General features: G+C 34.5%; 4 protein-coding genes, 2 long non-coding RNA genes and 1 pseudogene across 9 annotated transcripts; 5 read left to right on the forward strand and 2 right to left on the reverse strand.

Annotated features, from left to right (window-relative positions):
* Window positions 1–10,698: 10,698 nt before the first annotated feature.
* Window positions 10,699–13,525, forward strand: LOC125493622 (uncharacterized; annotated as a pseudogene).
* Window positions 13,526–13,692: 167 nt separating this feature from the next.
* LOC125493623 (uncharacterized) lies at window positions 13,693–14,343 on the forward strand. Its single transcript, XM_048637095.1, has one exon. It carries the CDS (start codon window positions 13,693–13,695, stop codon window positions 14,341–14,343), a length of 651 nt encoding a protein of 216 aa, XP_048493052.1.
* A 3,847-nt stretch (window positions 14,344–18,190) lies between these two features.
* Window positions 18,191–31,241, forward strand: LOC104903614 (DNA repair protein RAD5A). Its single transcript, XM_010691681.4, has 20 exons — window positions 18,191–18,981; window positions 19,071–19,204; window positions 19,364–19,499; window positions 19,617–19,670; window positions 19,749–19,889; window positions 19,974–20,125; window positions 20,226–20,310; window positions 20,402–20,674; window positions 20,765–20,911; window positions 20,994–21,149; window positions 21,780–21,847; window positions 24,187–24,309; window positions 24,394–24,493; window positions 24,579–24,691; window positions 25,224–25,502; window positions 25,768–25,968; window positions 26,649–26,742; window positions 26,865–26,936; window positions 28,088–28,186; window positions 30,660–31,241. Exons 1-20 carry the CDS (start codon window positions 18,436–18,438, stop codon window positions 30,780–30,782), a joined length of 3,096 nt encoding a protein of 1,031 aa, XP_010689983.2. The 5' UTR covers window positions 18,191–18,435; the 3' UTR covers window positions 30,783–31,241.
* Window positions 31,242–51,963: 20,722 nt separating this feature from the next.
* Window positions 51,964–55,320, reverse strand: LOC125493332 (uncharacterized). Its single transcript, XR_007269873.2, has 2 exons — window positions 54,297–55,320; window positions 51,964–52,266 (listed from the first exon to the last, which is right to left on the reverse strand). It is a non-coding gene; the product is annotated as an uncharacterized LOC125493332 (long non-coding RNA).
* Window positions 55,321–58,004: 2,684 nt separating this feature from the next.
* On the forward strand, window positions 58,005–61,644 carry LOC125493330 (uncharacterized). Of its 4 annotated transcripts, XR_007269871.2 has the most exons (4): window positions 58,005–58,139; window positions 58,546–58,774; window positions 59,238–59,325; window positions 61,347–61,644. It is a non-coding gene; the product is annotated as an uncharacterized LOC125493330 (long non-coding RNA). The 4 variants fall into 4 exon arrangements; XR_008967691.1 differs by lacking the exon at window positions 58,546–58,774 and having other exon boundaries at window positions 58,121–58,139; XR_007269872.2 differs by lacking the exon at window positions 58,005–58,139 and having other exon boundaries at window positions 58,295–58,768.
* Window positions 61,645–64,623: 2,979 nt separating this feature from the next.
* Window positions 64,624–71,379, forward strand: LOC104903615 (hypothetical protein). The gene is made up of 3 exons (XM_010691682.4): window positions 64,624–64,807; window positions 66,568–66,686; window positions 70,811–71,379. Exons 1-3 carry the CDS (start codon window positions 64,717–64,719, stop codon window positions 70,922–70,924), a joined length of 324 nt encoding a protein of 107 aa, XP_010689984.2. The 5' UTR covers window positions 64,624–64,716; the 3' UTR covers window positions 70,925–71,379.
* A 980-nt stretch (window positions 71,380–72,359) lies between these two features.
* Window positions 72,360–76,999, reverse strand: LOC104903616 (GABA transporter 1). The gene is made up of 7 exons (XM_010691683.4): window positions 76,743–76,999; window positions 75,116–75,346; window positions 74,491–74,588; window positions 73,990–74,176; window positions 73,763–73,890; window positions 73,409–73,645; window positions 72,360–73,041 (listed from the first exon to the last, which is right to left on the reverse strand). Exons 1-7 carry the CDS (start codon window positions 76,852–76,854, stop codon window positions 72,568–72,570), a joined length of 1,467 nt encoding a protein of 488 aa, XP_010689985.2. The 5' UTR covers window positions 76,855–76,999; the 3' UTR covers window positions 72,360–72,567.
* Between the last annotated feature and the right edge of the window lie 46,128 nt (window positions 77,000–123,127).

The following is a 123,127-nucleotide window of genomic DNA, read 5'->3' on the forward strand; positions in this document are numbered from 1 at the left end:
AAATTGTATAAATTATGAAGAAGAAATTTCACAATTTGATTATGAATCTTTCTCCTCCCACTATGGTCGCCAAAAAACTTGTTGGTGCAAAATCAGTTTGTTGACTTTGCAAATAAGTCAATGCACATACAATAGTTTGATACTGAATGCCACATGAGACTTAGTCCTTGGGGGTTACCGGTTTTAATTAGATAAAACCTTGCTAACATACTCTGTTGCAATTTAATTAGTGAAACTACAACGCCTATTGAATTCAGGCGAAACGCAATAAATAGAACAAGATGCAATAATTAATCTACTAAGTATATCTAAACATTTCCATTCACATCACAAACTTTAAGAATAACATTTACAATATATATGAGGATAAGCCAAGCTGGACAACTAAAGAGAAAACATGAAGATCATTACCTCCATGAGTTCTTGCTTCAACTGGAGAATCAAAGAACTTGGCGCCAGTACATGTTCTAAATGTAGTGAACTAAACTATAACCCCATAAGGGGGTTGGCTAGGCTAGGACTAGGCTACACTAGAAAAGAGTAATTTGTAAGTTGTTGTGTGTTGTGTTGATTGTCCTTCTGCTTGATGATCCTTCTCATATTTATAGACCAACATGCTACGTAACTTCCATGCATCTTTGGTGGGAAGACATTTGAATCATCTTTGATTCAAATCTCAACCATCTTCTGGCACTGAATAACTGCAGCGCATGTTCTTCCTTATGTGGACTCATCTCGTGATTATTCTCTAAATGCTTGTGCCTTTGTCCTTCCTTGACTTTCATCTCCTAAAGACCTTGATTGACTTTCTTTCGTGGGCTTTATACTATGACTAGGTCTTCATATTAGAGTGAGATTAAACCTTTTGAGGTCTAATACAATGTACCATAATAAATGCTATCATGCATCTAAAAGAATATATTTAATCTTAGTGACGAATTGCTGAAAAATCCTAAAGCCTCAAAGATCTAATCAAATTATTAACACCATGATTTCTTGTTTGGGCTCATCATATGTTTACTGTGGGCTTAGACGTTGATACCCGTGCTTACTTCACCGCAGCTACCATGATGATAGTGGTCCCCAATAGAATTAAAATCTTTAGTTGGGTCGCTACCATGTAGTGGGGGGGGGGGTTCGATACAATACAAAACACCCATGTTATTTGTTGTAGGGTTCATCTTTTTCTTTTCACCGTAGGAGGACTCGTTGGAATAGTCCTGGCTAATTTGTGCTTGACATTGCTCTACATGACACTTATTATGTGGTTGCACATTTCCATTATGTACTTTCTATGAGAAACATCCCTCCAAAAAAAAGGGGAGAGAAAACTCTCATAAAGGGAGAGAACAACACGAAAGAAAGATGTATACAAGATAATAACCTAAAAAAGAAAAGAAAACGGTTATAGTCTAATTTTCTTAAAAAAATTAGAAACCCTATGGAAAAGGGAGAGGATAAGAGGCGGCAAGTGATCTAGAATTGCAAGAACAAGCCAACTCTATCCTAGTTACTAGTTAGTCATAATATAATACATCACTCTTGATTTAGTAAGTTCAAATTTTGAGCATTTTCATATTATCCTTAAGGAAACCTTATACAATCTCCAAATGAACTAAACTAATATAGTAGAAATGTGAAAATTGTAAAGTAACTTTGGTTTTGGTATTATAGTTAAATTTCTTATGAATGATCTGAAATTGGCATGTGCTATCATTTGAGATGAAGAGATTAAGTTTGAATTTAGGTTGTTTTGTCTATAATCTCATTTTTGAGGTTTCCTTCTCATATTGTTCTCAGTTATATCAACAAACCCATTGCCAGCTATGAAGCATGTAACTTCAAACTGACAATATTGAGTGCATTGCCCTAGTTTTTTTTTTTTTCCTTTTTCTTCCTATTAGCTTTACTCTTAGTTTAATTTGCTTCTTTTATCTTACTTGAATATTAAGAATGCATTTTTCTGTAATATGTTGAAGATTTCGTAAATTACTTTTTTTAAAATATATTTGAAAGAAGCTCATAATTTTTATATCTTATATGATAATTATTTCACCATGCGTGTTCGTATTTCTTACTTGGCATGTGCGATACTTTGTTTTTCACCTGAATTTATAGAACATAAACTGTCATTGATGTGCTATCATCGTCCTACATCTTACTTTTCACCAATGGCAACAACTAGACCACTACAACCTCTTAAACTACAACAAATATACAGCTTCCTTTAGCCGTTCACCCATTCTTTACCACTATTACAAAAGCTAAACTATGGGATGTGCTTCGGGGTCTTATTATTGTGTAGAATGGAGGAAATCGAAGAATATTGTTTACGATGGACTCAGAAGTTGTTGTTTGTCTTTTGGTGGATTCTACTCCATCAAACTCGCCGTATATATACATATCATCCGTAAATGCAAGACTCACATTTGTGACCAGAATGAAAAGTTACCGTTAGTGTTTGCTATAGACAGGCTAACAGAGCAGTTGATTGTTGGCTAACTATGGTGTAAAGTTGGCCCAACGGTTGGTGATTCTTGAGGCGATCTCGAAGGATCTTCATGTTGTTTTATTGGAGGATTTATTTAGAGTGACTCGTTCTCGCATGGTGCCGGAAGGAGAAGACTAGTACAAGATAAAGTTTAGTCTTTTTAGTTTTAGTTGCTTTAGTTTGTTAATCTTCTTAGTAGTTGTTTCTGCCCCTCTTTCTCACAAAAAAAAATTACAAAAGCCTCCATAAACAACCAGAGTCATTCGAATTCTTTTACTAACCCATCCCTATGCTATCACCATAACACCCCAACAAAAACCACTAGGGTCACAGATGGCCAACCCTTTCATGATACACCATTGCTCCTACATATTGCCACTTTAGTCCTCCATTCATTTCTTCTTGGGGCTACGCCTTTCTTTCTAACAAAATAAAAATTTACGAAAACCTCCATAAATAACTAGAGTCATTCGAATTCTTTTATTAACCATCCATATGTTATCACCATAACACCCCCAGTCAAAAACACTAGGGTCACAGATGGACAATCCTTTCATGATCCACCACTGCTCCTACAGGCGGAGCCATGGTTGCATATGTGGGGTTTCAAATTTTGATTTTTCCGTTACTTTTAACAAAATCAGAATATTTTGTAGTTGTTTTATATAAAAAAAACAACTCTTTGCATCCACTAAAATTACCAAAGTATATTTTTGAACCCACTTATATAATATTTTGGATGTGCCACCGCCTCCATTTTTGTCACATATTACCTATCCACACCTATCACTCTCCTCCCGTACTTTCCTCTAATAATACGACTTTACAATTTGATTAATTGTTTTTAACTAGAGAAAAGCAAGTATAAACATAAACTTTTTGCCCTTATCAATACATATGTTATGATTCATAGAATATATGAGTAAAATGTATAGATAAAACTAGAGAGAAGAAAGGAGAAGAATCTCATTTTGTGGTAAATTTTGAATGAACTACAAAATGTAGATAGGAAGGTATTTATAGACCTCCTAAATACAAAAGAGAATTAGAAGGGGGTGTAAACGAGCCCTTAATCTAACATAACTAACTCCGATCCTTGGAAATTTGGAAAGTTGTTAGAAATTAATTATGCGACATCAGCAACTTAGCCGGCAAGTAAATGAGATTCAGTGAGCTTTTAGTTAAAGTTGTAGTTGTAGTTGTGATGACTTCAAAAAGTAATACCGTAAGTGTACGGTGTCTGTTGTTATATCAGAGACTTAGCAAATACAAGTCAATCCACGAGGAGAGGAATTCTATGGGTTGATGTTTGATTAAGCAACTATTTTAAGAAAAAGTTTGTTGAATGAATCATAACTAATCATAAAATAAACTAAATAAAAGATGGATGTAAATCAAATAATTGAAACCTAGGAAATTCGTTTGGTCTACCATGCTCATACAAATTCAATCAATGTAATACAATTCAACAATACTTGGATTAAAGGATAAGTAACTAGAGTCTTTTGTAAATCCTACGGTCGGGTCTTAACACTCTTAGATCAACCTATATAGTATGATCACTAACATAATCAGATCTATTAATATTGTAATCAGCCTAATCCAATATTGAAGAACTCTACATAGTTAAATATGTATAAACATGATTTTCCTCAATTAGTCCTAATAGGACTAACTCACTTATAATGGTAAATAACATATTCACAACTAAAGTAAAGGAATTCATGAATTTAAACTAAATAAAAAATAGTACTGAATAATGGGAGAACAATGGAAAGCAGCTTAATAGAAATAGTCATATCTTCTATAATCTTCAAAGTCAAAAGTGCACAAAAAGCTAGAGAGAAAAGTTAAGTGCTTAACCTAATAAATGAGGAATAAAAGATAGTCTAATCGAAATTACTAAAACACTATATATAGTGTTTGGAAAAACTACAAAGAAACACTTAAAATTAATATTATGAAATCCCCCGATCAACTAGCTAAGGCCTCCCGGTGGGGTGGGGTGGGGTGGGGTGGGGTGGGGTGGGGGCGGTGGTTTTCTTCTGCGAGGATAGCTGGGAATCCATCTCGGTCAACCGGTCAAGGCAACCCGGTTGGGCGCGCAAGCATTTTACCTCATTCTTTATAGAGTATCTACCCTTGTAACACTCCGTATTTTTATACATGTTTTGTAATTATTTATATTATTTTAGTTTGTAAAAAAGTAATTTAAAATATTATGTTATTAAATATATTTTGTTTCTCACCTATTGACTTTACCTTAGGAGTTAAAAAAAAACTAATTCCTAAATCTCCTAGGTTAAGTACCTAACTACCATTATGTTACTGGTATAAGGAGAGAGAAAGTGTATTAAAAATAAAAAGGAGGAAAATAAATCAAAGCAAAAGGAATTAAGAAAGAAAGGTGTTGCATACTTACTCCTCCAAAACCCACGACCCCCCTCTGCTTCTTAAAAAAAATCTTCCTTCAACACCATTAAATCTAAAAAAGAACTGATCAACCATCATCAAACATCAAGTGTTGTCCAATCATCTCCATCGTCATCTTCAGTTTGTGGAATTATTTTCCAAGAGAGGGAATTCTATTCTTGAGCTTGCAGTTCGGGTCGATAATCAGATCCGCGAACCTATTTTCGGATCCTTTATAGAGGAACATTTACTTCTCATAATCAATTAAGATTCTTTGTCATGTTTTAATTTCAGTTTTCGCTTAATTTCGGATTGGTGTTTTGTTAGTTTAGGATTCTTGAGATAAATTCAATTGGGGAAAATTTTAATGTTTGAAATTAGTGTAAATTGATTAATGTTAGATGTTTAGTTTGTTTCATGTGCATATTATCGAGTTTGGGTTGCAAAAATATTACCTTTGGAATTTATTTTGAATTCTTATTATATTTGATTTATGGTTAATTTCTTAGTTTGAGTTACTAGTTGAATTACATTTGGGATTATTGTAGTTATAATGACCATCCGCTCCACCCAGTTTATTAAGTGGGTGAAAAACCCGGTTCAAGCGGATGATAGCCGGGTGACAGATAATCGGGTGATGAATGTGGGTCGGGTTCGAGTGATATTTTTTCATCCATCACCAGACCCATCATCTGTTTACCACCCGATCCGTCATCCGTTTAAAGTAAAAATATATAATTTTTTTTATTTTTGGCTTTTTCATTTTTTTTTTACAGCTTTATTAATCTATAGCCCAAAAGTTACAAGATGATAATATAAGTATATATAAATGTTAATAATGTGGATTAGGGTTAGTTTGGAGATGATTTTACATAGTAAGTAGAATTATATAAATGGATTAGTGGTTCTTGTTAGTAATTTTTCTTTCTTCTTCTAATATTATTTGATTTCACCCGTTAATCACCCAATCATCCGTTTAACCCGGTTACAAATGGATGGATGGATTCGGGTGGAGATGGATGCGGGTGATTGATGGATCGAGTGGAGTGGGTGGATGCGGGTGACGCTCCACCCGCCTCGAACCCGATCCATTTACATCTCTAGTTCAAATATTATTCTTAAATTCTTGAACATGGTGGATTGATTGTTAGTTGTTAGTTTAAATTCTAAGTTGAATTATAGTTGAAGTATTTTATATATGATGAATTCTTAGTAGTAGTTGTTGTTGTATAGTTGTTAGTAATATAATGTAAGGTGGATAAAAAGGTTTTCATGTAGTTAATAGTATTTACAGTTTGACTTTTGTTGACTTTGTTGTATTCTTTTTGGATCAAATTCAAAGTGAGTTATTTTTAAAGGTAGTCAATGCTCATTAACTAGGTTATGTCGTTTATGTGTAAACTATGTAAAGTATAGTCAACTGATTTATACTATACTATATTATATTGTAGATTGTAGGTTCGTAGAAGAACCTTTTTGACTTATGATTGAGATTGGTTGGTTGTGGTTTGCTAGTAAGGTAAGATTTCATACTAAGCTTGTACAGATTATTTCCAAAAGTATTTCATATTGATTTGTGATTTATATTGAGTTTGGAATCGTTCTCACGATGCTATTTATGGAGCTTTTAATTGTTTTGACGATATTCGTATCAAAATAATTTATGAGATTATTTAAGAGAATTATACTAAAAGGAGGAAGTTCCTCGTGAGACAAGTTTGAGATTATTAAAAGGAGGAAGTTCCTCATTGTTACTAAGTTTGTTAAGTTTGTATAAAATGTGAGGTTACTAGTGAGCGGTATTCACTGGGTATGGAAAGTAGGAAAGTAAGTTGAGTTAACGGTGTCTCAACAATCTATTTAGTAGTTGGGAGTATGTTGATCAATACTCTTGCCAATTGTCTTCCTTCTCGGTTCGTTATCGAGTTAGGGGTATTCATACTAGGGACTTTGGTGTTTACTTATCTATTGATCCTAGCTAGCTCATTAGATTTACATTACTCCCTATTCACATATTCGAAAGGCTATATATGAAAGTTTTACATAATGGTTTAGAAAGAAAGTAAAGTGGATTTGAAATATTGAAGGCTATCTATTATATTCAAGTTGAATGTTATACAAGTGAAATGATTTTGTGGAATAATATGTATGTATTCCACCTGCACATTGGATAGCTCAAAGTTGTTATTGGTATGAAATCTTGCTCAACATTTTGGCTGATATTACATGTCTTCAATGTATAGGGCTTGATGGTGACTAGCTTATATTGGGTGAGAGCGTTGACTTCACCTAGATGTAGATTTATTAAAGTTAAGTCTTTTGCTGCAATAGTTTAGAATTATGGGTTGTTATAGGAGTGCATTAATTAATTACATTTCCTTTTAAATGTGATAGTTAATAATGGATTTATGCATTAGTAGTAATGACTTTCATCTTTCGGTTATTAAATTTTTAATAATCGCGGTATAACAACTCTTGAATTGTCCATGTTTTGTACTCTGTTATGTTTTCTAAAGAAAATGGAAATTCAGGGTTGTTACAACCCCGATCGATCGAGTAAGTTTCGCCCCACCTAGCGGATTTCGTCCTGCCAGGTGATTTTATTTCCGTCCGTCCGGTGATTTTATTTTCCCCCTGCCGACGGTTTTCACCCAACCTTGTGGTTCCATTTTCTCTATTTTGACTTTAATTTTTATGTCCAAAGCATTTTTCTTACTTTCCGGAATGTTTGTGGGCATTACATAATCATTGGAGTTGCCTTCTATGGCTAGATTAAGGCCTTAGATGCCTAAACTGCACAATAATAATAGAGTGGAGGCAAGTCCAACCATATCAAATCTTACAAAATGGATTTCAAAAGATCTCAAGTTGTTGATCATTTGCCAAAGAAAGGGGGTTAAAGTCGATCATATATAAATTGAACGCATCTAGCTTGTGTTGTAAAATCATCAATAATATAAGTCTAAATGCCAAAATTAAATATTACAAGTTGAATTATACACAAAGATCAAAACATGGGATGATCAATGGTAACAAAGGATAACACTCAAATATTGGGCTTAACTCAACAATTTTTTCCTCGATTTCATGGTTCGTTAATCATGAATGTTAGTAACTTCTATTATCTGATTGTTTGTAAGGTCTACATCCATTGGTGTTTCAACTCATCCAACTTTATTCACCCATTCAACCCCTCATTAGTAAGGGTAAAATCTTTATGTGGTCTTCTTCTTGGCTATAACATGATGGGACAACATGGGTTGTAGAGTCACAGATGACGAGAGTTCAGTTATCAAGAGCGAAAGGTCAATAAGATTATTATCTATAAATTTTTGATAATAATGGACTCATAAACCTTATTCTCAAAATGCATAAAAAATCATGATTTCTTGTCACTTATCCCGATGGGGTAACTCCATTAGCTTGGTAAGTAAGTCTAAGAGTTGTGCCTAAGAATATCGGGGCCAAAAGCAGATCGGTTAATTTTGTACTTTGTACATTTATCATAATCTAATTTATTAAGAACATACCAAACAGATTCAGGACTACCATTTCGTCCATGATGCTCTTTAAGATTATATTATTGTTCCTGCATGTGTTCTTATTACCATTCAAATTGCAAATATTCTTATCAACGCCTTGGGAAAAAAATATTTGTTTTGCATAAACCATGCTTCGCTACACAAAGTAGCATAAAGTAGTGTGAATCAATACCTAGTTCTTTTATATGATTTTAGTATTAATAAAATGAATCAAACTTAATTTGCTACCAAAAACAAAATAATTGAGCAAACCCAAAAATACCCCCGAGTTTCGTAAAAACTCTAATTTTTGGTGAAAAAACCATAAAATTGATAAAAATTTATTGATATAAATAGAATTGAAATTTCAATTAGTTACTTGAATGATAAAGAAATCTTACTAATAATGTATGGAAAGACTCGTTGAATCTTCTTGTTAACTCTTTTCTGTAGTTGACAACCCTTTATGATATATTAAAAGACATCCATAACATTTGCCTTGTCATATACTTCATCCACTCATAAAACAAAAATTTTATCCTGTTTTTTTCCAAATTATGTTTGGCCAATTTCTTTTAACAATATTCTTCTCAAACTTCTTATTTTTCAATAAGTTAGTTGGCATAAATGTTGATTGCTACGACTTTTTACTATTTGTGATTGGCCAAATTTGATAAAGGAGGAAATCGACCCATGGCCCTTTGAAAGACTTGTGCAACTTTTATACTAGTATTCTTATTTACCAAAAACACGAATTGTGGTTGTTGTAGCACTCGTTTGAAAAATCGTTGAGGTTTTGGTCTGTTGTCACTTTGTTGAATAATAGGCTTTGTCGATCAATGTAAGTGGCTTGGGTTGATTGTTATGTTGGCCACCAACTGACTACTGCAAAGTAAAAATTTATGTTATTTAATTTATTAAGATAAATTTATCTAAGATAAAATTAAAAGGACATAAGCAAAGCTAATCAAAACATTTAGAAGCAAACTACATCAAATAAATAATTAATGAGACACTAAAGCAATATGATTATAACACAAAACTTAGTAAACATTTTCAAACACCCACGTTCTATTGTCCATTCATGTATGTCATTAATTTATACTTTGATTAATTATAAGTTTGAAGTTGGTGAGACTCGTGTGAATGTTTTTATGTTTTACTTTAGTAATGTTCTAGTGTAACTACTTCCTTCATAATAAAACTAGCCTTCATATGCACGCGATGCGTGCGTTAATTTCAAAATTTGTTATTCTATTAGATACTCCATTCGTACTTTATTTATGATTAAACTTAAATATGAAAAATTCAACAGTTAGATGAATTTAGATATATTAATTCGCTAATGTAAAAAAATAAAAAAGGTTGTGAGTGATTGTAAATATTAATTTTCTGTGAATGAATATTGAACAGAAAGAACAAAAATAATGAGTTGGTTTAACTGAATTAAAGAGTATCAAAGGTAGTGAATGTTCAGACTTTTCATATGCACGTTATGTATGCCATCTTTTTTTATAAGGTATAAATATTTTGTCCATTTAATTTTTGATTGAAGTATTTGATGCATATACCATTTTAAACTTGTTTTAAATGGCAAGTTGGAATGAGAATTTTTAAATGATTTGCTTTTGTAATTTTTTTCATTCCATTAATTAGATCATTAAGGGTATTTTAGTCACTTCAAAAGAGGACACCACACCTCCTCCCTTGGCTTATATGATAGAGATAGATGTTATACTTCTTTTTTAGGCAACAATTTCTCTCCTATTACATGGGTCCTTTTTTTCTTTCTTTGTATCTCTCTCCTCTTAAAAAAATTGCCTAGAAAAGTATGTTTTTCAAAGTGTAACATCTATTTTATTACAGATGAAGTATAAAAGCACCACAACCAGGCCCGTCCTTGGGGCTGGGCAGGAGGGGCGCCTGCCCAGGGCCCAAGAAAAGATAGCCCAAATTTAAATGACCAGTTTTTATTTTTAAAAAAAAATCAGTTCAAAGAAAAACCGTTTGACACGTTGTTTTCCTCATCTTCTTCAACCTTCCTTTATTACTCTCATTCAATTACTACTCCTTGTTTCCCACAAAATCGTTTCATATCCTCCAATTACCAAATATATTTTGAAAAATTTCCAAGATTAAATTAAATTCTTGAACTAATAATTCCTTCTTTTCAGTTTTTCATATTCTGAAAATCTCAACCTTTTTAATTTTTTCTTTCCCAATTTCCATCCTCAATCAATCTCCAAATTCTCTTAATTGATATTCACAATTGAAGATGATTTCCCCCATAAACGGCTATTTTGTATTAAAATTTCTAACGGGATTTATATTTCATAAATAAAAATCCTATGAACTCTATATCTCACCAATTTCCATTATTTCTTCTTATTTTTCTCATAATTATTGGGTTCAAAATTTTGATAATTTGGCAAATTTGGGAGTTTATCTGTTCAAATTTTACTGCATGACCTTCGTGAAGTGCCCAAATTCTAATTTGGTAGACAAAGAATCGAAGATTCGAAGGGGTAATTGGGTAAATAATAGAAAAATCTGGACGGTTGGCTACTTCATCAGTTCATCTTCAACGATTTGGGTAAGATTTTTTTGTTCTTGCTAATATTCCTATTTTTTTAGATGAATTTGTTGTAAAATAAATTAAACTTGTTCACTTGTTTGTAATTTTTTTTTTCTGATTTTCATATCTGCCGAAATGAATGGGTAGTGTTCTTGTTATAATTCTTTTTTTGTTCTTGCTAATATTTCTATTTTATAATGAATTTGATCTAAAATAAATTAGACTTGTTCACTTGTTTTTAATTTTTTTTCCTGATTCGGCATATCCGTCCAATGTTTGTAAAATAAATTGGCAAAAGATAACATGTTCTTATGTTTCGGCAGATAACATGTTCTTAGCTTTTTTTTTTATGAATTTGATCTAAAATAAATGAGACTTGTTTCTAATTTTTTTTTTTTTTTCTGATTTTCATATATGCGCAGTATTCTTGTTGATGTTGGATATTAAATTCGAGCCCCTTTCGTTGCTCGATAATCAACATCGTAATAAACATTCAAAACAGGTAACATTGTTCTATATTCTCTATTTCTCTACTATTTATTCATACGATGTTACCGAAAAAACATATATCTGGTTATGAAAAAAGGAAAAAACGAAAACAAACACAAGAGTTATTAGAATCACAAAAGGGAGCTCTCTTCAAATTTTTCTCTAAACCAGTTGAAGGGTCTTCTAATGATTTAGGTGTCAATGAGGATGATTTTCAGCAACCTAATGAAAATATTAATGATGATAATCTTGAGCAACTCAATGAAAATATGAATGACGATAATCTTGGGCAATCTAATGAACATTTGGATGGTGATAATTTTGAGCAACCTAATGAAGGTGTGAATGGTGGTAATCTTGAACAATCTAACGAGCACTTGAATGACAACAATTTTAATGACTATGATAATGTTCCAAATGTGTCGACAGATAATGTGAAAAATGATGAAAACTTGGTCCCTCCTTTGGATAGTTATGATCCTAGTAATTGGGGTATTCTCGATAATAAAATGAGAGATATTATAATTGAAAAGGGGCCTATAAGAGAAATGAATCTTACGTTTCCTCTCGATAATCTTTCTAGACATTTTTCATATGCTCATTATCTAAGAAAGATGATTAATGGAGAGACTAGTGATAGAAAGTGGTTGGTTTACTTTAAACATGTGGATAAAGTTTATTGTTTTTGTTGTAAATTATTCACATTGCAAAATAACAAAAGCTTTTTAGCAAATGATGGTTTGAATGATTGGAAACACCTTAGTGAAAGACTTAAAACACATGAGAATAGTGTTGAGTATATGACCAACATGAATACTTGGACTGAAGTACGCACTAGATTAAGTAATAATCAAGGGATTGATAAAGATTTACAACAAGGAATTTCAAAAGAAAAAAAAGCGTTGGAGACAAGGTTTGTTGAGGATAATTTTTGTTGTGAAATGTCTTGCAAAAAATAATTTAGCTTTTAGAGGATCTAATGCAAAACTTTATGAGGATAGTAATGGAATTTTTTTGGGATTGATTGAAATGATTGTTGAATTTGATTTAGTTATGCAAGATCATATTCGACGTATCAAAAGTCAAGAAATTCACTATCATTATCTTGGTCCGATAATACAAAATAAACTTATTTCTTTGTTAGCATATAGTGTTAGGTCTTCTATAATAAGGATCATTAAATAGGCGAAATATTTCTCTGTAATTCTTGACTGTACCCCAGATGTGAGTCATCAAGAACAAATGACTTTGATAGTGCGATGCGTAAATATGTCTAGTGTTCCAATAAAAATAGAAGAATTCTTTTTGGAGTTCTTAAAAGTGGATGATACGTCTGGATTGAGACTTTTTAATGAATTGCTAGAAGTATGTAAGTCTCTTGATCTAGATATTAATGATGTTAGGGGACAAGGTTATGACAATGGTTCCAATATGAAAGGAAAGCATCAAGGGCTTCAAAAAAGATTGGGTTTTTCTACATAGTACCCTTGTATTTTATGAAATTCTATGTTGTACCCGATGTTTTTAAAATTTCCACGTCGTACCCCTAAGATTTCTTAATGTTACCCACAATATCCTTATACACGATATCAAACAATAGATTTTGGGACTTTCTTACCTTGTGGGGATAGAGTAGGATGTTTTAGCCTTGTTAGTTGACCGAGGTTTGGGATATGATCTGATAAATTGAAAACTATGTGAGGTTTGGAGTAGGATTTTCTATTAGCAAGGGTATTTTGTGTGACGTTTAGAAAGTTTAGGGATACAATGTGGAGAGTTCAAAAAGGCTGGGTACAACGTAGAATTTCGAAAAACATAGGGGCACTACGTAGAAAAACCCAAAAAGATTGCTTGAAATAAATCTGAGGGCTTTATACATGCCTTGTGCTTGTCATAGCCTTAATCTTACTCTTGGTGATATGGCACATTCTAGTGTTAAAGCTATTTCCTTTTTTGGTGTTATTCAATGTTTATATTCATTATTCTCGGGATCCACAAAAAGATGGAAAATTTTGTTATATAATGTTCCTGACCTAACTATGAAATATTTGTCTAATACTCGTTGGGAGAGTCGAATTAAGAGTATCAAAGCTATAAGATTTCAATGTCCCCAAATAAGATTAGCTTTGTCAGAATTGTATGAATCTTGAGACAATGATGCAAAGACGAAGAGTATAAATCTTGCAAAAAGTATTGAATTTGAAATGAATGTTGAACCTGTTTTTCCAATAAAGCGTCGTGTCATTAGAAAAAGATATTTTGGAGAGAACAATGAGGATCAAGAAAGTCAATCATCGGAAGAATCATTTCGGGTCAACTATTTTCTTATTGTTGTTGATATGGCAAAAACGTCTTTGAAAAACAGATTTGAGGAGTTGAAGACATTTGAAAGTATTTTTGGATTTTTATATAATTCACAAAAGTTAAAATCACTTGATGAAAATGAGTTGAAAGAATGTTGTCAAAAGTTTTACTCTACCTTTTCTCATGGCAATTTATCGGATGTTATTCAAGATGGTTTGTTCTCCGAATTAAAAGTCTTACAATTCACTTTGCCAAATGAATCAATGTCTGCTATTGAAATTCTTAAATATGTCAAATCAGCAGATTGTTATTCGAATGTCGCAATTGCTTACAGAGTTTTATTAACAGTGCTTGTGACCGTAGCATCGGCCGAAAGAAGCTTTTCAAAACTCAAGTTAATAAAAACCTATTTGAGATCATCAATGGCGCAAGAAAGGTTGAACGGTTTGGCAACATTATCGATTGAGAAGGATATGCTAGAAAACATTGATCTTGATGTAACTATAAATGACTTTGTATCTCAAAATGCTCGAAGAAGCCGCTTTGTATGATTTTCAAGAAAGAGATAATTTTTTTTTTTATATTTTTTAAAAGTTCTTTTATGTATTAAGACTTGTTATGCTAAATAAAAACATTTTTGGTCCATTATTAAATTTTATTCAAATCAATAGAAACGGTAAGGGGGCCCATTTTTCACTCTTCGCTTAGGGTAAAATGTCAGGAACGGGGCTGACCACAACTGGTGGTGATCATGGATCGGTCCGGGCTTGACCCAAAATAAGTGGCCAGTTTCGGACCAAAGTCTTGGGCCGAAATTCCCGCGCTATAACCCACATATTTGAGCCGGACCAAGTGGAATTTTCAGGCCATTTTTTGTCAGGATCAAAATTTAGACTTTTTGCATGTTTTAAGTTACTCGTGTCCCATTTTTTTTTAATTTCTCCAAAATTCATAAAGTGTGAATCAATACCCAGTTGTTTTATATAATATTAGTATTTATAAAATGAATTGAACTTAATTTCCTACCAAAAATTAAATAATATAGCAAATCCAAAAATAAGTCTATGACACAAAGTAAAAGAGATAACTCTCCATTTCTCTAGCTCAAGTGAGATAACCACTTTCCTTTTTTGATTATCGAACGCACTCTATGATACCTAAATCGAATCTCATCAAGTTTGTTAAAGGTAAAGCACCGCGAGGTTTAATCTTGTAACTCTAATTGACTTTCCTGTTTGGATATCATACAAAACTTCAATTTCCACCAAAATCAATTTGCCAGCATAAATATCACACACAAGCAACACAAGCCCTCTTAAATTTGCCTCTAACTTTCTTTTTGAACAATGAGACATTGATGGGGTACCAAAATTGTTTGTCATCCTTGTATCTCATTCTTTTTTGATTATGTACTATAAAATTTATAAAAATTATTGATATAAATAGAATTGAAATTTCAATTGATAACTTGAATGATACAAATCTTACCAATAATTAGGGGTGTAAGTTCGGTTTATGATAAAAAAAATTCATACCATCTTCACTATCTCATGAGTCGAAGTAAGAATAACCCTCGTTTGAAAATACTAAGGTTCCTCTAAATCATCATTTAGGTGGCCGAATATATGTGTTTCGACTATATAACTGATATAATATAATTTCCACCATCTATAAAATTAACAATAAATATGTAGTACTCGTGTCATACTATTTAGTTTATTTTTCTAAAGTTAAATAACTTATAGATCATCCAAAGTTTAATTATGATATGAATGATGATCAAATTTTCAAATAGAATATTAATCAACGAAATTTCAAATCCTTAGTTACCTTACTATTCACAATACAAAATTAGTCATTACACCATTTTTATTTTCATGATATATTATAGGAAAAAAATAACATGAATAATTTCAACTTTTACCAGTCTTCTAAAAAAAGACCAACTTTGGATTATTTATAGAATAATCCCAACTTTAGGAGGTGCCTTGTCAAAGTAATTCGAATAATTAATTTTCTATATATTATAGACCCGAAATGGATTAGTGTAGACAAGACAAGTGATAGTTTGGATTATTTTGAGAAGATCTCTTCGAAAGTTGGGATTATTTTGAAATAATCCAAAGTTAAGATTATTTATTGAGAGAACAAATAAAAGTTAGGATTATTCATGTCAAAATTTCCTATATTATAAACCCTTAAAAGGTTACAATTGTGTATGAATTTCAATCTTTGTTTAGTATTTAGTTTTATGCTCCTATTTATTTCTTTATTTATTGTAAAGTTTGATATTTGTATACATTTGAACATCATAATGAATCAAAGTGATTAAAAATTTGAAAGATACAATTTTCCCCTATTGGTTTTGGTTCCTCCTAATGTCTTTTCAGAGTGTAACATTTCATACTTCCCAATTTTCTTTTTACCTCCCAAAAACTACCCCAACTGACTCCAATGACCCACCGTTAATCCTTACTCTTTGATCTCTTTCAAAAAGCAATGTGAAATAACATAAAAATATGGAGGTAGACTACTTCTAAATGCATCAAATAAACGCAAGTTTTAATATTCATTAAACTAATTTAGAACATATAAATACGTAATAGAGTATTATATATGTGTGTTTTGTAGGTTCTCAGTATGATTCATATTTCATGGTTATCCTTTTATATAAGAAAAAGTAAAAACAAAAGTAGATAGGTAAAATATCAACTTATCCAATTCAATAACTATACCCAATCCTTTCAAGATAGTTTTCTATTTGTCTTCCAACATTCCAAAAAACTGGTTCATCCTTTCGATTCATCTTTCTTTTTAGAAAACCAAAAAGTGAAGAAACAACCAAACTTAGTGTTCATTTACTAAAAGTAAAAATAATACTTGCAATCCCTCTTTTGACATATAACGCTAGACAATTATCTCATTTTGTTGATTCATCTATCTTGAATGGTATCTCTGTGTCTAATCTAATACTCATGTGATGTATGGTTGCAGATCATATTTTCACTTTGTAGAAAATTATAAGATAAATAATTAACTCCTTTCTAATAACAAATTATTCATTACATTGTGTTCGACCCCTACGACTAAATATCAGTGAAATATTATTTATGATAATGCTCCTAATAAACACCCAAATTTTATTAATAACAACACGTTTATTTACTGGTCATAAGATGATAGTATTGTAATTTAGTGAAATTTATAATTTAATGTCAATGCACATGAAACTGAAACTTCATTTGAGTGGTTGGTTGGCATACATGAGAATCTAATTCCTATGTGAAGTTTTATTTCCGAGAAAGTTATTTTCAATATGTAATTTCTAGAAAATGGCTTTAAATGTTTGGTCGACATCAATGATTTGCACTTCCCATGAACTGATGTGGGAATTCTAAATGACCAAGAGGGGGGAGGGGTTAGGTCACTTAGGTGAATAAATTTCGATGTTTTATGAGAATTTCAATTTTCCAAGGAATTTCATTGTCTCTTTTTTCCCCACTTTATGTTAACCAAACAACTATCCAACTCTAAAAATCATAGGTTTTTATATTACTTACATAATTTTCTGTACACCAAATAACCACTCAAAACACGAGTTTTTCCTTATAAATTTTTTTACCATCCAATACCACTTTTCCAAATAGTAATAAATGGTAAAGAAAATTAAGGAAAAAAAAAGATATTATGGATGAAGTAGCATTACTTGAGATTTTCTTTACAAATTCACAATACAATTCATTACCATTACCATCATTTATTAATATTTTCTGAAACTGTAATCTTTCTCTGATTAAGAAGCATTCTCAATTTGACATGCGTGATGCATTTGAGTGAAAATTACCCATTTGGTCGGAAATAGAAAAAAGTACAATTGTCAAAAAATACTTATTATGTTTCTGACACAAGAAAGTAAGATAAAAATAAGTTATTATATACTTCCTCCATTTTTAAATAAGTGCAACATTTTTTGTTTTCACGTTTGCCAAAGCATCATTTTAACCATTAATATCTTCAATTATCAATAAGTAAAAATTATAAAAAGTTGATATTAAAAAAATTCACATTCGGACGAATCTAACAAGATCCCACATGACTATGTTTTTCCTAAAATATAAATCACCGAAGCTAGTTAAAGTTTAAAGTATGAATAGTAAACACTATGCAAATGTTGCACTTATTTAGAAATGGAGGAAGTACAAAAATGAAATCAAAGGTGTTATCTGTTTTAACTTCTAACCCAAGTAAAATTCGTTAATCGAAGAGAAGAAAGAAGAAAAAGAACTATTGAATTCACCGGTTCAAAATTTTTCGAGGGAGAATTCACCGGTTCATATTTTTTTGAGGGAGAATTCACCGGTTCACAATTTCTCCAACGTCCAAGTCTCTAGAAAAGCTTTTTTTCTTGCCACTAAAGAGATGGCGGGAACTGTCTAATTCAGTGTATAGTACACTAAATTAGGCGCCATTTCGCAATTTCCCTCATCTTCAAAACCCTAAATCCCGCCAAATTCTCACAATCACACCGAAAATTCATAAACCCCGACGCACCAGCAACTTCTCTAATAACTTCATTCTTTTCCTAATTTCTCATTCAATCAAATCGCAGAATTTTTTAGGGTTTTACATCGGAAAAAATCCAGATGAATAGCAAGGTCAAAAACGAAATCATAGAAACAATTCGTTCAGTAGTTGGGCATGATTACGCTGAAATGGACATAATCAGAGCTCTTCACATGGCGAATAACGATGCAACTGGTGCAATCAACGTTATATTTGACACCCCCAATTTTATTTCTCAAAGTCGGCAAAACCCTAGAATTAATTCCACTCAGAGGGTCAAAGTTCCTAGCTCAAATTTGTTCACAATTGAGGAGAAGAACGAGAGATCCGATCGAAATGGGGAAGTAAGTTGTATGGATGTGGTGGAAATTGGTGGGGAGGAGAGAGATAAGGTGAGTTTTCCAGCGAGTTCGGTCGGAGAAGAGTGGTTGTTTGTTGGGTATGGTGAAATGGCTGGAATGTCAACTTGTAAAGGGAGAAAGATAAAGATTGGTGATGAGGTGGATTTCGGATTTCCATTGAAGAACAAGTTGAGTTCGCCGGCAACCGGAAAGGTTTTTGGTAGAGGAAGACAGGTGGGGGCTTGTTCTGAGATTGTAAGGTTTTCTACCAAAATTGGTGGTGAGGTATGTGATTCTTTATTTTTTAAATTCTTTTTATGTAATGGATGATTTCACTTGGTGAGGTTTTCATCTGGACATTTGTTGTCTTACAGATTGGCCGGATACCGAATGAGTGGGCGAGATGCTTGGTGCCTCTGGTCAAAGATAACAAGATTAAAGTTCAGGGATTTTGCAAATATGCTCCTGAGAATTTGAGTATTATGGATACAATAGCATTAAATGTAAGGTAGGGTTTGATTAAAGCTGGAAATATAGATGCTTTAGATTTTATGTGTTTATCTTGTTCTGAGAAGTGTTAATTTCGGTAGCACAATAGTGTGGAGTGTTTGTTAAAGTAATGTGTCTTTTATATTGTTTGAATTGTGGTACTTTGCCTCCTATCCAGTGTCTATATCAACAGTTCAATGTTCCAGAAGCATCATCAAAATTCTTTAAAAACAGCAGCAAATTCCAGTGAGGAATCGGTTGTTTTTCCCTTACCTACTCTATTCAGATTACTTGGGATAGCCCCCTTTAAAAAGGTATAACATTCCAGTGATTTTCTAAACCTCTGTATTGTTGTCATGTTATCTGGTGTTGTGCATAGCTGTTAAATGTTAAGCAGAGATGTGATGTTTGTTTTTGTCTTGCAATTTTAGGCAGAGTTCACACCTGATAATTTGTACACTAGGAAGCGGGCTTTGGATTCCAAGGTATAGTTCATTATTCCTATTCGACCAAATCTTTCTGGTTGATTGCCTGTATCTTTAATTTGATATTTGCATCAATAGGATGGCATCCATGTTTCAATGTTGCATGCCAAGAATTTAAAGAATTCAGCATCAGATGGAAATGAAGCTGAAGGTGAGGAAGGTGTATCTGATGCTGACGTTGATAGCATTGTTGGAGTTGGAGATAGCTCTAAGATGGAGGTATCATGTCTTACTACACACCATCCTCTTTTACATCCAAAGTTGCATCAGTAATTCAATGAACTTTTAAGTGCAATGTTACAGGAAATGGATCCTCCAGGAACCCTTCTTTGCGAACTCCGCCCCTATCAGAAACAGGCACTTCACTGGATGGTACATTTGGAGAGGGGACAAACCACAGACGAGGCTGCTACTACCCTTCACCCATGTTGGGAAGCATATCGCCTGGCTGACAAGTATGCTTTGCTCTGAGTCCTTTATAAGGGAAAGTATATAGGAGTCATTACTGCTTTGTGAACTAAATTGATGTTTGAGTTGGATTATTATGTTTTGCAGGAGGAATCTTGTTGTCTACTTGAATTCATTTTCTGGTGAAGCAACAATTGAATTTCCTAGTACTCTTCAAATGGCTAGAGGAGGAGTATGTCTCTTATGTCCTTATTGGATAACGTATGAACACTGATCTTTTGGTTACTGAAATTCTCTATCTTGATTCTGGTTTGTTCCTTAAGATTTTGGCAGATGCTATGGGCCTTGGAAAGACAGTCATGACCATATCCCTTCTCCTGTCCAATTCTGAGAGAGTCGGATCACCTTGTAGCCAATTAATGAGCCTTTCTTCTGGTGAATGTATGGAGATCAGTAAATCCACAGATGCATCTCCAGATCCTCCTAAAAAGGTTGCAAAGCTTCAGGGCTTTGACAAGTTGAAGAGGCAGGAGAACATTCTTATGGATGGTGGCAATCTCATTGTCTGTCCTATGACACTTATTAGTCAGTGGAAGGTATATGCATATGAAGCATTACCCATATACGTAAGGAATTTAATTACATTTATGAGCAACTAGGGTGATGTTCTCTTTTGTTTTTGACAGACGGAGATAGAAACTCATGCTCAGCCTGGTTCCCTTTCTGTTTATGTTCATTATGGACAAGGTAGAGCAAGGGAGGCTAAACTTTTGGCTCAAAATGATGTTGTGCTCACCACTTATGGAGTGCTAGCTTCGGAATTCTCATCTGAGGTAGCTTGAAGCATACTATGTTGAGTTAGATCTAGTCATACTTACCTTTCATCTGGCGTGCTTGACTTTTTCTCTGGTACAGAGTACTGAAGGTTGTGGGGCACTTTCTTCTATACGGTGGTTAAGAGTGGTGCTTGACGAGGCACATACAATAAAGTCCACTAAAAGCCAAGTTTCATTGGCTGCTGCTGCTTTAACAGCTGACTATAGATGGTGTCTCACTGGCACCCCGATTCAGGTGACTTCTCTCTCTTTCACATAGTCCATGTATAGTTCTTGTTTTTTGACCAGTGTCTGATTTTGTTTGCTTGTTTGGAATATTTCCTGTCTATGTAGCCCGTATAGGTGTACTACTCCGGTTGATAATTTTATTTTTCACATTTTTGGTTCCACACAAGTATTAAGTGTTAGTTGTTTGTGAATGAAACATTTGGTGGAAAGAGCAGAAAAAAGTAAGAGATAATGTTGGATGGAGATTAAAAAGAGGTTGATGTTTTGGAGAGAAAAAATGAGTGTACTTGTAAGTGAGGTGTGAAGTTCACTTTAGACAAACCGGAAAGCTTATATGAAATATACTGAAGATGCAGAGACCATACTAGTCTGAAAGGTGTTTTACAGAATTACTTAGGGTTTCCATTTGTCTCTATGACGCCATTATTAGTGCTATTGTCGGAGATCTTGCTGGAGTCTGGATGTTGGCTTATTTAGACACTTTTCATAATTTGCTGTTGCATAATGCTTTTTATTTGGTGAAATATAATGCCACCTTGCCACCTACCTAGTGTTTCTTTTGATCTGAATGTGAGAAGTATATTGCATGCAAGAAGCCAAGACTATAAGATGATAACTCTGTATTTATGATTTTCAGAACAATCTCACAGACATATACAGTCTTCTTCGGTTTTTGAAGGTGGAGCCATGGGGAAACTGGGCATGGTAATCTTCTTTTCTGTTTTTCCCCATTCCGTTAATAGTTTTTACGGAAGATAAATTTAGCTGCTTCTCTTTCTGGCACAAATTTGGACACTTGAGGATGCAAACATGTTAGGTGCACTGAGAAGGCAGAATCAGTTGTTATTCCAGCACCTGCCTTTTCTTTATATAGTTTTATTTCTTTCAACATTAACATCGTGTATGTCTAGCTGAGTAGCCAAGTGCTTAATCTACAAACTTTTTTGCAAATCAAGTACAAACTTAACTATATTTCTTGTAAAATATGGTCAATTACACACTCCATTTTCACCCCATTCCTTTGAAAATTTTCTCTCTAGATTTGCGGACGGTTGCAATTAGCACAATACTTTCAACAATGCTGCTAAAAAGCCTTCTCTTTGGATTTGTGGAAAAGCCATATTAATACGTGCCTTGTCCTCCATCGTCCTGAAACAGCCTTAAATTATGTAATATTAACATTTCATATTGATCTTAAATTATGTTAGCCTTAGTTTCTTCGTTTATGTTTTATCTCAACAACCATGAAAACTGGCTGAAAAGAAAAATTCAATCGAAGATATTGATTGGTTGACTTGGTCAATCACTGAATCCGGAGAACTTCAGCTGACATTTTGTTGAAGTTGATGTCAGGGATTACGGAGAGATAAAATCAAACAAAAAAACAATAAATAAGAACACAAGCAAGCACAAGGCATATAAAGGGTAGTTTGAATCACCTACTTTTCTTAATTGAAAGCTTGAATCACAAAAGTAATTCTCTCTTACAAATGTCAATACAAGATAAACTCCAAGGAAATTGACTATTGTTTGTTCTAGTCTGCAAATTCCCAGTTGGCAGTCAAAAATCCCCCCCTGTCTACTATGGGTTGCCCACATGGGTAAACCGTCCTCATCCTTGTCTTGGCTTCGTGGTGGTTGCAGTGGCAGAGCCAGGGTTTTGAATTCGGGGGTGCACCACTGTAAACATATATATCTATCTTCCCTCATAACATCCAATTATTAAATATACCATCGTCCCTACTTGGTCTAGACAGAAGAATTAACACTTGAAAGACTTGTCCAAAACTTTTTGAGTCAAACTATGTTTTAAATTCTATTTAGAATAAACCCCAATCAATTATTCGTATAACTTATTAAATCCATTATTAAACTATCTTTTATCAGATTATTTCATCAAAATGTGATATTATAAATCTACACATGAGACGACTCTACCAAGTCCTACAAAACTATATTTTTAATTATAAGAAAAGGAAGAAAAATAATTGATCAAAGTAAATATACAGTGAAGTATATGCTGTGAAAGTATTAACATTTCCCTAAATATGTTGGCCAATAGGTTGGAAATGAGGTTGATTAAAAGTTGCACATGATCTGTACAAGAACCTGCAGGAGGATTCATAAAGTTGGGAATAAAAAAAAAAACCAAAAGAAAAAAAAAGAAAAGGTTATCAAACATTCAAATTGCAATACAAACGCGTGAGAAGACAGAGAAACCTTACAGGAGGAAAAATGAATATTGTGCGGAGCACTAGATAATGCGTCGAGCGCGGTGAAGTCGCTCAAGATGCAAAACCTTGGCTTTGGCGCAATTTATTTACACGGATTTTCGTATTTTGATTTGCGATGCCCCTAGATGGCTCCACCACTGGGTGGTTGTGGTCTTACGCCAACAACTGAGATGACTTAGGCTTTGTTCACTTCACCTTTTGCTAAATTTTTCTGTATGGAAATTATTTTTCTAATTACATTTTATATTTACTGCTCGAAATTTACTGATCAAAACTGATTTTTACTGATTAAAAGTAAATTTTGCTGATTTTTAGTGTTTTGTCTTCTGCAACTTTATGATTTCTACTGATTTTTGCTGATCAAAATTGATTTTTCATTTTCTTAAAAGAAATCTGATATCTTCTTAATATTTAAAGCTGAAGTGAACAGGACCTTACTCGAAGTAGGGATGAATTTTCTTGTTCCAATAGGTGACATCAAGCGAAGGAAGATGGGAAATGTATGGCCACTTTATCATCAGTTCGGCTACAGAAATAGCTGCTCTGAGTACTTTAGGCTTTTTCTCAGATAAAAATTTGATTCTCTGAATTAGTAGGGATAACCCTTGAGAGTTGTTCAAGGTAACTATATTGTACTGCATAAAGTGGAGTTGGGTGGAATATGAGTACTCGAGGTCATCCAATAGTCCAAGTAGCCAACACTAAAGATATAAGTTGAACAGACTTAATTACATATATGCAATACGCCACTGCTGTTTTGTCAATTGGAGTGATTTTGAAAGTCATCTTGTGGAACATATTTTGCTGCAGGTGGAATAAACTCGTTCAAAAGCCATTTGAGGAGGGTGATGAAAGAGGATTGAAACTAGTTCAGTCCATTCTGAGGCCAATAATGCTAAGGAGAACTAAATGCAGTGTTGATCGAGAAGGAAGGTGAGCAAGTTAGACTGTGCTTCTGCATTTCATGTACTTCCATCCTCTCTTGTTGAGTTGTACTATTCCTGTTCTACTATGCAGGCCTATCTTAGTACTGCCTCCAGCCAATATCCAGGTTGTTTATTGCGAGTTAAGTGAAGCTGAGAAGGACTTCTATGAGGCTTTGTTTAAGAAATCTAAGGTAATTTGCTGGGATTAGCTCATTCTGAAATTTGGTTCATGCTGCTTCAGCTTTGTTTTTGTCTCATATTTCAAGAATAATGCAGGTGAAGTTTGATCGATTTGTTGAGCAAGGGCGAGTTTTGCATAATTACGCTTCTATACTAGAACTACTGCTACGATTGCGCCAATGCTGTGATCATCCATTTCTTGTCATGAGGTGTGGACTATGCTACTTTCTCTTGTTTGTCCTTTCGTGCTACTCTTAGTGTTTCATTGTATGGCCTAATTGATAGCTTGGTGCCGTTGGTGCTCATCCTTTTGAGCTAAACAGATGTTTGGCTTTTTACATATTGGTTACATGCATGACAATGCAATATCAATATTATCTGAAGTTCTTTTTATGTCTCCCCTTTCCCTGGTATAATTTTTTTTGCTGTTTTAGGACCTTTTACAAGAAAAAATTGCTTGGTCTGACATTAGATTTATGAGCTTACCTTCTGTAAAGTGTAGTTTAGCTTGAGATATCTATTGTTGAGTTTCTTTGTTTTCCTAGGTTCATGGAAATGATGGGTGTTGGATACTTGTATGTTTAGGTTCTTATTTATGTCACACACATCTTCCTCATAGGTTATGTTGCTTGGTCGTATGTCTGATGTTGAGCTATGCATTTCTTATCGTGGTCCATACTTTGTGTTCCATACTTCTGTTTTTGTGGGCATGGTTCCTGAAATTAACTTTGATGTGTGCAGTCGAGGTGATACACAAGACTATGCTGACCTGGACAAGCTTGCAAAACGTTTTCTTAGAGGTGGTGGTGGTACTGCTGAAGGTGAAGGAAAAGTTGTACCATCAAGAGCTTATATTCAAGAGGTTGTAGAGGAGCTTAAAAAGGGAGAGCAGGGAGAGTGTCCAATATGTCTTGAAGCCTTCGAAGATGCAGTTTTGACTCCTTGTGCTCATCGCTTATGCCGGGAGTGCCTTTTGTCAAGTTGGAGGAATGCTGCTTCAGGGTTATGTCCTGTCTGCAGGTATAAATACGTGTTCTTCAGTAGTTCGCCAAAATTTGTTTTTATCACTTTTCTTATTGGTTCTCACTCCCTTCCTCTTTCTTGTTTAATTTCAAGGGCTACATTTTGAATTGTCTAAGTCTGTTGATAGCCTTGCCTCCTCCCCCCACCTTTCCCCTTTCTTTTAATAAAAAGATTTGTCTTTATGACGACTTTTCTGTTTGTTGTTTTTGGGCATGTAAGCTTTACTTGTTCCAGAGTCTCAAATGATTTTATTCTTCTTCAGAAAAATGGTGAGCAGGCAAGATCTCATCACAGCTCCAACTGAGAGTAGATTTCAGATTGATGTTGAGAAAAACTGGGTTGAATCCACAAAAGTTGCATCATTGCTGTGTGAACTGGAAAATCTGCGGTCTTCAGGAGCCAAAAGCATAGTCTTTAGCCAATGGACTGCCTTTCTAGATTTATTGGAGATTCCTCTTACTCGGTATTTTTCTTAATCTGTTTTTTCTTGCTAGCCTGTGCAAAAATCTCGTGAATCATCTTTAACATGGTGCAAGTCATAACAGAGGTCACCACTAGTTTGTTTCACTGTGTATGTTATTGAATGCTTTTGTGGGACGACTAATTGTCTGTCTAAGAATTCTTAGAAAGAACATTCAAGAATTTCCTAAGGAGCTGTCTCTTGTTTGCAGGACAATGATGGTTTTGTGACGTACAAAATCAAGCTTACTATCAGTTACGGTGCCTGTTAATATATGTTGCACATATATGTGTGGCAGCTCTTGCATAGTCTGAATGTCAATTTTGTTTTGATTTCAATGGAGAAAACAATCTGGCATTCACCATTTTTCTTCATCAATGCAGTACAGATTGTACTCATTTGGGATTATAACTTCTCTTCCTAGTTTTAGAGTGGAATACTGTATTTAAATGTTTATTGAGTGTGAATTTGCTATTTAAATCTAATAGGAAGGTGTTTCCAGATAGTTCGTTTAAGTATTGGCAATTTGTCCTAATTGAAGATGTTTACTTATGATTGTGCGTTAAGAATCTGGCACTACTAAATTTTATTCTTAAGTGAAAGAAAGTGTGCCATGTTACATACCTTTTTCTTATAGTAATGATATTACTTGGGAGTCAACGTGGTTGCTTTTTCTTATGCAGGAATAAGATATCTTTTCTTCGCCTTGATGGAACTCTAAATCTACATCAACGTGAGAGAGTGATAAAAAAGTTTTCTGAAGAAAGTGATATCATGGTTTGTTAAATTGACTTTTGGGTTTTTACTGTGCTCTTTACAACACTTCATCATTGTCTTATTTGAAATATGTTGCCTTCTAGATGCTGTATTCTTATATCAGACTTGTCTGTGAAAATCAGGTTTTGCTTATGTCTTTAAAGGCTGGCGGAGTGGGAATAAACCTAACAGCTGCTTCCAATGCTTTTGTCCTGGTAGGTGCTAAATTTGCTAATTAATCAGGTTCTTTTGTCTGAGTTTTGGTTATTTTGATGGTGGTAGGAAGAGGGATTAAATTTATGATATAGTGGTGGCTATATGATTGATGTTCGGAAGATTCTAGGACTTTTATGAACTTTATGATGGATTCTGAGAAATGGTGCAGCTACTTTTCATCCAACATCTCAAGATGTTATATATAGTCTCACAATCATGATGAATGATACTTTTTTGCATCACTATTAAAACCGAGCTTTTGAGACCACCTAGTCATTGTGTTTATGTGGTAAAAGCATTATTGAAACATTCTTACAAGGAAAACATTCTGCAACTCTTTGTACACGAAGAAAAAAGTAAAATTGAGCATTGAAAGCTTGGCCTGAATTTCTGATAAGTTCAATTAATTATCTTTGCTAACACTTTAATCAGGTAGGCATGAGCTCTATAGAAGCTTAACTTGAACATCAAAATTACCTAGGGCTTTTTTTTGTGGGTTGGGGTGTGTGTGTGTGTGTGGCGGTGGTTCTGAATCATGTAGACTTACTTTGTGGTAATATTGTTTTTTTTCCCCATTTGATCCATCTCTAGGACCTTTATGCTATTATATATAGTCACCATATAATATGGTCTGCATGGAAATCTGATTCAAGGAGTAAGATGCTATGGTCCTCATTTAGTTGCTTTAAAGTACTTGTAGAAAACTGAAGAGAATATCTGAAATCTCAGAGTAGCATGATTAAGATTAGGATCACTGTCTCCTATTGTAATAGGAAGATAAAATAAGCTTCTCTATGTATTGATGTTATGGTCTTCCTACGCACTAGATAGACATTTTTTATGGTCCACATCATCTGGAACTTGATGCAAGAAAGTGTTGAATTTAAAGATTTTTTTATCTTTTCGAAAAGAAGATTGTGTAAACTCGATAAGCTGTCGTGAGAAAAGATTGTCAAATCGTAAACCACAAAATCTGTTGGTCTCATACATGTGCATTTAATGTTTTAGAAGAGCATGTACAATGGCTGTTTGTGCGTGTAATTTGCTTTTATTCTTGTATATCTACTGGACTGACCTTGGTATAAAGCTATTATCTCTATCCTCATGTAGTCATGTGGTCCACATCTTTAATGCTGGTTTTGCTATGCAGGATCCATGGTGGAACCCGGCTGTAGAAGAACAAGCAGTCATGCGCATTCATCGGATTGGCCAAACTAAGACTGTAACAATCAAAAGATTCATTATTAAGGTAATCTGTTGCTCTTGTGCAGGTCGGACCTTTGTATACTATAAAGAAATGGATTTTTCAACATACTTGTTGGTTATCGTTTGTTTCACATGAATTGTCCATTCACATGGAGCTCTAAGTCACGGTCTTTTGCTTTAAATTTTGATGGACTCAACCAAAATGGCTCATTTAACTATCAACTTTTACTTGGGAAAATCTGCAAGAAAACATCCTCAAAACGGGCTTTAGTTCGCAGTGACTCTCCTTGATCCTTATAATTCTCAAAAGCGCCCTTTAAGTTTTGTCTTACGATTCTCTGCAACACCCATTAGCTTTCTTTTTTGCGAGAACAAAAAATTTACTTGTGGGTGTTTTTGAAAATTGTTTTTGAGTTAAAGGGTATCACTGAGTAATGAAAGCTCTCTTAATGTTTTCTTTTACCAACCTTTATGAAGTAGCATTTGTGGCATTTCATATCAATGCTTCAATGTTATGGAAAAACCTCCTCATTATTGCAAAAGAATAATTGCACCCCCCTTTCAAAAAAAAAAAAACTATAAAATAAGGAAGGTATGTTGCAGGGACTTTGTTGAACTTGTTGTCCAAACAAAAATTTGAGCACCTTTTATAAGTTCTAATTACAACTCTCTCCGTCCCATAATATAGATTTTTTTTAATCCATGAGTCACGAAGGCAGTACAAAGAAGGGGAGGTGAGATTCGAACATGTGACATATCGTTCAGAGCACCTTAATCTTAACCACTAGGCCAAGACATCCTTGGTTCCGTCCCATAATATAGTGTTTGCATTCTTCTTTGGGTGTCTTAAAATGTTGTGCCTATTTCTTTTTTTATCAATTTTTTGGACTAAAGTATCCTTCATTTTTACATAAAACTTTCCAAAATACCCTTACCTTTCTTTTGAAATATGTGCCCCTATTTATTGTTTTACACCATTCCAAGGAACCTTTATTGCTCTTTCATTTTATTTTAGGAAAAATGGAAACTAATAATCCCACCTTTGACACTTTTTCTAAAAACAATCCCACCTCTTCGAAATCTGGAAACAATCCCACTTTTGACCTCCATCTTCTTAAAACAAGCCTTTTTACCTTCAACATGTTTAACAAGTTAGTTTTTTTATTTTTTGTCCTTTAATCTCTCTCCCCACCCTACATCCTTCTTTCATGGCAACCCCTCCATCACCTCCATCGGCACCACCTCATCACCACCCCTAATTTGACCACCACCACCACCACCCCCCCTAACCTGACTACACCCCACCCCCTCTCTTGACCACCCCACCCTTAAACCGACCTCCAACCAATGTAATCTGACCACCTCCACCTCCTCTCACTTGACCACCGTTGAAGAGGAAACCCACCCCACCACCACTAAATCAACCCCATTTTAATTCCCCCTGTTTCTCGTGTCTTCCTCTCAGAAACCGAACTCCCTCAAAACCCTTTCTCTCTCTTCGATCTCCCTTTCCTCTCGTGAAAAACCCCCCACAACTCTTTCTCCTCCATCTCTTCCTCTTGCCTTCGTTGCTACTCGAACCAGTCCATTTTATTTTGTCTTTCTGCTCGCCGGAGATTCCCTTGTGCCGCTCGCGCATCCTTGGTGTTGCTGCAGTTGTCGTCGGAATGCAGCATCATTAATCTCTCTCCTTTTGGCGGTGCTACCGCCACTATTCTTATTTTTGCCGCCGAACAGCTTCTGCCATGAACAACATGGCACCGCTGCTGTTGTTGGTGTGCTGCCGCTGCTTGTCTGCGACGCGATGTCCCTGGTGGTTGTTCCGGCAGGGGAGGGGGTTGCTCCGGCAGAGGTGGAGGTTGCTCCGGCTGGGAGAGGGCAAGGAGAGGGGGTGCTGTTGTTTGGTATGGGATCGGGGAAGGGGTGTGTTCAATTTTTAACTTTTTTTTTAAACTAAGCAATTAGAAATTGACATGTGGCAAGTAACCTTCATAAATAGGTTATCAACTTAATCATCCGGTTAAAGACCTGTTTTGGGAAGATGGGGGTCAAAGGTGGGATTGTTTCTAGATTTTGAAGAGGTGAGATTGTTTTCAGAAGAAGTGCCAAAGGTGGGATTATTAGTTTCAATTTTTCCTTTAATTTAAAGGAAAAAGAAGAAAAAAACTAGTTTCAAGACAAAAATACCCAATAAACATTTACTTAAATATATGTTTTTGTAAAATCCTAAAACTCCTTCCATATTTCTTAATTGTTGTCAAAAATGAGAAGTAAGCACTATATTATGGGACGGAGGGAGTAGTAAATACGATGTACTGAAAATTGTGTAACTTCCCAAAGTGAACCAAAGGATCACTTACAGTTGCAATTTTCTTACTGACATGGTTTATCTGTTTATCTCTTTGATGTGGTCTCAATCATCACCCTTTCATATATTGCGGTGCACCATTAATCTTGTACTTGACATCTGTTTTTAAGGTTGATTTTGAATGACAATAACCACTATACTATGGCAGGGAACAGTGGAGGAGAGGATGGAGGCAGTGCAGGCAAGAAAACAGAGAATGATTTCTGGTGCCTTAACTGATCAAGAAGTCCGTAGTGCGCGGATAGAGGAGTTGAAGATGCTATTTACATGAAGATAAAAGGAGGATTATGGAGAATCCTCGCATGAATTTTTAAAGGTCCGGTTTTTGGTGATCTTACATGTACGTGATGTAACTGTCCAGCAACACCTAACCATAATGACCTGCAACCCTTCCTGGTTGTTTTAAATCGACAAAGTTTTGGGCAGTGAGAAATTGATTGCCCAGTTCTAATCAACATTCGCAGGCAAGGGAATTTTGTGCAGTTAATAGTTGTTTGATTAGGATTCTGAATAGTGAATATGGGTTCTTCATTTTAGTTTTGTAGTTCCAGTTGGATGTAAATTATTTTTGAGTGGTATTGTTAGTCTAATAGGAGGCTCTTCGGAAGATGAGTATTTGACTTCCATATGAGACTAAATTTAGCTCATAGGTTGCACATATATGGCTATTCATGTGTAGTTTGGGTAAGAGTATGATATATATACAATTTCTTCCTGTGCGATTCTTAAAGGTCTGATGGTTATGATACTATGAGTTTTCTTACCATAAAGCTCTTTCGTCTATTGCTGAAAACTAGTGGCGGGTCCAGGATTTTGAGTGAGTAGCGTAATCTTGTGTTCTCATAGAGTAGAAAAAACTATGGAGTGTAAAACTCAAAAAAAATTTGGTAGGAAAGTTGCGTCGATATATTAACTTAAATCAAGATCTGCCAAAGTTGAAATACTTTGGGTAATCGGATTTATACAAACAAGTTCAACATTGCCCTTGGTATCACATCTTGCTACCAAATAAGTTACAGTATTTCCAGCCCTCTTAACATGAGAGAAAAAACAGAACTAAAAGAATGAGATAACTTCCTAATATCATCATAGAATAAGAACATAGGGGAAAGACCCACAGATTGGTCATCGATTGCCTTGATCACATTGAGAGCACCACTATCTAGCCACACGTTTGTGAACCCCGACCTTCTCGCCACTTGCAAGCCATATCTAACTGATGTCGCCTTTGTCATCTCCACCTTCCATCCTATACCTACCCTCTTCGTATTTGTCATCAACACCTTACCAACATCATTTCTCACCACTACACCCAACCGCACATAAAGGCCTTCAACCACATGTGCATCAACATTTATTTTCAACAGCCCAACAGGAGGAGTAGTCCATCGAGTTGGCGACCTTGAAAGAGTATTAGACCTGGCAGGAGAAAAGAAGACCCTTTGCGCATATAAACAATACTCTGAAACGTATAGATCAAACCCAGCCACCATAAGTTGCACATCCATAGATTATTGGGCATAAACATATTTGTTTCGGCAGAACCAGAGAGCCCATGCTACAATAAGTAAACCACGTACCTCATCCACACCTGGCTTGCCCACCACAACAACTTTATTGCAAACGATCCACCGGGAGCATCATCCACAAGATCAACGAATTTATTCAACACTTAAGCAGGTTTACAAGAGTTGCACTCAAGTAGAACATGGTTGATTGACTCAACCTCCACCCCACATCATATACACAACTCGTCCTCGGAAATATGTCGCCTAAATGACACTTCCATCACTGCCATACTTCCCTTACATGCTTGCCACACAAAGTAAGAGAGCTTTGGAGGGCCACCAAAATTCCAAACTAGTCTCCACAGTTCACCATTATCATCATTTGCCACAGTGTGTCTACCCAACATACCAAGCCAATAGCCTGGAGATGGAAGGAAAAGGAACGTTACCCCCAAAATCCCCTCGGGGGGATATAAAGATGGCCTGAAAGGGCCTTTTCTTACATCCTTGAGGGTCATTGACGACTCTATAAGTCAGATGGTACCAGGGGACTCTCACACTCGTCACTCTCAGCCGAAAGGAGCTGATGTCAGCTCAAGGGGCCTTTAGTCTTTTGATTAGAGTAGAGGTTTAGCAACTTAACAGTGTATACCCCATTCTTCGTGTAGCGCCAATACCTTGTATCACATGTTCGATACAAAGGTAATGGTGTTTGAAGAATCATTTTACCATCCTCTTCCGAGAAACACTCCTCTATCACCTTTTCCTCCCACTCACCATTAATCTGATTAATACAATGAGCTACCATGGAAATCATTTGCGCAACATCCATCGATCGAGGCATTGGCACTGAATCTTTCCCACTAATCCATGCTTGATTCCACACATTTATCCCCATTCCATTCCTCCACTCTCTAGCAAAGACCTTTCAATAGCCGTGCCTTCGAACCCCAAAGACTACGCCACGAATTGCCGGGATTAAAACCACGTTAAGCATAAAGCACCGAGCTATTTTTGAAATATTGTGCTTTAAGAATAGTGTATATAAGTGAAGAATTATCATGTTGAAGCTGCCACATTTGTTTGGCTAAGAGAGCTTGATTAATGACTTTGAGTTCTCTAAATCCAATACCCCTCATAGCCTTTGGTTTACATAATCCCATGATAATCAATGCTTTTTTCTATTTGTGCCATGTGACCCCACACCAAAACCAGGCTATAATAGAGTGAATCTCATGTAACAAACCATCCGGGATTCTGAAGATACTCATCATGTAAGTAGGGATAGCTAATTCGAAAACTGTTAAAGTCCTATTTCAAAGCCCAATTAATTATTCATCATGATAATTAATTGTACGTTCAGATTAATCTTTTGAAAAGCCCAATTAGTTGTTTAATAATAATTAATTATTTTATTTTAATAAATAAATAAATATTTTCAAAGATATTTTTTATAATTAAAATCGGATTTTATCCTATAAAATCAGATTTACGGAGTTAAAAGATAAAAGAAAACCTTTAAAACACGTTTTATGAAAAAAAGTTGTTAAAATGTGTCAAAAGCAAGTTGGTGCGCTGAGCGCATCAACGTGCGCCAAGCGCATAATTTTGCCGCGTAAGCGTACGGCTAGTGTACAGTCGTGCGCCAAGCGCACCGGACTGTCATGTATACTTGTGACTCACATAGAGTCCTTCGCTCAGTGCACTTCTCTGTATGAGATACATCTTCTTCTTTCTTATATTTTTCAAAGCGTGTACCACATGTGCGCTTTCTACTGGGCATGCCACAGCAAGCGCGCCAATCTGCGCCTAACACGTGGATTTGTGTGTGACACATCATCCTGCGCCTGACGCAGCTGATGCGTGAAGTGCGGTTCCGTTTTTCCTATAAAAATACCTGATTTTTGTACATATTTCAGGACGGTTTTTCACACTTTAACATATCAAACTCTACGAATATATATGGAACGTCTCTACAAAACCTCCCTAGAAAAACTCATACTTTCGTACATACAAACACATATTTCATACATACATTCAAATCTTTCAAACATTCAGATTTTCAGGCTACACAATTACTTGTCCTGAAGTTTGTCAATCTCAAAGACCCAAGCCATGGTATAATCCTGAGGGTACTTGTTAACTTCTCTATTTTTATATTGAATTCACAACCATTTATTTCATGATGTAGATTTTGATATAAATTTGTTCTATTGTATATTCTAATCGTTCCTTCTTTTTATTTATTTTCTTACATTATTATATGCTTGTCTGATTGTTCTATACATATTATATGATTGTTCTAAGCATGAATTTTATCGCCCACATGTTATTTTTGCTAATCAAGTACCTAAAGAACTGTTCTAACATTAATCAGATTAATTTGGACAACCTGCTAGGTATCTCTTAAATTGATTGCATAATAACATACCACTAAAAATAGTCTTTTTATGTGTTTCTGACAGGCTAAAGTCGTATCACCAAATCAAAAGTAATCCTAAAGTCCTTTAACAAATAGTAGTCAGGGCAGTAGGGTCGAATCCACAGGGAAAAACAATGTTCTTTTCCTAATTGTCAATTAAATCTAGATTATATGGAATGAATGTTGATGGTTATTATACTAAACTAAAACTATATCAAGAATATCAATAATAAAGAGCCTAGGGTATTGGTTCACCAACGAACAATAATCCAGGCTAAAACACAACAATCAATAATTAATAATGCAACTAAACAGGTTGATTTGTTCTCTCGAATCGAAATCAACCATAGAATGATATTAACCGGCTCTCGCAATTTATTAATACCAAAACTACCTATTGAAACTAGCCTTAATATCAATTTTATACCTCTCGGCGCATAACCTAATATTGCAATACTATAGAAATCAAATCTGGCCAAATCAGATTGAATAGAAATAATACATTCAATAGGAATCAACAAATATCATCAAGAATAAATACTCTATAAACATCCCTTCATAATTGATCATGGATCCCCAGAACTCTAGAAATAGATTACTCAATCATATTTGAAGCAAACATACTCATGGTGAAATAAGTAAACATGATGAATAAATAATTAAGAACTAAACAAGAATAATAAGAGAAGAGAAAGAATACCAATTGTAGAACCAATGTTGTAAAATCAACGCTTCTATTGAAAATTCAATAAAAAATGAGAAAAAGTAATACTAGGGTTCTTAGGTAATTCAAAAGTGCTTAGAAACTAAAAGTCGAAACTCTATTGAAATAAAACGTGATCCCTTAATTCTTAAAAGATAAGTATTTGTATATCCATTAAAAATTGGCGCAACTCGCGCTCGAAAAATGCTTTGAAAGATCACGGCCGACCAACGCGGGCGGATTCCGGCCGATTGGGCGGTCATCAGGTATTCAATTTCTTCGTCGCGCCCGACCGGGGCGGATTCCAACTTCTTCATTTCACGTGGTCTCGTCTCGACCGACTTACCCGGGTGGTTTTCGCCCGGTCGGGTCCGCAAGTAAAATTTTGTGGCATCTTTCAAGTCTCAGAATTTGGCCAAGTTAAGTCGCTCGACCAACCCGGGTGAATGTCGCTCGGTCGGGCCGTCATCAGCTTTTGACGCCCAAAATCCGATCTTCAAAGTATCACAACTTTTGCGTTATTCGTCGGAATTAAGCAAATGACCACTCCTTGGAAAGCTCTTGAACCATAGAATCCAACTCATGCAAAGTGATCGTGCTCCCAAAAATACATCATCTCTTGTAGTGGTATAAAAGAATAGGAAATGCACCAAAACATGCTAATTCCTACAATAATCAATCTGAGAGTACAAACACACTACACGGAACACGTTAGTACTAAAATTGGCTCCGAAGAGAGCAATTAAGACCAATAATTCACGAGGGACGGGGGTAAAAACTCTATATAAAAAATAGACATATCAGTTTCCTGAACCAACTTACACTAGTGGAAAAAAGTCCATCTGATGCGGTCAAAATCGGGCTTACTGATGCGGTTTTGGTTCGTATCAGATGGACCCGCAACCGCTAACAAAAAAATTTGATGCGGCCTAAAACCGCATCAGTAGGGTAAGAATGTGGTTTTAAAGAATGACCGCATCAGATATTGTGTTTTTTGAGAAAAAAATAAAATTCAGTAGCGAAATTAAACTACAACAACGAAAACATATTGAAATTACAACAATGAAAATATAAAATAAAGTAAATGAAATCATACAAACGAAAAATAAGAAACTAATTAAATGAAATTCGTACAAACAAAGTGACTGGTTTTAATTTATACAAACGAAATTAAATGAAAAAAATAAAGTAATTAATCAAATCTAAAATTACAGAGTATAAACTAATTAACAGAAAAATAAGAAACGAAAAACGAGAAATAAAAGAAATTAAACCTAGGTCTAGAATAATATGAAATTACATGATAATAATCACTACAAAAATTAACAAAATAAACTAAAAAACTGTTTCGAGGAGGTAAAGACTAGATCTAGGCGCCGTCGAAGACTAGGACGCGGTCGTTTCCCTTCGTGGTTGGTGGCGTTGGCGGTGTGTCGTTAGGGTTTTGTTGCTTGGCGTTGGCGGCATTGGCGTTGGCGTTTGAGAACGACAGAGGAGAGAGGAGGATGTGTGGTGGTGGTGTTTGAGAACGACAGAGGAGAGAGGAGTATTTGTGGTGGTGGTGTTTGAGAACGAGAGAACGAGAGAGGAGCGAGGAGAGAAGAGAGGAGGAAGGAGTGAGGGAGAGGAGGATGTTTGGTACACGCCGTGAATGAGAGAGAATGAGGATTAGGGTAAAGTGAGGAGAAGGGCGATTAGGGTTAAGTGAGGAGGGTTATGTGGGCTGGGGTTGTAAGGGAGGGAAATGGGCCGCACATTTTTTTAAGAAGATCTGATGCGGTCCTAGGAATCGCATCAGATTCTTAACAAACCGCATCAGTTTTTAATTGATTTTCTGATGTGGTTTTATAAAAATCTCATCTGTTACTAAGTGACAGATGAGGTTTTTCCACTAGTGTTAGACTAATTATTTTTAGGGTGCTTAAAACATTACTTGGTTATCTTTTGCATAAAAATTGATATGAATATTTAATAGAGGCCAGCAATGGGTAACATGGTTTCGGACTGTGTTCGTACCCTTACCCTCGAACTCAATCTTTGGTTCATTTTGACCATCTATGGAGTCTAAATGGGAAAATCTACATAGGATAAGTCCCTAATTTGTCCCTACAGTCTCCCAATATCCAATTAGGTTTATGAGTATTCCTTCAAAGACTTGTTGGCGACTTCCAAAACATTTTTAATAAAACATTTACAATGAAGTATAAAATACGCGCTCATCCCGTGTAGGCGAAACGCCTACAATTTGTCGACTCCACTTGAGAGGATTTTAAAAAATTATTTTTTAAATGAGTGGGTGAACTTGAAAAATATGATTCATACTCTTTTTATGTATTAGAACAACATTACAGTTTTGCATATACATGGCTATTGTTTAAGCCGCCATGAGGACTATCTACCTTGCCTCATCAGCGCATGTTCTATGAGTGAGGCCACCCTGGGGGTTTAGGGTTTACGCTTTGTCCTTACAAAGAGCTTCTTGAGGGATAGTGTTGGATCATAGTTATAAGCAAACCTACCTAACCATGGCATTGTTCTCTTGTTCCTGACTTGAGAACTGGAGTGCGTCTTACATGTAGCCACCTCTTTAAGCAGGGGTACAAAATGTGGGATCAATATCTTAGTCATGGACCCTTTCAAACTGAACATAAACCTGGCCATAGTTTCAAACATAGAAGTGAAATTTAGGTGCGAACTTTTGCTTCCATGTTATATGACATTTGCTTATGATTGCCATTTTTGCCTGTTATTATCTTATCAAATTGTCATAATTATGCGTTGTTCCTAAAATCACATCTAACAAACAATAAAAAAAAATCGTCAATTGACCAAAAATTCGCCTAAATCCCCGAAAAACATGTCGGGGGAGTAGTGCGTCAAGCGCGCTAAGTTGCGCCTGACTCACCACTCTCGCGCCAAACGCATGAATGTGCGCCGCGCGCAACAATGCTGCGTGGCACACAGTCTGTGCATCACTTGCTTTTCATCGATTTAGTCGTCGTCATGGTCGCTCCTATATTCGGTCCGTTTGCATTCGCGTAAAAGCATGGTCATTTTAGGGGTCTCACCTAATTTAAACAAAAAAAAATCAGTCTTTTTCATGCAAGGTCGAGTCTGTCTTTAAAAAAGAAAAAGAAAAAGTGCATCTAGAAAATCGGTCATGGTAGAGTTAGAATTGTCATGCATAAACTAATCTTCCCTATCAATCTTACCTTACCATATTCAATCAATTATAAAAACTTACATTTTTCAAAAATCAATTCTACACCCTCTTTTATTCTTCCTTTTCCAAAAGGCATTTACTAATCATCGTCATCATATACGACATTTACAAAATTATTTTCAAAATCAATCCATCATCTTCTCCTAACAAAAGACAAAAACAAGGATTCCTTTTGAAAAATGAATTTTGAAAATTCTAAGCCCAGTCCAAACACCTTCATACAATCCAAACAACTCCATTCAATCCAATTGCATTCATTCTAGGCCCATATGCATTAGAGCCCATTTTGCAATCCTAGGCCCGTCTAATTTGAGTCTATACATTCACTAACATTACAGTCAATCTTAGGCTCATATAAGTCTAGTTCATATCAAAATTTAGGCCCATTTGCATTTTTTTGTGAACTCTAGTCCAAGTCTGTTCCTAGTAAATTCCAATTTCAATCTAAGTCTAATCCAATCCAAATCTTAAGTCCATTTAGGTCCAATTCATTCCTTAGGTCTAGTTTGCATTATATGTAAACCCTAGCTAGTCTCTAGACTATAAAAATCAGTACTTGGACTACAAAATTTCCTTAGGTCTAGTTTGCATTATATGTAAATCCTAGTCAGTCTTTGGACTATAAAAGCCAGTATTCGGACTATAAAATTTCTTTAGGTCTAGTTTGCATCATATGTGAACCCTGGTCATTCTTCAAACTATAAAAGTTAGTCTTAGGTCTACTTTGCATTATATGTAAACGTCAGTCTTCGGACTATAAAAGTCAATCTTCGAACTATAAAATTTTCCTAGGTCCAGTTTGCATTATATGTAAATCCTAGTCATTTTCTACGTTATACCCTTGTATTTTTTCAATTTCTATGTTGTACCCCAAGCTTTTCAAAATTTCACACAGTACCCTTAAATTTACCTTTTTCAACGGACAATGCCCCTACCGCTGATTATACATCATTAATTTCGTCTATTTTTTATATTCCGGTGGAACGAATCTAATAAGTGAATAACCTTCTAAGGGTTAAACTATGTATAAGTCAAATTAGTTCCAATAAATTTTAAAAGATAAATGAAATTTATGACATGTAATCAGCAGTTTGAGCATCGTGCATTAAAAAAGGTAAGCTTCAGGGTACCGTGTAGAATTTTTAAAAAGTTGCGGTAAAACGTAGAAATTGAAGAAACACAAGGGTATAACGTAGAAAAACCCTAAAATTTAAGTCTCCTGACTATAAAATTTCATCCCCTAAGTCTAACCACCTTTGTTTGTCTACCCTGCTTTGAGTCTAGTCTGCTTATTGTAAGTGCAAAGTCTAGTACTCAGCAAAGTCCAATCATTTAGGTTGCTTCCATAATCCAGTCCAGTCCACATCTGCACGTGCAATTAACTAGGCCCATATCTCAATCATGGTGAAGCCCATACTATTCTAAAATCAAATACCATCACAGCGCTGCGAAACATGGTCGATGACAATAGACTTCTAATACTTGCTGCAACGAGAATTAAAATCACCAACAACACTTTTTTGAGTAGTGCATCATCAACTCAACAAGCTTAGTCTTTTATTTCTGGTCTCCTAGGAAGAGTCAGAGAGTCCTTACCCTAAACCAATTCTATCCTTTTCCATTGAGTCTATGTCACTATAGGACTTCTCTATTATAGCCTTTTCATTTTCATTGGCCTTCATGCTAGGGGGCCTGCGCACAAGTTCTACCCCTCTTAATCCTTCAATCCATCAAAACCTTAGAGCCAATACGATCCAAATCCATGATCCACCATTCGCCGAACCAATTAAACATTCATTAAAACTTCAAGCCATCAAACTTTCAACCATTAATCAATCCTAACTCTTTTTTCAAGGTGTGTCCATGTTTGGTAGGTTGAAAACTCGAAAGGATGACTTACGCAAAAGTTAGGGAAAAAAATTTAATAAAAAGAAATCAGATTCAGAACTACGAATGGTCTGATTCCACAAGGATACATAGGAATCCTCATCTCGAGGTCCAACCGCTTTAATAAAATAAAATTAGTCATGGTCTAATGATTTGACTTTCTAGAATACATAAGCATATTCTTTGTAGATCCCGAATAGACTCGAGTCTCAACCTAGCCTCGTTAAAATCTTTTCCCACCTAAATTTATTTAAGTCACAAATTTAAACTTTTTTATTTTTCAATCCAAGCTCTCCTTTTCCCTGAAGGACTCTTTGACAATTTCATGGTCTCTGGCAATATCTGACTTTGCCTAAATCAACTTCCCAAGAAGAAACCCAGTGAAAACTCTAAATGTGCTCAAGACAAGATCAAGTACATCTCCCAATCAAAAACTCCCGAAAAGTTGTAATATGTGGACCTCGTTTACGGACCCCAATTATTTACCAAAAATGATTTTCGAAAATCAATCTATTTATTTCTTATCATTCTATCATTCTACATATCCAGATCACCTAGTCTTGCATAACGCTGACCTTGCATGACGTGCCAACTCCCTTAGCTTTGTATAACCTTAATCCTTGCATAGCGTCTTATGCATCATTAGAGATTCTATGTTTGCATTATTGGATCATTATGTGCTTTGTCTGAGTTGTTTGCACCTATTTGCTAACATGTTCTTCTGCAGCTAATCAGATTGCTTATAGTTATTGTCCTTTATACTAGCTTTAATTTACAGAGACCGACATATATAGTCTATAGATTAGCTCTAAACTGCAGAGCGTTTAGAATCATCCTCCGTCATAACACAGTATACTTTGACTTTCACTTTCTAGAACCTCAGTCAAAGTCAGGGCTTCTGTAGACACATAATCGTGTCACCCCATTTAAGGACCCAATGATTAAATGTACCGCGGTCTTAATGGTCTAACCCGAGGGCAGAGCAGTCTGAAAAGCCATCCCAAAGCTATTTTAAAAAGTGTTAAAGTCCTATTTCAAAGCCCAATCAATTATTCATGATGATAATTAATTATATGTTGAGACCAATCCTTTGAAAAGTCCAATTAATTGTTTTGTTTTAATAAATAAATATTTTTAAAGATATTTTTTATAACTAAAATTGGATATTATCCTGTAAAATCAGATTTCCAGAGTTAAAAGATAAAAGAAAACCTTTAAAACATGTTTCATAAAAAAAGTTGTCAAAACGTGTCAAAAGCAAGGCGGTGCACTGGACGTACCAACGTGTGCCGAGCGCACAGGTTGCACCAGTGCACAAGTTTTCCATGTAAGCGTGCACTTAGCATACATCTGAGCACCAAGGATAAGAGGTTTTTAGTTCGTTGCACAAAAAATCGCTTTTCAAATTATATATTTGTAAAACCTAACAAGCAATTACTAAGAACGTAGTAAAGGCAAGTCAAGGGTTGATCCGTAGGGAAATTGGGATTAATCCAAGTCTATCAAGTCTAAATTACCTAATTGAGGGATTTTTGGGGGTTTAGATGATTTGGCAACAACTATAACTACCTACTAAAAAATAACTAGCAAATAACACGAGATGAAAATGTCAATAAGGAAGGCACTAGAGTTAACGTTACTAGTATGAATCAAAATGGACAAGGACCATTAATGCAATTGTGATTCAAAGGTGACTATTATTAAGGTTTAGTTTTCCTCTAAAATACTCGAGTCCTCTCTCGAACGGTACTCAAGAATAATCGCTTAATCAATCAACTAAATCCTCTCTCGAATGATCTTTATTTAATTGATTAAGAGATTCAATAAATTCGAAAAACCCCTAATACATGATCCCCTTAAGTTCTACCCAATATCTTGGCCTAGAAATTAAGTTGATTCATGGGGATGATAAAAGAGTTCAAAATTCGATTAAAAATATTTGAAACCAAAATAACAAAGCATAAATGTGATCAATATCTATTCTAAGGCTTCAAAACACCAAGATCAATGAATAATTATCTTTGGATCATCACAATCACATTAACAATACATGTAAACCCTAATCCATACTTTCACCCTAACCCTATATATGAGACTACTCACTAATCATGGATTGCAAGCATAAAGACATGAAATTAACTAATATAGGGATAGACATGATTAAGGGATAACTAATCTAATGAAATAAGCAATAATGAAACTACAATATAAGAGATCCAATAATATGGAAGAACAAAGAATAACAATGAAAAGGAAGAATTAAAACTAAAACTTTGTAATTAATTGAATAAAAAGTACCTTAGATGTGTAGAAATCACAAACTTTAATATTAGAATCTCAAATCTTAAACAAAACTATAGTGTTTTTCTCTCTAATATATACCCTAATAATACTCTCTAGTCTCAGGAATAAAACACCTGTCTCCAAAATTTAAACCACTAATCCTTATTACACTTCGCAAACCACAAAATTTCTATGCGGACTTAAACGGTGCGGGCGCACCAAAATTAGGTGCGAGTGCACCAAATTGCATAATATTAGAATAGTATTAGGTGCTGAGAGGTGCGGGCACACCAAAGTTTCAGATTGGACTTTACAAGTTCCAAGATGGTGCGGGCGCACCACATTGGCAGGTGCGGGAGCCTATAGAATGGTGCGAGCGCAATTAGGTCCCTGCTCGGCTTCTCAATCTCCTTCCTTATACCGTATCTTCCAACTCTCTACCTCCGAAAAGGTCATACCTGCAAACAAAGCCTAGAAAAACATGGTGAAAGCACATGTACTAGAAATCTAGTTAAAATTGACTGAAAATCTAGCAAAATGTCACTATGATCAGGTGAAAGAATAGAGAAGGAAATAAGGAAGAAAAAGGGAAGAAAAAGGTAGAAACAAGATCAAACCAAGCTAAAAGGAGCTCATAAAGTGCCTTAGAAATGCACTTATCAGCCAAACGCACTAGACTGCCATGTAGACTTGTGACTCACATAGTGTCCTGCGCCTAGCACACTTCTCTGTGTGAGATGCATCTTATTCTTTCTTATCTTTTTTGAAGCGTGTACCACATGTGCGCTTTCTACCGGGCATGCCGCGTCAGGCGTGCCAACCTGTGCTTGACACACATATTTGCGCGTGACACGTCATCCTGCGCCTGGCGCAGCTGGCGCGTGAAGCGCAATTCCCTTTTCCTATAAATACACCTGATTTTCGTACATATTTACTTAACACTTCGAACTCTACCAATATGTTTACGAACGTCTCTACAATACCTCCCTAAAAAAACTCATACTTTCATGCATACAAACACACATTTTCATACATACATTGTAATCCCCCGTAATTTTATGAATTTTACAAATATATTTAAAGTATATTTATAAATGATTTTAATATTTATGAGTCGAATTATTTTAATGTTTGACTATTTTGAGGAGTTAAAAGAGTTTTATGGTTTTTATTTCTTAAATTAATTAAATGTTTCATTAAGTGGAACTTTAATTATTTAAAGAGTAGTTTAAAGTATATTTAATTATTAAATTAAGTTTATGGGTTGAGGAGCCCAATTTGTAGCCTTTTGAGCCCACTTAAAAGCCCAAAGAAGTAAGTCTTTTCCTAATAAGACTCCTATTCTTATGTACTCCTAATTCTACTAGGATTAAGGAAAGAGAACCTAAAAATACTTCATTAAACCTCCCATGATTTATATTTTCAGATTTAGCTTTTGTTTTCCACTAATTCTTCTATAATCTTTCCCTCCCTTCACTCGATTTTTCCTTCTTTGCTTCACTCGACTTTTGCTCGGTTTCTCACTCGTTTTTTTTTTCTCTCACCCGAATCTGATTGTCCAGATTTCTCATAGTTCCGTTTATTTTTAGCCAAAATTCCTTCTGATAAATTGTATATCTATAAAAGTTATTGAACTTAGGCTCAAGAATCACTCAATTCCAATTATTATTCTATTAGTTATGGCCTCTGCAAGTTTCGCAATTTTGCTGCCATATTTCACCCGCGATTTCGGTATTTCACTCTTTTTCTCCCTTTTTCTTTTGATTCTTTTCCTCATTCTTATATATTGATTTCATATATATTGATTTAATTTTTCTAAGTATTTTTTGTTAAATTATTGTTTAAAGATTGTATTTTTAATTATTTCAAATTATATATTTCATATTATTAAGCGAAAAAATTCAGATTTAATATTTTATGTTCAAGGAGAGATTTAAATATTAATGTCTTTATTTTTGAGGTTTTAGAATCCTATTTTAGTAGTACCATATTTTAGGGTTTGAAATATTTGATCTTTGGTGTCAAAAGAATTTTAGGAAATAAGATTTTGACACGTTTTTAAGTGAAGTTTTATTGCTGAAAATTTATTGGTATATTGATATACCAATGTTATATTTTGTTAGGCGGAGATTGTTCCCTAGGCAACTTTTAGAGTAGAAAAGTGGCCTCAACTTGTCTACACAAGGTACATACATACCTGTGTGCTATGTGATTTAGTATCATGATTTAAGGAGGAAAAGTTATAGTATCATGTATAGGAACTTTATAAGTTCATATTTGATTTCTAGTATGATTGAATTTTACATGTTTTATGCCTGTGTGCAAGCATGTTAATTATGAGATTTATTATGAGTTAAAGATTGTCATATGTTTGTATGGAATTATTGATGCAAGCATGTGGACAAGAACTTTATTTATTAATTCACATGGGGGAATTAATATTTTTGAGATTGAATCATGATTATTCATGTGTTCCCTTACAAGTATTATTTTCACTACTTTATAAGGATTGTGGGTCTTATCTAGTAAGTTGACAAGTTATGCTTTTGAAAGGTAAGATTAATTGTTGGCTAGGTTCAACAAAATAAGAAAGATTGAGACTAAAGGAAGTAATCTTGGATTGTAAGTTGTGTGATCACTCATTAAATCCTAATATAAAAGAAGTTCAGATGTGAATGCTTGATTTAATGTGTATGTGTTGCTTGTATGTGGGTCATAACAAGTAATAATTTGTAAATAACGTAAAGTGTAACGAGGATAGTTATAGACTTTAGACTGGTGCACGTCTAGAGTTGGACATCAGGAGTTGGGGTACATGGTGAGCGAGCCATGGCTTTTTATGGGAGATGGATTGATCACCATCCCTATTATAGTTATCAAAGGTTCCTCGATATCGCAGGTCATTCTGAAATGTGTGGTAGCTCCCGTATTTCGTCTTCGTAGGTGAAGGCATTAGTAGATAAGACAACTCAAGTGTAATAACTATTCTATTAAAGTAAGAAGAAGATATTTAGAGTTTAGTTCAGTAAAAGTTGTTTGTAGAAATGTTATATTGTTATACTATTATTTATCTCTGCATGTCATTTATTAGTATCATGTTAGGAATATTATGTATTAGTATGTAGTACTCAGCTTTGCTGATTACGTGCTTTGTTTGTGATTGTAATCATGGCTTTGTCTTATTGATCCTGTGATGACCATTTTGGTGAGCATATTCTTTGAAGCATTGACATTTACAGGTTCGCAGATGTTGCATCATTGGGTATTTAGGAATGGAGAGCTTGTGTAATCTAGTATAGTATATTTCCTGCATTAGTAGACACCTATTTTAATAAGTTTGGTTTGAGTAGACGTTTATAGAGTGTTTGATTTGAAGTAGTTACTTACTTATTTATTATAATCAAAGTTTAAAGTTAGTTATATGTTTTAATTTCCGCTGCAAAATTCTGAATAAGTCGATACGTTATTACACGGACGATAATGCTTTGGCAATTATCTAAGTTTTATATTAAAAGGGTATTTCTGAAAGGAGAGAATTATGAGGGCGTTACATACATTCAAATCTTTCAAACATTTAGAGTTTCAGGCTTCACGGTTGCTCGTCTCAAAGGTTGTCAAGCGCGCAGACCCACCCCACAGTATAATCCTGAGGGCCCTTGAATAAATTCTCTATTTTTATATTGAAGTTACTAACCATTTATTTTATATTATGATGTAGATTTTGATATAAATTCGTTCTACAATATATTCTAATCGTTCCTTCTTTCTATTTATTTTCATACATTATTATATACTTGCCTGATTGTTCTATACTTGTTATATGATTGTGCTATGCGTGACTTTTATCACCCACATGCTATTTTTGCTAATCAAAGACCTAAAGAACTGTTCTAACATTAATTAGATTGATTTGGTCAACCTGTTAAGTACCCTATAAATTGATTACATAATAACATGACACTAATAATAGTCTTTTTATGTGTTTCTTGATCCAACTTATACTAATTACTTTTAGGGTGCTTAAAGTATTTTTACAAACACTTATGCCAATCATATTATACATACATAATAAAACACTTACTCGCCAATCATTCATTCTCAGTAAGCTTGTACTTCACAAGAACAGTACTCTAACTCTCTTTAAATTCTTCCGCATCCAAGCTATCATAAATGGAATTCAAAAGCTCATCTTTAAATTCATCATATCCGTTATACGTCACTAACTTAGAACAAAACTTCTCTGTTATGTGCCATAAGCACCATCGATGTCTAGCAGTTGGCATCGATGTTACTAATGCTTTTCTCATCGCGACACACTGGTCCGTAAGTATACCCAATGGTGCCTTACCACCAATACAAGAAAGCCAAGTAGAAAAAAGCCACTCGAACGTCTCCGTATTCTCATGAGACAACAACGCACATCCAAGAAGAATGCTTGCCCGTGACGATTTACACCAACAAAATTACAAAATGGAAGCTCGTACTCATTTGCCAAATACGTGGCGTCAAAACACACAATATCCCCAAACTCTTTGTATGTCGCTCTACTACGAGCATCAACCCACATTATGTCCTTCAACGTATTTGTCTCGTCCACACGATGCATATGAAAAAAGTTTTGATTCCCCGCCGTCATCTTATTAAAATACTCAAGCATTGCATTGTAATCACGTTCTTTTAGTTTCAACCTCTTCACCTTACTAACTTCATTCCTCACGTCCCGCTCCATAACAACCCAATTATCAACATCATTCCTTTCTCTAACTAGACATCCATGTATCTGAGATATCTTTACTCCAGATTTGTAATCATTAAACAATTTCTTCCTTGCATGATTATACAATATAATTCCTCCTTTCGATACATGCTAATGTGCCGGGATTTAGATGGTGTTGGATCATGGTTATTGTGTTCAAGCACTACTCTCCTCAATACTCATTCCCCCCATTCTTTCATGCTTGCGTAAATATTAGCCGGATTTTCACACTTTTTTTGTTTTCTTCACAACATCTTCACACTCAATACTATCGATCACTACTCCTCTTTCAACATTCAATCTTTTACGCCTATTATCCGGCTTACCATAGCACTCACAGGTCCACATCCCACTACGTCGTTTCCTTTCTACACCGATTTCGAATTATACGCTAAAGCCACCCGGACGATTGCCAAAACCTTCTTGCTTTGCAAATTTTCTATAGTAACTTTCAACACCATCCCAACTAGGGAACACCATACCAACGAATTGTGGGGAGGGGTATCGTACCTTCTTCTCCAATCCTACAAGTACTTACCTTGCCAACTGGAGTTACAATTGCTATTGCATCTCCCTCCACATGTACTCCCTCAACAATATCACCTTCCCCCATATACATTTCTCCATTCACCTCATATAATCGAGGAACCTACATTACATAAACCAACTTATACTACATCTAAACTATATTATCATGTATAATTTTAACATTATTATCATTTCAATATTATAACTTATTTATATGTTATAGACCACCATCATTTTAATAATAAAAAACAACCTATCGTATCATTTTAATTATCATAAACCAACATATGAATTAATATAAGGAACATTTGCATATTTTATATGAATCAATGTTATTCTTGAAATTGAAATTGAATCAATATTATTCTTGAAATTGAAATTAAATCAATATTATTAATTCTTGAAATTGAAATTGAATCAATATTATTCTTGAAATTGAATCAATATTCTCCACAACATATTCTCAATTCCCACACATTTAATTCCACACATTCTAATATTTATTGCCAATCATATAACATTAAAACATTATAACAAAATTTTAACATTTATTGCCAATCATATAACATTAAAACATTATAACAGAATTTTCGTTTTCTTGCCGATCAATGTAACATTATAACAGAATTTTCAATTTATTGCCAATCATCTCATTTATTACATCTGATTTCTTACATCAGAACACAATTCATAGGAGAACATTGCTACATTTCACGCAAAAAATAGCCAATTTTCTGTTTAAAAAAAACTTCATCTTCATACTCCTACTTTCAATACACTACAAATACTATCTATAACAAGTAACTTACATTGTCTTCATCCACATCCATATTTGGCAGCTCAATTACTTCATCTTCGTCATCAGGTAAATCGTTTCCTCCATGACCATCCCCATGTTAAATGGAAGAACTCATCCCCAATTTTTTTACCAGAATTTCTTGTTTCTTCTGCCCAAATATTTTTCCTTAACAACAACCGTACAATTCTCTTCTTCCCTCTGTTTTCTTCCAACAGGTTTAATTTCTCTCTCTTCCAGTTCTTTTGTTGTTGTCTTCCAAAAGTTGTTGTTCTTCTCTCTTCTTTCTTTTCTACTTTCTTCAGTTGCTTTGTCCTACACAAGTCCTACACGCAAATGTACGTTTTCGCCCTTCATTAATAATGTCAATAACAAAAATACCCATGGTAGGGGCAACTAACTCCGCATACCGGGTATGGGAGTATACTTTCTCCTTCTCCCCTCCTTTTAAAATTGTGCATTCCTTGTTGGGATAGAAAAAGGCGCAAATAAGTATATGCACCCAAGTGCATGTAGAGCATGGTGCACCATCTTCTAAACTACGTCGTTTTATCATTGTTAGAGTTTATAATTCTAAAAAATTTGTTGTTATTTGTTTCCTTAAATTTTGCAACTAAAAATTTCTTTTTCAAATTTATATTTAAAAAGTATATGTTCTTTTACCTTAAGCGTATATATTCATTTACTATATGTTCTTTTCGTTATAACCTATATTCTTTTATAAATATAAATTTATATGTTCTTTAATTTTAAATTACGTGTGTTTTTTTTAAAGTAGAATAGTTGTTGAAAACACTTCGTGTTCTTTTATATAAATGGTATGTTCTTGTGAGGGTGTAGGTGAGGCTTTTGCTCCACCCATGGTTGATGGCATTGAGCTGTCACCAGTGCCTCTGCAAGTTATTCTCTACCCAGGTGAGTTTATTCATCATAATCAATATGGTCCTCTTGTGCATGTGGAGGATCAGGCTTATGGGTTTGCTATGTTCGAGTCTGATATTGAAAATGATACCATGGTTCTCCCTGATGATGAGAAATCTGGTGCTGCATTTAATGCTATCCATGAGTCTTCTTTCCACTCTATTGATTCAGCAAGCTCTATTGTCAAGCAAATCAATGCCTTGGGTGTTGAGCAGGAGCTCCCTATGGAACCCACCTCCCTCTCAAGTGCTGCCAAGAGGAGAAAAGGTAATAATGAGGATGATTGTGCCTCCTCAGTTCTGAAGAAAACAAGAGCCTAGTTATGTCCGAAAGTGTGGTATGTTTTTTGGGATGACTGCTTCTAATGTTTTTCTGTTAAGGGTCAGCTGGCCCAGTAGGGAGCTTTTAGAACATTTTGCGTTAGTTGTAATCGTAGTTTTTCTTTGGCTTGTAATTAAATCAGGTTCAGTAATGCTTTGGGAACCCTCTCCTCTGATGCTTTGGTTGTATGTATGGCATGAGAGGGTTGGATTCCCATATTTAGTAGGTTGCTCCCTTATTTTGGTTCCCTCAGTCATCCAGGTGATCAAGTATTTAGAATATGATTGTTATTTCTATGTTATGATGCTGGTTTATCTAAGAAACCAGGGCTTTGTTAATCTATCTAATATCTCTCATAAAGCATTCTTGTATGGTATTAGTGTTCGTAACCCGGATAATTTGTTTCTTTTCTTTACAAGAATTTTACGCGTTTTATTGGTAACTTTTTATTTTTTACGAATACTACATTCAGAATTGCATGATGTGATGAGATTGAGTATCTGCAACTGTTTATTGTTAGTACATATAAAGGTCTCTTTTAGCTTCCCTTTCTCAGTTCCTTTGAATAATTTTGAGAAGATGATGTTGAGTTTTTACATGGTCAGTTGGGGTGCTAGCAATAGTTGGTATGTTTTAGGCTGGAAGCTAATGCTTAAGTCAAAGATGGGGAGGTTTTTGTTAATAAGTTTTTCATGAATGTTAGCTTTTGGAATATTCGAGGCTGTAGACGTCACTTAGCCATGGAAGAGGTTAAGGATTTTAGTGTGGCTAACCAAGTTCACATATTGATGCTTTGTGAAACTAAAATTCAAACTCCTCCAGGGGATGGTACTCTACGTCATTGTGGGTATCATCATGGTGATTTTATCCCTTCCTTAGGATTAGCTGGGGGTATTTGGTTAATGTGGAAAGATAATCCTTCCAATCCTTTCTCTTTAACTATAGCCTATAAAGCTGAAAGATTTATTGCATGTAACATTGATATCTTCTCAATGGATTGCAAATTCGTGGCAATTTTTATTTATGCTCCCCCAAATCATGCTCTTAAGCAGCAATTTTGGGAGGAGTTAATTCGGTTCTTATTATCTCTAACATCTCCCTTTATCATTTTGGGGGATTTCAATGAACTAAGCTCCCAAGTTGATAAATATGGTGGGTCAGCTTTTAGATTTTCTAGGCTAACGATTATGAATTCCCTATTTAATGCTGTTGAGTGTCATGAACTTCCATTTGAAGGTAACTCGTATACTTGGAGGAAAAAAACTCATGGTCCGAATAATATTTTGGAGCGATTAGACAAAGGTGTAGTTAGTCTTGATTGGTTGAATATTTTTCCTAACTCGAAGCTTTATAATCATAATTTCACATCTTCGGATCATTGCCAAGTTTCATTGAGAATTAAGTGTAGTAGTGGTAGAAAAGCACCACCTTTTAAATTTAATAAGCTATGGACCACAAGAAAAGACTTTGATTGTTTGATTAAGAAAACGTGGTGTACTACATTCTCGGGTTCCCATATGTATTGTTTGACTAAGAAATGTAAACTATTAAAAAGTAGGGCTAAGAATTGGGCTACTACTAGATTTGGTAATATATTTAGACAACTTAGAAATGTGGAGACTAGGTTAAAATCGATTCAAAGTGAGTTAGTGCAGCATGGAGAATGCCCTATTCTTATTGCTAGACAAGAAATTTTTTTAGCAAAGCAGATTAAGCTCTTACGTTTTCAGGATGTCTTCTGGAAAGTAAAAGCTAAATCAAATCATATAAAACTAAGTGATGCTAATACCAAATACTACCATTCATGTGCTACAATAAGACGGAATCGAAATCTAGTAAATTCTATTCTAGGTCCTCAAGGGGAAGTGTTCACTCATCCTCTGCGTATTGAGGAATGTATCACTAATGCCTTTAAACAACGCTTTACGTCCAATCCAAGGTGCTCATTTGACATAGACTATGATTTTCAGATACTGGACGAAATTATCTCCATTGAAGATAATGCGTTTTTATGTAGAGAAGTTTCATATGACGAAATTAAGGATGCTACTTGTAACAGCCCGCACTTCCGAGCTGCTAGCTAAACACACTTGAGATACGCTAATTACAATTAACGCTTAATAACCTCGAATTATATTCACTTGCAGCGGAAACATAACCTATAGAACGATCCTGGACCTGTGGGTCAGGCCCACAACAAATAATCCTCAATAACCAAATAACATATTACATAATACCTTGCTCGACTTCTAAAGCAATATAATAATTATTCACAAATAAGGTTATATAACCCTAAATACAACCTCTGAACCATTACATCTAATTATAACCTTGATACCTAAATTCTTCCTTTTACTCCATTCCGAGCTTTCCACACACGAACCTGCAAGATCACTAACAATGAACTCTGCCCCCACCAGGACAGGTTCCAAGAACAAAATCAGAAAAACTGAGTACACACTGTCCAACCAGAACATCTTTTCAGTGGCTTATAAACGTATTTACAGATTTAAACTTATCTTATGAAACAATTGTATTCAAGATTTACAAGACATTTGCAACCAAGATACATCGAAGTCATAAATAAAGAAGTATATAACAAATATTTGAACACAGTTTGTAATGCTACTTCCATAGAACTAATACGATCTTCCGAAGTCAACTCTAACATACTTTACGTCAATAAATCTATCCCATTTCTGTGGATCATCCACAAAAACATTTAATCCAGATGATCCAAAAACCTTGAATCCATATGCATATCATAATTAACTCCTGCATAAATTCCTAACAAGTTCCTTGGTAATCATTTCCAAAATCAGCGCATGAACTCTATAACTTGGGTGAGTAAAACATTATTTCAGAAATTAAAGTTTGAGATATCTTTCCACGAAATCATTTGAATACTCAAATACATATTCTATTTGTCTTTCAATATCATACTGGGGAAGAGAACACGAATAGAGTTGCCTTATAGGCGAATTCTCTAAGCTTTTTACAAGGGATGTCTCCCTCTTCCATTTTGTACTGCTTGCAAGACTTTTAGGTCATGACCCCACATAACGGAGCAATACCCGCTCCAGAGCAATACCTGCTCTAACACATAATGAGCAATACTCGCTCTATGAATGTTGTTCGTCACTGCTTTAGCAGCTTCTTCCCCTCATAAAACAGAATCATAAATTCATATTTTCGAAAATTCAGATTCATAAATCTCAAATTCTCATAATAAAATCATTTTCGGGTACTAGATATACCCAAATTAAATTGCTTGCATAATATTCTAGTAACTTGGTATAAATCAGCCTTTATAAAATTTCTTTGGCTAAATCTCTTTCAATACCGACTTTAAATCATTTCCATAAAGGATTCTCCAAAACAAACATTTCTTACCAAAAGATCATATCTCCAAATTAGAGTTTTTATTCTATATAAACTTTATATCTAAAACACAAAAGTTCTTCATGCAGAATAACCTTTCCATTTAATCCTATTTAGCAATCCATCAAACTCACAACCATCTCCAACATATATTTTCTATCTTACAAAATCCATTTCAAGGATTCAGAATTCTCCAAACACTACCTCTAAATAATGTGATATATCTTCTAGTCTGAAATTATCTTCCTTCCCAAAACACATTCGGAAAACTTACTTATAACTTTACAATTTCATATTAAATCTAATATCCCAAATGAATTATTGCTGGCTCCAATAGTACCGTAAATTCCCAGTGTAAACCAAAGTAGTTTCTTCCAAAGAATACCTAAAGGTGCTTTTAAAGAATATAATTTAATCATAATCTGGATTTCTTTTCCTCACAAACATATAACACAATAATTAGTTTATGAACTTAGAGAAACCGAAAGATAAAACCTTCACAATTTATATCGGAAACTCCTTCCTTTTAAAGACTCATATTATAGTCATAATGATTCACATCACAAGCATCTATCTATAATTTACATCCACAATATAAATTCATAACTTGTCTAGTGGATATAACGATTATACTTGATATTTATGTCTGAACACTCCCACTTATGAACTCATTTATATACAATCATAATTTGCAAAATAGAAACCTATTATACAATCATCCAACATCCCATTTAATACTCTTAAGTCTCATAAATAATTAAGTTTAGTACAACGAATAGTAGTACTTAGATAGTGTAAGTTTAGATCAGGTCGTTCAAAATCATAATTCATAAACTTATTTAATATAATAACATCAGCTTTGAACAATACACTAATTGCTTATCAAATACTCCAATTTATAAATACAGTAAGCTTATGAAACATCTCAATCATTGTAGCTCAAAGCTTCCGGAAAGAACATTATAAATTAACGCTGAAAATCAATGTTTTTCAGAGAACTCTCATGATCATACAAAAATACCAATTTCCAATCAAAAGTAGATGGACAATGTGTACCTCTACGCATCTTTAAATAGCACTCGACTCCATAAAAATCTTCGAGAGTCCAATATCTCCTTATTCATACTCAATCTCCAATAACCACCTCACAACAATAATAACAATAATTAACATTCATCTCTACTATGATTCAGATAAATGAAATTACTTGCTCATACCTTCTAAACTCTTTTATGAACTAACTATAACTCTTAAATACAAACTATTTCACTTTCCAATTCACATTTTTCTATCTCACATGATAATTCTAATTTCCCATTCTAATGTATAGAGAATATAACCAAACAACATAATTTATATAAATCAGATTTTTTAATCTTACTTAATTCAAAAGGATCAATTCATATTATAAGCTCCAATCCATTAAATAAAAGGAAATATTCAATCTTTAAGTTTAACTAACTATATCACAAACTGATTTTTTTTTTGTATATCGAAAGCAAGATTAAGAATTCAATTTATTTGTGAAATCATAAAATTGAAATAGAACCCATTTCAAGAGGGATTTGAATTCTTGGAATTGAAAAGAGGAGGAAGAGAGCTTATACTTATACCCCCATAAAAAAAATGAAGGAGATGATGGTTGCAAGCACCAACAACAACTATGCATGAATCACACACACACGCAGCAGCACCGTAGCACGAAAGAACATACAGCAGCAACGCGTCAAAAAGTTCAGCAGCAACACAAAACTTGTAAAGAGCATAACTCATAGCTCCGAACTCTGAATTGGACGATTTTTGTGCCTAAATTCAATAACTCGAAGAGATCTACAACTTTGATGAAGAAACAAGGAGCAAATTTGGATTGCATGTTAGAGAAAATTGCAGAATCATATTGACGAAAAACAGAGAAGAAGAAATAAGAGAGAAGGAAAATAGGTTTTTGGGGGTTTCAATTGCTCTTAATCCTTTGTAGGTAATCTAGTTTAGGAGAATTTGGAAAAACATTAGTGAATAAAGATTTCTCTAGAAACTTAGAGAAGCCACGAGAGAAATGAAGAAACATGAAATGGGTTTTTGTTCTTCAATAGCCTGAATTACTAAGCTAATATTAGAATCAATAATCCATAATTAACTAAGTTAATGACGATTAAGTAATTGTAATCGATACGCTCTGAATTTTAAAAGTGTAAATAAATGTTATATGAATTTGTTGCTATGTGATATTTTGTGTTATTAGTTAACTAATAACATGAGCTATGTGATAATTAAGTAAATTTATGGATTATGATAGGTACATTGAATATTGCCTCTGAATTTAGGATTTGTGTTAGTAGTTGATATCGAGGTATTGCCGAGGAATAAGATTAAGGAGTTGATTAGGTTAAGATACCTTCATTAAGATATGTGGTATACTTTGGAGAATTTAGCTAAGAATAATTAAGGATTAGGTAGGAATTAAGGAAGAAAATCCAAGTTGAAGCTTTAGAAAAATCTGATTAGTGCATAAGTAAGTGAAAGGACGATTTTACCCCTATTACTAAACCGAAAATGACAAATTTGCCTTACCCATTCTGTATATAGAGAGGGGAAGATCCTCATTCAGTATCATCAAATCATTCCACAAACAAACACAAAAACACATCTTTTTTCTTCTCTCTCTCCTCACGCCATTTCTGGCGTCCAGCAGGGTTCTTGGCAGCTTGTTCTCTTGGTTCTTTGCTCTGATTTTCACATGCAATCACTTCCCTAGATTCTTCAAGGTGTTTTCATACTGGGTAGACGTTAGTTTTGAGGTTTCAACATTTAAGCCAAAGAAAACTAAGGAAGGTGAGATATGGCTGATTTTCAGCATGCATGAGGTATATTGGTTTTAAATTTGATTTCTTTGGGTTTATTATTAACTTTAAGGTGATGAATGTGTTTATTAAGGTCTTAAAGAGTTGCTGGAGGAGTAGTACGAGTTGCTAAGCAAGGGCTAAATTCCTAAACACCAAATTAAGGTACACAAGAACCACCGTTAAAGCTGATTTTCTCAATTTTTGTCTTAAAGCTTGTTTATGGAAATTTTTGAGCTACGAATGTGTGTTTTATGTGGAGAACTTACTGTATTGGTAATGAGTTATAAGTAAGTGATTTCAATATGTTAATTATACTTTAGGATTGATGATTTCGAATCAAAAACCATTGCATGTCAAGTTCCTCTTAAAAACCGATTTAACCGTGTTTCTCTTTCGATTGTATTTTGGTATTAAGTGCTTCCATTGTTGTTACCTTACATGAGAACCTACTGTAAATACCTTATGTTGCTGCTTGATGACATTGTAAACATCTTTTCCATAGATTAAATATAACCTCTTTTGCGAAGAAACTACACCTAAAAATCAACTATTCGCGTAACAACTTTTGGACTTATAAACCTTTGTGCTTTCAATCTTTTCGATGTGTTTCTTTTGATGAATCCCTACTGTATGTACCTATATATATGAAGTGAAAATCCTAAACCTTGGTTGAACTCAAGAAGTCCTATTAATTCATCGCCTAGAACCTTGTTAATAACACCAAACCGAGAACCATCTAATGGACCTATGTTCTATTTGTGTGAAGTAATCTTTCTTATGATAAGAGTACTTATAAACCTTTCACCTACTGTCCTATCTTGCTAAACCATCCTTTAATCACTTTATTTAACTATCACATCCTTTCGATTCATGATTGTTAAGTCATCATTCCAAACATAGCGGAACTTGACATAGCAATTGCGTTTTCGAAACTTGTTTTGATAACTAAGCTAAGTTGATTATTAAGTTGGTTGATCAAGTATTGGCAAATAAGTTTTGAATATAATTAAGTTATAAGTTAAAAGCTATTTTTAAGGGAAGTAATGCATTGGCAGTGATGAACAATAATTGTAGAGCGGGTTTGCTCTTTAAGTTATTAGAGCGGGTATTGCTCCGGAGCGGGATTGCTCTGTTATATAGGGTCATGACCTAGAAAGTCTTGCAAGCAGAAGTAAATAAAAGTAGGGAGACGTCCCTCAAAAGTTCCATTTGTGTTCCTTCCCTAATTGAAAGTATTTTGAGTTTTGTATCGATATACTTTAGTGAGTTTTGGAAAAGCATAATATTGTTTTTGGAAAGTTATTGTTATGATGTATTACTACTATTATGCTACCTAATTACGAAGGAGGAGTATTATAATATTTATAGCAAAGAAATATCGAGATTCATGGATTATGATGCTATTTAACATTAAAGTCTAATTTCCGCCACCTTAATATTTGAAAACTAGTGGGACTTGTGTACCAGCGTAGCTGACTGTTTTGTTCCTTTGAACCTGTCCTGGTGGGGGCAGATTCAGTTGTTTTGCAGGAATAAGCTGAAGGTCAAAGATAAATTTTATTTGAAAAGTTCGTGATATATGTTAGAGCATGGTTGGTTTAGAGTTGTTGTGATCTTCATATCATGGCATATGAGTTTAAGAAAGATATTTGGGATTGTTTGAAATTGATTTGGGTTATTAGTTGGTTAAAAAAATCGATGAATATATAGAAATTGAGAAATTGAAAGTTGAGTATGAGAATAAGAAGGTTAGCAGTCCTATTGGGATTTTGGCATATAGTATGAGTGATGATTTGAGGAAAGTGTGTTCTACGAATTGTGGAGAGTTCGTAATGTAAAATTTGTAATTATTGATTGGGGTTGAAAAGAGAATTTTCTTTTGATATATTGGAGTTCGTTTATGAATTCATTTGATTTGATTTTCGTTAAAAATGTTTTTGTGATCTTATTCCTTTCTAGATGTTCTAAAAGTTTTACAGTTTCAAGTTTCGAGGACGAAACTTCTTTTAAGGGTGGCAGTATGTAATAGCTTGGTTTTCAAGAAGCTTCTATTAAGGTATGAACAAAATTATTTATTTAAATAGTCTTTTATAATTTCCATTTTGGTGTTGTTAATTTGATCTTTGTATGAGAGTTATGATTAGAAGCAAAATCAGATTTTTAAACCTTATGCATTAAAATTACAAAATTGCCCTAAAAAAAAAAGGGGAGAAGAACAAAAACCCATTTCATGTTTCTTCATTTCTCTCGTGGCTTCTCTAAGTTTCTAGAGAAATCTTTATTCACTAATGTTTTTCCAAATTCTCCTAAACTAGATTACCTACAAAGGATTAAGAGCAATTGAAACCCCCAAAAACCTATTTTCCTTCTCTCTTATATCTTCTTCTCTGTTTTTCGTCAATATGATTCTGCAATTTTCTCTAACATGCAATCCAAATTTGCTCCTTGTTTCTTCATCAAAGTTGTAGATCTCTTCGAGTTATTGAATTTAGGCACAAAAATCGTCCAGTTCAGAGTTCGGAGCTATGAGTTATGCTCTTTACAAGTTTTGTGTTGCTGTTGAACTTTTTGACGCGTTGCTGCTGTATGTTCTTTCGTGCTACGGTGCTGCTGCGTGTGTGTGTGATTCATGCATAGTTGTTGTTGGTGCTTGCAACCATCATCTCCTTCATTTTTTTTATGGGGGTATAAGTATAAGCTCTCTTCCTCCTCTTTTCAATTCCAAGAATTCAAATCCCTCTTGAAATGGGTTCTATTTCAATTTTATAATTTCACAAATAAATTGAATTCTTAATCTTGCTTTCGATATACAAAAAAAAAAATCAGTTTGTGATATAGTTAGTTAAACTTAAAGATTGAATATTTCCTTTTATTTAATGGATTGGAGCTTATAATATGAATTGATCCTTTTGAATTAAGTAAGATTAAAAAATCTGATTATAAATTATGTTGTTTGGTTATATTCTCTATACATTAGAATGGGAAATTAGAATTATCATGTGAGATAGAAAAATGTGAATTGGAAAGTGAAATAGTTTGTATTTAAGAGTTATAGTTAGTTCATAAAAGAGTTTAGAAGGTATGAGCAAGTAATTTCATTTTATCTGAATCATAGTAGAGATGAATGTTTAATTATTGTTATTATTGTTGTGAGGTGGTTATTGGAGATTGAGTATGAATAAGGAGATATTGGACTCTCGAAGATTTTTATGGAGTCGAGTGCTATTTAAAGATGCGTAGAGGTACACATTGTCCATCACTTTTGATTGGAAATTGGTATTTTTGTATGATCATGAGAGTTCTCTGAAAAACATTGATTTTCAGCGTTAATTTATAATGTTCTTTCCGGAAGCTTTGAGCTACAATGATTGAGATGTTTCATAAGCTTACTGTATTTATAAATTGGAGTATTTGATAAGCAATTAGTGTATTGTTCAAAGCTGATGTTATTATATTAAATAAGTTTATGAATTATGATTTTGAACGACCTGATCTAAACTTACACTATCTAAGTACTACTATTCGTTGTACTAAACTTAATTATTTATGAGACTTAAGAGTATTAAATGGGATGTTGGATGATTGTATAATAGGTTTCTATTTTGCAAATTATGATTGTATATAAATGAGTTCATAAGTGGGAGTGTTCAGACATAAATATCAAGTATAATCGTTATATCCACTAGACAAGTTATGAATTTATATTGTGGATGTAAATTATAGATAGATGCTTGTGATGTGAATCATTATGACTATAATATGAGTCTTTAAAAGGAAGGAGTTTCCGTAAAATTGTGAAAGTTTTATCTTTCGGTTTCTCTAAGTTCATAAACTAATTATTGTGTTATATGTTTGTGAGGAAAAAAATCCAGATTATGATTAAATTATATTCTTTAAAAGCACCTTTAGGTATTCTTTGGAAGAAACTACTTTGGTTTACACTGGGAATTTACGGTACTATTGGAGCCAGCAATAAATCATTTGGGATATTAGATTTAATATGAAATTGTAAAGTTATAAGTAAGTTTTCCGAATGTGTTTTGGGAAGGAAGATAATTTCAGACTAGAAGATATATCACATTATTTAGAGGTAGTGTTTGGAGAATTCTGAATCCTTGAAATGGATTTTGTAAGATAGAAAATATATGTTGGAGATGGTGTGAGTTTGATGGATTGCTAAATAGGATTAAATGGAAAGGTTATTCTGCATGAAGAACTTTTGTGTTTTAGATATAAAGTTTATATAGAATAAAAACTCTAATTTGGAGATATGATCTTTTGGTAAGAAATGTTTGTTTTGGAGAATCCTTTATGGAAATGATTTAAAGTCGGTATTGAAAGAGATTTAGCCAAAGAAATTTTATAAAGGCATTTATACCAAGTTACTAGAATATTATGCAAGCAATTTAATTTGGGTATATCTAGTACCCGAAAATGATTTTATTATGAGAATTTGAGATTTATGAATCTGAATTTTCGAAAATATGAATTTATGATTCTGTTTTATGAGGGAAGAAGCTGCTAAAGCAGTGACGAACAACATTCATAGAGCGAGTATTGCTCATTATGTGTTAGAGCAGGTATTGCTCTGGAGCGGGTATTGCTCCGTTATGTGGGGTCATGACCTAAAAGTCTTGCAAGCAGTACAAAATGGAAGAGGGAGACATCCCTTGTAAAAAGCTTAGAGAATTCGCCTATAAGGCAACTCTATTCGTGTTCTCTTCCCCAGTATGATATTGAAAGACAAATAGAATATGTATTTGAGTATTCAAATGATTTCGTGGAAAGATATCTCAAACTTTAATTTATGAAATAATGTTTTACTCACCCAAGTTATAGAGTTCATGCGCTGATTTTGGAAATGATTACCAAGGAACTTGTTAGGAATTTATGCAGGAGTTAATTATGATATGCATATGGATTCAAGGTTTTTGGATCATCTGGATTAAATGTTTTTGTGGATGATCCACAGAAGTGGGATAGATTTATTGACGTAAAGTATGTTAGAGTTGACTTCGGAAGATCGTATTAGTTCTATGGAAGTAGCATTACAAACTGTGTTCAAATATTTGTTATATACTTCTTTATTTATGACTTCGATGTATCTTGGTTGCAAATGTCTTGTAAATCTTGAATACAATTGTTTCATAAGATAAGTTTAAATCTGTAAATACGTTTTTAAGCCACTGAAAAGATGTTCTGGTTGGACAGTGTGTACTCAGTTTTTCTGATTTTGTTCTTGGAACCTGTCCTGGTGGGGCAGAGTTCATTGTTAGTGATCTTGCAGGTTCGTGTGTGGAAAGCTCGGAATGGAGTAAAAGGAAGAATTTAGGTATCAAGGTTATAATTAGATGTAATGGTTCAGAGGTTGTATTTAGGGTTATATAACCTTATTTGTGAATAAATTATTATATTGCTTTAGAAGTCGAGCAAGGTATTATGTAATATGTTATTTGGTTATTGAGGATTATTTGTTGTGGGCCTGACCCACAGGTCCAGGATCGTTCTATAGGTTATGTTTCCGCTGCAAGTGAATATAATTCGAGGTTATTAAGCGTTAATTGTAATTAGCGTATCTCAAGTGTGTTTAGCTAGCAGCTCGAAAGTGCGGGCTGTTACACTACTTTTGATCTAGCTCCTGATAAATCTCCAGGACCGGATGGGTTCCCCCCTTTTTTCTTTCAGAAATATTGGTCTCTTGTAGGTAACTCTGTTGTCCGAGTTGTTAAAGCATTTTTTCATTCAGGAAAAATCCTAAAAGAAATAAACCACACTTTCATAACGTTAATCCCGAAGATTGACAACCCAACTAATCCTAACCATTTTGGACCTATAAGTTTGTGTTCAATGATCTATAAAATCATCTCTAAGATAATGGCGAACAGATTGAAGGTGGTGATGGGGAAAGTTATTCACCCATTACAAGGTGCCTTTGTTCCTGAAAGACTTATCCAGGATAATGTGCTATTAGCGCATGAAGTTTTTCATTCATTCAAAAACAAAAAAGGAGCAAAAGGGTAGTTAGCTATCAAATTGGATATGGAAAAAGCTTATGATCGATTAGAATGGAATTTTGTTTTTGCTACGTTAGAAAAATTGGGTTTTTGCTCTAGGTGGATAGAATGGATGAAACAATGTATAACCACGGTATCTTTTTCGGTCTTGGTAAATGGAATTCCTGGGGAGTCTTTCTCCCCGCAAAGGGGTATCCGTCAAGGTGACCCTCTTTCTCCTTATATTTTCATTCTATGTGCTGAGATTCTAGCTCGACAGCTTCAACGAGCTAGTTTTGTGGGAACAAGGTCTATTGGAGTTACCTTAGGATATTCAAGAGTTAAAATTCCTTTTTTAACATTTGCAGATGACACAATGATCTTTGCTAAAGCATCTGAGGATAGCTGTCGTATAATCAGAGAAATCCTAGATAAATATTGTGTTATGTCAGGCCAGTTAGTTAACTATCACAAATCTGCTTTCCAATGTACTCAAAATGTTACAGATAGTGTTTCTAGGAATTTTGCGGAAATTTTGCAGATGGAAAAGTCTTTTTCTTTGGGGAAATATCTAGGATGCCCTATAATAGACACAAAAGTTACTACTGCTACTTTTGCTGATATACAAGAGAAGGTTTCAGCACAATTGACTAAGTGGAAAGCTAACTCTCTATCCCAAGCAGGGAGAACAATCTTAATTCAATCTAATCTAGCAACCAAAGGTAATTACCAAATGCAAAGTTTTTCTTTGCCTCCTAATGTTCTCTCCTCTCTTGATAAGTGTTATAGGAATTTTTTTTGGAACAAAGCTCCGGATGCAAAGTCCCCAAATTTGGTAGGGTGGGATAAGATTTGCTACCCTAAAAAGTTTGGGGGATTAGGATTAAGGAAAGCTAAGACCACAAATAATGCATTGCAATTTAAATTGCTATGGAAAATATTAGACTCTCCGGATAATCTTTGGGTAAAGTTAGTAACGAGAAAATACCTTAAGAATGATGATTTATTTCAATATAAGGTTAAGGCTAATGTTTCTTGGCAATGGAGAAAGCTGATGTCCCTGCGTAGTTGTTTTAAAAAGGGTCTTAGGTGGATTGTTGGGGATGGTGAGAATGTTTCTTTCTGGTTTGATAATTGAATTTTTCCTCATCCTATTTCTGAGATTTGCTCTGTTCCCCTGGGCACAGAACAATTCACAGTTGGGCATTTTATTTCTCAAGATGGTCGATGGGATAGAAATCTTTTAAGTAGGTATGTTCCCAGTGATATATGTGATAGTATTGCTAATTATTTTCTTCCTAGTAACAGAATTCAAGATAAACGGGTGTGGGGTCTGTCTCCGGATGGGTGCTATTCTGTCAGATCAGGGGTGGAGCTAATTCAGGGGCTACATTTAAATTTAGTTGAAACTTGCGCTTTCCAGTGGATTTGGCAGCTCTCAGTTCCTCCCAAGATAAAATTTTTCCTCGGGAAAATTTGCCAGAATGGTCTTCCTACGAAGAAAAGGCTTGAGATTAGTAATGTTTTTCTGCCCTTGGAGTGTGTGTTTTGTAACTTTCACTCAGAAGATTCGGCTCACCTATTTTCTAGTTGTCCTTTTAGTATAGATGTTTTTGAAGAGCTCCATGGCCTTGGGAATTGGCCTTCCCCTCTAGTGATTGGGAGGGGGGGTGGCATTTATGGAATATTTCCAAAATCTCAAATCCTCCTTCTCTTTGTATCAGATAGGTTGCATTGCCATCTCTTAGTGGTTTATCTGGTATACTCGGAATGGTGTTGTTTTTCGGCAAGAAGTGTCTTCTCCTATCAAGACGAGCCAGACGATCAGAAACTATGTTAAAAATCTCCATATGGAAAGGAGGGAGACTGCTGTTATTGATTCTTCTCTTAATTTGTCTAGTAAGCAGCGGATTGTTAAGGCTATAAGAGATAAGATTGTTTGGTCCCCCCGCCTTTGGGGTATTTCAAAGTGAACTTTGATGGTTCTAAATTATCGACTGGGCAGGCTTCCTTTGGGTTTGTCATCCGAGATGACGTTGGTCACGTTATTCTCTGTGGGGCTGGTAGTTTAGACGCTTCTGATTCTATTCTTATAGCTGAGGCTAAAGGTATGCGAGAAGCTATTAGAGGGGCAAAGTCGTTGGGTTTATCTAAGTTCATTCTTGAAGGTGACAATTTGGTTGTTATTAATTCTATCAGAAAGATTTGGAAAATCCCGTGGAATATTAGATCCATAGTTTTAGATGCAGAGAAGGATCTCTTTGGGTTTGAAGATGTTCAAATTCGTCATGATTTCAGGGAAGCGAATGCGGCGGCGGATTGGATGGCTCATCGTGGTCATGATACGGCTAAGACAACTTTCTGGTTTGATGTTCCTGATTTATCCTTTGCTTTAATCATCCGGAAGGATGCTTTAGGGTGGCCCAAATCTTGGGATCCTCCCTAGTATTTTCTTTCTTTTTTTTAAAATAAAAATAAAAATAAATGGTATGTTCTTTTTAGATGCACGACGAGCATCCTGCAGCCCAATGCATAATCCACGCTTTGAGAACAAGGGATGCGGAATACCTGGTAAAACAGAGTAAATAGGTTTACGTTGGCTTGTCCGAGATTCCCGACGACCGCGTCTGAGGAACGGCGATGAATGCGGCGGAGGAAGTGAAAGCGAACGACGCTCCACGCCGACGATTATCCTGTACTCCTTGCTTCGACGCTCTTTGGTTCTGCTACTGTAATCTCTCTCCTCTTCCACCTTTACATCTTCTCACTTTTAATTTCTTCTTCATACAAATTGTTTTCACTTCCTTTTCCTTTTCCTTTTCTATTAGCTTATTACTTTATAATGCTAGTGAAACAATGTGATTGAAATATGTGCTGCGTAATTGCATTTATTCGTCCGTTATTTTCTCATTTGTAGTTTCTATCTGAAATAAATACTTCTATTTATAAAGAGATGGGAGATCGTATGAATTCGGAATTAGGGGTATTTGATGCTAATTTCAATAATTAAGAGGAAAAATTGGAGTACTACGTGTCTACGTTGGAGAATTAGTTATCAGGAACTTTATGTTGTTAGTTGATGAAGGAATAGTGTGCAAGTTTTGGGAATTTAATTGGTGACAGCTCTTCCTCTTTTCGAGTAGCCGAATGGTTGAGTATTGATCCTTTAGCAGTTCTTGAGGGTAATTCGATGAGTTTTGCAGTTGTTTGATCTTCGATCGTGTTGTTGTTGGCATGTTATATGTTTTGAACTTTTGATGTAGCTCCCTTGTGTGTTGTGTCCCATTTTATGCTCTCTCTGACTAATTATTTATAAGATTGTATGCTTGAGAGTTGAGTGTTTTTTCTAATTGTCTCGTTTAGTCGTTTATGTTTTCAGATACATCATCTCATATGAATATTCGTGATAATGCATCTCAATTGCCATTTTACTTAGTTTCTTCATTTCTACTTTAATTCTCGTCTCACTTGTTTCTATCTTGAGGTGTAGGCCTGGATGGTAATGAAATTTAATGAAAGATTACGTAGTTCAGCACTTGGTTTGTAGAGAGATATTACCATGAAATATTCATATGGAAAATTACATGTAAGGTTATATAGCTTATATATGCTGTGAGAATTTTAATAAAATGTGCAATGTTTGCATATCCTTTCTTGCTTTCTGCCTTGAATGATGCCATATTCTGCAGAAATGGAAGTTTTCATGCGGGAACTTGATTGAATATGTTGTTTAATGTTTGTTGAGTGGTTGGGCTATGACAAGGTGATGGAGAAGATATAGGTCTGTTAGATTGTGGAGAATGAGCTCTCTTTATGCATATCCTGAATAAATCGATTCTTCTTGTCCCCCCCCCCCCCGAACAATTTGCGGCACATTCTCTGGTTTGTGTCAATAATGTTTTAAAAATACATAAAAGGAGATAGTTATATGTGGTTGTGTTTTGAAATATTAGGAGTATTGCATATATAGATAGGTACATATGTTATATTGTTTTCATTCTATAGTTTGAAAATGCGTGTTTTGGTCACAATCGCGGTAAGGTCATGGTGATACTGGAACGGGGAAGATGCGGTTGGCGTACCGCCAAATTTCAGCTCAAACCATGAGATATCCCTTGAACCCGCCTAAAGCACAATTTTTTTTCACACCTTTACAATGCGGGTAGTATCGGTTCTGTGGCCTTGTTTTGACACTATGATATCTCCATTCCTACCAAATTGTTAAATTTGAGTGAGGAATAGAAACAAATATATAAAATATTAAGTGAAGTGTAAAAGAAGTAAAAAATGAGTCCACGAGGGACATGTGTCATGAGATGAGGTTTGAATTTTTGCTAATAAATACTTACTATAAATTTATCCAAGTTTTGGGATTAAGGCTTTGGCATTGTTGTAGATTAACCTCTTTCTCGAAAAATAAGAGAAAGAAAAAGATTCCCTCTTTCCTCATATACTCAAGTTGCTACTTCTGTCTGCTTCTGCTTTTCACAGCTCCGGTTCATCAACTGCAGCAATATTATCGGGTTGGAGTTCTTGACAATTGTTCGGAGAAGTGGAGTAATCTTTATGACTGCTTGACCTTGAAAACTAAGAGTTCTGCTAAAGTGCAGGTCTGTCCATAAACTTTTTCCAAGAACCTTGATCAAGCCAGTGTAATTTCTGTCACTGCAATCATATTTTACTATTCTTTAGCCTTCCAGTTCATATTGCTATTTCGTCTCTTGGTTATGTTAATTTCTGCTTGTTATTTGGTGATATAAGAAAGTTGTACCTCCTTTTCTTTCTTAATTTATTTGGGAGTGATTTCTGGGTTGTTAATGGTCAAGGTCTCAATCTGGCTTTTAATGTGCAATATACGTAGTATATGCAGGAATCAAGTGATGGAAGTTTGTACATAATGAGTAAGAAATTTGTACATTTGACTAATATTCCAGATTCTTGGTTTTTGTGGCTGACCGATCAACATAGAATGTTTACTTGACCTAAAGTTACTTCGTCACTGTTGACGTTGAAGCAAATATATATAATGCATTTCTAACTCTTTGCACGTCTCTTCACATAAATCCTTGATATCTAATTTCTAAAGGTGCATCTCAATGAACTAAATCACTTTTATGTTAAAGAAAAGAATAAATAAATTTGACGTTGTTGTATAAGAACTTATAATTGGAAACACAATCAAAGGTGTTTATCTCCATTTAGTAGGGAGCAATTGTTACCTTCCTCGTCTTGCATATTAGAACTATAAATTTACATGATTTGATAATCATAAGATGATTATAAGGATGGAAACTGGAAGAATAGATAGAAGTAACACGCACAAAATGTGCCACCTAAGTTTCACCAATATTGTGATTTATCATATACGAGAAATGAAAATTCTGATAAGTCTTTAGTGCCAGTCTAGATAACCTTCTATACTTACCAGAAATCTATTGTCACTTTATTACTTCTTATATATCGGCATCCACAAGATTAATTAGTAATTCTACTTCCTAGTATCAATTGGTCTTTGCAGAGAAAGCAGGACTAGTGTAGCACGTCTTCTGAATGATCTAGCAAAGTAACCAAAGCATGTGTAGTATTGGAAGGTTTTTCTGGGCAAGCTGTTTCCAGTAGTCTATCTAATTAGAGGTGGATATTCTGGTACAATCATGTTCTTCTAACAAGTGCTATGATTAACATCATAAGCCAGTCTCATTTAACAAAAACTGCAGATTTCAGGTGTTCATAATCAGAGCATGTGTAGGCGGATCCAAGATTTTGAATTTGGGGGGTCCTAACCAAACCATCTAGGAACATAATAAAAAGAAATTGGACAGTAATTTCGTGACATATATTGAGAATGAGAAGTTGAGTTTTGGGATGACAAAGCTAAAACTTTACACTGAACACATCAATTATTATAAAATACTTCCGTTGTAATATATTTTAATACTTTATCCATCTTTGTAATATATATTTAGTAATTTGACTTTATACTCTCAAATACACAAATTTGACTATTCATTTCTTAATACTTATCTTTACTAAAAGGTATAATAGTTTATACTTAAAAGATATACATAGAGATCAACAAATTACGTAATAATTTTTTTTACTCGGTCAAACTTAGTATATAAAAAGTGCATATTATAGTCAAATTGTTGTATTTGTTTGAAAACAAATCAAACAGTTTTTAAAAATGTATTATAGATAAATAGATGTAAAAAAAGTAAGAGTTGGACATGAAACTAATTAAGACAATAAATGTCAAGCAAAAAGAAGAAAAGGAATTAGAATTCAGCTTTCAAGTGAAACAAAAGGCTTCATTTAAAATCAAAAAGAAAAAGAAAGGAAAGCTTAGAAACAGAAAGAAAGCAAAAACTTGGAAAGTGGCTGCTGAGGGAATCGAACGCGCGCCCAAAAACGAATTCAAGTTCATTATAGTAGCACTAACCACCAGAGCAAGCTTCAGTATGTTAGATAAAGACGCGGATAAGTTATTTTACCTATATTTGCTGCATGTCTGAAGGAAGGGATAATTGAATTTTTTTTTTTGGGGGGGCCTGACCCTGCATAGGCCACCCTATTGTGTAGTAGTGAAGGGAATTTTCGGAGCAACCTTTCTAGAAATCCACATAATTAACTCCATTACACCATGAACATAGGCTTTACCCTTCCTAGTCCTGTAAACAAATGCAACTGAGCAAATATAGACTATAAAGCATTTCCCTTTCGACTGAAAAGCTCGATTAAAGTTGAAGTTTGTGTAGTCCAAGTGTCCAACACCTTTTGTATTGTAGTCAGCAGTTCTAAGCAAAGTGTTCTTGCTAACCAATTGCACTTTAATATCATAAGTACCTGCTAGGAGAAAGCTTTCTGCCGACTCTTTTTAATCTCTTAAATGTTTATTTCATGGGAACAATAAGAGATCTCTATTATATAAGGCAACACATGGGGACACCAAAAAATAATAAAAAAAAAAAATAAAAGACAAAGAAAAGAAGATAACTAACTGTTTCATTTGAATGGAAAAGGGGCGAAGTAAGACATTTAAATTGAACATTAGTTTTTTGAGAAAGAAAAATATAAAAACAGTTTTTTACCCAATTAATTTTATTTTTACTTCATTTGTTATCACACATTATCGCATGCATTGCGTGCATGTAAGACTAGTATCTGAAGATTGGAGCAGCAACCTTATTTCCCTGGATATGGCCAAAAGTATCTGTGTCTCAGTTTGGCTTTAGTCTCTGGTCAGTTGTAAGCTGACACAAAGAAATTGCAAACCTAGAAGCTCATGATGAAATCATCCTTGAAGCTTGCTCTGCTATTGGATTTGTGACGGCTCTTTGCCTTCTTTTGGTTGACTAGCTTTAGTGAAGTAGTAGTGAAGTATTAGGCTATTGCATGCAAACTTGATGACTACAGAACTTTTAAAACATATACTGGCTTGATGATGCCACCCTCATCTGTCCTTTTCCATTCATCTTCATCAGCTTAAGAAATATGGGTCAAACAAGTTTTCCTTCTCTTGGTATGCTTGTTGAACTTGGATTTGCCTAAGGTAAAGCAACAGCAACAGCAACAACAACAAGCGAAAGTCTTAATATCGATAGGATGGCATAGGCTCCATGAGTACAGATTTTATTTCCGGTGGTCGTCCAGTAAGTCTAGATTAAGCCTTTAATCCTCTTTTGTCAAGTGCTATACACTCATGCAAAATCTAATTTCTTCCTATTATTCTTAAAGCTCTCAACCCAAGACTATCTACTCATATTTGTCCTTGAGGGAATTTTCATATTAGTTTCTACTTTCTACTCATGTTTGGCACCAGTATCTTACACTTTGTAGTTTATAATTTGAATGACCTTTTTGCCACTTCACTTATAGATCTACTCCAGTCTCCAGAAATGCATTATGTCAAAAAGTTATGGGAGGAACTGTGCTGGCTAATTTACTACTTATTCTTGATCCAGTAAAGCACAATGAACAACCTACCCGATATAGTTACGACCAAGGGAAAGTTTTGCGAGAACCAGACATATTATGTATGAAAGTTATTCCTAATTTGTGTTAAAAGCTTCGTGAGAGGTTGTTTTGTGATAATCTGCACCAAACAATCTGCATAGACAGAGGGGGCAAAAAGAGAAACGGACAAGTGGAAACTGGTTTTTGTAGAATTGTTTAAATTAAAGGATTCTAGACTCTAGAGTTTAGACCATTAACTTCTAAATGGGTCTCAAGTTTCATGTTTTTGAATCATGGAAGTTGCCTTATGGACAATGACTCTGGTGATTTTCACATCTCGATACTTGATTGTAGAGCTGCGGGTGCAAAGATCTTGGTTTGTGCTATTTTCACCTGAAAATCTTTTCCAGAATTTATTGGCTTTTGCTTGAATCTTCATTAATTTTATTTTGTTAGTTGTGAAATGAAGCTTATTTTTCCAAGGTGAAAAAGGAACAGCTGAACAAGGCCTTTGTCTTTTTTACTATAAGTTTGCTGCTGTTTGGACAAGATGTTGGATCTCTAATCTGCAGTTTGTATTATGAGCAATGAAATGTTCCAATGTTTTCTGTAGTTGAGACTCAGCAAATTTTTGATCTCCTGTTTGCATAGGCAACTCCCGTCCTCCTTTCCTCTTCTCTCTTTTGCTTTTTGTGTGTTCTGTTGCCTAGTATGATTTTTTTGGGCTGATTATTTCCATTCCAATAACTTATTGAGTGAGTAGTATATCTGCTGAATGCAGGAAATTTTGGAAATACGTGAAAAAGAAAAGCACCACATTTGGTCTTTTAGGACGCCAGAAGAATCAGCTGCTAAATGGAACAGTTGGTATGGACATCTAGATGAACCAGAGTAACTTCCTACGAGCTGTTCGTAAACCGATCACTCCCTCTGGCACTAGTTTTTTTTTAGTAATATGGGAAGAGTGCCATACCAGATTGGAGACTGCGTCCTTGCAAGCCTATTCAATAGTGTTTTTTTTTTTTCTTCTGGATATTGCTATTTCCAATTTTTTAGAATCCATGAATAAGGATTGAATTGTTTAGCACTATCAGAGCTATTGGAGGGTATTACACATTGGAAGCAGCGAGTATTGCTTAGATTGATTAGGTAATCAAAGCATTGTTTTAACAATAAGAGTAAAATTTTGCCATATACTTGGATCTCCGCTTTGATTTTGTTTTACATGATACCTTTGGGAACTCTGAATGTACGGGTTGGGAAAAAAGTTAAATGATGCGCACTTATTTATGGTGTGTCACATCATAAATTAATGGTATGTCATGTTCGAACTTGCGTTTTATATTTTTATACACGCGTGCATTTATGGTATTTGCTCTCTCAAGCCTGAAACTACTCTACCTTTCTGTCGTGACGGAGCAGATGATTTAGCAACACATTCATCTCAATCAGCAACTTTCATCGTCGATATTTCATAGCATAAGGTGACAGTGGTGTATAACAGTATATATACTATATGGACCGCGTCATTGTACAGTATATCTAATTCTTCTTAGAGTTGTATTTAGCCTGTGGAATGCACAGTTTTCTTTTTGTTAATTACTAGAATTGTTTGTTGTTAAAACTTAAAAAGTATGCACTTATTCACATAGAGAAGATTCACCATTTGGGGAAGAAGAAAACATTTAGCCTATTACTATACTTAGGAAGGATGGGTATGGATCAAAATTCGGGGATAGAAAATGACAAGGTTAGACAAGACAACTTACAACCTATTGTTAAAGTTGATGCCTTGAAACATCGTCAAATTTCGCGTTTTGCAGGCCCACTCGATTGGCCGTTCGTCGCGAATTAGGATAGGGCGAACGTCTCCCGATCGGGACCGAGAAGTCGGCAGTTTTGAAGAATTGACCGCCGATCGGGCAGATGTCGCCCGCCCAATTGGGCGGCTGGGTTTTACGCGGTTTTGACTTATTTCTGCATTTATCTTTTAGAGTTTTGTACGGGGTTTCTTATGTTATAAAATGACAACCTGGTGTTCATTATTTAACAAACAACTTTTGAAACACTTTTATCCTCTATTTTTTTAGGACTCTTTGTATTATTCTCTCCGGTTTTTCTCCATTATAGTGAAGAAGCGCTAATTCCCCACCTATGGACGTAGTTCTATTTTGACTGAACCATGTAAATCCTTTTGTTCTTTGTTTGTTCTTCTTTATTGTTTTCTCACACTTATTATTTCATTGATTTTGTTCCACATTAATCAAACTACAACACCCTGTTTCCCAACACCTATAAAAGATATAAGAAATTGAAGAATTGATAAGGGATATGTGGCATAAAAGAATTTGTTATTATATATATTATTATAGATTACAGATTATAGATGCATTTACATCATTTCTCTATATGCTTACATATTTGACATCTCTGAGTAGTCACCTGAAAGAATTTGCTCCTCTGCGATCGTAAAATGTACAGTACTAATACACTATAATTTTATACACTACATTAACTTAAAATGCTTAGCTTTAATGATCATATTGAAGAGAAAGAGTAAATATTTTTTGTCAAGTAGCTTGAAAAAGATTTCCATGAAGTTTTTCCCAACGAAGAAAGTGTCCAGGAACTAGAAAGACGATCCGGAGAATGAAAGTCATTAGCATCGAAAATCATCTGCCTCACTGCTGCAAATATCCCAATAACCATGATCAACGAGAAGACGGTTGCTATGATTATATTCAACCAAAATATGATACTTCTCTTGGATGGTTTAAAGGTCAAGTTGAAGAAGACAACAGGCAGGATAAAGTCCAGGGGTATGAAGCCAAAAGCTCCAATGAGTGCATTCACATCGCCGAAAAATGGAAGTAATGCTGCTATTGTAGTTGCTATCATAACAGAGATGGATCTTGAGATTACTCTTGATATTACGTTGCGGAGGGAAAATGGTTTACACTTTGGATCAACAAACATTTCCTCCAGAAGTATGTTTGCTGGTTGTAAGTATACCTGATTCAACGCATAACAAAACATGATTAATTAATGGTCTGTTACTTGAGATTATCAATCTTAAAACAACTAAATTAAATCCGATTCAAGCCAACATTTTGCCTATTGAAACAGAATTTTGCTGATTGAAGTTAGTTTCTGTGGGTTCTCACTTCTCAGTATTTTTTTTCTTATACCTATGTCTTTTAAGTTGAAAAGATTGATTTTGCTTATTTCCTAGTGTTTTTCTCATATGCCATTTAGCGATATTTACTAAAGAAAAACTTATTTCTACAGATTCTTTGGTGCTGTCTGTACAAATGTACAATGAACTGATTTTTACTTATGAAAATCTAAGAAAAGACGTATAATAGGGATGATGTCTAACCCCGGAAACAGCAGAAACTTGAAGGATTATGAAGCTGAGTGTGGTGAAAAGGAACCATTTAGGGACCAAAACATTGCCTTCGCTGTCGACGAAGTTGTCGATTATGAAACTGCTAGTACCATTGCCAAAGGCCCAGTACCCGGAAATTGCAACACTGAAGAAAGTTATCAGGACCACTGTATAACACAGGCTTAGCCCCTTGAACATCTTCCCTTTCACTGGTGCTGCTAAAGTTGCCTGCGAGGATTATGATTTTTGGTTAGATAATCAACAAACGCACACTTTGGCTCTGTTCTCGTCAACTTATTTTTGCTTAATTGAACTTATTTTCTTGAGCTCGAAAAAAAAAAGTACCTGAATTTCTGGGATGATCCCATTCCCAAACGATGCAGCAATCATGGTAATTGCTGTAAATGATCCAAATATCTTGTTTTCAGTATTTCCAACTATTGCATAATCCTTTGTTTCAGTTGATATATTCCCTGATAGCAAGAATAATATGAAGTATTAATCATAATTGTTATTGTATAATCAAAGATTATATGTAGGATGATTTTGGTTATTAGTACTGTAGTCTGTACCTATGTAAATTGAACCAGCGGTAGCAAATGCACTGTAGGCAAGACTTAATGCTAGAGAGATTAAGCTGATGTGTCTTAAAGAGTGAAAGGAAGGTACTTGAGCCACCAATAGTACTAAACCTCCATATATTATAACAAATTCATAGAGTTCCATTTCACCGTTTGGCCATGCTAAGGAGTAAACTGTCTGCAGAGAGGCAAAAAAATTTAACATAATTAGTTTTCTTGTGTTCATTGTAGAAGTGTATCATAGTTTCACAACTACAAAATTTTTTTTTTTTTGGAAATTTCGGCCTTTATGGTTATGCGTGTTTTTTACCATTTAAAAGATACTCCATCTGTTTTACAATATGGGTGTTTTGGAGATTGTGAAAGCCGAGCAATATAAACTAAAGTGAAGCGAAGGGAGTAAAATTTAATAAAAGTTATTGTTAAATAGTAAAAAGATTAGGTCAAAACTGAAAAAAAGTTATTGAGAAAAACGGAGCTGCAATTATATACCTTCATGCACTGTCCACCAAGTATGATCAAGCCAACTACAGCGCCATAACAGACTGCAAGCTGGACAGGGCCCACAAAGTATCGACCAAATGTTGCTCCTGTTATGATATTTGATACATTAAATTCCATCACAAAGGTTTATAAATCATATGAAAGTCTTAGACGAATATTGATGCAGATCAGATAGACAAAGATCTGTACTAGCTCTTACTTTCATCAATTTTTTATTGACTTCGTGCTACTATGTGCTACAAATCAGGGAGTTGTGTTATTATATAGCTAGTTGGTGACACTGTAACATATTAATATGTTCATTTGAGCCATAAGTTGCAGAATTGCATAGCAATTAGCAATAAACACGTATGCTGTTATTTACTCACCAACAACTAATAAACACGTATGTTGTTATTTATTCACCCAAAAGGATTATATTATATTGCGGGAGAGGATTCTCTCTAATAATTGAATCATCTAGTAACGGAATTATACAGAGAAAACTCTATTAAAAGTTGTTACACGGATAAGATCCCAATCCTTGTACATCTTCTTATATGAAATTTTCAAGTATATTAATTACACTAGAAATTGCATAAAATTGAGATTTAAGTGAGTTGATTAGTCTTACCAAGAATATGATCAGCCAGGTCTTGAAAACGAAGAAAGCGAAGGCCCTTAGAAGCGTAATGCTCCAATACCAAAGACAACAAATTGAAAGAGTAAAAGGTGACAAGAGCTCCAATAATAATAAAGATCATTCCTGTGCTCCATCCCAACAAGCAAATAGCATATGGTAAATTTAGGAGAGATGGAGATACAATTGATGTTGTTAAGTGGTATCCACAATGTAGCCATGTTCCTGTTGTTCCATAAGGTACACATCAAAATTAATATCAGGATATGGATATCTCTTGCACTAGAGTAGTTACAATATACTACCAAATGTAATTTGAAAATAAAGTGTAAGTAAAGAGAAAATAAGTAAGTTTTTTTTCCTCCCTCGTAATATTACGCTTGTAATTAGGATAAGAACTGATTAGATCATGCTGACCAAATAGTTTTTTTTGAGTTGTTAGTTGTTAGGCATCATAGTAGATGTTTGATGTTCACTTGCACTTAGCTATTAGATGACCTAATTCATTAAAAGTTGGCAATCAAAGTTGTTTAGAAAGTTAGTTGGATTAATTAGGTTAACTGAAAAAAAAATATTCACAAAATCTACTTACCTCACTTTGTCAACACTCAACACTACATATTTTCAGGATTTTCAAATCTCTATCCTTACTTGTAAAAGGTACCATCACTTATTGTATTACCACTTTTTTTGACTTTTGAAAAATCTTTACTATGTCAAATACTTAAAAAGTAAATCTAAAAACTGTTGTACAACCGTGACTCCAACGCTAAAAGACTAATACTTGAAAGCTTTTCCTTAAAAAAAAAAAAACAAAAAGCTATATACCAAGTGAAAAACACACTTGACGTAATATGCCCAATTGATGAGTATTATGAACGATTTTTAATTTGTTCATCACAATTGGAGAAGCACAAAAAGTAATATATTGGATCAGTTAAGTTGTATAAAGATTTAGGGGTCGTTTGGTTCAAGATACGAAATGGAAAGGAAATGGAAACCAATAAAGGAGGAAAATGGTAATAAAAATGATTACATTTGTTAGGTGTTTGGTTCAAGCCATGAAATGGAAATGGAATGGTAACCATTACCATCAATTAGTGAATTTTGTTACTTGAGGGGGAGGAGAGGTAACAAATTGGGGGAGGCCATTACCACCAAGTAATGGTAATGGATCGGTAAGGGGTTGAACCAAACATGAAGAAAGGGAATCGGTAATTGATTCCGTTTCTTAGACCCTAAAAATAGTGAACCAAACAAGCTCTTAACGTGTATATTTTTAAATAATTAATATACTAATGTTTTCTTTTGGAATGAACAAAAATTATTCATAAATAAAGTTATTATTTATGAAAGAGTTTAAAGTTACTTAAAAGAAAATTAGTTGGACTCAGGAAATTTGGCAATGTGTACCTCTATAGCAAGGGAAGAAGGAGCCTAAATATTATTTAAACTAAGAGAATGAAATAATGAGATTGAAATTGTTGCTCAAGTTTCCGAATTCTTTACTTAGGAGGTTTTTGCTCGATTATTTTTGTTATTATGCTCGCTCATAAGATTATCTTACCTAGAAAAGAAAAAAAAAAACAAACGGTCGAAATGAGATGTTAAACATAATTACCATGACATTGAAGAGCATAAAGAGAAGCATCATCATCCTCATCAATATGCTTGGGAAGCAAAGGAACCGCAGCAGATTCTAATAATGTTTCTTTTGGACTTGCACTTGCCATTTTTTTTTCTCAGTTTTTGTTCTCAGTTTTGTTCTGTTTCTCTTATGTTTTCCCACAAGAGTTAACGAGAACAAAAAAAGGTGGGCAGTTTATATAAGGTATCAATTTTGTTTTGGTTGTGACTTCATTGGAATGCATTTCTAGTATTTATCTTAGACGCAATACAAACAAACAATCAGTCAGCACTTCACCAACCTTCCACGCAGCAAATACAAATACTCGAGTGCCAATTTGTTAATGATTTAATGCGAACACCAACCAACTAAATAACTTGGAAGGCCCCACTTGGAATTAGTCTACTTTACAAGACCATTTAAAAAGTTGGATATAATTTTCTTGACCATTATGGCTAGCTGATTTTTTATGGGTATCCTTTGAGAAATTGAAATGTTATCTCATGCTTAATTAGATTTTTTGTTTTTTTGTGAGCTCCTACAAAGTTCGAATCATAATTACTCCGATGGAGGCCATTATGCTTTGTGTATATTCTCTCCGTTTCTTTTCAATTTACTCACTTCATTTTGGAGGAGAAATAAGGAGAAAGTACAAAAATATGAGAGAGAAATTGAAAAGGTAGAGAGAAAAACTGAAAAGAGAAACAAACGAGTGGATTAAAATCTATACTAATATATTAAAAGGCGTTCCTAAATGTGGAACGGTGCCACATGTCATCCGGCCTCATGCAATAAAAACTAGAAATTGCATAGCATAAGGTTTGATCGCATGACCTCAAGGTCATATATTAAAGTCTTAACCACTAGACCAAGTGATATTTGGTGGTATGATTTTAAAGTATAATATTAATAAATGAAAAATTTCCTTACCCGTGGCATAGCCCAGACATAATAACTAGTATTAAATTAAAAAGTGAATGACATTGGTGGAAAAAGAGGAGAAAGTAGATGTGATATGTTACAAAATAGAAAAAGCAACCGTGTATAAATAAAAAAGAAATAGATTAAGAAAAGAAAGTCATGTGTAGATTAAAAAGAAACGGAAAGAGTATTATTTTTGGATATTAGCTTTTTTTTCTATTAATTTTTTTCGAAGGTTTTAGCTCTTGGTCATTTTATGAGATAAGAAGGTCTTTATGTTTTGTGTATCTTTCATGCTTTCAAAAAATTACTCGTTTGAAGATGTTATATTATGTATAGCGTGTTCTTCCTTACAAGAAAAACTTTCAGTAAGTGTCCCTGTAATTCAAGAGAGGCATTTGAAATTTTGTACGATCATAGCGTTCCTTTAAGGTCAAAAGGAAATTTGTACAAGATAATACAAAATAATTGTTAACCCAACATAATTATGAGTTTGAGTATTGAGCATTTAGAATAATTAAGATGGATACTTAAGAGATAGAATTCAGATTAAAGATATTCAAAACATGGTTGAAGTAATAAAGTTGCAAATAGCATAAGAGAGAAATGATAAACCAACCATATATGTTAGTTTTGATTATTATTGACTTTAGGAGACTATCTTTTTAGTGGGTGAATTTACTAATCTTACTATCTGAGTAAGATCCTGACGACCAATTAATAACATTTGAGCCTAGGCTCAAATGTTAAGATTAGATAAGGCCATGACACTAATTGAGGGTTTTCCTGTAGAATTTTTGGAGGAGAAAATATAGAAACTTGGAGAGAAATTAAAAAAAAAACTACATTTATATATATTATACTCATATCATGAATAAACAAAACAATCTTTAAATAGGCATACAAAGCACTACTAATAACATGTCCACTATGTAACCCACTACTTGCTTGCTACCCCACTAGCTAGACCATTATCTATACCACTACTTGTTAACCCACTAACTAATTATTAGCAACTAATCCTAATTATTAGGAAAACTTGACTAATTTTGGAGCATAATCCAACACACCCCTTTGCTCCAAAATTTTTAGGAGCCAACATTAAACATTATGCATGTGACAATCTTGATTCTTGGTAATTCTTCCCACATGATGGACCTTCATTTTTTTATCTTCATGGAGCACTTCTCTCCATTAACATGGAAGCACTTCTCTTCCTAATGTGATGCACTTCTCATCACCAAACATTTGTTGATGCACTTCTCACCAACACCATCTTTTGTTGATACACATTATCACCAACACCATATTTTAATTTGTTGATGCACATTATCACCAACCTTCACTCAATGGAGCACTTCTCTCCATGAACTCATTTTGACGTTGCCTTGCAAATTGACTAAGTCCACTACTTTAATTTCGGAAACCGTCTCTGCGTTGACTACGACTTCCACACACTCGTAAAGATTACTCGATCTTCACCTCAACAATTTTTTTTAATGCTTTTGATGCCCTCTTTTTCATAGGATTCAAATCCATTTTCATGGGCTAAAAGGGAACTCATCCACACATCTAAGTATAATCATTAATTGCCATGGTTAAACACATAAAACACTCATAAATTTTCTCCTATTGTTTTTTTTTAATTTTTTTAACACTCTTTCTCTCCCCTTTTTTTCTTCGTCGTTTTCTTCTTTATTTCTCTTTCCTTTTTTTTTCTTTTTTTTGGATCTAACCTGATGCTCTTGATACCATGTAGAATATTTAGAGGAGAAAACATAGAAACATGGAGAGAAATTAAAAAAAATACATTTTTACATATTTTTTATACTCACATCATGTAAAAATAACAACGTTTAAACAGACATACAAAACACTACTAACAACATGTCCACTATGTAACCCACTACTTGCTTGCTATCCCACTAGCTAGACCATTATCTAGACCACTACTTGTTAACCCACTAACTAATTAATAGCAACTAATCATAACCATAAGGAAAACTTGACTAATTTTGGAGCATAATCCAACACACCCCTTTGCTCAAAAATTTTTAGGAGCCAACATTAAACATTATGCATGTGACAATCTTGATTCTTGGTAATTCTTCCCACATGGTGGACCTTCATTTTTTTATCTTCATGGAGCACTTCTCTCCATTAACATGGAAGCACTTCTCTTCCTAATGTGATGCATTTCTCATCACCAAACATTTGTTGATGCACTTCTCACCAACACCATCTTTTGTTGATACACATTATCACCAACACCATATTTTAATTTGTTGATGCACATTATCACCAACCTTCACTCAATGGAGCACTTCTCTCCATGAACTCATTTTGACGTTGCCTTGCAAATTGACTAAGTCCACTACTTTAATTTCGGAAACCGTTTCTACATTGACTACGACTTCCACACACTCGTAAAGATTACTCGATCTTCACCTCAACAATTTTTTTAATGCTTTTGATGCCCTCTTTTTCATAGGATTCAAATCCATTTTCATGGGCTAAAAGGGAACTCATCCACACATCTAAGTATAATCATTAATTGCCATGGTTAAACACATAAAACACTCATAAATTTTCTCCTATTGTTTTTTTAATTTTTTTTAACACTTTCTCTCCCCTTTTTTCTTCGTCGTTTTCTTCTTTATTTCTCTTTACTTTTTTTTCTTTTTTTTGGATCTAACCTGATGCTCTTGATACCATGTAGAATTTTTAGAGAAAACATAGAAACTTGGAGAGAAATTAAAAAAACGCATTTTTACATATTTTTTATACTCACATCATGTAAAAATAACAACCTTTAAGTAGACATACAAAACACTACTAACAACATGTCCACTATGTAACCCACTACTTGCTTGCTATCCCACTAGCTAGACCATTATCTAGACCACTACTTGTTAACCCACTAACTAATTATTAGCAACTAATCATAACTATTAGGAAAACTTGACTAATTTTGGAGCATAATCCAACACACCCCTTTGCTCCAAAATTTGTAGGAGCCAACATTAAACATTATGCATGTGACAATCTTGATTCTTGGTAATTCTTCCCACATGATGTACCTTCATTTTTTTATCTTCATGGAGCACTTCTCTCCATTAACATGGAAGCACTTCTCTTCCTAATGTGATGCACTTCTCATCACCAAACATTTGTTGATGCACTTCTCACCAACACCATCTTTTGGTTATACACATTATCACCAACACCATATTTTAATTTATTGATGCACATTATCACCAACCTTCACTCAATGGAGCAGTTCTCTCCATGAACTCATTTTGACGTTGCCTTGCAAATTGACTAAGTCCACTACTTTAATTTCGGAAACTGTCTCTGCGTTGACTACGACTTCCACACACTCGTAATGATTACTCGATCTTCACCTCAACCATTTTTTTTAATGCTTTTGATGCCCTCTTTTTCATAGGATTCAAATCCATTTTCATGGGCTAAAAGGGAACTCATCCACACATCTAAGTATAATCATTAATTGCCATGGTTAAACACATAAAACACTCATAAATTTTTTCCTATTGTTTTTTTTAATTTTTTTTAACACTCTTTCTCTCCCCTTTTTTCTTCGTCGTTTTCTTCTTTATTTCTCTTTACTTTTTTTTCTTTTTTTTGGATCTAACCTGATGCTCTTGATACCATGTAGAATTTTTAGAGAAGAAAACATAGAAACTTGGAGAGAAATGAAAAAAATACATTTTTACATTATTTTTTATACTCACATCATGAATAAATAAAACAACCTTTAAATAGACATACAAAACACTACTAACAACATGTCAACTATGTAACCCACTACTTGCTTGCTATCCCACTAACTAGACCATTATTTAGACCACTACTTGTTAACCCACTAACTAATTATTAGCAACTAATCATAACTATTAGGAAAACTTGACTAATTTTGGAGCATAATCCAACACACCCCTTTGCTCCAAAATTTGTAGGAGCCAACATTAAACATTATGCATGTCATAATCTTGATTCTTGGTAACTCTTCCCACATGATGGACCTTCATTTTTTTATCTTCATGGAGCACTTCTCTCCATTAACATGGAAGCACTTCTCTTCCAAATGTGATGCACTTCTCATCACCAAACATTTGTTGATGCACTTCTCACCAACACCATCTTTTGTTGATACACATTATCACCAACACCATATTTTAATTTGTTGATGCACATTATCACCAACCTTCACTCAATGGAGCACTTCTCTCCATGAACTTATTTTGACGTTGTCTTGCAAATTGACTAAGTCCACTACTTTAATTTCGGAAACCGTTTCTACATTGACTACGACTTCCACACACTCGTAAAGATTACTCGATCTTCACCTCAATAATTTTTTTTAATGCTTTTGAAGCTCTCTTTTTCATAGGATTCAAATCCATTTTCATGGGCTAAAAGGGAACCCATCCACATATCTAAGTATAACCATTAATTGCCATGGTTACACACGTAAAACACTCATAAATTTTCTTCTATTGTTTTATTTTTTTAATTTTTTTAACACTCTTTCTCTCCCCTTTTTTTCTTCGTCGTTTTCTTCTTTATTTCTCTCTACCTTTTTTTTTCTTTTTTTTTTTTGGATCTAACCTGATGCTCTTGATACCATGTAGAATTTTTGGAGGAGAAAATATAGAAACTTGGAAAGAAATTAAAAAAACTACATTTTTATATATTTTTTATACTCACATCATGAATAAACAAAACAACCTTTAAATAGGCATACAAAGCACTACTAACAACATGTCCACTATGTAGTTCACTACTTGCTTGCTATCCCATTAGCTAGGCCATTATCTAGACCACTACTTGTTAACCTACTAACTAATTATTAGCAACTAATCATAACTATTAGAAAAACTTGATTAATTTTGGAGCATAATCCAGCATTTCCTGCATTTAGATTTTTGAATCCTGCATTTAGATTTTTGAATAGGATTGCTGACTTTGGGCAGGAATAAGTTACACTCTTAATTAAGCATGTAATTTTCATATTGGATGCAATGTATTAAAGTGAGATTATGAGTTATTATCATCATGTATTCATGTTTAGTGACATTTTTACCGTGTCATGTATAGCTTACTAGTTTAGCCTTGTGATAAAAAATCATCAAACTTTGATGTTAATCCTTGCTTAGTCCATTACTCCATTAGATGGAAAGTGAAATGAATTAAAACACATATTTTATGTAGATTCAATCCCGATTTATCTTACTAATGGAGTACTAGGTATTACTTATTAGGCACTAGTTAACAGATAATAATCTTTTGCAGAAGCGTGATCGCAAATTTAACATGATAGTAACCTCATTTGACTTTAAGTTATTTATTGTGATTTAATTATGAAAGTCTCCCGCCATTAATCTCGTTGATCTTTTGCATGGATATTTTCGTTACTTGTTGGTCTTCCCTATCAAAACTAAGACCTAAAGTTTCCCATCTTTGTCCCATTCCACGCGGCCACGCCTATGCCAAAACTCACATTGGTCATACAACTACTAATAATATGAAGATCGGGAATACTTCTCAAAATGAGAGGCTATATCATACTCCTATTGTTTCAAAATATAGTTTTCATTTTTTTTTACGATAATTTATTCAAGTAGAATACAAGAGGGATAGTAAAAAAAATTTATTTAAATAAGTATTGTATGGAAAAAGATGATTTTGGAAGATAGAATGGAGAATAATTGTAACATTTTGGTTGAATAAACAAAGAAAAAAACAAAATTCAAAAAACAAATAAATGATAGGACAAGGTTTTTCTAGACAAATTACAGAAAAATATGAAACTAAATATAGAAATAAAATTATATTTTGAAACACTCAAAATAAAAATGAGAACTATATTTTAGGATTGAAGGAGTACCATATAAAAGTAATTCTCATAATTGATGTTACAACGCTTCTACTTACCTGGCTACCTTCCTCTTACTTGGTCAAATCAAAGCGTTGCACATGCCAACTTATACCTCTTTTCAACTTTTTACATCTCAACCACCCTCATATATAATCATCTTCATACCTTGGTGTGTTTGTGGTATCTCCCAAACATATTGCCTCTACGATAAATTAGTGTTGTTACTTGTTACTAATTGTACAAGGAAAATTATTTAAGAGAAAAAAAATAAATTAGAGAGAAAAGAAAACCTAGGCTTTTGATATTATGTACAAGTGTAAAAAATAATTGTGTTGATCTTGAGTAGGTTAACCCTGACATTCAATATATTAGTATTTACAATACAGGGCTACGACTAGTAAAAGTCCATTCTATCCTTTACATATAATGTTACTCTAATACTAATAATAGCAGGCCTAGAAGTATATCATAATCAGGTGAAAGACTAACACACGTAACATGTGGAGCTGAACATAAATTTTTTATTTATTAGGAAATTAAGTCAGCCCAACCAGTAACCCCTACAAGGCTACTAGCCTGTAGGAAACACCAACACATTGGCTAGTAAGGCATGCATAGCATGCCAAGGACATACCCCAACATAATGCTGGGGGTAAGGTTCGAACCCCTGACCTCAGGGGCCAAGGGGGAGCGTTCTACATTTGAGCTAACTCCTATCCTTTGCCGAACATAAATTTTGTACATGAAAAAGTGGCGCTTAGTGTTATGCTTATACGAGTATCCTTTTCATGTTCCTCCTCTGTAGCCTTATGTCTCTATCATAAACATGTGTATTAGAAGTTTGAGAAGAGTGTCATGTGACACATAGATTGAAGAATGTCATTTGACACCGTTCCTTTGATATAAACGTCTTTTCATATATGTGTAGATATGATCAAACCACAAACAAAATGGCACCAATTGTTTAGCTGTGTTTTGACTCATAATATGATGCAATTTGGTTTGACCAGATCCCAAATAGTTTTGATTGTGGTTTGGTTTAAAAAGTTACTATTATATCCCAAATGCACCAAATAAACCAATAAAACTGCGAACACCCCATAATTACCATTATTACTTCCAAAACTATACAATTTAATCTTCAAATGCTTATAGTTAAAAAAAAGATTTCCAAATATGAGAATCAATTTTAAGAATTATTTTTTTCTTCAATCCTCCCATTTATGCCTCTCTTAATAAAAATATATAGTATTTTTGATTTACAAATTAAAACTAGATACCATATTATATAAAATATATATATTGATTTAAAAGGTTCTTTTCTTGACAGGCTAATGATTTGAAAAATATTAATAAGTTGTTACAGATTCATAAGAATAAAAGAAGAATCCATGAAAAATTAGCTTCTTCGTTAGGGTGTTGGGCTAGTGATGGATGGATATCTTTAATTTACATAATCTAACTAGGAATAATGTTTCTCCTCTTGTAAACATATAGTAGTTACTATATTCTTATCTATACTTCATATGACAAATATATTTTGCAAGAGTAAGAAAGGTAATAAAAAATCATACAAGATTTGCTAGCTAGTAGAATGTCAAGAGTCTTTGCGTGATGTTAATTTTGTTCATGTTTCAAAGTTTTTAAGTTTTTTTTTTTTTGCATGTGTTAATTTTATTCATGTTTGCATATAGTATAAATATAGAATATCAAAAGTCGTGTTATATATAGCAATTTCTCCAATTAAAAGTAGAACGCCATACACTTACTACAAAATAGTAACATACGTTCGATGGTTGACAATAAAGTCGGTTGAAGAACATATCCAGACTAAATCAACTCACCTCCTTTTTGTTGGAAAAAACAAAATAAAATGTCATATGTTACTTTCTTACTCTAGTGTTTATCGACGTGGGTTAGTGCTAGACTGCTAGTGTTGATGGAGGGAGGTTCCAACTTGGTTCATGGACAGGTTCTAATTAATTTCTCACTTTTTGTTGCGCTTATTATGAGTCAGTGTCAGTCCACTTGCTCCACTTTTTGCGACCTGAGCACAACTTTGTTGATTAGTCCTTGATTTCTAAGGTAGGTTGGTAGCCCAACTTTATGTTTAGTACTTGGTCACTTCCTCAATCTAAGAGATAGATATTAATCATATTAGAGCATCCTTAGATGTTTGCATCAAAGAAAAAAACAGACATAAAGATAGGTGCTGTAGGGCCGCCAATTGTTCAATGTAGAGATAAAGAGAGGTGTTGAAAGTAACTCGAGGAATAGTGATAAAACTTATATGAAATTAGTGTGGTCTAAATTATGAATTTCATCTATTAAAATAAGTGAATTGACTACATATTGGATGATTTAGCTCGACACAATAATCCGTTTATCTAATATGAGCTGTCGTTATTTTTATTTTATTTTTGTGATCATTAATACAGAATTAATAACATCATAATATAAGCTAATTAATTAGGCTACAAGTTTATTTTGTATTGTTCTACTCTTGTTGGATTATATTGGAAATATCATATATGCATGATAAACATGTTATTTAAATGACTTGAGTTTAGGTCGATGGGAGTCATCTACTAAACTTGTAAACCTAATATGACTTGGCTCATTTGCCAGCTCCAAGATAATAGGAATTCCTTCACTGCAATTATTCATGAAGAATATGGAGTTGGTGGTTAAATATTTGGGGTCTTTCATGGGTTCATTCAATCTCAATACGAGATGCTTTTGATCTCTGGTCCTTCCCCAAATGCGACTCTTTCTTCAAAAAAAATATGGGCATCAATTTTCTTCATCATTCTCAGGCTGATATGGAAAGAGTGTAGCTCGATATGATTTGAAAATAAATCTTGCTCCCTTGAGGAGCTTCATGATCTCATTCTTCTTCGCACATGCTGATGGATAAGTGGATGGGGAGTTTTTTCCCTATATTCCAAATGAGGTGCTGCAAAATCCTCTATGTCTTAGAACTTCGCCTCTTTCTCCTGCTGCTCCAAGTATTAAAAAGTTGCAGCCTGTCTTGTTGTGGTCTCCTCCCTCGCAATCTTGCGTAGAATGGAATGTTAATGCTTCTCTCAACACATCCCTCCAAAAATCTGCCACTGGCAGAGTACTTCGAGATCATGACGGCAAATTAATATGTATTTTCTCTAGTCCCATCCCATGTGTAGAGATTAACCATGCTGAGGTTCTAGCAGTTCATCGAGCTATCAAGCTATTACGGCGCATGAATCTCTATGTACTCAAAGGCTTGTTATTGAATCCGACTCCGCAAATGCGGTGAAGTAGTGTACGAGTGATGCTAAAGGCCCATGGAATCTCATTTTCATCAAAAATTTCATTCGAAGAAGTCCGAGGATTGTAAATGGCATTCAATTAATACATAAAGGACGTGAGACAAATGTTGTAGCTGATACATTGGCGAAACAAGGCCTAATCAGATCGGATGATTAACTTGGTTGTAATTGTTGTCTCCCCCACAATGTCTTGTGTTAGCAATTTTCTTTAGCTAATTGTTCGAAGATGGTGTACTGGATGTTTTACAGTCTTCCTTCTTTGTTGGAAGCTTTTACTTAATGAATAAAATACAACCCAAATTATCAAAAAAAAAAGGAAATAAATATAGTACAATTAATATTAAGTAAATCAATATCAATATATCTGGATAATGCCATGTATATCCGATTTCGTATCTAGCTCTTAGAGTATTTTAGCTCTATTTTCAGCCAATTATATGATTCTATTCAATATACGCGATTTATTTGATATCAATCACATTTATTCAGATGGGAGTAGGAATTTGGCTCAACTCTCTATGTGAAACCTCTAGCTGAAAACCAATCTAAAGATTCTAAATCTCTGGAAGAACAAGATCAACTTCATCGATTAACCAAAAAACTCAAGCGCAGAATTACTCATTTAATTTTCAGCAACTTCTAGGATATAGCAATGCGTGAATCATCTGATGAGAATGGGATTGAACCCAACGCTGACAGTCAGGAAAGACAATCAACCAACCCCCCTGAACCCTAATTGCCAACAATCTCACATTCAAAGAAATGCTGAGTGGAAATTCTATAACTGCATCACAAGATCATTCGGTCTTCAATCCACTCCCTGATGAGGAAGGTGACATTTCAGATGATGATACTGGCCGGAAGATGAAATGGATGATGCTAATGCGTCAACCATGGAAATTAAAGACTCCCTAATCATCAACTTGTTCGATGGGAATCTAGAGAACATGGGTTTAATGAGACGCTTGAAAAAGAAACGGAACATCAAAGGTGAATTGTCGCTTACATATTTTGGTTGTAAGTACTTTATTGCTCGGTCACTAATGTTGCGTATTACAATTATGGTCACTAATGTTGCGTATTACAATTATGTACTTACTCAAGAGCCTTTGCTACTTGATGATCACTACTTGACAATCAAGAAGTGGATTCTAAACTTCATTCCAAACGAAAGTCAAATTATTAAGATTCTTATTACTACTTGGGTTTTGTAAGTGGCAGAGTGGCCTGGCTGCCACGATCCACTGAGATTCAGCCCTATGTCGCTTCGATTCGTCCCTCCCCCCACCCCTCCAACAACCCCCCAAAAATCCTAAGTAAAGGTGACGTGAGGTTCGACTCTAACACTTTGTGGCATAAAACTTAACACTTTGTTATATTGAGAAGTACTCCCTCAGTTTTTTTTATCATTCTCACTTTCCTGTGCACATCTCCCAATGCACTTCTTTGGACTTAAATATCTTTCATTATATATTAGTAAAAATTATAATGATTGAATATTAATAATGTACTAATTGAGACGAATCAAACAAGACCCCACATGACTATATTTTTTTCTTGTAAATTTAAAAAAATTGAGAAGATTCTCTCCAAATATGAATAGTGCCAAGATTCCAAGTGAGAAAGATAAAAAAAACAGAGGGAGTATACTACTTGGCACCAAAAGAAAATCATCTCAAAGACAAGGGGGAAGTGATTGACGATTCACCGCACCCGCGGGGTTCAACTGCTTGTTGATATTTCGACAATATTTTTTGTACAACCATATTTTAGAACTTACCCCTTGGCAATGATTGTAATATACATGCATATGACATGATTACAATATACATATAAATAATCACACCCGTTCCTTAGAAGGGGGGCATGGGGAGCCATCCGGAAGCCCTCCTAGGACCGAGCGTGGGTCGAGCTAAGGGAAGGAAATGAAGGTCTGAGGCCCCATGGGGGATCCCCGGGGACCCTAGGGAGGTCCGGGACGAAAAAACTCGTCGGGCCCCGGGAAGTCAGAAAATGGCCCGAATACTGGAAAAAACGTGGATTATAGTACACGAATCCGGGCGCCCGCGGGGTCCGGGAACCGGTGCCCACGGGGTGCATCCCAGGGCCATGGGAGGCCCTTTGAAGGCACACTCATGTCGTGGAAGGGTCATGTGGTGCAGTTCGGAGGCCCTCCTAGGCCTAGCTAGGGTCGATCCGAGCGAGCTTAGGGAAGGCAAAAGCGGACAGGTAATGAAGGTCTGCGTCCCCATGGGGATCATCCGGCATCGGGAGGGGGGCTTTGAAGTATCTTCGAGGCGTGAAATATTTTCCATGTATTTTCCCTCCTATATTTCACTGTTTTTTGGCTTATGTTTGCCCATTTCCCGTCAAAATGTATTATTTTTTGAAAAAAAAATACGTAGATTAAGTACACGTCGAAACATATTTTTCAAGATTTTTCCATATTTTTTCCAAATTACCCTCTATTTTTTGCCTTATTTGGCCCATTTTCCGCATAAAATATTATTCTTTCCAGAAAAAAGAAATACGTAAATTAAGTATACCTTCCAAAGTATGCATGTATATTGCAATCATTGCGAAGGGGTAAGTTCTAAAATATGGTTGTACAAAAAATATTGTCGAAATATCAACAAGCGGTTGAACCCCGCGGGTGCGGTGAATCGTCAATCACTTCCCCCGGCCCCTTGTCTTTGAGATGATTTTCTTTTGGTGCCAAGTAGTATACTTCTCAATATAACAAAGTGTTAAGTTTTATGCCACAAAGTGCTAGAGTCGAACCTCACGTCACCTTTACTTAGGATTTTTGGGGGGTTGTTGGAGGGTGGGGGGGGGGGGGGGAGGGACGAATCGAAGCGACATAGGGCTGAATCTCAGTGGATAATCGTGGCAGCAAGGCCACTCTGCCACTTACAATACCCGAATCCAAGCACTATTAACAGGAATGCACTAGTGGAAAAAATCTTATATGTCACTTAGTAACAGATGCGGTTTTTGTAAAACCGCATCCGAAAAGCAACCAAAAAATGGGAAGGAAAGTTGGCAAAAAAAAAATCTGATGCGGTCCTCAAAAATCCGCATCAGATTAAAAAACCGGTGCTTATGGGAGGGAATGTTTTAGTGTTAATTGTAACTCACATAGGTGGTTCTCAAGCGTTTAAAATTGCTTCAATCTTAGGCTTCTCGCGCTATACTCGAGTTGATGCCATGGGATTTAGCGATGGAATTTGGGTTTACTGGAGAACAAAATTTTTCACTCTTAATCCTATTATTATAAACCAAAAATTTACAACTATGGATATTAATAAAGTTGGGGCACAACTTTGGCAGGAACTAAAGAATTTTGCAGCTCATCACAACCATCCTTGGTTAATTACGGGTAATTTAATGATACGGCATTTCGTTTGGAGCGAAACACTTCCTGCTATGAAACTAATAGAAGATCCAAAAAGTTCAATGACTGGATAAGCGAAATGAACCTTATGAAGGTAGAATTCTCTGGATTGGCCCATACATGGGGGGGGGGGGTAACTCTTGAAACTCGGAGGAGTGGAAGGCTCGAGAGAGCTCTGTAGTGGCTATGGTATGATAAGGCTAAAGTAAAGAATCTTATGGCGTTTCAATCAGGCCGTTGCCTTATTTTCATTTCCCCTAATGGATTTATGCCTATCCATTTTATGCATGAACCTTCTCGATTCCAAGCCACTTGGCTTTCTCACGAAAAATTTTAGGAATATGTGAATGATAAATGGAAAAAACGAGCCCTCTTGTGCCTGCTCTTGCTTATCTTTCAGATGAATTACAACACCGGAAGAAAGAGGTTTAGGTAACATATTCAAGCAAAAACACAATCTCATGGCACGCCTAGAAGGAATACAAAAAATCTTATTTACAAGAAATGATAGAGGACTACCAAATTGGAATTCAAACCCCGTAGAGAGTTATTGAGCCGCCTCCCCCCAAATTGTACTTGCAAGTTTCCCCGCAAAAAGCTCTCCACGCCTACTCTTAGAAAGAGCACTATTTTTCTTTAGTTTTAGGTAGTTCTCCCGACCGTAAGACCCTTTATGAGTAAGAGGAATCGAAGGCGAAGGCAATGAAATTGACTGACTCTTTAGAGTAAGGTAATGCCAATTCACTTAGAAGAATAAGTATGGCGACGAAAGTCTACTTACTTACTTTTAAAAAAGTAAGGCCGGGAAAAGTTTATTGGCAACAGGGGACCCCTTCTTACCCAGCCCTACCTACCCTATGTATTCGAGGGGAAGGCTGTAACCGAAAAAGACCTGGTTCCACACACATAGGACAGGCAGAAGGTATGGGACGACCAGTTCACCACGAAAAGCGAATTCTAAGAGGAAACTTTTTAGTGTAAAAACTCAAGGGTGAATTGGATAAAAAGATGGAGACAAAAATCCGACCTTCGTCCACCTTAGCACTATTGTCCGTAGATGGCAAAAATAAATAGTGGCAATCAAAGATGACACTGAAAATTGGATTAATGAGAAAGACCTTGTCAAAATCCCACATGGTGAATTATTTTACCATGTTATTTGACTGAAGAAGATGAGGGGGATCTTCGAAGTGTTCCGCAAGATGATTTTTTGGAGTTTTCTAACAGAGATTGGAAAGTTCATCCAAACCTTTCTCAAAAATAGAAGTGAAAAATTTCAAGCCTAAAAAAAAGGGATTTGGTCGCGAATCATGTATATGAACTAGCCCTTGATGTGCTCCAAGGGAAATTTCTTCCAAAAGGTTTAAATAACACCACAAGTAGACAAACCGGAGCTAGCTTCCTAGTTTCAGCCGATCGGACTATGTAACATTGCCTACAAGATTATCACTAGAAGTATAGTGTACCGCATAAAGGCACTCTTATCAGTGCTACAAGCAAGCTTTGTGACTGGAAGACAAATTATAGATAACATCGTCATTGTGTAGGAGCGAGGTTATCCATACTATGACGCGTAAGCAAGGATTAAAAGGTTATATGTTCAGAATCGACTATGAAAAGGCATATGATAGTCTTTGATGGTCATTCATTAGAGATATTGTGTTTCGAACGAACCTTCCCCTTCTCTTAATCAATGTCATCATGGAGTTTGTGACCTCTTCATCCTTTAAGGCCCTCTTGAATGGTGAACAAATGTCAAAAAAATTCACTCCATTGAGAGGTATAAGACAAGGAGATCCTTTATGTCCATATCTCTTCTTCATGTGCATGGAGCGACTCTACCAAACCATTGAGGAGTCTATAATTGCGAATAAATGAAAACCTATTCGAGCAAGTAGGGATGGCCTTCTGTTATCCAACTTATTATTCGCAAACGACATCATATTATATGTGGAAGCTAAGCTTGATCAAGCTGAAATTATCCAAGAAGTTTACAAAGCATTTGTAAAGCTTCGGGACAAAAAGTAAGTCATGCTAATCTCGTGTTTACTTCTCGAAGAATATTGATGATGTTACCCAAGCTAGTATAGCCACAAACTAGGTTTGGAGGAAACAGATGACCTAGGACTATATCTTGGCATGCGTACCCTCATAAGTCGTGTGATGAAAGAAACCTTCAGTCATTTATGCGAAATAATTGACAGGAGATTATCAAGATGAAAAACTAAATATTTATCATTGGCTGGGAAAATTAGCTAAATCTATGACCACTTCCATGAGCTATTATTCAATGCAAATGCCAAATCTCAAAAACTACATGTGATACTATTGATAAAAAAAAGTCAAAGATTTATTTAGGCAAGAAATGAAGAGAAAAGAGGAATGCACCTTCTTACTTGGGAAACTCTCCTAAAATTGGAAGAATCTGGGGAAATTGGGATGAGATATGTTTGACAAGATAATGCAACGTTTCTTACTAAATCGGGATGGCGCATGCTTATGGAACCATACGCTAGAGGTGTCAAAAACTGGGCCGACCCACGGGTGAACCCGCATGCGACCTAGACCCAACCTGTTCCGAGCCGAGAGTGGTCGGTTGGAAAGCCGACCCATTCCGACTCAGTGTTCACCCGTGCCCAGTTTAACCCGTGGAATTAGTAACCCAACCTAGAGGTGTCAATCTGGGTCACTGGCTGGGTTTGGGTTGACCCAGGCTGGGTCGGAATGATTTGGGTCGGAATAATCTGGGTGACACCGTGTCATGGGTCGGAACTGGGTGGGTCGGGTGAACTTGGGTCGGGTGAAACTGGGTGAGAGGATCTCGGAACTGGGTCGAAAATGGGTCGGGTGAGACTGGGTCGGCCGGTATCTGGGTTGGGGTGAATTTGGGTCGGAATGGAATAAGGTGAAGTCGGTCGAAAATCGGCTTCGGAATGACTTGGGTCGGAAGAAATCGGCTTTCGGAATAACTTGGGTCGGAAGAAATCGGGTTTCGGAATGACTGGGTCGGAAGAAATCGGGTTTCGGAATGACTTGGGTCGGAAGAAATCGGCTTTCGGGTTACTTGGGTCGGAAGAAATCGATATCGGAATAACTTGGGTCGGAAGAAATCGGGTTTCGAAATGACTTGGGTCGGAAAAAACGGCTTTCGGGTTACTTGGGCCGGAAGAAATCGATATCAGAATAACTTGGGTCGGAAGAAATCGGGTTTCGAAATGACTTGGGTCGGAAGAAATCGGCTTTCGGGTTACTTGGGTCGGAAGAAATCGATATCGGAATAACTTTGGTCGGAAGAAATCGGGTTTCGGAATGACTTGGGTCGGAAGAAATCGGTTTTCGGGTTACTTGGGTCGGAATCGATATCGGAATAACTTTGGTCGGAATAATTCGGTTCCGGAATTACTAAGGTTGGAAGAAATCGGCTTTCGGGTTACTTGGGTCGGAAGAAATCGATATCGGAATAAGTTGGTAGGAATAATGCGGCTTTCGGAATTACTTGGGTTGGAAGAAATCGGCTTTCGGGTTACTTGGGTCGAAAGAAATCGATATCGGAATAACTTGGCTCGGAATAATCCGGATTCTGGAATTACTTGGGTCGGAAGAAATCGATATGGGAATGAATTGCGTCAGAATAAATCGACCTTCAGAATTAATTGAGTGTTCAACAAATCGACTATCGGAATGACTTGGGACTTGGGTCATGTTATTTCCCTAGGAACACTACAAGAGGGGGGGTGAATTGTAGGTGTAGAAATAAACGTAACTTTTTGCGGAAATTAAAACTTAAACGAATAAACAAGCTAAAGGAACACAAGGGATTTTTACGAGGAAAAACTTGGGCCGAACAAGAAGAAACAACCTCGACCACTAGGGATTTTAAACTCAACACTTCCACTAATTAGGCCAAACAACTCTGTTACAACCTAATTCTAACTCGAGCCCCACCTTGAGTTCCTAAACTCAAGTTCCTGAACCACTGTTCCCTTAACAGCAGTTCCTCTCAACTTCACTCGAAGTTTTCTCACACATACAAGCTTCACTCAAAGCCTTTCTCTTACAGAACTTCACTCAAAGTTCCCTTACCCCAAAAACCAAAATACAATTGATCGAAATAAGCTTAGTGGAATTAGAGTAAGAAGGCAAAGAACAAATGGCTATTATGAGAGAATGAAGGCACTGACACTTAATAAGTTAAACTCACTTAATTACTTAGTCAGACACAATTTGGAACTTATCTAGACTTCTATATTTATAGTGTTAATCATGAAGAACGTGGGATTAATGTTAGAGTACACGTTTTAATCCATTTACCCATGATGTTCCTTCCCCTAAGGAACACGTTTTACATCATGTCCCATGATCCCATGAACTATAAATGAACGTGGATAAAATGCAGCCATTACTCCTAAATAATAGGAGTTCCTTGACATTATCCGAAAATCAGTTTTTATAAACTCTTTTTATCTTTAAATCTGAATTTCTAATCTTTAAGAAAATAATATCTTTGAAATAAAATCTTTCTAACAACCGGATATTTATTTTCTTATTTTCCGAAAAATAAAATCTTTTCCAAAACAGATTTTCTTTTTAAAACTGATTTTATCATTTGAAATTAGAAATAACTAATTTCCTATAATCTAGGCATGACTTACTCCATTATCTTTTAACCGTTACACTAATACACGCCTAAGTCTAGTTCCTTATATTAGTTCAGTTCCTTTAACATATTTCTAAGTGCCACTTAGTTTGTTCCTTACAGGAACAAACGCTTCATTCTCAAATATTCTGCCACAGTGCTCCTTACCATTCTTTCTTTGTTCCTTTACATTGGAACTAGAAAATAAAACGCCTAGCTTCTATTATTCTTGATCCAATGCTTGCTCCAGTATCAACATAGAAACTTCTTTACTTAGCCTTTGAAATCCTCTCTTGACTTCTTCATTGACTTGTATTCTCCCAGTTCCTTGCATTGATACCTTAGACACCATACACTTAAATAATTCATTAGTTCACTACTTAGTTTGTTCCTTTGTTTCTTTGTCATTATCAAAACTAGGGTTCAACAATTTCCCCCTTTTTGATGATGACAACAAAGGTACAAACTAAGGAAAATAACAAATAATATAAGTGAATGAAAATAAAAACATAAAGAAGAAAATGAAAAATAAAACACAATTATGTAAGTAACTGAAGTTTGATTTTTCATTTACCTTAACCTATTTTTGATTTTTCATTTACCTTATCCAATTTTTAATTTTTTTAATTTTCATTTTTTTAAGTTTATGTACAGTTTGTTCCTTAAATCCTTTTCCCCCTTTGTCATCCTCAAAAAGAATAGACTCTGCATGAATTGATGAATTGATTTAACACCTTAAGACCAATATGCAAGCACCATTAGTGGTTAAGTTAGAAAATCAAAGAGTAAACTTGCTCAAACATCAATCACATAATACTAGCCATTCCAAGGAAGAAATTATGCAAACATTTAGAAACATAGACAATATAGCAAAAGTCATTGATTATATAGCACTTGTTCCATAACAAAACAAAGAAAGAAAAGAAAAAGAAGAAACAAAAGTTGTGTTCCTTGATGAAAGAAACAGGAACAACAAACAACAATAAAGAAACTAAGAAAGGGAAGGGGAATGGTGTTCCTTACAACTTCTTCTTCAACCACATCCTCCAACTTTTTCTCATCACCACCCATGATGTAGTTAACCTGTTCCTTCAGCTCCTCCAAGTACGAGCCATAGTGTCCATCTTCTTTTGCTGCGCAACCACGGTATCACTCAATTTCTATAAGACTTATCATAGTATCAGTTTTGGCATCCAAAGTCCAATGAAGATGATTGTAAAATTTTATCATATGTTGTGCAGGAAGGCAGACTTCATTAACCCAGTTAGTTCATCCGGATTTTCCTGTTCCTTACCCTTGGAACTAGAGGCAGATGGGGGATGTTGTGAAGGAACTGGGAGGTTTGAGTGGAAGGCTCATCTGTTCCAGGAATGGAAACAGAAGGTGAAGGGTGATAAATGGGAGGAAGAAATGGTGGTGTGGGTGGAAGAGTTGTGGAGGTGGAAGCAAAAGGATTTGGCCTTTTATTTCATCCTTCAACTGCTCAAAAAGAAGGAACAGAGAAGGACGAAGGTGAAATGGAGGGTATTTTTTGAAAGGAACAGAGAGTTTGGGAGATGGTGGGGTATGGTTCCTTGAGAGTAGAGGGTACCTGTTCCTCATTATCCGAAAGGACTAAAGGAGAGTCCTCGTTGGAAGGAACAGGAACAGGAGCAATTTTTCGACGAGTGCTCTTTCTCACTCTCAAAGGAACAGAGGGTTTAGGCTTAGTGGCAATGTGTTTGCGCCTCTTAGGTTTCGGTTCCTCCGGCTTAGGAACAGGGTTATCCAAGATTACATCATATCTTCTTCTAAGTCCTTTGGGCAGTTTTCTTTTTCCTGAGGAACCGAAAGCCATTTTTCCCTGAATGAGAACACCTTCTTGGACAGACAAACCAAGTCCATTTAGGGTCTTCTCATTCAAGATGTTCCCTTGTTTGATACCTATGGTGGTCCAACCAGTAAGTCTTACTTCAAATGATGAAGTAAGGAAGTTATCAAGGCACGTACCAATAACACAATTTCTCAATCAGTGGGTTAAGTGTTGAATGAAGAGGGAAGGGAAATTATTTGTATGTGGTGGTCCAAGCAAAACATGTAACACATATCCAAGAGACCCACTTCATTCCTCTTTTCAGTTCGAGGAATGAGTGCTCTCCAAACCAAGTTAAACAGTACTTTGTGAAGGGGAGAGAGTAGGTTATGGTTAAGTTTGTTTTGGCCAGCTGTTCCTCCAAAATATTCTAAGATTTTGTCTTGAGGAAAATTCGGAAAGGAAACAGTTCCTTTCCTTTTAAAATACAAATCAGTTCCTTTGCAAGGAACTTCCCATACTTTGCTTAAAGTTGCTTGATTAAACCTTATTTTCTTCCTCTAACTAGTTGTGCAAGTTCCATTAGTATTAAAAAATTTGCACAAATCATCCATAGCTAGAGGAACAAGAGCATTATTAAAGGCGAATTCAAACAAGAATTCCATGCCTTGTTCCTTTAGAATGGAGGTTAATTCTAGAAATTCAATTTTATTTGCCCATTCTAAATCGACGCAAAAGCCCAAGACATACCTAGATTCACTTCGTTCGACCCTTTTCTTGGAAGACGAAGAAACAGTTCCTTTGGAAGGAACAGGTGCAGTTTCTTCTTCTTCCCCCTGAGATTGTTCCGGGGTTTCTTCTTCATCTCTTCCCCAATCAATTTTCTTCTCATGCTCCTTCTAGGAGATTCTAATTGCTGTTCCTCTATGGGGTTTTCTTGAATTATGTCGGTTTCAAGGGTTTTAGTTGGAGATGAAGAAATTTCCATTTTTGAAGTGTCGGTTGTTTTTGGTGTTGGAAAAGGTGAGTTTCTTGAAGTTTTTGCCATGATTTATGAAGGTTTGGAGGTTTTTATGGAGTATCAAAGGGTGTGATGAGGTTTCGGATTTGGTGAAGATGAAGCGTTTGAGAGGAACACGGTTTCTTAGATGAATTGAAGAAGGAAGTTTTGCATGTAATAGTAATTATGACACGCGGGAAAGAAATAAAGCAAAAGAAATAAAATAAAAATAAAAAAAGAAGAAACGAAAAGATAAAAAGAACCAAGATTTAATTAAACTGGTTCCCCTTATTTTTGGGATTTTATCGGATTTTTCGGATTTTTATGAATTTTAATTTTTGAAAGAAAATAAATGCTAAGGAACTTGTGCTATAGGAACAACTAATGCTACATATCAATATCCTTCATACTATGCATGTTTCTTGACCTTAGGAACAGTAAGGGGAGTATTATGTGACATTTGTGAGTTGTTTTATTTCTTTGACTTCATGGTTATGTTTTGCAACATTCCAATTTGCAATGGTCTTAGGCAATTAAACACAATTATTTTTAGCACACAAAGTCACTCAAATTGATTCAAACATGGGGGAATTGACATAGGAACAATCACTTAATTTTTATTAAGCCTAACTCAAGCCTTAATTTTCATATCTATCTCTTTGCAAAGGCTTAGTTAGGATATCAGCAATCTGATAATCAGTTTGACAAAACTCAAGTTTGATCAAACCTTTTTCACATTTTCTCTTAAAAAGTGATGTCTAATATGTATATGCTTTACTCTAGAATGATGCACTGGATCTTTAGATATACTATAGCACTTGTATTGTCACAATAAATAGGAACACATTCAAAGTTTATTCCATAGTCACTAAGTTGTTGTTTTATCCAAAGCATTTGAGAGCAACATGCAGCAGCTACATATTCTGCTTCAGCAGTGGATAAAGCAACTGTGTTTTGTTTCTTGGTACTCCAAGAAACTAAACTATGACCAAGGAATTGTGCCATACCTGAGGTGCTTTTCCTATTACAAGATCTCCAGCATAATCTGCATCTGCATATCCTTTTAGTTCGAATGTATCACTTCTTGGATAGTAGAGTCCAAGATCATCTGTTCCTTTAAGGTATCTAAGAATTCTCTTTACAGCAGTGAGGTGAGACTCCTTTGGATTTGCTTGAAATCTAGCACACAAACCAACACTGAAAGCTATGTCTGGACGACTAGCAGTTAGATACAAAAGTGAACCAATCATTCCTCTATATTTTGTTTGATCAACACTTGTTCCTATGGAGTCTTCATCTAATCTAGTTGAAGTTCCCATAGGAGTGTGATTTATCTTTGAATTTTCGAGGCCATATTTCTTTAATAGTTCCTTTATGTATTTTTGTTGGTGAACAATTATACCTTTTTCAGTTTGTTTGATTTGTAGTCCAAGAAAGAAATTTAACTCACCCATCATACTCATTTCAAATTCATTGCTCATGAGACTTGAGAATTCTTTGCACAATGTTTCATTAGTAGCTCCGAATATGATGTCATCAACATATATTTGAACAAGCAAAATATCAGTTCCTTTAGATTTTAGGAACAAGGTTTTATCAACCTTTCCTCTTTTAAAGTTGTTTTCTAAAAGGAACTTGGATAATCTCTCATACCATGATCTAGGTGCTTGTTTTAACCCATAAAGAGCTTTATCAAGCTTGTAGACATGATTTGGGAGATTTTATTTTCAAACCAGGGGGTTGTTCAACATATACATCTTCGTTTAGATAGCCATTTAAAAATGCACACTTAACATCCATTTGATATAATTTGAATCCCATGTAAGCAGCAAATGCAATTAAGATTCTAATGGCTTCTAATCTAGCTACAGGAGCAAAGGTTTCTTCATAATCAATTCCTTCTTGTTGGTTATAACCTTTTACTACAAGTCTAGCTTTGTTTCTTACAATGGTTCCATATTCATCTAGTTTGTTTCTAAACACCCATTTTAAGCCAATTACTTTTTGTTGTTTAGATGAAGGAACTAGATGCCATACCTTGTTTCTTTCAAACTCATTTAATTCAGCTTGCATTGCAATAATCCAATCAGAGTCAGTTAAGGCTTCTTCATGATTTCTTGGTTCCATCATTGATAGGAACGCATGAAATGCACAAAAGTTCCTTAACTGAGATCTAGTTTGCGTACCTTTGGATATGTCGCTGATTATGAGTTCCACAGGATGTGACTTTTGTAATCTCCAAGGTTTTGGTTGAAACTCTCTTATAGGAACATGTTGTTCCTCATGAGTTCCTTGAGTGGATGAGGAACTCTGCTCAGTTGTTCCTCTGTTAGCCTCGGTGGACTCAGTTCCTTCATTTAGAGGAACAGGAGCATCTTCTCCTCCTTGAGGAACAGGAAATCATTGATTCATTATTTTCGAATTCCTCGTTCCTTTCCTCTTTCACTTCTTCTTCTTCTTCTTCTTGTGAATCTGTGTTCCTTGTACTAGGTTGTGCTAACCCTATCTCATAGTCATCAACCTGTATGCTTGGATTATGTTTGTCAGATTCATCAAAGATTACATGAATGCTTTCTTCAACACACATAGTTCTCTTGTTATATACTCTATAAGCTTTACTATGTGAGGGAGTATCCTAAAAATTGTGCTTCATCACTCCTTGCATCAAATTTTCCAAGATTATCTTTTCCATTATTATGCACATAACATTTGCATCCAAATGTTCTAAAATAGGTGATGTTTGGTTTCTTTCCAAAGTAAAGTTCATAAGGAGTTTTATTAATGATAGGTCTCATCATGGCACGATTAATTATGTGACAAGCAGTATTAACAGCTTCAGCCCAAAAGTTCCTTGGAAGTTCACTAGCAATTAACATGGTTCTAGACATTTCCTCCAAAGTTCTATTTTTCCTTTCTACAACACCATTTTGTTGTGGTGTTCTAGGGGCAGAAAAATTATGATCTAGGCCATTATCTCTGCTTAGGTCATCAAATTTATAATTTTCGAATTCCTTGCCATGATCTGATCTAATGTGCATTATTTTATGTCCACTTAGGTTTTGAACTCTTTTAGCAAAGACAAGGAACTCATCATAAGTTTCATCTTTACTAGAGAGAAAAATAACCCAAGTGTACCTAGAGTAGTCATCTACAATCACAAGTACATACCTCTTTCCACTTCTGCTTTGAATTCTCATGGGTCCACATAAGTCCATATGAATTAACTCTAATGGTTTAGTGGTACTTACAATCGTTTTAGATTTGAAAGAGGATCTTACTTGTTTACCTCGTGCACATGCATCACAAACTTGATCAATATGAAATTTTATGGATGGTAATCCTAAAACAAGGTCTTTTGATCTAAGTTTCTCAAGTAATGAAAAGCTAGCATGTCCTAGACGCTTGTGCCATAGAAGTGAATCATCTTCAATAACACTAAGACAAGTTAAATTGATTTGAGGAACAAGGTCTAGATCCACAATGTATGTGTTCCCTTTCCTTGTTCCTTCCAAGATAACCTTCTTAGTTTTAATGTTGATGATTAAGCATTTTTCCTTATCAAATTTTACAGTATTTCCTTTGTCACAGAATTGAGAAATGCTTAATAGATTATGTTTTAGACCTTCAACTAAAAATACATTTTCAATGGAGTGTAATGGTGACTTACCGACCTTACCCATAGCAACAATGTTACCTTTCTTATTATCACCAAATGTTACACTGCCACCTTCATAGGTTGTGAGTGAGAGAAACTTCGTTTTGTCTCCTGTCATGTGCTTGGAACAACCACTATCGAGATACCAAGTGTTGTTCCCCCTCACTCCAACCTGCAAAAATCAACTAGTTGTTAGTTGAAGGAACCCCATCTTTCGTGGGTTCCTGTTCTTGACTAGGATTTGTTTTGACAACCCATTTTTTCTTACTTATTGTCACATTTTTCCCAATCATCTCAGATTTTAGTTGACATTGATTTATGTAATGACCTACCTTGCCACAATACATACAGAACTTATCACTAGGTAGATCAACATATTTCTTTGTCTTGTTCCTTTTCTTGTAGTTTTCAAAACCAAGACCTTCCTTCCTTTTGGTCTGTGGTTTCTCAATCCACTTAGGAACTTTCATGATTTTGCCTCTGTTCCTTGCGACAACCAGTTCCTTTTTAAGATTACAGATCTGTTCCTTTAAAATATTTTTCTCTTTATTTATTTTTTCAATCTCAGATCTGTATCCTTTCAAAGGGGTTGATCTTATATCAAAGAACTCAGAACAGGGACAAATTCCTTCAAGTGTGAAATCTCTAAATTAATTAGATAATTTTCATTTTTCAAACTCTCATAACATTCTTTGATTTTTAAGTTTTTATCAAACAAATCAAAAAATCTAGTTTCGACATCAGTTCTCATTTTCTTAAGCCATTCTATGTGTTCCTTGCAAACCTTTAAGGCTTGTTCCGTTTGTTCACGTTTTTCACGTTCATCTCTACATTCAAGAATTGCATCATAAAGAAGATCATATATTTCAGTCCTAGTTTTACCATCTAGTTCTGACTCAAGTCCATGTTGACTTACCTCAATTTTTTCTTCATCTTCTTTTTCGTCAGTGTTTGCCATGAGGCAAAGGTTTGCTGTTTCTTCAGTTGGTTGTTCCTCTTCTTCTTCCGTCTCTGAATCTCCCCAAGCAGCTATCATAGCTTTGCGCACCTTTGCCTTAGAGAAAGGTGCTTTTGATTCTTTGTTCCTTTCAGCAAAGCGTTCCTTGTTCCTTTCTTTGGTTTTGTCATTTTCCCAAAGAGGACATTCCTTGATGAAGTGATCTGTACTTCCACATTTATGACAAGCAGCTTTGTTAGAAAATTTCTTAGTTTTACCTTTGAAGTTTCCATTCTTCATGTTCCTGTACATCTTTCGAAATTTTCGAACCATGAGGGCTGCTTCTTCTTCTTCAGAGTCCGAATCATCTTCATCATCTGCTTTGAGAGCAATTGATTTTGATTTGGAGCTTTCACCATATTCAGTATCAAGGTGAAGCTCATGAGTCATAAGTGACCCTGCCAGCTGTTCTAAGTTGAACTTAGTGAAGTCTTTTGTTTCTTGAAGAGCAGTGACTTTAGCCATCCATCTGTCCTTAGGAAGACTCCTAAGAACCTTTCGAACCTGTTCCTCAGATGAAATAAACTTTCCAAGAGAAGCCAACTCATTTATAATGTTAGTAAAACGAGTAAACATGTCTCGGATGCTTTCTTTGGATTTCATGCAGAACAGTTCATATTGATTCATAAGTAAATCAATTTTCGATCTTTTAACTTCATTAGTTCCTTGGAGGGTTACTTCTAGTAAATCCCATATTTGCTTTGCGGATTTGCATCCCATGATCCTATGTTCATGGGGTCCAAGTCCACAATGCAATAATTTAATAGCCATGGCATTTACTTCCATTTTTCAAAATCAGATTTTAATCAAGAGGGGTTTAAGAGTTACCTCATTTTTGTCATTTGTAGTTGTGACTTCGAAATCACCAACTTCAATGACTCTCCATACCTGATACCCTTGATGAATATCTCCATGCGGTTCTTCCAATAGTTGTAGGCCTTTGAGTGGAATAACCTTCTTCAAGTTTCTCGGTGGTATTCATTGTTCCTTGGATCTTTTTCTCAATAGGGTTTCCTATCTTACGTGAGTTCTAGCTCTGATACCAATTGTTATTTCCCTAGGAACACTACAAGAGGGGGGTGAATTGTAGGTGTAGAAATAAACGTAACTTTTTGCGGAAATTAAAACTTAAACGAATAAACAAGCTAAAGGAACACAAGGGATTTTTACGAGGAAAAACTTCTTGCCCAACAAGAAGAAACAACCTCGACCACTAGGGATTTTAAACTCAACACTTTCACTAATTAGGCCAAACAACTCTGTTACAACCTAATTCTAACTCGAGCCACACCTTGAGTTCCTAAACTCAAGTTCCTGAACCACTGTTCCCTTAACAGCAGTTCCTCTCAACTTCACTCGAAGTTTTCTCACACATACAAGCTTCACTCAAAGCCTTTCTCTTACAGAACTTCACTCAAAGTTCCCTTACCCCAAAAACCAAAATACAATTGATCGAAATAAGCTTAGTGGAATTAGAGTAAGAAGGCAAAGAACAAATGGCTATTATGAGAGAATGAAGGCACTGACACTTAATAAGTTAAACTCACTTAATTACTTAGTCAGACACAATTTGGAACTTATCTAGACTTCTATATTTATAGTGTTAATCATGAAGAACGTGGGATTATGTTAGAGTACACGTTTTAATCCATTTACCCATGATGTTCCTTCCCCTAAGGAACACGTTTTACATCATGTCCCATGATCCCATGAACTATAAATGAACGTGGATAAAATGCAGCCATTACTCCTAAATAATAGGAGTTCCTTGAGCATTATCCGAAAATCAGTTTTTATAAACTCTTTTTATCTTTAAATCTGAATTTCTAATCTTTAAGAAAATAATATCTTTGAAATAAAATCTTTCTAACAACCGGATATTTATTTTCTTATTTTTCCGAAAAAATAAAATCTTTTCCAAAACAGATTTTCTTTTTAAAACTGATTTTATCATTTGAAATTAGAAATAACTAATTTCCTATAATCTAGGCATGACTTACTCCATTATCTTTTAACCGTTACACTAATACACGCCTAAGTCTAGTTCCTTATATTAGTTCAGTTCCTTTAACATATTTGCTAAGTGCCACTTAGTTTGTTCCTTACAAACAAACGCTTCATTCTCAAATATTCTGCCACAGTTCCTTACCATTCTTTCTTTGTTCCTTTACATTGGAACTAGAAAATAAAACGCCTAGCTTCTATTATTCTTGATCCAATGCTTGCTCCAGTATCAACATAGAAACTTCTTTACTTAGCCTTTGAAATCCTCTCTTGACTTCTTCATTGACTTCGTATTCTCCCAGTTCCTTGCATTGATACCTTGAACACCATACACTTAAATAATTCATTAGTTCACTACTTAGTTTGTTCCTTTGTTTCTTTGTCATTATCAAAACTAGGGTTCAACAGGTCAGAAATAAATCGGATTTCGACTTGGGTCGATAAAAATCGGATCTCGGTGGGACTTGCCGACTTGGTTCTTGGAACGACTAAATATCGAACCGGCGGCTCCGTGGCGTATTATGATATTGGTATAGATTATAGTCATTATACTTTATACTTATAGTGGTATATTATAGTAATCTGTAATTATACTGATATTGTGAATTGTGATTGGGTAATTGTTGATTTTTTAATAATACATTGAATCATTAATAGTTTGATACTTATATTATTATTATTAATTTGAAATGTTACTACAATAAGACTTATAAATTATACTTATATTATTGGGTCATTCACCATTATTGGCTATTGGCAATTGGCCTATTGACTAAGTTACAAGTAGTAACTAGTAAGTATCGCTCATTAGTTATTCAGTTATTTAGTTTTCTTATTCATGATTGCATATGTATTCAAGTAACAAGAACAACTAACATATAACAAGTAACAAGTAACAGCTAACAACAAACAGCCATAAGGATTATTGATTATAGAGTTATATACTTATAGTGTTAGGGTTAATAAACTATTAAACTTAAACATTTTGTTAGTTAGTGACTTACTTACTCTTTTGTCTGAAATCTGAATCAGTTACTATATAGCAACAAAAAGAGTTAGAATTAAAGAATTAGGTTGACGTTAAAACATTAATGAAAGCATCTTAATTAATTTGTAATTATAAAATTGTTCGACTTTTCATCGATCATGGAACAACTCAACAAGTAACAATCATCAATGTTAATCACTTAATCGAATATGTCATATGAAGATCAGAAGATTATACATAATCATACACTATTAGTTATTCACTTATTTAGTTATTCTTATTGATGATTGCATAAGTATTCAAGTAACAAGTAACAACTAACATGTAACAAGTAACAACCATAAGGATTATTGGTTATAAACTTATAGTATTAGAGTCAATAGACTATTAAACTTAAACAGTTTGTTAGTTAGCTTAGCGACATAAATCAAATTGATCATATGATATTAAGATTGATTGTCTTCGACATTAATCAAAAGTCAAAACCATCAAATGATCATACGATTGATCATCGATGTTATTACACAGTTTTAACAATAATCAAAGCATACTATAAATCCGTCTATTTCATTACTTAAATAATCACACATTAATGCATTTCATACTTAACAATTAATAATTTAAACTTTCATTGTTTCACAAACTTTTCACATCAATACAATTACATCATTATTCATTGAACTTTTAAAGTAAGTAGGAATTATTAAAACAGAGTTAAAACATCATTCATAATTATTTTTACATTAATGATCTTGTTCATAATTAAAAATTGTAATTAAATTTCTAAAGTTTGTAATTTTATTAATTTATAATATTAATAATTAGTAATTAGTATTACTAAAAAAATTTACAAATTAATACTAAATGTCTAAAAGAACTATAAATGAAATTTAAATGAAATCTAAAATCAGAAATCTTAACTAAAAACCCTAAATGAACTTACAAAAATTAATCTTACCCACTCATTCAAACAATGATTAAATCTCAACCTTTGATCTAACCCTAAACCTCAACCGTTGATCTAACCATAAATGAATCAATCTCAACCCTTGATCTAACCCTAAACCTCCCCTAAAGCCCCTTGGTATATAAACCTAAATTTCTAAGAGTCACGCTCATTTCCTCACTTCATTTCTCTCTCATTCATTTTCTCTCATCCTCTCTCTTATTCCGGTTTCTCTCTAAGTGTGAATTAGGGTTTCTCTCTAACTCTCACAGTCTCACACTCTCACTTCCTCACTTCCTCACTTCCTCACTTCCTCACTCTCACAGTCTGATACATTCATTTTCTCTTCTCTCAGCTCTCTCTTATTCCGGTTTCGTCGAAGATGCAGCAAAAAAGAAGATAAAAAACAAAGCTTTCGGGTTTCATCCAAGAAGAAGCAAAAAAGAAGATAAAAAAGCAAAAAAACAAAAAAAAAACGCAAATTTAGTCTTCAAAAAATTATGTCGCAACCACCAGGTAAGTTTTCTTTTTTCTTTTTTTCTCGATTTCGTTTTTTTTTTTAGATTTAGGAAGATCTGCACTTGCATGTGATTGTGGGAATATATGCTGGTCTAGTTTGCAGATTTACTAGAATATTATATTTTTTTTTATTTTACTTGTTTTTTTTGAAGATCTTGATTTTTTTTAATTATTTTACTTTTTATCATCTGTAAAATTGTGAATGTGAGTATGTTAGTTACAGATCTGATATCTATACTGTTTTCGGAATATCATGTGACATGTGTTTGAGATCTATACTTTTTTTTTACCTTTACTTGTTTTTTTTGTCCAGATCTAGATTATTTTGGGATTTTTTTTCCATGTTTGCTACTTTTTTTAAAGTTCAGTTTTTTACTATTTTACTTTTTCGGAATATCTTTTTTGTGTATTATTTTACTTTTTATTTTTTTACGGAATATGTGAGATTGTGAGTATGTGACTATGTTTTTAAGTTTTTTTTTATGTGAGAGTCAGATCTGGAACTTCATAAATCATAATTATAATTTAATGTGAAATTGTGAATGTGAGTATGTTACTATGTGAGATCTGATATCTATACTTTTTTTTTCAACTTTACTTGTTTTTTTTGTGTCCAGATCTAGATTATTTTGGGATCTTTTGCGATGTTTGCTACTGTTTTTCAAGTTCAGTTCTTCATAATGATTTTTTTTGTATCTTTTTTTGTATTATTTTGCCTTTTATTTATATACGGAAAATGTGAGATCTGAATTTGCCTTTGTATGTTACAAAGCCATGTTTGCCTTTTATTTTGCCTTAAAATCAGATCTGGAACTTCATAAATCATAATTATAATTTAATGTGAAATTGTGAATGTGAGTATGTTACTATGTGAGATCTGATATCTATACTTTTTTTTTGAACTTTACTTGTTTTTTGTGTGTCCAGATCTAGATAATTTTGGGATCTTTTGCCATGTTTGCTACTGTTTTTCAAGTTCAGTTCTTCATAGTGATTTTTTTTTTGTATCTTTTTTTGTATTATTTGCCTTTTATTTATATACGGAAAATGTGAGATCTGAATTTGCCTTTGTATGTTACAAAGCCATGTTTGCCTTTTATTTTGCCTTTGTATTAGTTCTTCATTTAATTATAATAATTATAATTATATATAACAATCATAATTAGTTTTTTTATGTGAGATCTGAATAATAAAATCATCTAGGGTTTGTGTTCTAGAATCTAGCCTCGAGTTTTACACTTTTACTTAAATTGAATAATAAAATTAATAAAATTTATTTATGTTAAATAATAAAATGATCTAGGGTTTGTGTTCTGGGTTCATAAGTTCTGTTCATGTATGTTCCTGTGTTCTGGGTGCAAGTTTTGGGCATTGTGTTTTGGGCTTTTTTCTGGGTGCTTGTTTATATTGGACAATTGGAGTTTGGACAGTCTTTTGAGCTTTGTATTTGGGTTTAGGGCTTGACTATTTAGGGCTTGACTATTTAGGGCTTGACTGTTTAGGGTTTGATTATTTAGGGTTTATGTTTAGGGTCTAGAGCTTAGGGTTTTTGTTTAGGGTTTGAGTTTAGGGTTTTTGTTTAGGGTTTAGAGTTTAGGGTTTTTGTTTAGGGTTTGAGTTTAGGATTGGGGATAAAACCCTAAACCCTAAACCTTAAACCCTAAACCCTAAACCCTAAACCCTAAACCCTAAACCCTAAACCTTAAACCCTAAACCCTAAACCCTACTTTATATGACTGTTTTTTTTATGTGAGATATGGAACATACATTTTGTAAAATAATTAAAATTGTATATTAAATTGAACCAATTTTTTTATATTAAATTGATTAATTAATTCATAATGTGACTGTTTTTATGTGAGATTTTGAACATACATTTTGTAAAAACAATTATAAATGTATACTATATTGAATCAATTCTTTTATATTAAATTGAATAAATTTATTACATGACTGTTTTTTTTATGTGAGATATGGAACATACATTTGTAAAAATAGTTATAATTGTGTACTAAATTGAAACAATTCTTTTACATTAAATTGATTAATTAATTCATAATGTGACTGTTTTTTTTATGTGAGATCTGAACATACATTTTGTAAACATTCTTAAACCTGCCCTAAACCCTAAATGTGAGATCTGGAACATTTATTTTGTTATAATAATTATAATTGTATATTAAATTGAATAAATTCTTTTATATTGAATTGAATAATAAATTCATTATGTGACTGTTTTTTTAATGTGAGATCTGGAACATTCTTAAACCTGCCCTAAACCATTAAACTTGACTTTGACTCTTAAATCTGATCTAACCCTACACATTACCGAACCCTAACCCTAGAATTCAATACGTTTGACTTGTTTTTCAGTTCATCCATTGACACTGAACTCTATTATTGGGTCGAATTCTTTGTCTGTTGATGAGGAAACTGTTTCTCCCCAAACCCATGACCCTGTCCTGTTTGGGAGGCGTACAGCTAAGGTTTGGCAGCACTTTACTTTGTTTAAAACAGAAGATGGTAAGATTTTTTCTACATGTAAGCACTGTAATGTTTAAAACCTATCGTGCTGAGGAACACAAGGTACTAATAACCAAAATAAACACTTAGAAAAATGTGAACCTTACTTAAAAGTTAAGCAACTTCAACCTGGGGTTCATTATGATCAAAAAACTTTCTGTCGTATATTTGCTGAAGCTATTATGTGTCATGGATATCCTTTTTTGATGGTTGAGCATGCTAAGCATAGAGAATTACTTTCTTACTTGAATCCTAATGTGAAACATATTTCTAGGAATACTATGCTTAAGCATTGTACTAATCAGTTTGCTGCCCTTAAAACTCAATTAAAAATAGCTATAGGTAATTTAGAAGGAAAAATCTGTTGTACTTGTGATTTGTGGTCTGCTCTTAACAATGTTAGTTTCACTTTTTGACTGCTCATTATGTTGATAACTCTTGGGTGCTTCGTTCTAAAATTCTTGTTTTTAGATATTTTCCTGGTTCCCACACTGGTAAGGAGTTGGGTAAGTTTACTCTTGATTTGTTTGATGAGTGGAATATTAGAGATAAAGTGTTTTCTTTAACTTGTGATAATGCTACTGGCAATGATGTTATGATTCAAGAAATGGTTAGGGACTTAAATAGGACTAATATGCTGCCTTGTTCTGGTAAATTTTTTCATATTAGATGTGCTGCCCATATATTGAATTTGATTGTTCAAGCTGGTTTTAAGTTTATGGATAAAACTGTTACAAAGTTGCAACAAGTTGTTTCATATGTTTCTTATTCGAACATTAGGAAAGAGAGGTTTGATGATTGTGTTAAGTATGTCAACACTGGTTTTTCTGGTTTGTTAATTGGTGATGTTCGTACTCGTTGGAATTCTACTTTTCTTATGCTTCGTAGGTGTTTAGAAGCTAGGGAGGCTGTAGATAGGTATTGTTTGCTTGAGCATGGTTTAGATGTTTCTTTAAGTGATTTTGAATGGGAAACTGTCCAAAATGTTTGTGATTTTCTTGAACCGTTTTATGATATTACATGTCTTTTTTCTGGTTCTGATTACCCCACTACTAACTTATATGTGGAGAATATTGTTTTGATTGAAAGTCTTTTGTATTATGCTTAAGAAAACCCAACTGATTCTATTCGTCTTATGGCTGCTCCTATGTATCAAAAATTTAACAAATATTGGCAAAATTATTCTCTAATTCTTACTATTGCTATTATGCTTGATCCCCGTTACAAAAAAAACTTTGTTCATGAGTTGTATGCTACTGTTTATTTGCCTGAAGATCTTAATGGTAATGTTAAAGAAGCTGTTGATGCTTTTAGTGAGTTGTATATGCACTATGCTACTGTTTATTCTCACCTACAATCTTCTTCCACTACATCTTCTGTGACTACCGAATCTGAGTCCTCCACTCCAAGTTTTGCAAGGTCACTTGCCCGTCCATTTAAGAAGGCCAATTTAGGAAAGGTTGGCTATTATGTGTATCATTTTAATCTATTAGTGATTGCTGTTTGGGAATAGTTTAGTGATATACTATTTACTTTGCTGTTTATTAGAGTTTTGGTGCCAATGTTGCTGCTAGTAGGGGTGTTAAAAATGATATGGAATCATATTTCAATGCCCCACATGTTCCTCCTGACCAAGATGACCACTTTGATGTTTTAGCTTTTTGGAAATCTCATGGGACTGTTTATCCTATTGTGGCTCGGATGGCTAGAGATGTTTTGGCTATTCCCATTACATCTGTGGCTTCCGAGTCTTCATTTAGTATGGGGGGGCAGAATTTTAACAAAGTACCGCACCCGTTTGCTGCCCAAAAATGTTGAGGCTATAGTGACTTGCCAAAATTGGATATTTGGTTATTCTAAGGATGAGGATGAGGAGTCTCTTGAGGTTATTGTTTATATTGGACATTTGGAGTTTGGATTGTCTTTTGAGCTTTGTATTTGGGTTTAGGGCTTGACTATTTAGGGCTTGACTATTTTGGGCTCGACTATTTAGCGCTTGACTGTTTAGGGTTTGATTGTTTAGGGTTTGTGTTTAGGGTTTCTGTTTAAGGTCTAGAACTTAGGGTTTTTGTTTAGGGTTTGAGTTTAGGGTTTCTGTTTAGGGTTTAGAGTTTAGGGTTTTTGTTTAGGGTTTGAGTTTAGGGTTGGGGATAAAACCCTAAACCTTAAACCCTAAACCCTAAACCCTACTTTATATGACTGTTTTTTTTATGTGAGATATGGAACATACATTTTGTAAAATAATTAAAATTGTATATTAAATTGAACAATTCTTTTATATTAAATTGATTAATTAATTCATAATGTGACTGTTTTTTTATGTGAGATTTTGAACATACATTTTGTAAAAATAATTATAAATGTATACTAAATTGAATCAATTATTTTGTATTAAATTGAATAAATTCATTACATGACTGTTTTTTTTATGTAGATATGGAACATACATTTTGTAAAATAATTAAAATTGTATATTAAATTGAACCAATTCTTTTATATTAAATTGATTAATTAATTCATAATGTGACTGTTTTTTTTATGTGAGATTTTGAACATACATTTTGTAAAAACAATTATAAATGTATACTATATTGAATCAATTCTTTTATATTAAATTGAATAAATTTATTACATGACTGTTTTTTTATGTGAGATATGGAACATACATTTGTAAAAATAGTTATAATTGTGTACTAAATTGAATCAATTCTTTTATATTAAATTGATTAATTAATTCATAATGTGACTGTTTTTTTATGTGAGATCTGAACATACATTTTGTAAACATTCTTAAACCTGCCCTAAACCCTAAATGTGAGATCTGGAACATTTATTTTGTTATAATAATTATAATTGTATATTAAATTGAATAAATTCTTTATATTGAATTGAATAATAAATTCATTATGTGACTGTTTTTTTAATGTGAGATCTGGAACATTCTTAAACCTGCCCTAAACCATTAAACTTGACTTTGACTCTTAAATCTGATCTAACCCTACACATTACCGAACCCTAACCCTAGAATTCAATACGTTTGACTTGTTTTTCAGTTCATCCATTGACACTGAACTCTATTATTGGGTCGAATTCTTTGTCTGTTGATGAGGAAACTGTTTCTCCCCAAACCCATGACCCTGTCCTGTTTGGGAGGCGTACAGCTAAGGTTTGGCAGCACTTTACTTTGTTTAAAACAGAAGATGGTAAGATTTTTTCTACATGTAAGCACTGTAATGTTAAAACCTATCGTGCTGAGGGAACACAAGGCTAATAACCAAAATAAACACTTAGAAAAATGTGAACCTTACTTAAAAGTTAAGCAACTTCAACCTGGGGTTCATTATGATCAAAAACTTTCTGTCGTATATTTGCTGAAGCTATTATGTGTCATGGATATCCTTTTTTGATGGTTGAGCATGCTAAGCATAGAGAATTACTTTCTTACTTGAATCCTAATGTGAAACATATTTCTAGGAATACTATGCTTAAGCATTGTACTAATCAGTTTGCTGCCCTTAAAACTCAATTAAAAATAGCTATAGGTAATTTAGAAGGAAAAATCTGTTGTACTTGTGATTTGTGGTCTGCTCTTAACAATGTTAGTTTCACTGTTTTGACTGCTCATTATGTTGATAACTCTTGGGTGCTTCGTTCTAAAATTCTTGTTTTTAGACATTTTCCTGGTTCCCACACTGGTAAGGAGTTGGGTAAGTTTACTCTTGATTTGTTTGATGAGTGGAATATTAGAGATAAAGTGTTTTCTTTAACTTGTGATAATGCTACTGCAATGATGTTATGATTCAAGAAATGGTTAGGGACTTAAATAGGACTAATATGCTGCCTTGTTCTGGTAAATTTTTTCATATTAGATGTGCTGCCCATATATTGAATTTGATTGTTCAAGCTGGTTTTAAGTTTATGGATAAAATTTTACAAAGTTAACAAGTTGTTTCATATGTTTCTTATTCGAACATTAGGAAAGAGAGGTTTGATGATTGTGTTAAGTATGTCAACACTGGTTTTTCTGGTTTGTTAATTGGTGATGTTCGTACTCGTTGGAATTCTACTTTTCTTATGCTTCGTAGGTGTTTAGAAGCTAGGGAGGCTGTAGATAGGTATTGTTTGCTTGAGCATGGTTTAGATGTTTCTTTAAGTGATTTTGAATGGGAAACTGTCCAAAATGTTTGTGATTTTCTTGAACCGTTTTATGATATTACATGTCTTTTTTCTGGTTCTGATTACCCCACTCTAACTTATATGTGGAGAATATTGTTTTGATTGAAAGTCTTTTGTTATGCTAAGAAAACCCAACTGATTCTATTCGTCTTATGGCTCTCCTATGTATCAAAAATTTAACAAATATTGGCAAAATTATTCTCTAATTCTTACTATTGCTATTATGCTTGATCCCGTTACAAAAAAAACTTTGTTCATGAGTTGTTGCTACTGTTTATTTGCCTGAAGATCTTAATGGTAAGGTTAAAGAAGCTGTTGATGCTTTTAGTGAGTTGTATATGCACTATGCTACTGTTTATTCTCACCTAAATCTTCTTCCACTACATCTTCTGTGACTACCGGTTCTGAGTCCTCCACTCCAAGTTTTGCAAGGTCACTGCCCGTCCATTTAAGAAGGCCAATTTAGGAAAGGTTGGCTATTATGTGTATCATTTTAATCTATTAGTGATTGCTGTTTGGGAATAGTTTAGTGATATACTATTTACTTTGCTGTTTTTTAGAGTTTTGGTGCCAATGTTGCTGCTAGTAGGGGTGTTAAAATGATATGGAATCATATTTCAATGCCCACATGTTCCTCCTGACCAAGATGACCACTTTGATGTTTTGGCTTTTTGGAAATCTCATGTGACTGTTTATCCTATTGTGGCTCGGATGGCTAGAGATGTTTTGGCTATTCCCATTACATCTGTGGCTTCTGAGTCTTCATTTAGTATGGGGGGCAGAATTTTAACAAAGTACCGCACACGTTTGCTGCCCAAAAATGTTGAGGCTATAGTGACTTGCCAAAATTGGATATTTGGTTATTCTAAGGATGAGGATGAGGAGTCTCTTGAGGTGCTTGTTTATATTGGACATTTGGAGTTTGGACTGTCTTTTGAGCTTTGTATTTGGGTTTAGGGCTTGACTATTTAGGGCTTGACTATTTTGGGCTTGACTATTTAGGGCTTGACTGTTTAGGGTTTGATTGTTTAGGGTTTGTGTTTAGGGTCTAGAACTTAGGGTTTTTGTTTAGGGTTTGAGTTTAGGGTTTCTGTTTAGGGTTTAAAGTTTAGGGTTTTTTGTTTAGGGTTTGAGTTTAGGGTTGGGGATAAAACCCTAAACCCTAAACCCTAAACCCTAAACCCTACTTTATATGACTGTTTTTTTTATGTGAGATATGGAACATACATTTTGTAAAATAATTAAAATTGTATATTAAATTGAACAATTTTTTATATTAAATTGATTAATTAATTCATAATGTGACTGTTTTTTTATGTGAGATTTTGAACATACATTTTGTAAAAATAATTATAAATGTATACTAAATTGAATCAATTATTTTGATTAAATTGAATAAATTCATTACATGACTGTTTTTTTATGTGAGATATGGAACATACATTTTGTAAAATAATTAAAATTGTATATTAAATTGAACCAATTCTTTTATATTAAATTGATTAATTAATTCATAATGTGACTGTTTTTTTATGTGAGATTTTGAACATACATTTTGTAAAAACAATTATAAATGTATACTATATTGAATCAATTCTTTTATATTAAATTGAATAAATTTATTACATGACTGTTTTTTTATGTGAGATATGGAACATACATTTGTAAAAATAGTTATAATTGTGTACTAAATTGAATCAATTCTTTTATATTAAATTGATTAATTAATTCATTATGTGACTGTTTTTTTTATGTGAGATCTGAACATACATTTTGTAAACATTCTTAAACCTGCCCTAAACCCTAAATGTGAGATCTGGAACATTTATTTTGTTATAATAATTATAATTGTATATTAAATTGAATAAATTCTTTTATATTGAATTGAATAATAAATTCATTATGTGACTGTTTTTTTAATGTGAGATCTGGAACATTCTTAAACCTGCCCTAAACCATTAAACTTGACTTTGACTCTTAAATCTGATCTAACCCTACACATTACCGAACCCTAACCCTAGAATTCAATACGTTTGACTTGTTTTTCAGTTCATCCATTGACACTGAACTCTATTATTGGGTCGAATTCTTTGTCTGTTGATGAGGAAACTGTTTCTCCCCAAACCCATGACCCTGTCCTGTTTGGGAGGCGTACAGCTAAGGTTTGGCAGCACTTTACTTTGTTTAAAACAGAAGATGGTAAGATTTTTTCTACATGTAAGCACTGTAATGTTAAAACCTATCGTGCTGAGGGAACACAAGGTACTAATAACCAAAATAAACACTTAGAAAAATGTGAACCTTACTTAAAAGTTAAGCAACTTCAACCTGGGGTTCATTATGATCAAAAAACTTTCTGTCGTATATTTGCTGAAGCTATTATGTGTCATGGATATCCTTTTTTGATGGTTGAGCATGCTAAGCATAGAGAATTACTTTCTTACTTGAATCCTAATGTGAAACATATTTCTAGGAATACTATGCTTAAGCATTGTACTAATCAGTTTGCTGCCCTTAAAACTCAATTAAAAATAGCTATAGGTAATTTAGAAGGAAAAATCTGTTGTACTTGTGATTTGTGGTCTGCTCTTAACAATGTTAGTTTCACTGTTTTGACTGCTCATTATGTTGATAACTCTTGGGTGCTTCGTTCTAAAATTCTTGTTTTTAGACATTTTCCTGGTTCCCACACTGGTAAGGAGTTGGGTAAGTTTACTCTTGATTTGTTTGATGAGTGGAATATTAGAGATAAAGTGTTTTCTTTAACTTGTGATAATGCTACTGCCAATGATGTTATGATTCAAGAAATGGTTAGGGACTTAAATAGGACTAATATGTTGCCTTGTTCTGGTAAATTTTTTCATATTAGATGTGCTGCCCATATATTGAATTTGATTGTTCAAGCTGGTTTTAAGTTTATGGATAAAACTGTTACAAAGTTGCAACAAGTTGTTTCATATGTTTCTTATTCGAACATTAGGAAAGAGAGGTTTGATGATTGTGTTAAGTATGTCAACACTGGTTTTTCTGGTTTGTTAATTGGTGATGTTCGTACTCGTTGGAATTCTACTTTTCTTATGCTTCGTAGGTGTTTAGAAGCTAGGGAGGCTGTAGATAGGTATTGTTTGCTTGAGCATGGTTTAGATGTTTCTTTAAGTGATTTTGAATGGGAAACTGTCCAAAATTTTGTGATTTTCTTGAACCGTTTTATGATATTACATGTCTTTTTTCTGGTTCTGATTACCCCACTGCTAACTTATATGTGGAGAATATTGTTTTGATTGAAAGTCTTTTGTATTATGCTCAAGAAAACCCAACTGATTCTATTCGTCTTATGGCTGCTCCTATGTATCAAAAATTTAACAAATATTGGCAAAATTATTCTCTAATTCTTACTATTGCTATTATGCTTGATCCCCGTTACAAAAAAAACTTTGTTCATGAGTTGTATGCTACTGTTTATTTGCCTGAAGATCTTAATGGTAAGGTTAAAGAAGCTGTTGATGCTTTTAGTGAGTTGTATATGCACTATGCTACTGTTTATTCTCACCTACAATCTTCTTCCACTACATCTTCTGTGACTACCGGTTCTGAGTCCTCCACTCCAAATTTTGCAAGGTCACTTGCCCGTCCATTTAAAAAGGCCAATTTAGGAAAGGTTGGCTATTATGTGTATCATTTTAATATATTAGTGATTGCTGTTTGGGAATATTTAGTGATATACTATTTACTTTGCTGTTTTTTAGAGTTTTGGTGCCAATGTTGCTGCTAGTAGGGGTGTTGAAAATGATATGGAATCATATTTCAATGCCCCACATGTTCCTCCTGACCAAGATGACCACTTTGATGTTTTGGCTTTTTGGAAATCTCATGTGACTTTATCCTATTGTGGCTCGGATGGCTAGAGATGTTTTGGCTATTCCCATTACATCTGTGGCTTCCGAGTCTTCATTTAGTAGGGGGCAGAATTTTAACAAAGTACCGCACACGTTTGCTGCCCAAAAATGTTGAGGCTATAGTGACTTGCCAAAATTGGATATTTGGTTATTCTAAGGATGAGGATGAGGAGTCTCTTGAGGTTGTTAAGGATTGGAGCCTTTTGATATTGATTATGATTCAATCCCTTAAACTGTGATGTTTTGTTTGATGGTTCATGCCTTCATGGCTGTTTTGGTGATGGTGGTTTGCTGGTTTTTGTTTTGGCTTATTGTTGATGGCTGTTTTGGTGATTTTGTTGCTGTTTTTTTTGGCCTATTGTTGATGGCTGTTTTGGTGATGGTGTTTGCTGGTTTTTGTTTTGGCCTATTGTTGATGGCTGTTTTGGTGATGGTGGTTTGCTGTTTTTGTTTTGGCCCATTGTTGATGGCTGTATTTTGGGTTTGGTTTAGTTGTTCAATATCCTTTTGCTTAATAAATTAATGTCCCTTGCGCAAAGATAATTGGAGTCCTATGGTTAGCGACTTTTTTTGCCTACATTTAACTTTACACACTTGTTTTGCCCTTAGTGTCACAATGCATCTCTAAATTTTTGTTGCTGCCTTCATTGGACATGATACATACTTGGTTGGTATTGTTGATGCTTGTGTCACTTTGCTGGCTTTCTTTTTGTGTTAAGTTGTGTTGTCAATTAGAGTCGAGTGCTCGATGATGAGGTGAAATTTGTACCTGAGAGCTGTAGTTGTTCTTTCTCTTGTCTTCCACCTTTGCCCTATGGTTGTTACCGACTTTTTTTGCCTACATTTAACTTTACACACTTGTTTTGCCCTTAGTGTCACAATGCATCTCTAAAATTTTGTTGCTGCCTTCATTGAACTTGATACATACTTGGTTGGTATTGTTGATGCTTGTGTCACTTTGCTGGCTTTCTTGTTGTGTTAAGTTGTGTTGTCAATTAGAGTCGAGTGCTCGATGATGAGGTGAAATTTGTACCTGAGAGCTGTAGTTGTTCTTTCTCTTGTCTTCCACCTTTGCCCTATGGTTGTTAGCGACTTTTTTTGCCAACATTTAACTTTACACACTTGTTTTGCCCTTAGTGTCACAATGCATCTCTTATTTCTGTTGCTGCCTTAATTGAACATGATACATACTTGGTGGTATTGATGATGCTTGTGTCTCTTTGCTGGCTTTCTTGTCGTGTTAAGTTGTGTTGTCAATTAGAGTCGAGTGCTCGATGATGGGTGAAATTTGTACCTGAGAGCTATTTTTTTATACCAAATGTTTTAGATATTTTATTCTTTTTTGCTGCCTTATTTCTCTCAAAAATCTGTCTTTGGTATTTATTTTTAATATTTTCTTTTATTTAGAAATTTTTGAGTTTATAATTTCAGGTACATCAAGTGCAAAATTGGACAAAGGTAAGGGTAAGGTGATTTATGAGAGGGGGGGTTGTAGGAGATCTCTAAGACAGAAATGTAGACGACTTAGTGAGGAAGGAAAAAAAGACCCTAAAGAAAATGTGTTTACAAAAGTGATAGTATGTGGTTTAGAGGCTGTCGGTGGTGGGGTACATGCTGGTGGTGTTGGGGTGCATGCTGGTGGTGGTGGTTTGGAGGCTGGTGGTGGTGGGGTACATGTTGTTGGTGGTGGGGTACATGCTGGTGGTGGTGTCTTGGAGGCTGGTGGTGGTGTTGTTAGCAAGGATGACTTGGAGATTTATGTAGAGGGTGAAGATGGAGAATTCACCCGATACCAAGTTTTTGAAACATGGGAACACACTCTCATTGATGAAGGTCATGAGATACCAATGAGCCCCATCAATGAGATGGAGGATCCCGAAGATCTCTCTTTTCTGCTTGTTCGAGGGGCGTATTAGTGGCTGCCTTGGTAGGATATTGGAATTTTTTGTACTAACTTTTTGCTGCTTTGTTGGGCCATGTAAATGATGATCATTATGTAATTTTTTGCTTATTAGTAATGATAATCTAACTTGTTGGGTATTACGGAATGTTGTAAAGGTCTAATGTTTGTAATGATTAATGGATGTAATGGATGTTGCCCCTTTTATATTAGGGTTGCTGATTTTGTAATGATGTTGGAAGCTTGGAATGATTAATGGCAGTTTTTGTTCAATTTTAATTATATATATTTTTTTTATCTAATACTTTAAGTCTGATTTTATTTATTTTATTTCTAATATTTATTAAATACTAAGTAAAACAAATGTTTGATCGTTAGAGATAGACGTCTTCACTATTTCTTTAATAGACATTAAAACATTAAGTAACAAGGACCAAACACGTTCAAACATTAAGTAAGTCTGATTTTATTTATTTCTAAAACAACATGTTATAATTTACATTTAAACTCTAAAAATATTGTACTTTGCCTAATTTCTAAACATAACCAAATATAAATGGGTTGAAAATGTACATAATGATTGATTCAATTCAACTATTTACATAAATTAAAAAAAAGTTGGAGGTTAAGAATTAAGATACCTTATGGATTATGCCCTATGGTGTACGGAAGTCATGGCTTAAATGCATGTCTAACAACAAAAACTATGTGTTTCATCTCCGCCTAATCGAGAACTACTCCAAATATTAATGTACTTGTCAGAAAAAATGTGTTCCATCGATTTTTAAAAAAAATAAAAGAAAGATAAAACTTGAAATAAATGGTAATCTTATACGTCTTCGGTCTTGCACCCCAAAAACAAATAAATGGTGTTGGGTCGGAATGGCATTGAGTCGGGTTTAGTTGGGTCGGGTGCTAACAGGGTTGGGTCGAAACTGGGTCGGTGATAGCTGGGTTGGGTCACAACTGGGTCGGTGATAGCTGGGTTGGGTCACAACTGGGTTGGTGATAGCTGGGTTGGGTCACAACTGGGTCGCTGATAGCTGGGTTGGGTCACAACTGGGTCGGTGATAGCTGGGTTGGGTCACAACTGGGTTGGGTGGTAACTGGGCTGGGTGATAACTGGGTGGGTTTAACTGGGTCATTGGCGGGTGAAGTTGGGTGCGGGTCATTTTGGGTCGGAAACAGGTTGGGTCTGGGTCGTTATTCACGGGTGCAACTGGGTACGGGTACAACTGGGTCGGAAACGTGTGCGGTACTTTGTTAAAATTCTGCCCCCATACTAAATGAAGACTCGGAAGCCACAGATGTAATGGGAATAGCCAAAACATCTCTAGCCATCCGAGCCACAATAGGATAAACAGTCACATGAGATTTCCAAAAAGCCAAAACATCAAAGTGGTCATCTTGGTCAGGAGGAACATGTGGGGCATTGAAATATGATTCCATATCATTTTCAACACCTCTACTAGCAGCAACATTGGCACCAAAACTCTAAAAAACAGCAAAGTAAATAGTATATCACTAAACTATTCCCAAACAGCAATCACTAATAGATTAAAATGATACACATAATAGCCAACCTTTCCTAAATTGGCCTTCTTAAATGGACGGGCAAGTGACCTTGCAAAACTTGGAGTGGAGGACTCAGAACCGGTAGTCACAGAAGATGTAGTGGAAGAAGATTGTAGGTGAGAATAAACAGTAGCATAGTGCATATACAACTCACTAAAAGCATCAACAACTTCTTTAACCTTACCATTAAGATCTTCAGGCAAATAAACAGTAGCATACAACTCATGAACAAAGTTTTTTTTGTAACGGGGATCAAGCATAATAGCAATAGTAAGAATTAGAGAATAATTTTGCCAATATTTGTTAAATTTTTGATACATAGGAGCAGCCATAAGACGAATAGAATCAGTTGGGTTTTCTTGAGCATAATACAAAAGACTTTCAATCAAAACAATATTCTCCACATATAAGTTAGCAGTGGGGTAATCAGAACCAGAAAAAAGACATGTAATATCATAAAACGGTTCAAGAAAATCACAAACATTTTGGACAGTTTCCCATTCAAAATCACTTAAAGAAACATCTAAACCATGCTCAAGCAAACAATACCTATCTACAGCCTCCCTAGCTTCTAAACACCTACGAAGCATAAGAAAAGTAGAATTCCAACGAGTACGAACATCACCAATTAACAAACCAGAAAAACCAGTGTTGACATACTTAACACAATCATCAAACCTCTCTTTCCTAATGTTCGAATAAGAAACATATGAAACAACTTGTTGCAACTTTGTAACAGTTTTATCCATAAACTTAAAACCAGCTTGAACAATCAAATTCAATATATGGGCAGCACATCTAATATGAAAAAATTTACCAGAACAAGGCAACATATTAGTCCTATTTAAGTCCCTAACCATTTCTTGAATCATAACATCATTGCCAGTAGCATTATCACAAGTTAAAGAAAACACTTTATCTCTAATATTCCACTCATCAAACAAATCAAGAGTAAACTTACCCAACTCCTTACCAGTGCGGGAACCAGGAAAATGTCTAAAAATAAGAATTTTAGAACGAAGCACCCAAGAGTTATCAACATAATGAGCAGTCAAAACAGTGAAACTAACATTGTTAAGAGCAGACCACAAATCACAAGTACAACAGATTTTTCCTTCTAAATTACCTATAGCTATTTTTAATTGAGTTTTAAGGGCAACAAACTGATTAGTACAATGCTTAAGCATAGTATTCCTAGAAATATGTTTCACATTAGGATTCATGTAAGAAAGTAATTCTCTATGCTTAGCATGCTCAACCATCAAAAAAGGATATCCATGACACATAATAGCTTCAGCAAATATACGACAGAAAGTTGTTTGATCATAATGAACACCAGGTTGAAGTTGCTTAACTTTTAAGTAAGGTTCACATTTTTCTAAGTGTTTATTTTGGTTATTAGTACCTTGTGTTCCCTCAGCACGATAGGTATTAACATTACAGTGCTTACATGTAGAAAAAATCTTACCATCTTCTGTTTTAAACAAAGTAAAGTGCTGCCAAACCTTAGCTGTACGCCTCCCAAACAGGACAGGGTCATGGGTTTCGGGAGAAACAGTTTCCTCATCAACAGACAAAGAATTCGACCCAATAATAGAGTTCAGTGTCAATGGATGAACTGAAAAACAAGTCAAACGTATTGAATTCTAGGGTTAGGATTCAATATTTGTGTAGGGTTAGATCAGATTTAAGAGTCAAAGTCAAGTTTAATGGTTTAGGGCAGGTTTAAGAATGTTCCAGATCTCACATTAAAAAAAGAGTCACATAATGAATTTATTATTCAATTCAATATAAAAGAATTTATTCAATTTAATATACAATTATAATTATTATAACAAAATAAATATTCAAGATCTCACATTTAGGGTTTAGGGCAGGTTTAAGAATGTTTACAAAATGTATGTTCAGATCTCACATAAAAAAAACAGTCACATTATGAATTAATTAATCAATTTAATATAAAAGAATTGATTCAATTTAGTACACAATTATAACTATTTTTACAAATGTATGTTCCATATCTCACATAAAAAAAAACAGTCATGTATTAAATTTATTCAATTTAATATAAAAGAATTGATTCAAAATAGTATACATTTATAATTGTTTTTACAAAATGTATGTTCAAAATCTCACATAAAAAAAACAGTCACATTATGAATTAATTAATCAATTTAATATAAAAGAATTGGTTCAATTTAATATACAATTTTAATTATTTTACAAAATGTATGTTCCATATCTCAC

This window comes from Beta vulgaris, chromosome 9 (assembly GCF_026745355.1).
Source record: "Beta vulgaris subsp. vulgaris cultivar EL10 chromosome 9, EL10.2, whole genome shotgun sequence".
NCBI classification, from domain to species: Eukaryota; Viridiplantae; Streptophyta; class Magnoliopsida; order Caryophyllales; family Amaranthaceae; genus Beta; species Beta vulgaris.

Coding starts and splice junctions, on each gene's coding strand:
- LOC125493623 (XM_048637095.1), top strand. CDS start 13,693: ATGAATGTTGAACCTGTTTTTCCAATAAAGCGTCGTGTCATTAGAAAA.
- LOC104903614 (XM_010691681.4), top strand. CDS start 18,436: ATGAATAGCAAGGTCAAAAACGAAATCATAGAAACAATTCGTTCAGTA. Junction 19,890..19,973: donor GAGATAGCTCTAAGATGGAG/GTATCATGTCTT, acceptor GCAATGTTACAG/GAAATGGATCCTCCAGGAAC. Junction 28,187..30,659: donor TCAAAAGATTCATTATTAAG/GTAATCTGTTGC, acceptor ATACTATGGCAG/GGAACAGTGGAGGAGAGGAT.
- LOC104903615 (XM_010691682.4), top strand. CDS start 64,717: ATGAATGCGGCGGAGGAAGTGAAAGCGAACGACGCTCCACGCCGACGA. Junction 64,808..66,567: donor CGCTCTTTGGTTCTGCTACT/GTAATCTCTCTC, acceptor TGCTTTTCACAG/CTCCGGTTCATCAACTGCAG. Junction 66,687..70,810: donor AGAGTTCTGCTAAAGTGCAG/GTCTGTCCATAA, acceptor TGCTGAATGCAG/GAAATTTTGGAAATACGTGA.
- LOC104903616 (XM_010691683.4), bottom strand. CDS start 76,854: ATGGCAAGTGCAAGTCCAAAAGAAACATTATTAGAATCTGCTGCGGTT. Junction 74,589..75,115: donor CCTGGCTGATCATATTCTTG/GTAAGACTAATC, acceptor ATATCATAACAG/GAGCAACATTTGGTCGATAC. Junction 73,646..73,762: donor GGATCATCCCAGAAATTCAG/GTACTTTTTTTT, acceptor TAATCCTCGCAG/GCAACTTTAGCAGCACCAGT.